The 143874-nt window shown below is 48.6% G+C and overlaps 2 protein-coding genes and 1 pseudogene across 2 annotated transcripts; 2 read left to right on the top strand and 1 right to left on the bottom strand.

Annotated features, from left to right (window-relative positions):
* Positions 1–39688: 39688 nt before the first annotated feature.
* LOC135273185 (small proline-rich protein 2A-like) lies at positions 39689–39907 on the top strand. The gene has a single exon (XM_064372102.1). It carries the CDS (start codon positions 39689–39691, stop codon positions 39905–39907), a length of 219 nt encoding a protein of 72 aa, XP_064228172.1.
* Positions 39908–47944: 8037 nt separating this feature from the next.
* On the top strand, positions 47945–51490 carry LOC135273188 (leucine-rich repeat-containing protein 71-like; annotated as a pseudogene).
* A 214-nt stretch (positions 51491–51704) lies between these two features.
* LOC105705254 (rho guanine nucleotide exchange factor 11-like) lies at positions 51705–131356 on the bottom strand. Its single transcript, XM_064372104.1, is given in 36 exon segments — positions 51705–51762; positions 52408–52607; positions 52837–53084; positions 54000–54095; positions 55513–55574; positions 55999–56124; positions 56840–56930; positions 58416–58583; positions 58842–58917; positions 59497–59675; positions 60530–60647; positions 61149–61274; positions 61430–61509; positions 61797–61943; positions 62900–63087; positions 63311–63358; positions 63448–63627; positions 67336–67462; positions 70664–70675; positions 70678–70692; positions 71467–71563; positions 72188–72332; positions 73475–73498; positions 74390–74512; positions 74692–74788; positions 76064–76106; positions 77603–77701; positions 78810–78911; positions 82370–82459; positions 83614–83792; positions 84644–84701; positions 85525–85574; positions 106912–106954; positions 107118–107181; positions 107501–107852; positions 131134–131356. Coding segments are annotated over 36 exon segments (4134 nt in total).
* Between the last annotated feature and the right edge of the window lie 12518 nt (positions 131357–143874).

Raw genomic sequence — 143874 nt, 5'->3', positions numbered from 1 at the left:
TGTGAGTTTTTCTAATGGAGTCTCACTCTGTCACCCAGGCTGGAGTGCAGTGGCATGATGTCCACTCACTACAGCCTCCACCTCCTGGGTTCAAGCAATTCTCCTGCCTCAGCCTCCCAAGTAGCTGGGATTACAGGTGTGCACCACCACACCTGACTACTTTTGTTGTATTTTTAATAGAGATAGGGTTTCACCATGTTGAGTTCTCAAACTCCTGACCTCAGGTGATCTACCCGCCTTGGCCTCCCAAAGTGCTGGGAGTACAGGCATGAGCCACTGCGCCTGTCCCCCTTTAACTTTTTTTCCCTTCTTCAGTTGCCTGAAGAATACCAGATCTTGGCCTTCAGCCCAGACCTCCCTCCTGTGCCCTTCTTGGGAGTCACACAAGCAACCTCAAACTCAGAAGACTGGGCTGAGCTCATCTCTCTCCCCAACAGCTGCTCGCTGTGAAGGGCTCTCCGTGAAGGGCTCCTCCATTTACACAGGGACTTCAGAGTAGCCCCCACACCCCTGCCTCATGTCTGTGCCCTCAGTCCTGAGCCTTGAGGGCTCTGTCTTTCCCTCTACCCTCTATCCTCCTGGCCCTGCTCTCGGAGAAGCTTCAAAGTCTCCTTCTGAACCCTTCTTACAAGGTCTCTCTGCCAGCTTTTGTCAGCTCATGTTAGCTCTGAAGCCCAGATCTTGACAAGCAGCCCTCACTTGCTGCCCTCAGCACACACCAACTCCTTTACTAAAGTTCAAGGCCATTCACGACCTGATCCCAGCCCTCTGCCAATCTTTTATTTTTATTTATTTATTTATTTATTTTTGAGATGGAGTCCTGCTCTCTATCACCTAGGCGGGAGGGCAGTGGCATGATCTCGGCTCACTGCAACCTCCGCCTCCTGAGTTCAAGTGATTCAGCTGCCTCAGCCTCCCAAGAAACTGGGATTACAGGCTCCCACCACCACATCCGTCCAGCTAATTTTTGTATATATAGTAGAGACATGGTTTCACCATGTTGGCCAGCCTGGCCTCAAACTCTTGACCTCAGGTGATTCACCTGCCTCAGCCTCCCAAAGTGCTGGGATTACAGGCATGAACCACTGCATCCAGCCCCCTCTTCCAACCTTCCCACATTCCACTTCTGTGTTCCATCTCTACCAGGCCAATGGCTCTTCCTTTAGGCAACTGTGCTCTCCTGAAGCCAAGGTTTGCTTTCTCTCTGTCTGGAATAACCCATTCCTCCTTTTCTGTGAAATTTATACCCACCCTTCAAGGTCTTCCTTAAGTGTTCCCTTCTCTGTGAACCTACCCCACTTTCCTGACTGCCCCAGGCTGGTACTGAGGCCTCCCTGGGTCCCCGAAGCCCATCCACTTTCCCTCTATTGCAGCACCAGTGAATCTGAGCCTCACCGTCCCTCTGCCAGATGGAGTGTTGGTCACAGGGAGGGTCATGGGATGAACAAAGAGGAGTCTTGGGCTGGGGCGAGGACAGATGCTAACAGCCCCTTGGCATTCCTTCCAGGCTGTGAGCCGGAGGCCTGCAGCACCTATACTGACATGCTGGACTACCTGCTGAGCCTGGGCCAGATAAGCCACCGAGATGCCCTAGAGGTCACCTGATACCATGCAGCCAACATCAAGAAAGCCATGACAGCTGCCTTGAACAGTAAGTCCAGCTGCCTGGGTATCTGGACAGGGATAGGTGCCGGGGGGCATGGGTCGCTGGACAGGGGTAGATGACGGGGGGCCTGGGTCTCTCGACATGGGTAGGTGCCGGGGGCCTGGGTGTCTGGACAGGGGTAGGTACCGGGGTCTTGGGTCTCTGGATGGGATAGGTGCCAGGGGCTTGTGTCTGTGGACAGGGTTAGGTGCCGGGGGGCTTGGATCTCCTGACAGGGGTAGGTCCCGGGGGGCCTGCGTCTCTGGACAGGGGTAGGTGCCGGGGACCTGTGTCTCTGAACAGGGGTAGGTGCCGGGGTCCAGGGCCTCTGGACAGGGCTAGGTGCCAGGGGACCTGATGTCTCTGGACAGGGCTAGGTGCCGGGGGGCCTGGATCTCTGGATAGGAGTCGGTGCCGAGGGTCCTGGGACTGGGTAGGTGCCGGGGTCCAGGGTCTCTGGACAGAGGCAGGTCCCGGGGAGCCTGGTTCTCTGGACAGGGGTAGGTGTCGCGGGGCCTGCATCTCTGGACAGGGCTAGGTGCAGGGTCCTGGACCGGGGTGGGTGTTGGGTTCCTGGGCCTCCGGACAGGGGTAGGTTTTGGGGGACCTGGGTCTCTAGACAGGGGTAGGTGCGGGGTCCTGGGCCTCTGGACAGGGACAGGTGCGGGGTCCAGGGCCTCTCGACAGGTGCTGGTGCCGGGGGGCCTGGGTCTCTGGACAGGGGCAGGTGCCAGGGGGCCTGAGTGTCTGGACAGGGGTAGGTGATGGGGGACCTGGGTCTCTGGAAAGCTGTAGGTGCCGGGTTCCAAGGCCTCTGCACAGGGTAGGTTCCAGGGGCCTGGGTCTCTGGACAGGGTTAGGTGCTGGGGGGCCTGAGCCTGTGCAGGTGCCGGGATCCAGGGCCTTTGGACAGGGGCAGGTGCCGGGGGTCTGGGTCTCTAGACGGGGGTAGGTGCTGGGGGGACTGGGCCTGGGTAGGTGCCGAGTTCGAGGGCCTCTGGACAGGGGCAGGTGCCGGGGGACCTGATGTCTCTGGACAGGGCTAGGTGCCGGGGAGCCTGGATCTCTGGATAGGAGTCGGTGCCGAGGGTCCTGGGACTGGGTAGGTGCCAGGGTCCAGGGCCTCTGGACAGAGGCAGGTGCCAGGGGGCCTGGGTCTCTGGACAGGGGTAGTTATCGGGGGGCCTGGGTGTCTGGACAGGTATAGGTGAGGGGGGCCTGGGCCTGGATAGGTGCCCGGGTCCAGGGACTCTGGACAGGGGCAGGTGCCGGCAGGCCTCAATCACTGGACAGGGTAGGTTCCGGGAGGACTGGGCCTGGGTAGGTGCTGGGGTCGATGGCCTCTGGACAGGGGCAGGGCCCTGGGGGCCTGGGTCTCTGGACAGGGGTAGGTACCGGGTGGCCTGGGCCTGGGTAGACGCGGTGGTCCAGGATCTCTGGAGAGGGGCAGGTGTGGGGGGGCCTCGGTCTCTGGACAGGGGCATGTTCCTGGGGCCGGTGTCTCTGGAAACAGACGGGTGCCGGGGTCCTGGGTCTCTGGACAGGGGTAGGTGCCGGGGCGTCTGCGTCTCTGGACAGGTGTAGGTGCGGGGGTCCAGGGCCTTTGGACAGCGGCAGGTGCCAAGGGGCCTGGGTCTCCGGACTGGAGTAGGTGCCGGGGTGCCTTGGTTTCCGGACCGGGATAGTTGCCGGGGGGCCTGAGTCTATGGGAGGGCCAGGTGCCGGGGGCCTCGGACTCTTAACGGGGGAAGGTGTTGGGGGCCTGGGTCTCTGGATGGGGGTAGGTGCCGGGGGTCTGGGTCTGTGGAACGGGCAGATGCCAGGGTCCTGGGTAACTGTACATGGTAGGTGCGGGGGGTCTGGGTCTCTCGAAAGGGGTAGGTGCCGGGGGGCCTGGGTTTCTGGATGGTGGTAGGTGCCGGGGCCTGGGTCTCTGAACCGGGGTAGGTGCCAGGGGCCTGGGTCTCTGGACAGGGGCAGGTGCTGAGGTCCAGGGCCTCTGGACAGGGCTAGGTGCCGGAGGCCCTGGGTCTCTGGACTGGGGTAGGTGCCGAAGGGCCTGGGACTTAGTAGGTGCTGGGCTCTAGGGCCTCTGGACAGAGGCAGGTGCTGGGGGGCCTGTGTCTCTGGACAGGGGTAGGTGCCGGGTGGCCTGGGCCTGGGTAGGTGCTGGGACCAGGGCCTCTTGACAGGGGCAGGTGCCGGGGGGACTGGGTCTCTAGACAGGGGTAGGTGTCGGGAGGCCTGGTTCTCTGGACAGGGGTAGGTGCTGGGGGGCCTGGCCCTGGGTAGGTGCCGGGGTCCAGGACCTCTGCACAGGGGCAGGTGCCAGGGGGCCTGGGTCTCTGGACAGGGGTAGTTGTCGGGGGGCCTGGGTCTCCAGACAGGGGTAGGTGCCAGGGGTCCTGAGTCTGTGGATAGGGGTAGGTGCCGGGGTCCTGGGTCTCTGGACAGGGGTAGATGCCGGGGGTCCTGGGTCTCTCGACATGGGTAGGTGCCGGGGGCCTGGGTGTCTGGACAGGGGTAGGTGCCGGGGTCCTGGGTCTCTGGACAGGATAGGTGCCGGGGGACTCTGTCTGTGGACAGGGTTAGGTGCCGGGGGGCCTGGGCCTCCTGACAGGGGTAGGTCCTGGGGGGCCTGCGTCTCTGGACAGCAGTAGGTGCCGGGAGCCTGTGTCTCTGGACAGGGGTAGGTGCCGGGGTCCAGGGCCTCTGGACAGGGCTAGGTGCCGGGGGACCTGATGTCTCTGGACAGGGCTAGGTGCCGGGGGGTCTGGATCTCTGGATAGGAGTCGGTGCCGAGGGTTCTGGGACTGGGTAGGTGCCGGGTTCCAGGGCCTCTGGACAGAGGCAGGTCCCGGGGAGCCTGGTTCTCTGGACAGGGGTAGGTGTCACGGGGCCTGTATCTCTGGACAGGGCTAGGTGCGGGGTCCTGGACCGGGGTAGGTGTTGGGGTCCTGGGCCTCTGGACAGGGGTAGGTGTTGGGGGTCCTGGGTCTCTGGGCAGGGGGAGGTGCCGGGGGGCTTGAGTGTCTGGACAGGGGTAGGTGATGGGGGACCTGGGTCTCTGGAAAGGTGTAGGTGCCGGGTTCCAGGGCCTCTGCACAGGGTAGGTTCCAGGGGCCTGGGTCTCTGGACAGGGTTAGGTGCTGGGGGGCCTGAGCCTGTGTAGGTGCCGGAGTCCAGGGCCTTTGGACAGGGGCAGGTACCGGGGGTCTGGGTCTCTGGACGGGGTTAGTTGCCAGGGAGACTGGGCCTGGGTCGGTGCCGGGGTCGAGGGCCTCTGGACAGGGGCAGGTGAAGGGGGACCTGGGTCTCTGGATGGGTTAGGTTACGGGGCACCTGGGTCTGCGGACAGGGGTAGGTGCCGGTGTCCAGGGCCTCTGGACAGGGCTAGTTGCCAGGGGGCCTGTGCCTGAGTAGGTGCTGGGGTCCAGGGCCTCTGGACAGAGGCAGGTGCCAGGGGGCCTGGGTCTCTGGACAGGGGTAGTTGTCAGGGGGCCTCGGTCTCTGGACAGGTGTAGGTGCCGGTGGGCCTGGGCCTGGGTAGGTGCCGGGGATCCTCGGTCAATGGATGGCGTAGGTTCCGGGAGGACTGCGCCGGGGTATGTGCCAGAGACCCATGCACCTACCCCTGTCCAGAGACCCAGGCCCCCTGGAACCTACCCTCGTTCAGAGACCCAGGCCCCCCAGTACCTGCCCCTGTCCAGAGGCCCTGGACCCCGGAACCTACCCAGGACCAGGCCCCCCGGCACCTACCATCGTCTAGAGACCCATGCACCCAGAACCCACCCCCGTTCAGAGACCCAGGCCCCAGCACCTGCCCCTGTCCAGAGGCCCAGGCCCCCCGGCACCTACCACTGTCCAAAGACCCAAGAACCCTGGAACGTACCTGTGTCAAGAGACCCAGGCCCCCCGGCACCTGCCTCTGTCCAGAGACCCACGTCCCCCGGAACCTACCACTGTCCACAGACCCAGGCCCCCCGGCACATGCCCCAGTTCAGAGGCCCTGGACCGCGACACCTACCCAGGCCCAGGCCCCCCGGCACCTACCCCTGTCCAGAGATCAAGGCCCCCTGGCACCTGCCCCTATCCAGAGGCCCTCGAACCCGGCACCTACACAGGCCCAGGCCCCCCGGCACCTATCCCTGTCCAGAGGACCAGGCTCCCCGGCACCTACCCATATCCGAAGACTCAGGCCCACGAAACTTACCCTGTCCAGAGACCGAGGACCCCTGGCACCTACCCCTGTCCAGAGACCCAGGCCCATGGCACTTACCACGTCCAGAGACCGAGGACCCCCGGCACCTACCCCTGTCCAGAGACCCAGGAACCCCGGCACCTACCCCTGTCCAGAGACTCAGGCACTCCGGCACCTAGCCCTGTCCAGAGGCCCTGGACCCTGGCATCTACCCCTGTCCACAGACCCAGGACCCCCGGCACCTACCCTGTCCAGAGACCCAGGCTCCGGGCACCTACCCCTGTCCAGAGATTCAGGACCCCCGGAACCTACACCTGTCCAGAGACCCAGGCCCGCCGGCATCTACCCCTGTCCAGAGACCCAGGCCCTCCGGCACCTTCCACTATCCAGACACCCAGCCCCTCCGACACCTACCACTGTCCAGACACGCAGCCCTCCTGGCACCTGCCCCTGTCCACAGACCCAGGCCCCCAGCACTTGCCCCTGTACAGAGACCTAAACCCCGGCACCTGCCCCTGTTCAGAGGCCCTGGACTCCGGCACCTACCAAGGCCTAGGCCCCTCGGCATCTGCCCCTCTCGAAAGACCCCAACCCCCGGCAGCTGCCTCTGTCCAGAAGCCCAGGACCCCGCACCTACCCCTGTCCAGAGACCAAGGTCCCCCAACACCTACCCCTGTACAGAGGCCGAGGTCCCCCAACACCAACCTCTGTCCAGCACCCCGCACCTACCCATGTCCAGAGACCCAGGCCCCCAGGCACCTACCCCTGTCCAGAGACCCAGGCACCCGGCACCTACCCTGTCCAGAGACCCAGGGCCCCCGGCACCTAGCCCTGTGCAGATGCCCTGGACCCCGGCACGTACCCCTGTCCAGAGACGCGGGCCCCCCGGGAACCTACCCCTGTCCCCAGACCCAGGCCAGCCAGCACTTATCCCTGTCCAGAGACCCAGGCGCCCCTGCATTTGCCCCTGTCAAGAGACCCAGGCCCCCCGGAACCTGCCCCTATCCAGAGGCCCTGGATCCCTGGACCTACCCATGTCGAGTCCCAGGTCCCCAGGCACCTGTCCCTGTCCAGAGAACCAGGCCCCAGGCACCTACCCCCGTTGAGAGACCCAGGCCCCCGGCACCAGCCCCTGTCCAGAGACCCAGGCCCCGGCACCTACCCCTGTTAAGAGACCCAGGCCCCACGGCACGTGCCCCTGTCGAGAGGCCCTGGACCCCGGCACCTGCCCCTGTCCAGAGGCCCAGGACCCCACACCTACCCTTGTCTAAAGACCCAGGTCCCCCAATACCTACCCCTGTCCAGAGGCACAGGACCGCAACACCTACCCCTGTTCAGGACCCCGCACCTACCCCAGTTCAGCGACCCAGGACCCCGACACCTAACCCTTTCCAGAGAACCGGGCCCCCAGCCCCTACCCTGTCCGGAGACCCAGGCCCCCGTCACCTACCTCTTTCCAGAGGCCCTGGATCCCGGCACCTATCTCCGTTCAGAGACCCAGGCCCCCGGCACCAGCCCCTGTCCAGAGACCCAGTCCCCCAGCACCTTTCCCTGTCCAGAGGCCCTGGAACCCGGCACCTACCGAGGCCCAGGCCCCCTGGCACCTACCCCCGTCCAGAGACCAAGGACCCCTGGCACCTACCCGTCCAGAGACCCAGGCCCCCTGGCACCAACCACCGTTCAGAGACCTAGGCCCCCGGCACCTGCCCCTTCCAGAGGCCCAGGCCCCGCAGCACCTACCCCTATGAAAAGACCAAGGCGTCCCGGCACCTACACCTGTCCAGAGACCCAGGCCTCCGGCACTTACCCCAGTCCAGAGACTCAGGACCCCGGCACCTACCCCTGTCCTGAGACCCGGGCCCCCGGCACCTCCCCTGTCCAGAGACTCAGGACCCCTGGCACCTACACCTGCCCAGAGACACCCGCCCCCAGCAGCTACCCCTGTCCAGAGACTCAGGCACCCCGGCACCTAGCCCTGTCCAGAGGCCCTGGACCCCGGCATCTACCCCTGTCCACAGACCCGGGCCCCCCGGCACCTACCCCTGTCCAGAGACCCAGGCTCCGGGCACCTACCCCTGTCCAGGGATTCAGGACCCCCGGCACCTACACCTGTCCAGAGACCCAGGCACGCCGGCATCTACCCCTGTCCAGAGACCCAGGCCCTCCGGCACCTACCTCTGTCCAGAGACATAGGCGCCCCCGCATCTGCCCGTGTGAAAAAACCCATGCCGGCGGCACCTGAACATGTCCAGATGCCCTGGACCATGGCCAGGGTACCCCTGTCCGGATACCCAGGCCCCCCGGCCCCTGTACCTGTCAAGAGACCCGGGCCCCCCGGCACCTACCCCTGTGCAGAGACCCAGGGCCCCCGGCACATACCCCTGTGCAGAGACCCAGGCCCCCCGGCACCTACACCTGTCCAGAGACCCAGGCCCCCCGGCACCTACCACTATCCAGACACCCAGCCCCTCCGACACCTACCACTGTCCAGACACCCAGCCCCCCGGCACCTTCCCCTGTCCACAGACCCAGGCCCCCAGCACCTGCCCCTGTACAGAGACCTAAACCCCGGCACCTGCCCTGTTCAGAGGCCCTGGACTCCGGCACCTACCAAGGCCTAGGCCCCTCGGCATCTGCCCCTCTCGAAAGACCCCAACCCCCGGCAGCTGCCTCTGTCCAGAAGCCCAGGACCCCGCACCTACCCCTGTCCAGAGACCAAGGTCCCCCAACACCTACCCCTGTACAGAGGCCGAGGTCCCCCAACACCAACCCCTGTCCAGCACCCCGCACCTACCCATGTCCAGAGACCCAGGCCCCCAGGCACCTACCCCTGTCCAGAGAACCAGGCACCCGGCACCTACCCTGTCCAGAGACCCAGGGCCCCCGGCACCTAGCCCTGTGCAGAGGCCCTGGACCCCGGCACGTACCCCTGTCCAGAGACGCGGGCCCCCCGGGAACCTACCCCTGTCCCCAGACCCAGGCCAGCCAGCACTTATCCCTGTCCAGAGACCCAGGCGCCCCTGCATTTGCCCCTGTCAAGAGACCCAGGCCCCCCGGAACCTGCCCCTATCCAGAGGCCCTGGATCCCTGGACCTACCCATGTCGAGTCCCAGGCCCCCAGGCACCTGTCCCTGTCCAGAGACCCAGGCCCCAGGCACCTACCCCCGTTGAGAGACCCAGGCCCCCGGCACCAGCCCCTGTCCAGAGACCCAGGCCCCGGCACCTACCCCTGTTAAGAGACCCAGGCCCCACGGCACGTGCCCCTGTCGAGAGGCCCTGGACCCCGGCACCTGCCCCTGTCCAGAGGCCCAGGACCCCACACCTACCCTTGTCTAAAGACCCAGGTCCCCCAATACCTACCCCTGTCCAGAGGCACAGGACCGCAACACCTACCCCTGTTCAGGACCCCGCACCTACCCCAGTTCAGCGACCCAGGACCCCGACACCTAACCCTTTCCAGAGAACCAGGCCCCCAGCCCCTACCCTGTCCGGAGACCCAGGCCCCCGTCACCTACCTCTGTCCAGAGGCCCTGGATCCCGGCACCTATCTCCGTTCAGAGACCCAGGCCCCCGGCACCAGGCCCTGTCCAGAGACCCAGTCCCCCAGCACCTTTCCCTGTCCAGAGGCCCTGGAACCCGGCACCTACCGAGGCCCAGGCCCCCTGGCACCTACCCCCGTCCAGAGACCAAGGACCCCTGGCACCTACCCGTCCAGAGACCCAGGCCCCCTGGCAACAACCACCGTTCAGAGACCTAGGCCCCCGGCACCTGCCCCTTCCAGAGACCCAGGCCCCCCAGCACCTACCCCTATACAGAGACCAAGGCACCTGCCCCTTCCAGAGGCCCAGGCCCCGCAGCACCTACCCCTATGAAAAGACCAAGGCGTCCCGGCACCTACACCTGTCCAGAGACCCAGGCCTCCGGCTCTTACCCCAGTCCAGAGACTCAGGACCACGGCACCTACCCCTGTCCTGAGACCCGGGCCCCCGGCACCTCCCCTGTCCAGAGACTCAGGACCCCTGGCACCTACACCTGCCCAGAGACACCCGCCCCCAGCAGCTACCCCTGTCCAGAGACTCAGGCACCCCGGCACCTAGCCCTGTCCAGAGGCCCTGGACCCCGGCATCTACCCCTGTCCACAGACCCGGGCCCCCCGGCACCTACCCCTGTCCAGAGACCCAGGCTCCGGGCACCTACCCCTGTCCAGGGATTCAGGACCCCCGGCACCTACACCTGTCCAGAGACCCAGGCACGCCGGCATCTACCCCTGTCCAGAGACCCAGGCCCTCCAGCACCTACCTCTGTCCAGAGACATAGGCGCCCCCGCATCTACCCGTGTGAAAAAACCCATGCCCGCGGCACCTGAACATGTCCAGATGCCCTGGACCATGGCCAGGGTACCCCTGTCCGGATACCCAGGCCCCCCGGCCCCTGTACCTGTCAAGAGACCCGGGCCCCCCGGCACCTACCCCTGTGCAGAGACCCAGGGCCCCCGGCACATACCCCTGTGCAGAGACCCAGGCCCCCCGGCACCTACACCTGTCCAGAGACCCAGGCCCCCCGGCACCTACCACTATCCAGACACCCAGCCCCTCCGACACCTACCACTGTCCAGACACCCAGCCCCCCGGCACCTTCCCCTGTCCACAGACCCAGGCCCCCAGCACCTGCCCCTGTACAGAGACCTAAACCCCGGCACCTGCCCTGTTCAGAGGCCCTGGACTCCGGCACCTACCAAGGCCTAGGCCCCTCGGCATCTGCCCCTCTCGAAAGACCCCAACCCCCGGCAGCTGCCTCTGTCCAGAAGCCCAGGACCCCGCACCTACCCCTGTCCAGAGACCAAGGTCCCCCAACACCTACCCCTGTACAGAGGCCGAGGTCCCCCAACACCAACCCCTGTCCAGCACCCCGCACCTACCCATGTCCAGAGACCCAGGCCCCCAGGCACCTACCCCTGTCCAGAGACCCAGGCCCCCTGGCACCTACCCTGTCCAGAGACCCAGGGCCCCCGGCACCTAGCCCTGTGCAGAGGCCCTGGACCCCGGCACGTACCCCTGTCCAGAGACCCGGGCCCCCCGGGAACCTACCCCTGTCCCCAGACCCAGGCCAGCCAGCACTTATCCCTGTCCAGAGACCAAGGCGCCCCTGCATTTGCCCCTGTCAAGAGACTCAGGGCCCCCGGAACCTGCCCCTATCCAGAGGCCCTGGATCCCGGGACCTACCCATGTCGAGTCCCAGGCCCCCAGGCACCTGTCCCTGTCCAGAGACCCAGGCCCCAGTCACCTACCCCCGTTGAGAGACCCAGGCCCCCGGCACCAGCCCCTGTCCAGAGACTCAGGACCCCTGGCACCTACACCTGCCCAGAGACACCCGCCCCCAGCAGCTACCCCTGTCCAGAGACACAGGCCCCCCGGCACATGTTCCCGTCCAGAGACCCAGGCCCCCCGGAACCTACCCCTGTCCAGAGACCCAGACCCCGGCACCTACCAGTTTCTAGAGACTCAGGCCCCCCGGAACCTACCCCTGTCCAAAGACCCATGCGCCCCGGCACCTGCGCCTGTTCAGAGGCCCAGACTCTCGGCACCTGCCCCTGTCCAGAGACCCTGGACCCCTGCACCTGCCCCTGTCCAGAGGCCGAGGTCCCCTAACACCTACCCCTTTCCAGGACCGCGCACCTATCCCTTTCCAGAGACCAAGGCCTCCCAGCACCTACCACTGTCCAGAGAACCAGGCCCCCGGCACCTACCCCTGTCCACAGACCCAGGCCCCGGCACCTACCCCTGTCCAGAGGCCCAGGACCCCAACACCTACCCCGGTCCAGGACCCCACATCTAGCCCTGTCCAGAGATGCAGGCCCCGCGAAACCTACCCCTGTCCAGAGACCCAGGCTCCCCAGGACCTGCCTCTATCCAGAGGCACTGGACCCCAGGACCTGCCTCTGTACAGAGGCACTGGACCCCGGCACCTTCCCAGTCCCAGGCCCCTCGGCACCGACAACTATCCAGAGATCCAGGACCCCGGCACCAAGCCCTGTCCAGAGACATCAGGTCCCCCGGCACCTAGCCCTGTCCAGTGGCCCTGGACCCCGGCACCTACCCCTGTCCAGAGACACAGGCCCCCGGTACCTACCCCTGTCCAGAGACGCAGGCCCCCCAGTACCTACCCCTGTCAAGAAACCCAGAACCCCTGGCACCTAACCCTGTCCACAGACACAGGCCCCCGGCACCTATCCCGTCCAGAGACGCAGGACCCCGGCACCTAACCCTGTCCAGACAACCAGGTCCCCGGCACCTACCCATGTCCAGAGACCCCGGATCCTGGCAGCTACCCCTGTCCAGAGACCCAGGACCCCGGCACCTACCCCTGGCTAGAGAACCAGGCCCCCCAGCAACTGCCTCTGTCCAGAGGCCCTAGAGCCCAGCACCTACTAAGTCCCAGGCCCCTCGGCACCTACCCCGGTTCAGAGACCCAGGGCCTCCGGCACCTAGCCCTGTCCAGAGGCCCTGGACCTCGGCACCTGCCCCTGTCCAGAGACCCAGGCTCCTCGGCACCAGCCCCTGTCCAGAGACCCAGGCCCCTGGCACCTACCCCTGTTCAGAGACCCAGGGCCCTGGCACCTACCCCTGTTCAGAGACCCAGACCCCGGCACCTACCAGTTTCTAGAGACTCAGGCCCCCGGCACCCACCCCTGTCCAAAGACCCATGCGCCCCGGCACCTGCGCCTGTCCAGAGGCCCAGACCCTCGGCACCTGCCCCTGTCCAGAGGCCCTGGACCCCTGCACCTGCCCCTGTCCAGAGGCCGAGGACCCCTAACACCTACCCCTTTCCAGGACCGTACACCTATCCCTGTCCAGAGACCAAGGCCCCCAGCACCTACCCCTGTCCAGAGAACCAGGCCCCCAGCACCTACCCCTGCCCAGAGGCCCTGGACCCCGGGACATACCCCTGTCCAGAGACCCAGGCCCCCAGGCACCTAACCCTGTCCAGAGACCGACCCAGGCCTTCCGGCACCTGCCCCTGTCCAGAGGCACTGGACCCTAGCACCTACCCAGGCCCAGGGCCCCAGCAACTACCTCTGTCCAGAGACCCTGGGCTCCCGGCACCTAGCCCTGTCCAGATGCCCTGGATCCCGGCACCTAACCTGTGCAGAGAACCAGGCCCCCGGCACATATCCCTGGCCAATGACCAAAAAAAAAAACACACATGATTATCTCAATAGATGCAGAAAAGGTCTTTGATAAAATTCAACACCCTTTCATGCTAAAAACTCTCCATAAACTAGGTGTTGACAGAACTATCTCTAAATAGTAAGAGCTATTAATGACGAACCCATAGCCAGTACCATAATGAATGGGCAAAAGCTGGAATCATTCCCTTTAAATCCAGCACAAGACAAGGATGCCGGCTTTCACCACTCCTATTCAACATAGTATTGGAAGCTCTGGCCAGAGAAATCAAGCAAAAAAAAGAAACAAAGTGTATTCAAACAGGAAGAGAGGACATCAAATTGTCTCTGTTCACAGACAACATGAGTGTATATTTACAAAACCCCATCATCTCAGGCAAGCAGAGAGCCAAACCTTGAGTGAACTCCTCCCATTCACAATTGTTACAAAGAAAATAAATTACCTAGGAAGACAGCTTACAAGGGAAGTGAAGGACCTCTTCAAGGAGAACTACAAGCTACCGCTCAAAGAAGTAAGAGAGGACACAAACAAACGGAAAAACATTCCACGCTCGTGGGTCGAAAGAATCATTATCGTGAAAATGGCCATACTGCCCAAAGTGATTTGTAAATTCAATGCTATTCCCCTCAAGCTACCACTGATTTTCTTCACAAAACCAGAAACAACTACTTTAAATTTCATGTGAAACCAAAAAAGAGCCCGTATAGCCAAGACAATCCTAAGTCAAAAGAACAAAGCTGGAGGGATCACACTACCTGACTGGAGACTGTTCTAAAGAGACACAGTAACCAAAACAGCATGGTACCGGTACGAACTAAATATGTAGACCAAAGGAACAGAACAGAGACCTCAGAAATAACACCACGCGTCCATAACCATCTGATCTTCCACCAATCTGTCAAGAACAAGCAATGGGGAAAGGGTTCCCAATTTAATCAATGGTGCTGGGAAAACTGGCTAGCCATATGCAGAAAACAGAAACTAGACCCATTCCTTACATCTTACACAAAAATTAAGATGGATTAAAGACGCAAACATAAAAACTAAAACTATAAATACCCTAGAAGAAAACCTAAGCAATCTCATCCAGGACATAGGCAAGGGCAAAGACTTCATGACTAAAACAGCAAAAGCCATTGCAACAAAAGCCAAAATTGATAAATGGGATCTAACGAAAGAGCTTCAGCTCAGCCAGTCTCTGCCCCTGTCGAGAGACCCAAACCCCCGGCACCTGCCCCTGTCGAGAGGACCAGGACCCCCGGCACCTAGCCAGTCCCAGGCCCACCGGGACTGGACATACCCCTGTCCAGAGACCCAGGCCTCTGGCACGTGTCCCGTCCATAGACCCAGGACCGCGGCACCTGCCCCTGTCCAGAGGCCCTGGACCCTGTCACCTACCCAGTCCCAGGTCTCCCGGCACCTACCCCCGTCCAGAGACCCAGGACCCCCGGCACCTAACCCTGTCTAGAGAACCAGGCCCCCTGGCACCTACCCCCGTTCAGAGACCCAGGCCCCCCAGTACCTGCCCCTGTCCAGAAGCCCTGGACCCCGGAACCTACCCAGGCCCAGGCCCCCCGGCACCTACCATCGTCTAGAGACCCATGCCCCCAGAACCCACCCCCGTTCAGAGACCCAGGTCCCAGCACCTGCCCCTGTCCAGAGACCCAGGCCCCCCGGCACCTACCACTGTCCAAAGACCCAAGACCCCTGGCACGTACCTGTGTCAAGAGACCCAGGCCCCCCGGCACCTGCCTCTGTCCAGAGACCCATGTCCCCCGGGACCTAACCCTGTCCACAGACCCAGGCCCCCCGGCACATACCCCAGTCCAGAGGCCCTGGACCGCGACACCTACCCAGGCCCAGGCCCCCCGGCACCTACCCCTGTCCAGAGACCAAGGCCCCCTGGCACCTGCCCCTATCCAGAGGCCCTCGAACCCGGCACCTACACAGGCCCAGGCCCCCCGGCACCTATCCCTGTCCAGAGGACCAGGCTCCCCGGCACCTACCCATATCCGAAGACTCAGGCCCACGAAACTTACCCTGTCCAGAGACCGAGGACCCCTGGCACCTACCCCTGTCCAGAGACCCAGGCCCATGGCACTTACCACGTCCAGAGACCGAGGAACCCCGGCACCTACCCCTGTCCAGAGACCCAGGCCCCCCGGCACCTACCCCTGTCCAGAGACTCAGGCACCCCGGCACCTAGCCCTGTCCAGAGGCCCTGGACCCTGGCATCTACCCCTGTCCACAGACCCAGGACCCCCGGCACCTACCCTGTCCAGAGACCCAGGCTCCGGACACCTACCCCTGTCCAGAGATTCAGGACCCTCGGCACCTACACCTGTCCAGAGACCCAGGCCCGCCGGCATCTACCCCTGTCCAGAGACCCAGGCCCCCCGGCACCTTCCACTATCCAGACACCCAGCCCCTCCGACACCTACCACTGTCCAGACACCCAGTCGTCCCGGCACCTGCCCCTGTCCACAGACCCAGGCCCCCAGCACCTGCCCCTATACAGAGACCTAAACCCCGGCACCTGCACCTGTTCAGAGGCCCTGGACTCTGGCAACTACCAAGGCCTAGGCCCCTCGGCATCTGCCCCTGTCGAAAGACCCCAACCCCCGGCAGCTGCCTCTGTCCAGAAGCCCAGGACCCCGCACCTACCCCTGTCCAGAGACCAAAGTCCCCCAACACCTACCCCTGTAAAGAGGCTGAGGTCCCCCAACACCAACCCCTGTCCAGCACCCTGCACCTACCCATGTCCAGAGACCCAGGCCCCCAGGCACCTACCCCTGCCCAGAGACCCAGGCCCCCGGCACCTACCCTGTCCAGAGACCCAGGGCCCCCGGCACCTAGCCCTGTGCAGAGGCCCTGGACCCCGGCACGTACCCCTGTCCAGAGACCCGGGCCCCCCGGGAACCTACCCCTGTCCCCAGACCCAGGCCAGCCAGCACTTATCCCTGTCCAGAGACCCAGGCGCCCCTGCATTTGCCCCTGTCAAGAGACCCAGGGCCCCCGGAACCTGCCCGTATCCAGAGGCCCTGGATCCTGGGACCTAACCATGTCGAGTCCCAGGCCCCCAGGCACCTGTCCCTGTCCAGAGACCCAGGCCCCAGGCACCTACCCCCGTTGAGAGACCCAGGCCCCCGGCACCAGCCCCTGTCCAGAGACCCAGGCCCCCGGGACCTACCCCTGTTCAGAGACCCAGGCCCCACGGCACGTGCCCCTGTCGAGAGGCCCTGGACCCCGGCACCTGCCCCTGTCCAGAGGCCCAGGACCCCACACCTACCCTTGTCTAAAGACCCAGGTCCCCCAATACCTACCCCTGTCCAGAGGCACAGGACCGCAACACCTACCCCTGTTCAGGACCCCGCACCTACCCCTGTTCAGCGACCCAGGACCCCGACACCTAACCCTTTCCAGAGAACCAGGTCCCCAGCCCCTACCCTGTCCAGAGACCCAGGCCCCCGTCACCTACCTCTGTCCAGAGGCCCTGGATCCCGGCACCTATCCCCGTTCAGAGACCCAGGCCCCTGGCACCAGCCCCTGTCCAGAGACCCAGTCCCCCCAGCACCTTTCCCTGTCCAGAGGCCCTGGAACCCGGCACCTACCGAGGCCCAGGCCCCCTGGCACCTACCCCCGTCCAGAGACCAAGGACCCCTGGCACCTACCCGTCCAGAGACACAGGCCCCCTGGCACCAACCACCGTTCAGAGACCTAGGCCCCCGGCACCTGCCCCTTCCAGAGACCCAGGCCCCCCAGCACCTACCCCTATACAGAGACCAAGGCACCTGCCCCTTCCACAGACCCAGGCCCCGCAGAACCTACTCCTATCCAAAGACCAAGGCGTCCCGGCACCTACACCTGTCCAGAGACCCAGGCCTCCGGCACTTACCCCTGTCCAGAGACTCAGGACCCCGGCACCTACCCCTGTCCTGAGACCCGGGCCCCCGGCACCTCCCCTGTCCAGAGACTCAGGACCCCTGGCACCTACACCTGCCCAGAGATACCCGCCCCCAGCAGCTACCCCTGTCCAGAGACACAGGCCCCCCGGCACATGCCCCCGTCCAGAGACCCAGGCCCCCCGGCCCCTACCCCTGTCCAGAGACCCCGGCCCCCCGGCACCTACCCCTTTCCAGAGACCAAACACCCCCGGCATGTACCCGTGTCAAGAGACTCAGGCCCCCCGGCACCTGCCTCTGTCCAGAGACCCAGGTCCCCCGGAACCTACCCCTGTCCACAGACCCAGGCCCCCCGGCACATGCCCCTGTCCAGAGACCCTGGACCGTGACACGTACCCAGGCCCAGGCCCCCCGGCACCTACCCCTGTCCAGAGACCAAGGCCCCCTGGCACCTGCCCCTATCCAGAGGCCCTGGACCCCGGCACCTACACAGGCCCAGGTCCCCCGGCACCTATCCCTGTCCAGAGAACCAGGCTCCCTGGCACCTACCCCTATCCAGGGACCCAGGCCCACGACACTTACCCCGTCCAGAGACCGAGGACTCCTGACACCTACCCCTGTCCAGAGACCCAGGCCCATGGCACTTACCACGTCCAGAGACCGAGGACCCCCGGCACCTACCCCTGTCCAGAGACCCAGGCCCCCCGGCACCTACCCCTGTCCAGAGACTCAGGAACCCCGGCACCTAGCCCTGTCCAGAGGCCCTGGACCCCGTCACCTCCCCCTGTCAAGGGACCCAGGCTCCCCGGCACCTGCCCCTGTCCAGAGACCAAGGCCCCCCGGCACCTACAGCTGTCCAGAGACTCAGGACCCCGGCACCTGAACATGTCCAGATACCCAAGGCCCCCCGGTCCCTGCACCTGTCCAGAGACCCAAGCACCTAGGCACCTACCCCTGTATAGAGACCCAGGCCCCCCAGCACCTACCCCTGTCCGGAGACCCAGGCCCCTGGCACCTGCCCCTCTCCAGAGACCTAAACCCCCGGCACCTGCCCCTGTTCAGAGGCCCTGGACCCCGGCACCTACCCAGGCCAAGGCCCCTCGGCACCTGACCCTGTCCAGAGACCCAAACACCCGGCACCTGCCTCTTTCGAGAGACCCAGGACCCCGCACCTTCCCCTGTCCAGAGACCAAAATCCCCAAACACCTACCCCTGTCCAGAGACCCAACCCCCAGCACCTACCCTTTCCAGAGACCCAGGATACCGGCGCCTACCCCTGTCCAGAGACCCAGGACCCCGGCTCCTACCCCTGTCTAGAGACCCAGGCCCCCCGGCAACTGCCTCTGTCCAGAGGCCCTAGAGCCCAGCGCCTACTAAGTCCCAGTCCCCTCGGCACCTACCCCGGGTCAGAGACCCAGGGCCTCCGGCACCTAGCCCTGTCCAGAGGCCCTGGACCTCGGCACCTGCCCCTGTCCAGAGACCCAGGCTCCTCGGCACCAGCCTCTGTCCAGAGACCCAGGCCCCTGGCACCTACTCCTATTCAGAGACCCAGACCCCGGCACCTACCAGTTTCTAGAGACTCAGGCCCCCCGGCACCTACCCCTGTCCAAAGACCCATGCGCCCCGGCACCTGCGCCTGTCCAGAGGCCCAGACCCTCGGCACCTGCCCCTGTCCAGAGGCCCTGGACCCATGCACCTGCCCCTGTCCAGAGGCCGAGGACCCCTAACACCTACGCCTTTCCAGGACCACGCACCTATCCCTGTCCAGACACCAAGGCCCCCCAGCACCTACCCCTGTCCAGAGAACCAGGCCCCCAGCACCTACCCCGTCCAGGGACCCAGGCCCCGGGGCACTTACCCCTGCCCAGAGGCCCTGGACCCCGGCACATACCCCTGTCCAGAGGCACTGGATCCCGGCACCTACCCAGTGCCAGGCCCCTCGGCACCAACAACTATCCAGAGATCCAAGCCCCCCGGTACCAAACCCTGTCCAGAGACATCAGGTCCCCCGGCACCTAGCCCTGTCCAGAGGCCCTGGACCCCGGCAACTACCCCTGTCCAGAGACACAGGCCCCCGGTACCTACCCCTGTCCAGAGACGCAGGCTCCCCGGGACCTACACCTGTCAAGAAACCCAGAACCCCCGGCACCTAACCCTGTCCACAGACACAGGCCCCCGGCACCTATCCCGTCCAGAGACGCAGGACCCCGGCACCTAACCCTGTCCAGACACCCAGGCCCCCGGCACCTACCCATGTCCAGAGACCCAGGACCCTGGCAGCTACCCCTGTCCAGAGACCCAGGACCCCGGCACGTACCCCTGGCTAGAGACACAGGCCCCCCGGCAACTGCCTCTGTCCAGAGGCCCTAGAGCCCAGCACCTACTAAGTCCCAGGCCCCTCGGCACCTACCCCGGGTCAGAGACCCAGGGCCTCCGGCACCTAGCCCTGTCCAGAGGCCCTGGACCTCGGCACCTGCCCCCGTCTAGAGACCCAGGCTCCTCGGCACCTGCCCCTGTCCAGAGACCCAGGCCCCTGGTACCTACCCCTGATCAGAGACCCAGACCCCGGCACCTACCAGTTTCTAGAGACTCAGGCCCCCCGGCACCTAACCCTGTCCAAAGACCCATGCGCCCCGGCACCTGCGCCTGTCCAGAGGCCCAGACCCTCGGCACCTGCCCCTGTCCAGAGGCCCTGGACCCCTGCACCTGCCCCTGTCCAGAGGCCGAGGACTCCTAACACCTACCCCTTTACAGGACGGCACACCTATCCCTGTTCAGAGACCAAGGCCCCCCAGCACCTACCCCTGTCCAGAGAACCAGGCCCCCAGCACCTACCCCGTCCAGGGACCCAGGCCCCCGAGGGCACCTACCCCTGCCCAGAGGCCCTGGACCCCGGCACTTACCCCTGTCCAGAGACTCAGGACCCCGGCACCTACCCCTGTCCTGAGACCCGGGCCCCCGGCACCTCCCCTGTCCAGAGACTCAGGACCCCTGGCACCTACACCTGCCCAGAGATACCCGCCCCCAGCAGCTACCCCTGTCCAGAGACACAGGCCCCCCGGCACATGCCCCCGTCCAGAGACCCAGGCCCCCGGCACCTACCGCTGTCCAGAAACCCCGGCCCCCCGGCACCTACCCCTGTCCAGAGACCAAAGACCCCCGGAACGTACCCGTGTCAAGAGACTCAGGCCCCCCGGCACCTGCCTCTGTCCAGAGACCCAGGTCCCCTCGAACCTACCCCTGTCCACAGACCCAGGCCCCCCGGCACATGCCCCTGTCCAGAGACCCTGGACCGCGACACGTACCCAGGCCCAGGCCCCCCGGCACCTACCCCTGTCCAGAGACCAAGGCCCCCTGGCACCTGCCCCTATCCAGAGGCCCTGGACCCCGGCACCTACACAGGCCCAGGCCCCCCGGCACCTATCCCTGTCCAGAGAACCAGGCTCCCTGGCACCTACCCCTATCCAGGGACCCAGGCCCACGACACTTACCCCATCCAGAGACCGAGGACTCCTGACACCTACCCCTGTCCAGAGACCCAGGCCCATGGCACTTACCACGTCCAGAGACCGAGGACCCCCGGCACCTACCCCTGTCCAGAGACCCAGGCCCCCCGGCACCTACCCCTGTCCAGAGACTCAGGCACCCCGGCACCTAGCCCTGTCCAGAGGCCCTGGACCCCGGCACCTGCCCCTGTCAAGGGACCCAGGCTCCCCGGCACCTGCCCCTGTCCAGAGACCAAGGCCCCCCGGCACCTACAGCTGTCCAGAGACTCAGGACCCCGGCACCTGAACATGTCCAGATACCCACGCCCCCCGGTTCCTGCACCTGTCCAGAGACCCAAGCACCTAGGCACCTACCCCTGTGTAGAGACCCAGGCCCCCCAGCACCTACCCCTGTCCGGAGACCCAGGCCCCTGGCACCTGCCCCTCTCCAGAGACCTAAACCCCCGGCACCTGCCCCTGTTCAGAGGCCCTGGACCCCGGCACCTACCCAGGCCAAGGCCCCTCGGCACCTGACCCTGTCCAGAGACCCAAACACCCGGCACCTGCCTCTTTCGAGAGACCCAGGACCCCGCACCTTCCCCTGTCCAGAGACCAAAATCCCCAAACACCTACCCCTGTCCAGAGACCCAACCCCCAGCACCTACCCTTTCCAGAGACCCAGGATACCGGCGCCTACCCCTGTCCAGAGACCCAGGACCCCGGCACGTACCCCTGGCTAGAGACCCAGGCCCCCCGGCAACTGCCTCTGTCCAGAGGCCCTAGAGCCCAGCACCTACTAAGTCCCAGGCCCCTCGGCACCTACCCCGGTTCAGAGACCCAGGGCCTCCGGCACCTAGCCCTGTCCAGAGGCCCTGGACCTCGGCACCTGCCCCTGTCCAGAGACCCAGGCTCCTCGGCACCAGCCCCTGTCCAGAGACCCAGGCCCCTGGCACCTACCCCTGTTCAGAGACCCAGACCCCGGCACCTACCAGTTTCTAGAGACTCAGGCCCTCCGGCACCTACCCCTGTCCAAAGACCCATGCGCCCTGGCACCTGTGCCTGTCCAGAGGCCCAGACCCTCGGCACCTGCCCCTGTCCAGAGGCCCTGGACCCCTGCACCTGCCCCTGTCCAGAGGCCGAGGACCCCTAACACCTACGCCTTTCCAGGACCACGCACCTATCCCTGTCCAGAGACCAAGGCCCCCCAGCACCTACCCCTGTCCAGAGAACCAGGCCCCCAGCACCTACCCCGTCCAGGGACCCAGGCCCCTGGGCACCTACCCCTGCCCAGAGGGGGGGAAGGGGGAGGTTGGAAGAAGCCTCATTTCACCTGCCCTTTCCAAAATTTCACTTCAAGAGCATTCAAAAACTCAGTATGTCCAGGTATAAATCTCCAAGTTTGTCTAATTTACACTGCTTAACAAAAGCGATGTAGAGAGCAATTACTGTATCCTCCATCAATCTTTTCAGATTGCACAGAATTTCTTCCAGAAAACTCCAACAGAAAAAAAGACGGGTGTTTCCGTTTTAGTATGTACCTTGTCTTTCCCACAAGTCAGTGGAGAGTGAAAGCCTTTAATACGTTTCAATGTTCCCGGTATTGCTTTCCTTTACGATGAGCATGATAAAATAGACAATCCATGCTTACCAAGATTAAAAACACTTCCACCACGTACGGAAAATCTCTCCAAAAACACAATATCTAATTCAAACATTATAAATAACAAGAGAAATGCAAAAACAATTGCATAAACAAACTTTAAAATGCATATGGGGTTGACAATATTGAAGCCATTACTCAAAAGGAACCTCTGTAAAACCAAGAACGCACAATCGACGCTGGAGAAAGCCAAACCAGAGGGTCTGAGCAGTCCTGCATTGCAAATTTCCACACACTCATTCCTAGACGAATACATCCAAGGCCACTCACTAACGAGAAGAAATGTGCGTGGCGCTCCAGAGCATGCAAGTTTCGCCGCATGCATCAGGAAGGGGGCTGCGCCGGCGCGAGGACTGGCCAGTGGGCGTTCCGGCAACCTACAGCTGGCAAGGACCACGGCCATCCCCCGGGGCTAGGAAGGGTGGCCCGACGGCAGGCCTGCATCGCCGGGGTGACCCAACCCTCCCCTCCCCTCTCCCCGCGCCCGACTGCACAGCGCCGCCGCTCCCCCTCCGCCCGCCAGCCTCCCTGTTCTGCTTCAAACAAAGCGCGCGCTAAGGGGCTGGCAGTGGCCAGGGAAGTGGAAACAGGAGAGTGGCGGCCATGTTGGCGGGGGGCGGCGGAGATGGGGAGACATAGGAGTACGGGCCAGCGAAAAAGGCGCGCTCGCCTGCCCCGAGGCCCAGGCCTGCCCCGCCCGGGTCCCCACCGCGGCCCCGCCGGCAGTGGGCACGGTGCGGGTGCCGCCGAAGGACAATTCTCCACCAGGCCCCGCGCGGGCGGCGCTCACCTGCGTCCCGGGCCAGGCCGCCGCACCCCTGGCCCGCCCGCAACCCGCACCCCCTCACGGGCCTGCACGACCCACGCTCCCCCGCGCGGACCCTACCTCCTGGCCGCTGAGGCCGCCGTCCACATGCCCGCAGTTGCCGATGTTGCTCTTTCGCGCTCCCGCCGGCCCCAGCCCGAGCCAGACGGCGCCTCGCCGCCGACGCTGCCTCGCGGCGGTCGCCGCCGGCTCCCCAGCATCCAGCGAACCCGCGGCACTGCGCCCGACTGACTGCAAACTGCAACCGCCGCCCTGGCGCCGGGCGCCGACTGCCCACTACGCAGGCGCGGTGGAGCGGGGCGGGGTGGGGCGGGGCGGGGGGGGGCCGGGGCGGGGCGGGGCGGGGCCGGGGCGGGGCGGGGCGGGGCCGGGGCGGGGCGGGGCGGGGCCGGGGCGGGGCGGGCCGGGGCCGGGGCGGGGCGGGGCGGGGCCGGGCCGGGCCCGCGAGCTCAGGACTTCCGGGTGCGCGCCGGCAATGGGGGGCGGCAGGCGCCCGGAGCCCTGGAGCCTGAGGGGGAAAGCTTAACTCATAGCCTCATATGAAGCAAGGAACTATATGTTTATAGATTACATATACATGAGATACCCTTTCTAATGATGCCTAGGATGCATATCACTAACAAATCACCCCAAAGCTTAGTAACCTAAAACAAAACACAGCATGGCTGTGGCAGGACAGCAACAACCTTGGCGGCTGGGAAAGAAAAGTGCTGAGGAGGAACCATTGATCTCTCTCAGCTCTTATCTGCCGGGCATCTGACCACTTGAATGCAGACTGCCCTAGCCACCTTCAGCCTGACCAGTAGGAAATCTTCATCTGAGAATTCTCAAAATCCTCCCAGCAGTGGTAACTCCAGTAACTCCAGGAGTTAACAGGATCCACGTCAGAACAAGATCAGTTTTCTGGATGTTAATCTGATTTCCTTCACCTTGATCTGATCTGAGTCACAGACTATAGCAATTGCTTTAAATTTAACTGTTGGATCTATATTGCCTAGGACAAATTTTAAAAAATTGTTTAAGGCTGGGCGTGGTGGGTCATGCCTATAATCCCAGCACTTTGGGAGGCTGAGGCAGGTGGATCACTTGAGGCCAGGTGTTCAAGACCAACCTGGCTAACATGGTGAAAACTTGTCTCTAGTAAAAATACAAAAATTGGCTGGCAGCAGTGGTGTGCACCTATAATCTCAGCCTCTTAGGAGGCTGAGGTACAAGAATCTTGGCACTTGAAATCAGGAGGCAGAGGTTGTGGGGGTTGAGATCATACCACTGCATTCTAGCCTGGGCTATAGAGCAAGACTCTGTCTCAAAACATATATATATATATTTGTTTGTTTAATTAAAGCATCTAATGGGGTGGCCTGTATTTGGAAAAGAGTTCTTAACTGGCTATTAAAAAAAATAATAATAAGGTCAGGTGGGGCATGGTTGCTCATGCCCTTTGGGAGGTGTCACAGCACTTTGGGAGGCTGACATGGGCCTGAGGTCAGGAGTTCAAAACCAGCCTGACCAACATGGCAAAACCCCATCTCTACTAAAATACAAAAATTAGTCAGGTGTGGTGGTGTACACCTGTAATCTCAGCTTTTCTGGAGGCTGAGGCAGGAGAATTACTTGCATGTGGGAAGTGGAGGTTGCAATGAGCCAAGACTGTGTAACTACATTCTAGCCTGGGTGACAGAGGGAGACTCCCTCTCAAAGAAAAAAATAAAATTAAAAATAAAGGAAGTGGAGGTAAACTGCTCTGTGAGATGTCCTGATGACCTTGCATGTGTCCATATAGGCCACATTGACAGGGCTTAACCTCAGTTGATCTAAATCTTGGTAAACTGCCCCATGATCCTCCCAGAACATGAGAAAGTGAGAGGCCTGTGAGGAGCTACTGCGAGGCCATTTCTCACCCATCTCCCTGTCTTCCTCAGAGGCTATGGTGAGATAGAAGGGTTTCATTTTTTTTTTTTTTTTTTTGAGATGGAGTTTTGATTTTGTTGCCCAGGCTAGAGTGCAATGGAGTGATCTTGGCTCACCACAACCTCCATCTCCCAGGTCCAAGTGATTCTCCTGCCTCAGCCTCCCAAGTAGCTGGGATTACAGGCATGCACCACCACACCCGGCTAATTTTGTATTTTTTTTTTTAGTAGAGATGGGGATTTCTCTATGTTGATCAGGCTGGTCTTGAACTTCCAGTCTCAGGTGACCTGCCCGCCTCAGCCTCCCTGTAAGATCTTTTAGGCTGACTGACGTGCCATGGATACCATATTAACCTCTGTGACCTGCACGGACACTCCAGATGAGTTCCTAGAATATCTAAAGTAACTGGAAGACTGAAGAAATGATCATCCCCTGTGGCATCTACTTAACTTTGAGACATTCTCTATTGTTCCTTATTCCCACACTAATTGATAAGGTCATTGGACTTTGTAACTGACCTTGGTCAACCTCCTGACTCCACACCCTATGAACCCCTCCCAGCTTGCAAACCTATGACACCCTCCCAGCTTGCAAAAAACCACCCTAGAGTAACTTCTGTAACTTTCCGCTGCCCACCCCAAACCTATAAAACCAACTTCTCTCCCACCGACCTTCGCTGACACCCTTTTCGGCCTCAGCCCACCTGCACCCCAAAGTGCAGGGATTACAGGCATGAGCCACTGCGCCCGGGCTTTTTTTTTTTTTTTTTTTGAGATGGTGTCTAACTCTGTTGCCAGGCTAGAGAGCAGTGGCACAATCTCAGCTCACTGCAACATCTGCCTTCCAGGTTCAAGTGACTCTCCTGCCTCAGGAGGGTAACGTGGAGAGCATTTACACTAGGCTATCTCAGCTGTGTTCTCTGAGATCTTGTGTGTGTTATTTAATTTCTTTGAGCCTTAGTTTCTTGTCTATAAAATAGTCATAATATTATGACCTCCTTCTTTTGCTTGTTATAAGGGTTATAATAGCAGCTAATATACATAAAGTGCTTAGAAAATATCTGCCACACAGGATTCACCACTATTATCATTTTAAATATTATCATTTCCACTCTGCCTGGTGCAGAAATCACTCTGCAATATCTTTGGCAGATAGTTTTGCCATTCCAGTGATGGGGAACACTCTTCTTTTTTTTGTTTTTTGAGATGGAGTTTTGTTACCCAGGCTGGAGTGCAATTGCATGATCTCAGCTCACCACAACCTCTGGGACTACAGGTGTGCGCCACCATGCCCAGCTAATTTTTGTATTTTTAGTAGAGATGGTCTTGATCTCTTGACGTTGTGATCCGCCTGCCTCGGCCTTCCAAAGTGCTGGGATTATAGACGTCACTATAATTGTCACTTTTCTTTCACTCCCTGAATAAAGTACCTATGCATATATATTTGTGAATGGATCTTTTGTTTCTTTTCAAATGCTTTATTAGCAGTATTCTATAATCATTTGGGTTTATTTCCATCTTTCTTTCATCCACAGGCAGCATATCACAATTTGGGTCATACCAAAGATATTTCTGTATTATTTTAAACCCCTTTTATTTTCCTTAATAGTGTTTGATTGATTTGAGGAACATATTATTCAACTCTCTGAATGTCTACCTCTTTACTGCAAAGTGAGCAAAATAACATTTACATCACAAACTAGTCTAAGGCATAAAATAGGATTACTATCTGATATTTGATTGGTACATTGCCTGACATATAATTAGGCATCATTTGATAGAGGTCTATTCACAGCAATATATCATCATTGTTTTCACCATCACCATCACCACCACCTCCATCATCATCACTCCCGGCCACAACACCTCTGTATATGTACCAGCAAGAGCGTGGCTTGAATGTAACTAATGTAGGAACTAAGAAGACTCTCTAATGTTATTTGTATTGATTAGTAATATTTGTACATATTTACTGGATACGTGTAGTATTTTTTACATGAATAGACTGTGTTAATGATCAAGTCAGGATATTAGGAAATTTACAGCATTCATCACCTGGAGCATTTATCTTTCCTCTTTGTTGGGAACGTTTTCATTCCTCTCTTCTAGCTATTTTGAAGTATACAACACATTTTTGTATATTGTAGTCACCTTACTCTGCTATCAAATATTAAAACCTTGTACTCTTATGGCACGATTGCTAACAGGGGGCCCCTTTCTGCAGGAAGTAAAAGGAATTGCTTTGCTGAGGGATCCTTTGTCCCAGAACTGAGGATTTTTTTCTTTGCAACACTGAAAATTTACATGTAACACTGGACAAGTTGTAAAACAGTTAAATAAAGTAATCCGATACAAAAAAATATTAAGACTTACTCTTTTTATGTATCTGTATGTTTTTACTTATTAACCAGTATTTCTTCATTCTCTATCCCCCTGAACACCCTTCCCTGCCTCTGGCATCTATCATTAACTCTCTACCTTTATAGATGAACTTCTGTAGTTCCCACATACGAGTGAAAACATGCAATATTTGTCTTTCTCTGCTTGATTTATTTACTTAGAATAATGACCTCTAGTTCCATCTGTGTTGCTGCCAATGACAAGATTTTATTCTTTTTATTGCAAGGGAATGGTACTTCATTGTGCATATATGCGTATTTTCTTTATGCATTTATTCATTAATGGACACTTAGGTTACACAGCTTTTCTATTGTGAATAGTACTGCAAGAACCAAACCTCAGGAGTTCAGGCATCCCTTTGACGTACCGATTTCTTTTCCTTTGAATAGATACATAGTAATTGGATCGCTGGATTGAATGGTAGTTTTTTAGTTTCTGGAGAAATCTTTGTACTGTCTTGCATAGCAGCTGTGCTAATTTACATTCCCACCAAGAGTATACAAGTCCTCTTTTTTCTTTGCATCTTCTCCAGCATAATTTTTTTAACTCTTAAGTTCAGGGGTCATGTGCAGGTTTGTTATATAGGTAAACTCGTGTCACGGGGTTTAATTATAGCGCCCGTTAGTGATTTTTCCCGATCCTCTCCATTGCCTGTGGTGGGCGCCAGTGTCTGCTGTTCTCCTCGAGGTGTCCGTGTTTTCCTATCATTTAATTCATATTGATAAGTGAGAACATGTGGTATTTGAATTTCTGTTCCTGCATTAGTTTGCTAAGGATAATGGTCTCCAGCTTCATCTATGTACCTGTAAAGGACATGATCGCCTTCCTTTCTATGGCTGCATAGTATTCCATGGTGTATACGTACACATGTACCCTATTTTCTTTGTCTAGGCTATCATTGATGGGCACTGAGTTTGATTCCATGTCTTTGCTATTATGAATAGTGCTGCAATGAACATAACACATGCATGTGTCTTTAGAATATAGAATGGTTTATATTCCTTTGGGTATATGCCACGTAATGGGATTGCTGGTTGGAATGGTAGTTCTGCTTTAAGGTCTTTGAGCAATTGCCTTCTGAACTGGGTATTTTGTCTGTCATCTCTTGTGTTGTTTTATTGTGACTCTTAGCCTTCTTGGATTGGGTTTCAGAATACTCCTGCATCTTATTGATCTTCCTTCCTATCCATATTTTGAATCCAATTTCTACCATTTCATCCATCTCAGCCCAGTTCAGAACGCTTGCCGGGGAGGTCGTGTGATCCTTTGGAAGAAAGACGGCACTCTGGCGTTTTGAGTTTTCAGAGTTCTTGCATTGCTTCTTTCTTATCTTTGTGTCTTATGTTTTTTCAGTCTTTGAAGTTGGCAATGTTTGGATGGGTTTTATTTTTTTTAATCTCATTTGATAACCTTGAGCTTTTGATTGTGGTGTAAGGTCAATCCAGACAAGTGACTTCATTTCTGAAAGATTTTAGGGTCCCAACACTCAGGTCCCAACTCCTGGCCTGCATGCTGTAACTCTGGGGGGACTGTATCAGGCTTGACTTTGTTCTTTGGCTCCCCCAGGTTAGGAATCCACTGTGCTTTGGAGGCTGATGTGCTCGCTGACCCCTAGCCACTACACTGTGATGGGTGGTGTCAGCCAAAGTGTTTAGCAGGATGGTGCCAGCGGGGTCCATTATTGTTTTGTATGTGCCAGGAGCAGTGGCAGCATGGCAGGCTGCATACTCTTAGACTGGGGCAGGATTCTAGCAGGTGCTAGGGTATCTGCCTCTGTGAAGGCAATGTAGCTTGGGGCTGTAGGGGGTCCCTGCTGGTGACCGTGTGTGTGGTCACACTTGTATTATTGGTATTTGGGTGGGGTGCTGGCGGGTGCAGATCTGTGTGCTTTCTCTGTGTTCAGTGGGAAGTTGTTGTTTTTTGTGGTGCAGGAGTTTCCACTGTTTTCAGTGCCTAGTTTCACTCCCATGGTAGTGTTGGCACAAGGGTACATGCTGGCATGGGCAGTACACTGGCAGGGGTGGGGCTGGCTGGCTCCAAGACAGCAATGGCCATCACCAGGGAGAAGGGGGCTGACTGTACTCTCACTGCAGCAGTGGCAGAGAGGGATGCACACACTCACATGTACTGCTGCGGAGAGGAAAGCAAAACCCACTCATGCACACACATGCTGGCAAAGTGACATGGCGTGTTGCTCTGAACCCAGGGGAAGCTGCAGTGTGTGGAGCAAGCAGATGGGCTAGTGGGTGATTGTGGGCAGCTGCCCCATTGCGGTTCTCCACTTGTCAGCTGTGATCTGCCAGCACAGAGGCTACGATGTGGGTCCCAAGGGCACCAGTGTTTTCCCTGCAAGCAGGTACAGCCAGACTGACACCCCAAGAGAGGCCAGCTGACCAGGGAGTGCTCAGGTCAGACTGGCCCCATCTCAAGGGCAAGATTGCCCTGTAGAGTTCAGGTCCAGTGGTTCCCCGAGAGCTAAAGTCTTTGATGAGAGAAAGTTGAGCTTAGGGAGATGGCCATCCCTGGCCCTGCTCCACTGCAGATACTTCCCCACCAAACCCTTTGGGGTCCACGTCAGCTGGCGTGCTGCCCTGTCACTTCTCTAAGCAGCTCTCCCTTCCAACTGGAGTCTCCCTGGTGGTTGAGGAGGTCTCCTGCCTGGATTCCAGAGGCCCACGGCGAGAGTGGGTAGCTTCCTACCAGTTCAACTCAGCTGTTCCCCTGAAGTCACTGGAGGCCAGGAACGAGTCCTGGTGTGTAGTGTCCCTGTGCAGGGTTCCTAACTTTCTCTCTTTTCAGCCTAGCTTCTGGGTCTTCCCTTTGTTCACTTTCAGTACCTTCCCTCTGAATATCTGTTAGACGTGCACCTGGCATCTAGGTCCCTCAGTGGCAGCTGTTCCACCTGGCTGCGTCCTGTTGGCCATCTTGCCCCGAGCCACAGGAATTATCTGGTATGGTAAATGTTTCTGAGGCTTTTTCTGCATCAATATTCATGAGGAATATTGGTCTGTAGTTTTCATTCCTTGTAGTGTCTTTGCCTGGTTTTTCTATCAGTATAATGGCGGGCCTCATGGAACAAGAGAGGGAGTATTCTGTATTTTCCGTTTCCCTTTCTGAAAGATTTTGAGAAGGATTGGTATATACATCTTCAGTAAATCCTTCTGGTTCAACACTTTTTTTTTTTCTTGTGAGGTTTTAAATTAGTGATTCAGTTTCTTTACTTACTATATATCTATTCAGATTTTCTATTTCATCATGATTTGGTTTGGTAGATAGTATATATCTAAGAATTCGTTCATTTCAACTGGGTTATCTGATAAACTGACAGAATTGTTCATAGTTTCCTCTTCAAATTTTTTCATTTCTGTAAAATCAGTAGTAATGTCCCCACTTTCTTTTTGATTTTAGCTATTTGAGTGTTGTATTGTATTTTTCTCTGGTTAATCTGTCTAAAGATTTGTCAATTTTATTTACCTTTTCAAAGAAGTAACAATTTTATTGATTTTTCTCTACCGTTTGTTTGTATTTTGTTAGTATCTCTACTCTAGGCTCATATTTGCTTTTTTGGGGCTTAGTGTATTTTATCTTTTGTAGCTTCCTAAGTTGTATTATGAGGTTATTGGTCTGAGAATTGTTTTTTTCATTAAAAATGTGTGTGGTTATGGCTATAAATTTCCCTGTTAGCACTGCTTTTGCTGCAACCTGTAAATTTTGGTATCGTGTGTTTTGTTGTCAGTAGTCTCAAGCAATTTCTAATTTTCTCTGTGATTTCTTTTTTGATCTGTTGGTTGTTTAAGAATTTGTTGTTCTCTGGGTGCAGTGGCTCATGCCTGTAATTCTAGCACTTTGGGAGGCTGAGACAGATGGATCACCTGAGGTCGGGAGTTTGAGACCAGCCTGATCAGCCTGGAGAAATCTAGTGTCTACAAAAAATACAAAATTAGCTGGGCATGGTGGCACATGCTGTAACCTAAGATATTCGGGAGGCTGAGGCAGGAGAATTGCTTGAACCCAGGAGTCAGAAGTTATGGTGAGCTGAGATCATGCCTTTGCACTCCAGCCTGGGCAATAAAAGAGTGAAACTCCATCTCAAAACAACAAAAAAAGAATTTATTGTTTAATTTCCACAAATCTGTGAAATTTTCAGTTTTAATTAGATTACAGGTTTTTTTCTTTTTTTAAATTATACTTTAAATTCTGGGGTACACGTGCAGATTGTGCAGAATTGTTATGTAGGTATACACACGCCATGGTGGTTTGCTGCATCCATCCCCATGTGACCCACATTAGGTATTTCTCCTAATGTTATCCCTTCCTATTCCTCCCACCTCCTGCTATTTCTCCCCTAGCTCCCCACCCCGCAAGAGGCCTCAGTGTATGATGTTCCCCTCCCTGTGTCCGGGTGTTCTCATTGTTTAATACCTACTTATGACTGAGAACATGCGGTGTTTGGTTTTTCTGTTCTTCTGTCAGTTTGCTGAGAACGATGGTTTCCAGCTTCATCCATGTCCCTGCAAAGGACATGAACTCATCCTATTTTATGTCTGCATAGTATTCCATGGTGTGTATGCACCACATTTCCTTTATCCAGTCTATCATTGATGGGCATTTGGGTTGGTTCTAAGTCTTTGCTATTGTACAGTGCCACAATGAACATATGTCTGCATGTGTCTTTATGTTAGAATGTTTTATAATCCTTTGGGTATATACCTAGTAATGGGATTGCTGAGTCAAATGGTATTTCTATTTCTAGATCCATGAGGAATCACCACACTGTCTTCCACAATGGTTGAACTAATTTACACTCCCAACAGTGTAAAAGCTTTCCGATTTCTCCACATCCTATCCAGCATCTGTTGTCTCTAGATTTTTTAATGATCGCCATTCTAACTGGCATGGGAGGGTATTTCAATGTGGTTTTGATTTGCATTTCTCTAACGACCAGTGATGATGAGCATTTTTTCATATAGTTGTTGGCTGCATAATTGTCTTCCTTTGAAAAGTGTCTGTTCATATCCTTCATCCACTTTTTGATGGGTTTTTTGTTTTTTTCTTGTAAATTTGTTTTAGTTCTTTGTATATTCTGGATATTAGCCCTTTGTCAGATGGGTAGCTTGCAAAAATCTTTTTTCCCATTCTGTTGGTTGCTGGTTCACTCTAATGATTGTTTCTTTTGCTGTACAGAAGCTCTTAAGTTTAATTAGATCCCATTTGTATAAGTTTTCAGTTTTATTCTATTGTGATTGGGAAAAGTACTTTGTATGATTTTAGTCTTTGAAAATACATTAACTTGTTTTCTAGCCTAATATGTGGTCTATCCTGGAGAGTGTTCTTCCATGTTCTCTTGAGAAAACTTTAAGGTGTATTCTGCTCCTTTCGGGTGGAGTGTTCTATATTTGTCTGTTTGGTCCAATTGGCTTATATATTTAAGTCCTCTATTTTTTTAAAATTCTGTTATTTTAGCCATTTTTGAGAGTGAAGTATTCGAGTTTTTAGCATTTATTATACACCTATCAATTTCTTCTTTTAATTTCTCTCACTTTATCTTTGTATATTTTGGAGTTCTGATGTTTAGTAAATGTATGTTTATAACTTCTATAATTTCCTGATGAATAAATCTCTTTAACAATATACATGTCCTTTTATAACAGTTCTCAAAATTAATTGTGTCTAATTGTTAAATCTCTTTAACAATATACATGTCCTTTTATAACAGTTCTCAAAATTAATTGTGTCTAATAAATCTCTTTAACAATATACATGTCCTTTTATAACAGTTCTCAAAATTAATTGTGTCTATTAAAATTAATGTTGTGTCTAATTGCGTATCCACCTCTGGTCTTTCTGGATTTACTGTTTTCTGTATATTGTTTGTCTTTCAATACAGTCTGATTTCTGTTTATTTGATTTTTTGGTGGTAAAGCTAATTTATTGCGTTTTATCTTTTGCGTGTACTCAAAAATATTTTTTTGTGGTTTCAATGGGGATTATACATACTATCCTAAAGTTATATTAATCTAATTTGAATTAACAACCATTTAACTCCAATCGCATTGAAAAGTTGACTTATACCCAGCCTGGCTGACATGGTGAAACCCTATCTCTACTAAAAATACAAAAATTAGCTGGGTGTGGTGGCACACGTCTGCCTGTAATTTCTGAGGCACGAGAATTACTTGAAACCAGGAAGCAGGGTTGCAGTGAGCCAAGATCATGCCACTGCATTCCAGCCTGGGTGATGGAGTGAGACTCTGTCTCAAAGAAAAAAAAAAAAGAAAGAGAGAGAAGTTGTACAATCCTATCTTCTTTTTATGTTTAGTTCACAAATTACATCTTTACACATTGCGTGTTCACTAACATGGATTTGTAATTATTTTGTATACATTTGCAATCTAAATCTTGTAGAAAACAAAAAATGGAGTTACAAGATAAAATTACAATAATGCTGTCTTTTATGTACCTGTGTACATTTATCAGAGATTTTTGTATTCTCATACAGTTTCAAGTTTCTCTCTAGCATTTTTTGAATGTCAGAGGCTCTCTTTATCACTTCTCATACAGAAAATCTAGGGGCAATGAACTGCCTTAAGTTTTGATTTCCAAGAATGTCATAATTTTGCCCTCATTTTTAAGGACAATTTTTCCAGCTGTAGAATTCTAGGTTGAAAGAATTCTAGGTTTTCTTTATTTTCAATATATCATCCCACTGCCTCCTGATCCTAAAGACTTTTGGTGAGAATTTGGTCAACTATTTGTTAAGGATCTCTTAGATATGATGATTCACTTCCCTCTTGCTGAGACTTTTGGTAAGAATTTGGTCAACTATTTGTTAAGGATCCCTTAGATATGATGATTCACTTCCCTCTTGCTGCTTTCAATAGTCTCTCTTTTGATAGTTTAATTATAATGTATTTCAGTGTGGGTGTCATTGAATTCATTTAACTGGGAGTTTGTTGTGCTTTTTGTATGTGTAATTTTACACTTTTCAGAATTTGTATAAATGGAACCATACAGGTTATAGTCTTTGAGACTGACTTTTTTTTTTAACTTATCAATTTGCATTTAAAATTCAGCCATGTCTTCATGAGTCTTGATAGGTCATTCCATGTTATCACTGCATAGTATTCCAGTGCTTGCTTGGATGTGATGCACCACAGTTTATCAATGTAATTATTAAAGGGCATCTTGGTAGATGACAGATCTTGGAGATTATGAATAAAGCTGCTATAATCATTTGAATGCAGCTTGAAATTTGTTAGATCAATTTTTGAATGTGCTTTTGCTGAATCATAGCATAAAATTATGTTTATCTCTTTAAGATTGTGAATCGGTTTTCACTTTTCTCATAACGTTTCTGGTTTATGTAACCTTTCTAATACTTCCAGTAGAATTCGGATCTCTTGTCTTATATGTTAGAGTTCAAACAGTTTTTTTCTCTCCAAATTTTTTCACAATTTTGTCTGTGTTTCTTTGTTTTCCTTTTTGACTTTTTTGGAGGGAGACCATAACTTATGCACATTCACTATCTTGAAAAGATTTTTACAAGGAGAAGTATCTGATTCATTCCATCATTTACCACTTATCCTTCTTAATCTCATTGACACTGAGCATACAGGAGTACTTTATATTACTAATAGCTCTTGAAATTATGCTCTTAAATACACTGATCTAATATACACAGAAAATAAAAGTAGAATATATAGGGTCTATTCACTTTGGGAAGGTTAGTGCTAATGAGCTATTCAGTTTCTTATAAGGATTTATCCTAAAATTTAGGTTATTTCCCACCAGAAGGAATGTGATATTTAAATGAGCAGTTTTTAATTGCCCTACACAGCTAACCACACCAACAGCAAACTAAATTGGAGGTAACTTTATATATATTTTTCACATAGAATGCTAAATGTATATACATACTATTTATTTTACACATGAACAAATTGACATACTGCTATTTATTGTATTTAGACTTATTTTCTTATATAAACTGAATTCAGAGGAAAGTCTTAGAGAGTCCAAACAACAAGGAACAATTGAAGTATCTGGTTTCTATCCTTTGCTGTAAATTTCTGCTTAGATTAACTCTCATTTTTATCACATAGGATAAGTGTCAAAATCATCCCATCTTACTGTTTCTGCACACTTCATTCAAATCATATATTTGCATTTGCTTTCTCCTAAAAACTGTGGCACACAGTTAAAATAAAGATAATATAAAAAGTCTTAAAGTTGAAGCAAATAACTTTCTGAACCATAAACGAACTCAATATTTTGCTTCTATCTCTTTTATTAACAATGTGTTACGTTAGTATTTTGAGTACTATCTGTAGCCTGTGCTAAGTACCTTATATGCAGTCTCTGATTTAATTGTTTTCTCATGACAGTTTAGTGGCAGGTACTATATTATCACTATGTTCTAGGATCCTTACTGCCTGTCCTACTAATTATCCATTTCTTCCAATTTCATCATATTATGGCCAATTTATGCTTTCTATCCACCTGGCTCTTGGTTAGTGGAGAAACTCATTCCTGATTTCTTTTTACTATGGTATGATCTCCCAATTCTGGTGAATTGTTTCATAGATACATATGGCTGTGGGGTGTCTGTGGCTTCTGTGTGTATATGTCAATGCTATGAGGATGGGGATTATTGTTGGAGTTTTCTTCAAGACAGATTTTAGAAGGGATGTGATCAAATGTAGAGCCATAACAATAAAAAAAACTACTTACATTCAGCCCCACCTTTAGTGTCTGGCCAAAAATACTGAAAAGAAGGAAGACTGTTATCTCACTAATTAAGCAATAGACAGGCTTGTCTGTTGATGGCTTTTCAAAGTAGAATTTTAAGATTACTTACTCAATAAAGGTAACATTTGGAGAATATTTTGAAAAGTAAAACAAGAAAATAAACATCATCTCTAATTATACCAGTCAAATATAATCACATTTAATATGTTGTTTTATATATTGCCTAACATTAAATAAATATATGTTAATGAAAATATCATCATGGCTTACATAAGTTTTTAGTAGAATTTGAATGTTTTAAAATGTTAAGTAATCTTCCAAAATATCCTTCTTAATTATCTTCAGAATTCTCCCATATTCTACCCGATTCATCAAATTATGGAAAGACAATGGAGACTAAGCCTTCCATTCAGAGATGAAAGCAGAAGGCAGATATGTGTGGGGACTCACAGTTACCATTTCTTGGAACATAAAAAGAATATTTTACCATGATTCCTGCTTCTTAATTTTTAAAACATATTTAATTTTAAATCTTCATTTTCCAGCACTGCTTTGTTTAGTGGAAAGTATCATAGTAAAATGTGAGATAACATGTTAAATCAAGTATTAGACCAAATAAAAGTTTTTGTTCTTTCCTGTCATTTTTAGGTACTAATAATTCATACTTAATGATCCCCTAGAAAATTAGGAAGTAGAAGTAATAGGAACGAACCTAATGCTATCAGACTCTTAAGGAATATAAAGCTAAGCTCTTTAGACATGAAGATAGATGATAGATAAATAAGGCCTCTGGTGTGTGCGTGTGTGTGCGTGTGTGTGAAATATGCTGGGCTCCCTGTCTGAGGGCCTGGATGCCTTAACTTGGGGAAACTGTGCCTGTTAGCTGCCTCTCTTCATGTGGTGGCTGTTCTTCATGTAGCTCATCTGTGTGGAACTGTGAGTTTCAAGTTCACCACCTCAACTCGTAAAGTGACCCTGGTTGAGATCCTGGGTGCACTAGGGCTGCTGCCACTCTGGTGCCTGCACTGCCATGATAAGCAGCATGTTTGAGTGGGGTGTCCTCAGAAGGGGAGTCTCAGGGTGTGACCCAATTGTATTATGTCACACAGTGATCTCATTTGGCAGCAAATTCTTCAATTTTGCATGGCAGACATCAGACATTTCTCTATGGATTTATGTTTTAGATGCGATGTGAGGCTCTCGGGTGGTAGTAGGGGACCTATTGCATAAGGGACCTTTACTTGGCCCAGTGAAATGCTTGCCACATATAATAGTCTATAGGAAGCATTTTGTGAGAACATCATTTGTAAACACCTGGCTTCATGGTGCTGACATAATGGCTCTATTTTTGTAATGTTCTGGCTGGTGATGATCTTGGCCAAGCCCTTCCTTACTGACAGGATCAACAGCTGTTCTGGGACCCTAACCTGCTTAACTGAGGGATGTGATGCTGGGTGGATTCAGCACGCCTGCCTTTTCTGGAGCACAGCTGTTGACTTCTCCGGTGATTCTGAGTCTTTCCTCGTCCTCAATCTCCTCTCTTCTTATTCACTTATAAAACCACTTTTCTTGGAAAGCTTCCTGATTAATGGTCCAGATAAGGAAGCTCCAGTAACATCACTTTAAAGGTTAAATATACAATATTTAGAAAGCCTCATTGATTGCAGGAAGAGTTTAAGAAACACGTGAAAGAACAATTTTGAAAATTTGTTTCTAAATGCACTAAATGCATTGACAACATATGTGTTGAGTGAACAGTATGTACCAAAATAGACAGATGAGAGGTATACATTGGGGTGTGAGTTGATAATCTAGCAATTTGTGGGACTGGAAGGTTTATGGAAAAGACAAAAGAAGAACATGCAAACAAATTAAAAAGCACTGAGAAACATCTAAAACCTGTTTGGAAATAGAAATAATACATATAGACTATCCTTCATTTGTATTTTCCCCCTGATTTCAGACTTCAAGCGCTCCGACTTTCCTCACTCTGCAAACCTACTTCTAATTATTTACATATGATAATGTGAGTCTATGCATCTTGTTCTCTATAGGATTTTCACAGGGAACCATATACACATGGTTCCATGCATAGATTTTGAGTGAATGCTTGTAACTTCAGTTTCCTTCTCTCCACTACCTTTTATAAATAAAAAGGCTGTAGTTCACATCTTTGATGGCGGCAAGTAGCAAACGTGCTGGGGAGACTAGATCTCACTCTGGAATCTGTCCTGGGATGCAAGTGCCTCCCAGGAGGCACTTGTGGTGTAGAAGACAGCTTCAAAGAGGAAAGGAATATAGGTAAAAATCTGGGTTTTTATGACAGAAAGGTGGTAAATTTCCGTCTTGAACAGGGTCAGCGGATAGCACATGTGATCAGCTTGCAAACCCAGAGGTAAGCATTTTTCTCCCCTGTGTGTAATCCCAGGGAGTTGATGTGACCTGCCTGTCATCATGGAACTTAGCAAAGAAAATGCCAGGCCCAGTTCAGGCCTTTGTTAGGTCTCTCCTTCCTTCTAGCACATTGGCCAATTGTACAAGGAAAGTAGACGCAGAATTGGGTTCACGTACAGCAATACGGCATTCAGCTAAAGTGGATCAGGGTGGGAAGTTTTAGGATTCAGGGGAGTTAAGATAGGAAGGGATAACTGTTCCTAATCAAGAGCGCCCTTGACAAGCAGTTAGAGAATCCCCCAATTTTCTCTCTAACATAAGTCACTGAAACTGAGAGCTAAGGCAGGTCCTCTGTGAGTCAGGAGCACTTAACTCAGTGGGGAGATCCCAGAACAGGATATTTCCTAGTTTGAGAATCCCTGTCATGCCAGCTAAGGATACATTTGCATTTTAGTTGGGACATTGCTGGACCAGCCCAGTTTTAGGCAGTTCCACTTCCCAGTGGGTGGGGTAGCAGGCCCTATAAAGATATTCCCTGCTGTGAGACTCCTAAACTCCTGGTACCCGAGCATCGATCTGCTTTGGAGAACCTAGTGAGTCTGCTTCCTTGAGTGCCTCTGTTCTTTGTGCCCTGAAATGTTGAATTTAATCGGTTATCAGCAAGTTTGGTTGATCCAATTCTGTGACCATGGGTTTGATGCTACTTAGTAGATGGAAATTTAGAATTAGAGTACAATGGTATGCTATTTTAGCTTGTTTCTTGTATACACTTAGGTGTCTATAAGGACAGAGAAATGAATAGGAAAGCTTTGATGTGGAGAAGAAGAAAGAACAAAGTATTTTTTTTCCTCATGTTTTCTTGGTGTTCTTTTCAAATGTTTGTGACTTAATAGGCGGAAGAGCCTGCAATCCATCCCAAACAGCCCTTTGTTCTGTGCTCAAGTCAACCCACTGGAACTTTACAACAGATAATGGTGGTAGAAACGGCGTGTGAGATTGCCCATGGTATCTGAACGTGTCACTGCCTTTCCTGAAGGTGTAATTTTCACAGAGATAACATGCTTGGTTCATTACTGCAGAGATATTTTCTTTGGAAAAATTGTATGAGAAAACACAGGATTTCCCAGGGCCAAGGAAGCAATTAATTTGCTAAAGTGGAAGAGAGAAATGAGGGAGTCATTAAAAGGCAGATAAGACTTTAAATAAATTTTTGGAGACTGGAGAAATAATATCCCATGGTGTTACATAAGCTTTGGCTTCTCTCTCTGGAGGAGTCCCTTCCTGTGAACACTGTCATATCATTTCTTTCAGATTCTGAGACTCCAGCAGGATGTCTTACCAACAGCAGCAGTGTAAGCAGCCCTGCCAGCCACCTCCTATGTGCCCCATGCCAAAGTGCCCAGAGCCATGTCCACCCCCGAAGTGCCCTGAGCCCTGCCCACCACCAAAGCATCCAGAGCCCTGCCCACCTCAGCAGTGCCAGCAGAAATGTCCTCCTGTGCCACCTTCTCCCCCCTGCCAGCAGAAGTATCCACCCAAGAGCAAGTAACAGCTTCGGGATTCATCAGGATCATGAAATGATGAGGATAATTGGCTCATCTTGTTCCACAGCTTCACCTGCATCTTCTTATCAAAGCCTACCGTGGTTACACAGGGAGCTTCTTTCCCCTTTGCCTGTAATCTGCCTGTGATGATCCCTGACAGCAAAATGTTTCCTTTTTGAGGCTGCCATACTGCCACTGTCCAGGTGGAGCTGAGAAAAGGAAGTCCTCAGCTGTGCCAGCTCTCACAGCTTTGGAAGAAAGAGCAGCAGCTCTCTCCCTGGGAACCATCAGAGAATTCTGTTGATGTTTTCTGTGTCTGTCTGTCACCTGGGCATGAGCTTCTCCCACCTGTGCAATTGTCACTTTTCTTTCACTCCCTGAATAAATCATCTTTGCATATATATTTGTGAATGAATCTTTTGCTTCATTTTGAATCTGCTTTATTAGCAATATTATACAATTATTTGGGTTTCTTTCCATCTTTCTTTCATCCATAGGCAGGATCTCACAATTATTGTTATCTGAATTTTGGGCCATATCAACGATTATTTTCATATCATTTTAAACCCCTTTATTTTTCCTTAATTAGTTTTTGATTGATTTGAGGAACAATTCAATCAGAATTTTAATCTCTTTATTGCAAATTGTGGAAAATAATATTTATATCACAAATTTATCTTAGGCATAAAATGGAATTAGTATCAGGAATTCAGCTGACACATCATTACTACTCATTTTATAGTAGTCTATTAGCAGCAGTACAGCATCAGAGAAATTCAAATCAAAACTACAATGAGCAAAGGAGAAAATGGGCAGTTGTTCCGTGTGCATTGAGTTTTACTTTTGCAGGATAAAAATGTTCTAGAGATACATCGCATAATAATATCAGTGTACTTAACATGTCTAAACTAAAAAAATTGTTTTATTGTGCATAGAAATACAATTGATTTTTGCATATTGATCTTGTATCCTGTAATCTTGCTGAATTTGTCTGTAAGTTCTAAGTGTGTGTGTGTGTGTGTGTGTGTGTGTGTGTAAGAATTTCTTAGGTCAGCTCTCTGTATCTGTGGGTTCTGCATCTGTGCTGCTTTTTTTATGTTTGTTGGCTGTATAAATGTCTTCTTTTGGCAACTGTCTGTTGATGTCCTTTGCCCACTTTTAATGGAGTTGTTTGTTTTTTCTTGTAAATTTCTTTAAGTTTCTTGCAGATTCTGGATATTAGATCTTTGTCAGATAGATAAACAGCAAAAATTTTCTCCCGTTCTTTAGGTTGTCTGTTCACTCTAATGAGTTTCTTTTGCTGTGCAGAAGCTCCTTAGTTTAATTAGATCTAATTTGTCCATTTTTTCTTTTGTTGCAATTGCTTTTGATGTTTTCGTCATGAAATCTTTGCTGAAGACTACATCCTGAATGGTATTGCCTAGATTTCCTTCTAGGGTTTTTTTTCCCCCCCATAGTTTTGGGCTTTACATTTACAGTTTTTACAATAGAACCAAAAACAATAAAACATTTAGAAATAAAATTAACAAGAGGACAATGATATCAGCAAGATGGATGACTAGAGATGCCCAGTTCTCCCACCACCCTCACAAAAACAAACCAAAACAACAAATAACCAACTACATTTGGATTACAGTGTCTAAAGGAGAGCACTGGGATAAAGCACAGAAGTGGTGAAACCCATGCGGAGCACAGAAATGTAGGACATCCAAGAGACTAAATCAAGCAGATGAAGGAATTTCAGAACTTGAAGGTAAGTTTTTTGAAAGCATCATTTTAATTTTTTTCCAGTTAAAGGAAAAAAATTAGCAAAGAGTGAAGAAAGTCTATGGGACTTATGGGACACCATTAAGTGAACAAATATTCACATTATAAAAATTCCAGGGGATGAAGAGATAGTGAATGGCACAAAAAGCTGATTTAGCAAAACAATAGCTGAAAACTTCCCAAGTCTTGAGAGATATATGGACATCAGATCCAGGAATTTCAAGATTCCCCAACTGATTCAAACCAGAGCTGTCCTCTCCAAATCATATAATAACCAAACTGCAAAAGTCAAAGACACAGAGAGAATCCTAAAAGCAGGAAGAGAAAAGCATCAAGTCACATATAAGGAAATCCCCATAATTTGACTATTAGCAGATTTTTCACCAAAAACCATGCAGGCCAGGAGAGACTGAAATGATATAGTCAAAGTGCTAAAAGAGGGAGGCTTCAAGGTGGCTAACTTAAGGTATATTATACTTACTTCCATTACTAAGAATAACCAAAATAGAGAGTAGATAATGATACTTCAAATAGATGATCCAGAGCAGACACTGGAATTCAGCAGGAAAATGATAAGAAATACTAAAACAAAGAAAGGAAGAAGAAAGAAATTAGGCAGCCTGCTTGCCGATGATAGGCTGGGAGCCAAGAGAGACTCCCCAGTATGGGAAAAGAGTAAATGAGAATCAATATTGTGAAAATGGCCATACTGCCCAAAGTAATTTACAGATTCAACGCTATCCCCATCAAGCTACCAATGACCTTCTTCACAGAACTGGAAAAAACCACCTTAAACTTCATATGGAACCAAAAGAGAGTCCGCATAGCCAAGTCAATTCTAAGCAAAAGGAACAAAGCTGGAGGCATCACACCATTGGACTTCAGACTATACTACAAGTCTACGGTAATCAAAACAGCATGGCACTGTTACCAAAACAGAGATATAAACCAATGGAACAGAACAGGGGCCTCGGAGGCAACACCATACATCTACAACCATCTGATCTTTGATAAACCTGACAAAAGCAATGGGGAAAGGATTCCCTGTTTAATAAATGGTTTTGGGAAAACTGGCTAGCCATGAGCAGAAAGCAGAAACTGGACCCCTTCCTGACACCTTACACTAAAATTAACTCCAGATGGATTAAAGACTTAAACATAAGACCTAACACCATAAAAACCCAGAAGAATATCTAGGCAAAACCATTCAGGACATAGGCATAGGCAAGGACTTCATGACCAAAACACCAAAAGCATTGGCAACAAAAGCCAAAATAGACAAATGGGACCTAATCAAACTCCACAGCTTCTGCACAGCAAAAGAAACAGTCATTAGAGTGAATTGGCAACCAATAGAATGGGAAAAAATTTTTGCAATCTACCCATCTGACAAAGGGCTGATATCCAGATTCTACAAAGAACTAAAACAGATTTACAAGAAGAAACAAACAAGCCCATTCAAAAGTGGGCAAAGGATATGAACAGACACTTTACAAAAGAAGACATACATGAGGCCAACAAACATATGAAAAAATGCTCATCGTCACTGGTCATTAGAGAAATGCAAATCAGAACTACACTGAGATACCATCTCACGCCAGTTAGAATGGCGATCATTAAAAAATCTGGAGACAACAGATGCTAGAGAGGATGTGGAGAAATAGGAACACTTTTACACTGTTGGTGGGAGCGTAAATTAGTTCAACCGTTGTGGAAGACAGTGTGGTGATTCCTCAAGGACCTAGAAATAGAAATTCCATTTGACCCAGCAATCCCATTACTGGGTATATATACAAATGATTATAAATCATTCTACTATAAGGACACATGCACACGAATGTTCATTGCAGCACTGTTTACAATAGCAAAGACTTGGAACCAACCCAAATGTCCATCAATGATAGACTGGACAAGGAATATGTGGCACATATACACCATGGAATACTACACAGCCATAAAAGACGATGAGTTTGTGACCTTTGTAGGGACTTGGATGAATCTGGAAGCCATCATTCTTAGCAAACTGACACAAGAACAGAAAACCAAGCAGCACAGGTTCTCACTCATAGGCGGGTGTTGAACAATGATAACATGTGGACTCAGGGAGAGGAGCATCACACACTGGGGGCAGTTGGAGGGGCAGCCAGGGAAGGGAGAGAGGGGGTGGGGAGGGTTAACATGGGGAGAAATGCCAGATATAGTATGCACTTAAAGTAAAATAAAAATAAAAATAAATAATAAATAAATGAATAAAATAAAATATTATGCTAAGTTAAAGAAGTCAGATACAAAGGACCACATATTGTTTAGTGCTATTTATATGAAATGTCAAGAATAGGCAAATTTCTAGAAACGGAATGTAGAGTAGTGGTTTCTAGGGGTCTGGGGGCAGGGGAATGAGGATTAACAACTCATCAGTATGGAGTTATTTGGAGGAGTGATTAAAGGGTTCTGAAATTAGATAGTGTTGATAATTGCATGAACTGTGAATGTATGAAGGACTATTGAATATACACTTCAAAAGGGTGAATTTTGTAGTATGTAAATTCTGTGTCAATAAAGGTATTTTAAAAACAAAGAAAATGGGCTCTTTTGTAAACATAAATGCAAGAGAATAGAAGGAAACCAAAAATCTGAAGAGATAAAATCCAGAGTGATTTTGAGAGACAAAAGTCCATCAAAACTCAGGTTTGCAGGTAAGATTAGATTAAGTTTTGATGTCATCCCACCTAAGTTTATTTTTCCAGATAATGTCAAAGGAGCCACGGTAATGGAAGAAGACATGGAAAAAGGAAGTACAAGAATTTCATCTGTGAAAGAAATGTGAGTATAGTTACTAGCATATAGAACTGGCTAGAAGCAAACAGATTAGAAATCCACTAAATTTTTGAGGAATCATGTTTCCAAAGTAACCACAAGCAGGATCTGAAAATAAAATGAAATGAAGCAAAACAGCTTTTCAACAGCCTTAAATGACACTTGGTTAGAAAGTGAACTGCATTCTTCCAATCCATGAACATGAAATTTTTTCATTTGTTTGTGTTATCTATGATTTCTTTCAGCAGTGTTTTACAGTTCTCCCTGTAGAGATGTTTTATATTCTTCCTTTCACCTCCTTGATTATATGTATTCCTAGTTATTTTTTGTGTGTGTGTGTGTGGCCATTGTAAATGGGATTCTGTTTTTGATTTGACTCTCAGCTTGAACATCATTGATGTATACAAATGTTACTGATTTTGTACATTGTTAAATGGCCATACTGCCCAAAGCAATCAACAGATTCAACATCATTCCTTTCAAACTATGAATGCTATTTTTCACAGAATTAGAAACACCTATTCTAAAATTCATATGAAACCAAAAGAGAATTCAAATAGCTAAAGCAATCCTAAACAAAAAGAACAAGGAATCACATTACTTGCCTTTAAGCTATTCTATAAAGCTATAGTAACCAAAACAGGATGGTACTGGTACAAAAACAGACACAGAGACGAATGAAACAGAATAGAGAACCCAGAAATAAAGCTGCACACCTACAGCCATCTAATTGTTGACAACATCAACAAAAATGAGCAATGGGGAAAGAACTCTCTATTAAATAAACGGTGCTGGGATAACTGGCTAGCCATGTGCAGAAGAATGAAACTGAACCTCTATCTTTCACCATCTGAAAAATTAACTCAAGATGGATTAAAGATTTAAATGTAAGTCCTCAAAATATAAGAATCCTAGAAAAAACCTAGGAAACACCATTCTAGACACTGGTCTTGGGAAAGAGTTTATGACCAATTTCTTTTTTTTTTTTTTGAGACGGAGTTTTGCTCTTGTTACCCAGGCTGGAGTGCAATGGCGTGATCTCGGCTCACCGCAACCTCTGCCTCCTGGGTTCAGACAATTCTCCTGCCTCAGCCTCCTGAGTAGCTGGGATTACAGGCACACGCCACCATGCCCAGCTAATTTTTTGTATTTTTAGTAGAGACGGGGTTTCATCGTGTTGACCGGGATGATCTTGATCTTTTGACCTCGAGATCCACCCTCCTTGGCCTCCCAAAGTGCTGGGATTATAGGCGTGAGCCACCGCGCCCAATTTCTTAACAATTGTAACAAAACTAAAAATTGACAAGTAGGACCCAGTTAAATGAAACAGCCTCTTCACAGCAAAAGAACCTATCAACAGAGCAAACAGACAACCTGCTAAGTGGGAGAAGATATCTGTAAATCATCTGACAAAGGGCCAGGCGTGGTGGCTCACCTCTGTAATCCAAGCACTTTGGGAAGCCAAGGCAGGCAGATCATGAAGTCAGGAGTTCAAGACCAGTCTGGCCAAGATGGTGAAACCCTCTCTCTACCAAAAATACAAAAATTACCCTGGTGTGGTTGTGGGCATCTTTAATCCCAGCTATTCGGGAGGCTGAGGCAGAGAATTGCTTGAACCCAGGAGGTGGAACCTGGGAGGCAGAGGTTTCAGTGAGCCAATGGGAGGTCAAATCACACCACTGCACTCTCAAAAAAAAAAAATCATCTGACAAAGGTCTAATATCCTGAGGATATTATCCATAAGGAACTCAAACAACACTACAAGTGAAAACCGAATAATCACATTAAAAAGTGGGCAAAAAACATGAACAGACACTTCTCAAAAGAAGATACAGAAGTGACCAAAAAACATGAAATAATGTTCAACATCACTAATCACCACAGAAATGTAAATCAGGACCACAATGAGATACCATCTCACACCAGTTAGAATGGCTATTATTAAAAAAATAAAAAAACAACAGTTGCTAGCAAGACTGTGGAGAAGAGAGAAATTTTATACACTATTGATGAGAATGTAAATTAGTTCAGCCACTGTGGAAAGCAGTTTGGAGATTTTTCAAAGAACTTAAAATGGAGGTACCATTTCACCCAGCAATCTCATTACAGGGTATATATACAAAAGAATATAGATTATTCTAACAAAAAGACACATCCACTTGTATGTTTATTGCTGTACTATTTACAATAGCAAAGTCATGGAATCAACCTAGGTGCCCATCAACAGTGAATTGGATAAAGAAAATGTGGTACATATACACCGTGGAATGTTCCACAGCCATAAAAAAGAATGAAATCATGTTCTTTGCAGGAACGTGGATGGAGTTGGAGGCCACTATCCTAAGCAAATTAATGTGAGAACAGAAAGCTACATATCACACGCTCTCACTTGCAAATGAGAGCTGAACATTGGATACTCATGGACAAAAAGATGGCAACAATAGACACAGGGGACTAATAGACGAGGGAAGAAATTGAAGGGGTTAAGGGTGGAAAAACTACCTGTTGGGTTCTATGCTCACTATCTGGGTGATGGGCTTATTCATATTCAAGCCTCAGCATCACACAATACACCCTTGTAACACACCTACAAGTGTATACCCCTGTATCAGCCCATTCTTGCATTGCCATAAAGAACTATCTGAGACTGGGTAATTTAGAAACAAAAGAGGTTTCATTGACTCACAGTTCCATAGGCTGTACAGGAAGCATGGCTGGGAAGGCCTCAGGAAACTTACAATTATGGCAGAAGGCAAAAAGGAAGCAGGCACATCTTCACGTGACAGAGCAGGACGAGAGCGAAGGTGGAAGTGCTACACACTCTTAACCAACAAGATCCTGTGAGAACTCACTCACTATCATGAGAACAGCAAGGGGGAAGTCTGCCCCCATGATCCAGTCACCTCCACCAGGCCCTTCTCCAACATTGAGGATGACGGTCTCACATGAGATTGGGTGGGAGCACATAACCAAACCATGTCAACTCCTAAATCTGAAATAAAAGTGGAAACTATAGAAAAGAAAAAAATAACAAAAAATTTTAAAAAGAAAAGTGAATTGCCAAGTTACCTAACCAAGAAGGGCATAGTCCACAGTACACACTTCAGGTTTGATTATAGAGAACAGTATAAAAAAGGGATAATTCTACCTATGGCAAAAAAATGCATAGCAAAGTTAAAAGGAGTTCTTTCCAGAGAACAGAATCAACACCTTAAAAGGAACTTCTGCCACTTCTGGTATATTGGAATGGGAAGAGTGTGGCTTCACAATGCCTGCCCAGTTGGATTTCAGAGTACCAAGGCCCAGTGGCTGCCATGTGTCACCATTATCTTCCTTTGCGCGGGGTAGTTTTGATTTAGTTTTCCTGTATCTGCATTGACATTGGATGCTGAGTAATAGGAAAAACGGCCCGTTCGTTTGCTTCATAATTTTCTGAACAAAAGGAGCCATCGGAAGACATGATGGACAGCATGTGAGACTCCCGGCCCTCACCCCTTCCTCTGGGGCTGCCTTGAAATCCCAAGCCATTTTTAGTCCCCAGCCGTCCTTGTCGCCCTACCATCTCGGCAAGGGCCCTCGATTCCTGCCCCTACATCCTCAGACCAGACGGCTCCTCAAGCCGTCAAGAGTCCTAAATTCCGGCGGACGCCCTGCACCGAGTTTCCAGCGACCCACATTCTCCCTCCGACTGCCCAGGATCGCGCGCTTGTCTCTGCGCAACAACAACATCGATGACCGCGGGGCGCAACTCCTGGGCCAGGCGCTGTCCACGCTGCGCAGCTGCAACCGGACCCTCGTCTCGCTCAACCTGGGCTTCAACCACATCGCGGACGTGAGTGCGCAGCGGGGAGAGACCCGCTGGGAGCAGGTGCGGCTCGGGCGGCTCACGCCTCCCTGACCACCCCTTAGGGCCTCCGGCTTAACTGTTCCCTGCTCTGACTGTCCCTGGCCCACAACCGCATCCAGGACAAGGGCGCCCTGAAGCTGGCGGAGGTGGGTGTGCCGATCAGGTGGGTCCGGGACGAGGACTGGCCGGGGGAGCCGACCCTGACTCCGCTGGCGTTCGACCTCGGGGCACCCGCCTTCCGCAGGTCCTGCGACCCTTCGAGCTGACGCACACTGAGGTGGTGGAGCGCCGGCGCCTCCTGCTGGAAAAAGGGACGCAGGAACGCTCGCGATCGGTGAGGAATCCCCAGGCCCCAGGCCCAGGCCCTCTAACCCTCGAGCCCACTTCCGAAGTCCGCTGCTTTTCAGCAAACTGGACATCCGGTTAAATCTCCATCCTCTGTCATGACTTTTTCCCTCCGACTTCTGCATAAACGTTTGCCAAGCCGCTGCTGGGCGGGCTCTAATTGCAGAACCACCCTATGGGCAGTTGAGTGTATTGGTTAAGAGACAGGACACTAGATTTAGACCATCTGGACCTGAAGTCCGGTTCATCCATATCCTAGCTTGTGACCTTGGGCATGTTACTAAACTTCTTCTTTTAATGGTAGAATATTTTGCTTTATTTCATTATGTGCAGGATATTTGGGATAACTAAACTTTTTTTTTTCTCTTGAGATGGAGTCTGGCTCTGTTGCCCAGGCTGGAGTGCAGTGGCACAATCTCGGCTCACTGCAACCTCCGCCTCCAGGGTTCAAGCTATTCGCCTGCCTCAACCACCTGAGTAGCTGGGATTACAGGTGTGTGCCACCAGGCCTGGCTAATTTTTGTATTTTTTAATAGAGACGGAGTTTCGCTGTGTTGACCAGGCTGGTCTCGAACTCCTGGTCTCAAGTGATCCGGCCCCTCTTGGCCTCCCAAAGTGTTGGGATTACAGGCATAAGCCACTGTGCCTGGCCTGTTATTTAACTTCTCCTTGCTTCAGTTTCTTCATCTGTAAGTGGGGATGACTGTACCTATTTCATGACTGTTGAGAGGATTTAATGACTTAATTCCTGCAATCCATTTAAAATAGCACCTGGCACTTAGCTCAATAAAAGTTAGCTGCTATTTTCCCCCCTCAGTATGACAGTCTGAGATCCTGCCTCACCCTTTGTCTCACCCCCACCCAGGTCCCTCTGCTATTTCTATTTCTTCTCCAAAGCATCTCACCCCAGAGGAGTCCATTACAAATTATTGTAGCATTTAGGCAGGGAGGTGGGTGGGAGGTGCTGTCAGCTCCACTGCTCCCCAAGTACGGACACAGCTACCTTTCATGCCCCCATTGAGGAAGGGGCTCTGGCTTCTTCCTCCCTCCCTTTCCATTTGTGAGCACAGCCCTCCTCCTCGAGACACGGGGACTCCAAAACAGACTGTGAGAAGAGTCAGATGGTAGGGATCAGCAACAGCGCATTGGTGGACAAGACAGACAAGACGCAGGCAATGAAAACCCCTAAGGGCCTGGGCAAGAAAAAGGAGAAATCATGGGTAGGTGTGCAATGGGACAGAGCCTGGGTGCTGGATGGACAGCGGAGGGGCTTCCATCACGTGCAGAGGCAGTAGAGGGAAGAAGGCCACATGGGCCTTTGAATTCCCCCTAAAGCCTCCGGTCCTAACCCCTCTCCTTCCCTCACCACTGCTCATCCCCTCCAGAGGTGGGACTTGCACTTCTCTTCTCACCTTCTCCACGAGAATTGACCAAGAAAGAGGAGAAGTCAGGGGCTGGGCAGTTGCCCGCACAAGGAACCCCTAAGAAAGAAGACGCCACAAAGGCAGGCAAGGGGAGTAAGTGCGGGCGCCCCTGGGCAGCACCTTCCCACGTGGAGGAGGAAAGAGTGCTGGGCAGGGTGCAGGAGGCTGTTCTGGGCCTGAGCGCACCTGCCTGGAGCTCACCTCACCATGTCTCTCTGGGCCTGATTTCCTTCTCACAGTGGGATGACGTGGGGAGCCTCATCCGGCCCGGATGTCCTGAGCCACTGCTCTCCACACCCCCTTCGTCGGAGCTGGAGCTCTGTGACTCTGTCTTCAAAGAACCCACCCACCTAGCTGGGGTCCCCCTCCAGCCATTTCTTTTTTCTTTTTCTTCTTTTTTTTGAGATGGAGTCTCACTCTGTCGCCCAGGCTGGAGTGCACAGATGCGATCTCAGCTCACTGCAATCTCCGCCTCCTGGGTTCAAGCAATTCTCCTGTCCCAGCCTAGCCAGTAGCTGGGATTACAGGCATGCACCACCATGCCCTACTAACTTTTGTATTCTTAGTAGAGAAGGGGTTTCACTATATTGGCCAGGCTGGTTGAGAACTCCTGACCTCAGGTGATCCTCCCACTTTGGCCTCCCAAATTACTGGTGGTGTGAGCTACGACGCCCGGCCCCCTCCAGCCATTTCTACTGCACCCAAACCCATGGTTGGGGGGTGTCTTTGCCTCACCTAGCCTGTTCTCTCTGGGGAGGGAGCCTGGGTGGTATCAGAAATGTGCACTGTGCATTCTGGCTCCTCTTCTGGCCCCAGAGGTAACCATCCCTGAGCAGAAGCCAAGCAGGATAAAAGGGATCAAGATCGGGAGCAGAGAGAAGCGCAGCATCTTCCCAGAGTTGGAGGTAAGCTGCCGGGAGGAATGGAGGCAAAGGGCATACCCCTGGGATTCCAGGCTTGCCTGGTACCTCTCATCCCAGCCCCTCTTGGAATGTGGTCTCCAGCCCCATGCGGGTTAACTAGGAGATACAAGTGAACCCCCTCTTCCCTTGGCAGCTCCTTCCGTAACTGTCTCCAGCACTCCAGGAACAGGAGCAAAAAAGGTCAAAGTTATTTACAACAGCAAAGATGCACATACAATAAATACATATTTATAGGACCAAAGTGACAACGGGGAGGGGAGGCACCCACCTCCGCCTGGGGTCTTGTGGAGAAAGAGGGGAGGAAGAAAGTGCATTTACACAGAAGTCTCCTTCTCTCACTTGCATGTCTGAGGGCAGCGCACGTCCAGGCGCGCACGCGTACGCACGTGTATGGGGTGAGGGCAGCCGTGGTGATTGGGGGCCTTTCAGATGCAGTCAGCATCCTTAGGAGACACCAGGCCTTAGAGGGTTGGGCTAAGGGAGGGAAAAGACACTGAAACTTGACTCTGATTTGAGCAGACCAAGCAACATGCCGGTCTCCCCCAAGGCCTTGGCTGGATCCGAGTTTCCCCAACTGCCTCCTCCACAGTGAGGACAGTTAGGATCCCCCCACCCTGGGTCCGGTCTCAGGCCAGTCCCTGAAGGAGTGGGGACGCAGGGGATTTGGTGGTTTGCACGGTTATGGTCCTGGTGATGCGGCTGCATCTGCTGCGCTCTCTTCCAGGGGGTGTCAGAGCCTGCGGGAGGAGGATGAAGGTGAGGAATTGGCCAGCCTGAGGCCACCGCTTCCACGTTTTGTCTAGAAAGTGTTCAGGCTCATGAGAGGAGCTCCTTCAGCACCTTCCCTCTCCTCCAGAAACCCTAGTTTCTTGTAGGGCTTGAAAAGGGCTATCTACCGAACTCCACTTGCATCAGCCCCGAAAGCCCTTAGGTCAAGTAGGTATGTGCCAAGTCTTCCTGAGTTACAACATAGCCTGGCCCACCCAGTATGGTTCTGCGCCATTTAATAAGCACGAGTCTTAGGCCAGCACTGCGGTGTGCACCTGCAAGCCCGTATCTCAAATATAATATATATAAACACACACACACACACACAAATAATGAAAATAATTTAAAAAAGGAAAAAAAGTCTCAGATGTGACACCAGGCTCCTCGTGGTTTGTTACCTCCATAGCACAAGGAATAAGAGGGCTCAATTCTAAGCTCCCCATTTTGCGGGGAAGCATCTGTGGGGTCCCTCTCTGAAGCTGAGGGAATGAATTCGTTTCACTCAAGGGGAAACCAGACTCTCAGAACCACCATCTCTTACTGCTTGGCAATGTGTCCTCACAAATTGGGGGACCTCTCCCTGACGGTAGGTACTGAGAGGGACCTGGCTTCACTCACCATCCTCAGGGCAGGGTCCCAGTTCATGGCTGTTCCCGGAGTCAGAAGCCAGGGGCTCCTTAGTGGGAGGTGAGAGGGAGCCATCTGTCCATCGAGCTGCTGCTGCTTCTGTGTGGAAACTGCCCACAGGCGTGCTGCCACCAGACGACTCTCCCCCAAGGGACTTGGGCAGCTCTCTGTGGGCCAGCACCATGTCCTGGAAGAGTCGGCGGGGGATTGTCTGCTCAAGTCCTTCTATTGCTAAGGCCCCTGGGGAAGGGGTCACACTCTGATCTGTGCTGGGCCTTGGGGAAGGGGGTGTGATTTAAGGGTGGCTGGGTGAGCTGGGGGAAGATCCCTGGGCCAGGACAGGATCTAGGGCTCATAGGGAATGGTTTTGGGGTGATGGGCTGGAGTCTTGCAGGGACAAGCCCTGTTTCCCTCACCTTGAGCCTGTTGAGCTTGAGGGTGAGCTGCTCGATGGTATGGAAGATCATGCCCACATCCCTGAGGGCCAGGTTTTGGGGAGAGCGGCTGGGGCGTCTTGGATCTCCATTGCCTCCCTGCAGCTGAGGCTGAGGCTCTATCTGCCCTGCAGGGAGGCTGGCAGGCTGAGGGGGGCTCGTGGGTGCCCCTGAAAGGTCGGTGCTTGAGTCCAGGGGTCCTGCTGGCATGCTGACATAAAAGCAGTTCCCTGTCCCCACAAGAAGAGAAAAGTGATCAGGAGGCAAACAGAGAAGTTGGAGCTATCCCCCCGCTCCCGTGGGGTTCCCCAGCTGCTTGATAGTGCAGGCCAGGCAGCCCTCTCCAGGCGAAGTCTGAGCACGTGGGCCTTGCTCACTGTCTGCCAGTCCCCTAAAAAGCCCTGGTCCCCAGCCTTTCTAGACGGTACGTTGCTCAGTCTGGCCCCAACCTGGGGGAGATGCTGAGCAGTGAACTCAAGGGAGAAGTGTCGGGCTACAGTGTTTTGTTTGGGGAAATGGGAGTGGCTCCCCCTCCTTGAGTAAACAGATCAGGGGCTGGTTTCAGGCTCTTCTTCTAAAAGGAGCAGGCAGCAGCCCTCTCGCCCTGCCTGACTCCAGCTCTGGATGAACTGCAGCCCTGCCCTGCGCCTCTGCCATCCATGCCACGAGCCTCTGGAGGTCCCTCGACCCAACCGAGGGGTGTCAGAGACAGCTGGAGGAAAGATTTGGAGGGTTCCTGACAGGCAGGAAGCTCAGAGAACCACTGTGGAACCTGGGAGGCCCTTTCAGCTGCTTTCCACAGTGACACTGGAGTGGCGTCTGGGGTGGGGAAGCAGCTGCTCGAACATCAGGTGAAGGACACTGGGCTCCTGGCATCAGGCCAGGCTTCCCTGCCCCTCTCACAACTGCACGCTGGTGTTTATCCCTGCTGCTCTAAACGGGAGCCTGGACAGGTGGCTTCTTAAGGCTGGACGGACAGCACAGGGACCATCCACGTCCTTAGGTCCACATCTTCCTCCTCCCCTTTCCGGGCAGCTGAGGGAGCTGGTGGGTGTGTGTGTGACCACGGGCAGGGGTCCGGCTCTGCCCTCAGGTCCCACACGCCAGTCCTGGCCTGTCTTTGGCTCCGAGGAGAAAGTTATTACCCATAGCCTTTGTTCCGCTTTCCACTTCAGGCGGCTCGGGCTCTGACTGGCCACTCTCTGGTAGTGCAGGGACAACCTTGCTGCCTGCCACCTCAGCTGCACCGACACCACCACCACCAGGAAGAGGAGAGACCGAAAGACAAGGAAAGGGAAGGGAGAGCGAGCAGGAAGGAGAGAGGGCAGGAGGTGGGGGCAGGGGAGGAGAAAACGGGAAGAACAAGGTGAACACAAGATCATACACGATGACATCCCAGGCAGCACGGAGAACTTTCCACCGATTCACCAAGAGAGAGAAGGAAGGTCAGTTCCCAGAAACCCAGGACAGGCAGGCCTCGGGCAGATGGAATGAAAAATGCTACTGGAAGGGAGGCAGAGCGGAGCCCCAGGGGAGGGCAGGAAGCCCCTGCTGCAAGGCCCCAGGCGCGGAACCCCGCCCTGTGCATGCCCCAGGCTTTGTTCTTTCTTTCTTGCCACCCTCTCAGACTAGCCCACTCTTCCCAGGGTGGGTACCTTCCTCCCTGGGCTCACTGCTTGGGCCGGGCAAACCTGTCTGCCTCCCTGCGAGCTTGTCTCCGCTTTTCTTGTCTCAAGGTCGCCCGTGGTGCTCCCCAACCTGGGCTGCCTTCCTGTCACCTTGCTCACTCCCCAGACCCCTCACTCGCCAGGTGTCTTCCCAGCCTTGTCCTTCACACCCTCTAGTCCCATCTGCCACCTCTGCTACTGTTGTCACTGGGCACTTCCTTTGGCCGGCACTGTCCCAGGCTCTAAGCATACAACAGTAAGCAAAACAAAAAGATCCCTGCCCATGCTGAGCGTACATTCTAGTGGAAGGACACACAAAAATAGACACTTCAGTCAGTTATGCAGTTTGTTAGAAGGTGGTAACTTCCACGGGAGAGAAGAAAACAACAGAGTATGGCGTGAGGGTTGGGCAGTGCTGGCGTTAAACAGATTGGGTAAAGGAGACACAGGAATAGACACGGAGGTGCGGCGTTAGGAGAAAAAGCATTCTAAGCAGAAGGAAACAACAGGGACCCAGCCAGGAAGCCTGAGATTTCTCCTGAACACAAGACCCCAGGTTACTCCACACACAAGCTCTCAATGAGAACGCCGTCCCCTCTACCAATCCCATCACGGAAAGTGCATCTGAAGCCCTTTGAGCGCCCCGGCTCCCCATGTTTCCCATTCCTGTAGCTGCGGCACGCATCTCTCTCCCCAGCAGTAATCCCCGGCTAGAGGATGCAGGGGACCCCGCCAGGCTGCTCCTCTTCCTCCACAGCTGATGCCATCACCCAGAGAGGCTGGGTGGGAATCTCTGGTCAGGTGAGTGAGCTCACACTTGCCTAAGTATATTCAGTCTGCTCTCCTTCCTCCTCCAGACTCTTTCTCCCACCCTGTTTCTTCTATACTCTTCATCAAAACCTCACACCCTGGGCCCTGATGGCCTCTCCCATCACCCCCATACTCACATCCAACCTGTGCTGGCTCCCACTGCACAGTTCAGGGCCCTTACCTCCAGGCAGCTCCCCAGGTTCAGGTTCACCATGGAACACGTCTGAGTCATCCAGTTCTACCCTGAAGGAGGAAACCAACCCAGGGTGAGATGTCATGAGATTCCATCATGGACTCCTGTGTTAGAATGGGCGATGGAGTAGGATCTGAGGACGGTGTGGGGCCTCCTCACCTGGCTGGTTTGCATGGCAGCCCGGTGAGGGGGGCTGCTGGCTGAGCTTCCTGGTCCCCTGCTCTACACCCCCATCACCCTACTTCAGGCTCAGGCTCTATTACAGTCAGGTGGCAGGCTGTGGGGGAGCAGACAGGGACAGGAAGCAGGGACAGGGGGCATGTTCTTCCATCTGCCAGCGCTTGGAGCTGTCTGCTCCCTGCTAGCATTTCCCTGTTGTGGCTGTCCACCCCTGGGGTGAAGGACTTAGAAGCAGCAGGAAACAGGAGGTTTGGAGTGGAGAGAGTGTGGGGTCTGGAGGGCTAAGCGCTGCACCTGCTGGGTGTAGATCCCTGGTGGGCTGGCTCCTGGGGCCCTGGGGGTGGAGGATGGACAGGCATTGGGGCAGCTCTGGGGTGCCTGGTGGCGTGCTGCACAGCCTCTTCTAAGCGCTCCATCCATCTGTTGCTCGGCAAGAACAGAGAGGACTGTAGTGAGAGCAAGACCACGGCACACACCACCCCCGTGCCGAGCCCACTGCTTCAGGGCTTCCAGGTCCTTCTCCAGGCCCTAAAGACCCTCTGCCTGGCAGGTTCCCACCTCCCCATACAGTCCTCCCTGGCTGCTCCCTTGGGGTTAGATTACTTGCAGCGACCAAATCCTAGACACCAACCCTCTGTTACGCTTTGTGCAAAGCATTCTGTTTTCTCTCTAAAGTAATTCCCTAACAGGGAGCATTAGCCACATTTTACAAATGAAAACCCTGGAGGTGGGAAACGGGTTGACTCGACCCGCCTCCTTCCACTGTACCACACCACCTCTGGCGGCTGCCGTCAGAAAACACGGGCTGAGTGGGAGGCAAACGCCTGAGAAGGATGCATGAATCTAATTCGCCGGATGGTGAAGGGAGTAGGGCAGGAAGCAGAGAAGCAGCAGCGGCTGCGGCTGGAAGACCACGAGGAGCTCATTCTCCCAGAGGCGGGCCTGGTGACCAGGTCAGGGGTTATGACCCCTCCCAGCTTCTCTTCTTCTGTCCTACCTCCCACTTCCCTTCCCAACTCCCTGTCCAGGGACTGCTCTGGGGCCCAGCCCTGGCCTTGCTGTCCACCATCCTCATACACACCACCCTGGTCCCAAGGGGACCACAGTTACGGATGACCCCTCAATCAAGTCTCACATGTTCTTGTCTGATGGCGTCAGTGCAACCAGCTCATAGATCTGGGGTGGGCCCAGATTGGAGGTGCAGATGATGAAGAAGGCCCATTTATCTGCATGAGGAAAGGAAGGTAGAAGGGCCTATATTAGGGACGGCAGTTGTGACTGCAGCCTGGGCCAGGGTGACAGAGTGGGACCCAAAGCCCTGACCCTCAATGAGGATGAAGAGTGCAGCGTGAGACAGAGGTGGGTCATCGGGACCACTTGGAATCCACTTACACAAGGGACAGAGGAAATTCCAGGACCCCTAATGTCACCTTTCACAGCCACCATTCCTTTCATGCTCTAATAATAGTGATGGCCGACGCGTGTATGGTGCTTAGGACTGACAAAATGGTTTTTTTATCTTGAGACAGAGTCTTGCTCTGTCGCCCAGGCTGGAGTGCAGTGGTGAGATCTTGGCTCACTGCAACCTCCACCTCCTGGGTTCAAGTGATTCTCCTGCCTCAGCCTCCCGAGTAGCTGGAATTACAGGCCCCTGCCACCACGTCTGGTTAATTTTTGTTGTTTTAGAAGAGATGGAGTTTCACCATGTTGGCTAGGCTGGTCTTGAACTCATGACCTCAAAGTGATCTGCCTGCCTCAGCCTCCCAAAGTGCTGGGTTTGCAGGCGTGAGCCGCTGAGCCTGGCCAGGAGTTTCTAAAACTTTTTCATACCTGTCATCCCTTTTGATTTCCCCAAGAATTTGGGTAGGTATCACTCCTATCTCACAGATGAAGGAAGTGAGCCCAGAGAATTTGGTTGCCTGACTCTTGCTCCAGAGCCCTTTCTCACACACATGGCACTTCTCACTGAAATGCCTTTGTCCAGTGGACCCAGCTCTGTACTGTAGGTACTAACATCTAACATCTTTTGGAACCAAGCTCTGCTCAAGTCACTCTTGTAGCAGAAAGCTGTGTCCTACTCACCCTGCCTAATCCTATTCTTCCCCGTCCTGCTCGGACACTCTTGCCCCATCCTCAGTGTGCACATCCCAACCAAACCAGCACTGTGCTGGAGGACCGCTGACCACGCCTGCGCAAGGCTGTCTAGTTTCCTCTCGGTGCTGGAGGACCGCTGACCACGCCTGCGCAAGGCTGTCTGGTTTCCTCTCGGTGCTGGAGGACCGCTGACCACGCCTGCGCAAGGCTGTCTAGTTTCCTCTCGGTGCTGGAGGACCGCTGACCATGCCTGCGCAAGGCTGTCTAGTTTCCTCTCGGTGCTGGAGGACCGCTGACCACGCCTGCGCAAGGCTGTCTAGTTTCCTCTCGGTGCTGGAGGACCGCTGACCATGGCTGTCTAGTTTCCTCTTGGTGCTGGAGGACCGCTGACCACACCTGCGCACGGCTGTCTAGTTTTTCTCTTGGTCCCCCCCAACCCTCATCCTACCCCACTCTGTCCTCTGCTTAGGCTGGGTCAGGACAGGAAGAAAGGAACATAGGTGGACTGGTAGGTCCTGTAAAGGCCTCAAACTGGTCTTGCCTCATCCAGCTGGACAGGAGTAATAGAGATCACGGTCCCCGAGCCCGAGGCCAGCCTGGACCATCTCCCCAGGTACCTGTGGCCACAGAGCGGATGAGCACGGCATTGAGCTTGAGCACGGGGCTGAAGGTCTGCTTGCTGCCTGAGGAGCCCACGGCAGTCTTGCTGTGGCACTTCAGCCGTAGCTTCTTCTTCTTTTTCTGCAGCAGCACTAGGAGGTCCTCCAGCAGCAGCACGTGAAGGTCTGGAGGGGTATGGTCGGGGGCAGGCGTTACCTGGTCCCACTCATCCCTCACGAGCACAATGCGGAGCCTCAGGCTCTTGGAGGCTCTAGGAAGCCCTGGGAGTCTGGTGACCCCATTTCTCTTTCTGGTTACTCCTTTCCCATGTCCCAACATGTCGCCTCCAATCATGTTTCAATGCTTGGGAAACACACAGAGAAGAGCCCAGGGAGGCCCACCCACTGCAGGTTCCCGCTCAGTCCCAGTGCCCTGGCACATACCCAAGGTCTTATCCTTGCTGATCCTCCAGGTCAGGGGCCCTTCATGAATCATTTTTCTGGTTGTAAGGTCCAGGCTCTGTTAAGGAGACACCATTCATTCATTCATTCATTCATTCCAGTATTTGAGAACCTACTGTGTGCCAGACATTGTGCTAATGTGCTGGGAATTGGTGAATAAGAAAGAGTCCTTGCCCTTACTCTCTTGTAGGGGATGAAGACAAGCAAAAAGGTAACTGTGAAGTCATGTGCCACGTGCCAGCTGGGAGATATACTGATGGCTCTGACTTTGGGTCTCCCACCCGCCCCTACCATGTGCCAGCTACAGTCCTAAAAAGACCACACACTGCTTTTCCCGGCCATGCCTCCAGCTCTGCTCCCTCCCAGAGGACCTCCACCTTTCCTCCAGTTCTACCCGGTGCCCTGCTCTCTCAGGCTGAGTTCCAAGATCTAGTCTTTCCTGGGTGTGGCTGTCTGCCTTGTTCATCTAGGGACAGGGTGACAGTAACAGGGTATGTGTCTTCTGGGGCTCCATCGTGCCACCGTATCTGGTCTGTGTCTCCTACCTCTAAGACTCTCCAAGCCCTGCCAGAGTTCTGCTCCTAAGGGTGCGCAACAAGTGTGAGGGGTTGACGGTGCTGCAGCCTCTGCCTCCTACCTGGAACTCTGCTGCCAGGGGGTTGCTGGCCCTCTTCAGGGCGGTGGCATCCAGGCGTTTCTGGTAGCCCTCTAAACGGTGGCGGTTCTCTGTTTGCTTCACTGCTTCATTCACATACTTGAGAATCTCCCGGCACTGGTCCCGGGCCCGGCAGAGCTTCTCATGCTCAGAGGTGCCACCTACCAAACAGGACAGAGGAGATGGTTGGGGCTCCTGCCTGAGAAGTCTATCACAGCGTCAGCTGTTACCTGCCTGAATGCATCCATGGCAACTGGCTTGCTTCAAACCAGCAGGTGTGGGTGGGTAGAGGTGAGCCACTCCTGCCTCACATGAGGACCTCAAGTGATAAGGGTAACTTTTACTGAGCATCACCAGGTCTCAGACAGACCACTGCTTTGAAGACACTGATAGCTCTTGGGAATTCCTGCCTCTACCACAGCCAGCTCTACAGATGCAGGGGACAGACTGTGGGAATGGTCACGATAACGCCTCCAGAAAGCCCGTTCAAATCAGGCTGGGGTTCCTAACACTTCTCTGTCCTGATCCCAATGTCTGAAATTTGGGGGTAGTAAAAGATGCCCAGGACGCCAGGGAGAGTGACAAGCTGAGGCTAGACCCCCTTGTTCAGTCTTCCCCCTGCTCCTCTAGGGTTACCACATAGGCTGTGTCTTTTGTGCACTGCAGGGGGCATGAATGGGGATAAAGTCCAGCCCCATTCAACCAGGGGGACCCAGGTGCCCTTGAGTGCCAGCCTGTGCCAAGCACCAGATGGATACTTTCCCTGGATTTACACAAAGGCTCCAAACAGGTGGGCCTCTGATAGCGGCCCTTACTCCTCCCACTGTTGAATACCTTATATTTTCCAAAGGACATTTATAATCATTTTCTTCTCTGACATGCCCCACAACAGGACAAGGATGAAGACACCAAAGGCCACAAGGCACAGTGACTTGCTAAGGTCACAAAGCAGTGCCAGAATGAGGGTCTGGCAGGAGGCCTGCTACCCGTGGTGCGAGCCCCTTCCCAGGCCTACCCTCTGTGTGCTTGATGATGCTCTCCAGCAGCCGTGGATACTTGGTGAGCCGCTGCATCTCAGAGACGATGAGGTCTCTCAGCTGCAGCCGGTGGCACTGAGGGTGGCTCTCAGCCTCCTAGACAGCAGGAGACACAGAAGGGAGGAGATGTCAACGTGGCTGGGAGCTGGCTTATGGCCTCAGGGCCAAGATGGGTGTGAACATGAGAAACAGATCCTAACTCCAGATGGGTCGCTCAGAAATGGTAGTGGCAGCTTCTTCCTTAAAGGTGTAGAGAACGGTTGGTGGTGGCAGGGAGACACCAACCCAAGGAAGGGATACGGTCAAAACAGAAAGGCAGGTATACTGCTGCCACTCTATAGACAACGAAACTGAGATCCACCTCCGTGCACACAGGTGCTGGTGGGTAAGCCAGGCCTCTGACTGCTAATCCAGGATCCTTTTCAACAAACAGCCGTCTCTTTGTCTAGAGTGAGTCAGTGCTTTTGAGGAACTCATGCGGAAGGATGGAGGGAGTCGCTGTAGAGAGGGAGGGTGTGGCCAGAAGGAGAGAGGCTCAGGAGACCCTTGGTGACGCTGATGGAGATGAAGGAAGGCCGGGGCTTGGGTGAGACATACCTGCATGAAGAGCTGGAATCGGCTCTCCTTGCGCTGCTTGGTCTTGATTAGCTCTAGGGCTATTGACTGATAGGAACAGAACTGTGCAGCCACCTGCTGGAATTCCTCTTGGGCAGGGCCATCGAACTAAAGAGGCAGAATGGACACAGGACGAGGCATCACATCCCTGCCTGGGACCGGTCCCCTGCCTATCCCTTCCTTTGCCAAATTCCCTGGCCTTGGGGAATGAGAATCTGCCTCCCCCAATCTCCTTGCTGAGAGGGAAACATTTGGAGCTATACCCGGGCCAGCATGAGGTCACTGATCTCTTTGATGACGGGGCCTTCCTCCCGGAGCTTCTTCATGGCTTTATACCAGGAATCTAGGGTGAGAATAGAACAACTAGAAATGCCTGGGGTTGAGCTCAATTGCCAGAACCTTTCTGACAGAAACAAGTGAATCTCTGACGACAGTGCCATGGGGAGGGTCTGGAAACCATTTTACTTTTGGGTGAACTCCAGTGCTGGTTTCAGGCTGTCCACAGATCTTTTCCTCACCAGGGATTGGTGGGGGGTTATCTACTCAGGGAGGTCCTGGCAGGTGGGCCAAAGTGGAACAGGAAGCTGAAGGGCGGCAGAGGAGGAGTCTGGAGGGGCACCGGCTCCTTACTGTGAATCTCTATGAGTTCAGGCAGCTTCGGGAAGAGTCGGGCCAGCTCCTCCCTGGGCATCAGGTTCTCCTTCTTCATTCGCTGGTAGAAGATCAGGTCCAGGACACGAAGTGTGCGCAGGTGGGAAGCTTCAGTCACAAACAGCTCTGAGTGGTGGTTGTGACAAGGAAGGTAGAAAGCCAGGGAGAAAACAGATCAGCAAGTATCTAGAGTCCCTGCCCGGGCCCCTCCACCACTCTACTTTTGGGGGAATTGAAGTGCTGGTTTTAGATCATACAACTTTTCTCTCACCCCAAGGGCCAGAACTGAGGGGGACCTTACAGCAACAGGCAACGTGGAGCTGCTCCAGCCCACAGGGGCCCCCACCCTATTTGCCTCTTTCCCACCCTTGTGTCTTAGGCATTCTGGACCTATTCCCACGTGTGTGAGCAGAGCTGCGGGCAGTGGTTCCCACGTGTGTGAGCAGAGCTGTGGACAGTAGTTCCCACGTGTGTGAGCAGAGCTGCGGGCAGTGGTTCCCACGTGTGTGACTGGAGCTGCGGGCAGTGGTTCCCACGTGTGTGAGCAGAGCTGTGGGCGGGAGGGCCCATGTGTGTGAGCAGAGCTGCGGACAGTGGTTCCCACGTGTGTGAGCAGAGCTGCGGGCAGTGGGGCCCATGTGTGTGAGCAGAGCTGCGGGCAGTGGGGCCCATGTGTGTGAGCAGAGCTGCGGGCAGTGGTTCCCACGTGTGAGCAGAGCTGCGGGCAGTGGGGCCCATGTGTGTGAGCAGAGCTGCGGGCAGTGGTTCCCACGTGTGTGACCGGAGCTGCGGGCAGTGGTTCCCACGTGTGAGCAGAGTTGCGGGCAGTGGGGCCCATGTGTGTGAGCAGAGCTGCGGGCAGTGGTTCCCATGTGTGTGAGCAGAGCTGCGGGCAGTGGGGCCCACGTGTGTGAGCAGAGCTGCGGGCAGTGGTTCCCACGTGTGAGCAGAGCTGCAGGCAGTGGGGCCCATGTGTGTGAGCAGAGCTGCGGGCAGTGGTTCCCACGTGTGTGAGCAGAGCTGCGGGCAGTGGGGCCCACGTGTGTGTGAGCAGAGCTGCGGACAGCGGGGCCCATTCTCACCATTGATGACCTCTTGCTGGACAATCTCCCTCTGGGTTAGCCCAGCCACCACATCCTTGCCCACTGTATCCTGCCAATTTTGGGCATCTGGCTTTGGCTCCAGGTCAGATAGCAGGCCCAGATCATCCTCTAGGAGGTGGGGAAGGAGGGCATCTGTGCAGAACCCCAAGCTGGGGCACTCAATGCTCCTAGGTGAAAACAGGCAGCTCAGCTTCACTCCGGAGGAAGAACTCACACAGAGGGTTTGGCCCTCCTTCTCCTGCTCAACCTGCTTGCCCCATGCACATGTGAAACTGGTGGGCCCAGAAGAGGAGAAACCCACCCAACCAGCCTCTTGCGGGTGAGAGAGCAGCTAGGTGTGGCTGGGACATGGAGACACCAAACAGAGGCCCCACAGTGCCCATCACTTACCTGCGGCCCATTTTGGGAGTGAAAGGAGGGGTTGGGTTCTCAAGAGACCTGTGCAGGGAATGTCAACTCTCAGCAACCCTCTATCCTTGCCCACCCCCCAAAATGACCATGGGTGCAGCCACTGTAGCCCTGCCCACCTGGTGGAGAGGCTGGGGACGGAAGACGATGCTGACTGGTGCAGGCGAGTAGCCTCTGCGGCAGCATCCATGTCAATGTCACTGCGACAGCGGGGCACGTTCTCTGCCTTTTGAGACTGTTTCATCTCTTCTCGGCCCTTGAGGCTTTCAGAGCAGCCCAGGCGAATCTCTGAGCGTGAACTGGGGAGAAAAGACAGAGACTTTGGGACTTGGGAAGCCAGTGGGCCATGCTTACATCCTGGCCAGCTCTTACCTGCAGCTCCATCTCAGGGGTGCCCCCATGCTGCAGGTTCTCCCTGCCAAACATGGCCAAGGCACCTGGATGGCAGCAGAAGCTTCTCAGTGACAGGCCATTTTTGCTGCTCTACAAACTCCTTCCCTCTCCCCAGCCTAGCCTGATGGATGAACAGAGTCATCTTCCTCTGGAGCTATTAGGAAGGGATCCTAACAGGAAGATGAAACCTGGGGCAAATGAATATAGAGTTGTAGTGTGTCCAGAGGCCTGAGAAACCATGGTCCTGTCAGGAAGGTGGTGGACATCATCGTCCCTCATCAGAGACCACAGGGTTCCAGCTTCCTGCCCCTGGGGCCGCCCAGTGGCCAGTCCACGTTGCCCTTGCTTTGGAACGAGTCAGCTCCCACCTTCAACTCTGCTTGAGGCGGACCTCTTTTACAAGGTCTTAAGAGGAAAGCAGAGCCACTATATTGGCAGCTCATTTTAGGATATTCCACAACTGTCAGAAATTTCTATCAGAAAATTCTATCTGCTGCCTGTCAGAAATTGCTGCCTGTCAGAAAATTCTGTCTGCTGCTGGATTCCTAGCCCTCCAGTTGTGGTGAGGATGAGTTCCATTCTTATTTTAACAGTGCCCTTCCAAAGATTCCATTACCTCTCAGGAGCAGACAGGCTTGTACTTAAAGGGGCCTTTTACTGATGGGCAGGACCCACTCCTTGGCCAGCTGTGCTTGGCCACTGAGTGTCTCTGGAGTTTGATGAGATGCTGATGACTGGGTGTTGCGGTGTCGGGTCCTGCCATGCATCAGCCCAAGACAGCTGGCATCAATGACCCCTAACTGCCCCAGGATGGTCCCCCACCCCCATGCCGTGGCCCTGCTGGGCTGGCTCTTTTCTGATATTATCAGTAATCTACATCCTGCTCTGCTTCTAGGACCACAGGAGGCCTGGAAATGTCTGCAGAGCTCTTAACAGCACAGCAAGTTGCTGCAATGAGGAGCTAAATGTCTCGGTCTCCATTCATCGTGGCCAAACTGCCAGATGATCCAAAATGGAGCTCATCTCCTAGGGTCCTGAGATGGGTTTATCTGCAGGGTTAGAAAACACACTGCCCACCGATCCCCTACTAAATCCACCCTCCAGAATTCTGTTAGAACAATCCCGACCCAGGCTAACTCGGAACCCTTTTCACAGCATCCTAATGGGTCCCTGTACCACCACAACAAACACCCAGTAGAGTCACTGGAGCTGCAGAGCTAAGCACCTTCCTTCAAGCACCCAGAAGTGAGTAATGGTCCCACCAACAAGTGAGGTGTATCATCTAGCTTTGGCCCAAAATTCCTAGGGTACTGCCTTCTAGAACTGGGGAATCTTAAACTTGCTGAGTATCTACAACAAGCTCTCACCCATCATACTGCTAATACTATTTCTTCTGAGATTGCCAATGAATTTATAAGCATCAAATCCAAAGGCTTCTGCTTGGAGTGGCTTTAGGATCCTAGTGAACGTCTTAGGGCAGATTTACCTAACAATGCCAAGAATGTAAGTTTGTAAATGGTCTCAGATATTTTCTCAAAAGCTTACAATTTTTTTTTTTTTTTTTTTTTTTGAGACAGAGTTTCGCTCTTGTTACCCAGGCTGGAGTGCAATGGTGCGATCTCGGCTCACCGTAACCTCTGCCTCCTGGATTCAGGCAATTCTCCTGCCTCAGCCTCCTAAGTAGCTGGGATTACAGGCACGCGCCACCATGCCCAGCTAATTTTTTTGTATTTTTAGTAGACACGGGGTTTCACCATGTTGACCAGGATGATCTCGATCTCTTGACCTTGTGATCCACCCACCTCGGCCTCCCAAAGTGCTGGGATTACAGGCGTGAGCCACCGTGCCTGGCTGATGTCTTATAATCTTAAAATATTTGCTATATCTATGACATGTACTACCACAGGAATCACATAATTTATGTATTAATTAACGTTAGACCTCAATCTTCCCCCTAGTACAAATCTAACCTTTACCTCCCATAAATCTGTCAATTCTCATGACAACAAAATCTTTAAATAAGTGTTAAGCTGAAAAAAGGCTTCAGATAAACAGAAGGAGTAACCTGCACTCAAGCAGGAAAGCTTAACTCACGGTTTGATAATCAGTTATTTCTTTTTTTTTTTTTTTTTTGAGATGGAATCTTGCTCTGTCACCCAGGCTGGAGTGCGGTGGCGCAATCTCGGCTCACTGCAACCTTCACCTCTTGGGTTTAAGCGATTCTCTTGCCTCAGCCTCCCGAGTAGCTGGGATTATAGGCAGTTGCCACCATGCCTGGCTAATTTTTTTGTAGTTTTAATAGAGACGGGGTTTCACCATGTTGGCCAGGCTGGTCTTGAACTCCTGACCTCAAGTGATCCACCCACCCCGGCCTCCCAAAGTGCTGGGATTACAAGTGTGAGCCACTGTGCCTGGCCTGGCAATTAGTTGTTTCAAAGGCAAAATAGGCCAGGTGCAGTGGCTCATGCCTATAATCCTAGCACTTTGTGAGGCTGAGGCAGGAAGACTGCTGTGGTCGGGAGTTTGAGACCAACCTGGGCAACGTAAGACTGTCTAAAAAAAAAAAAAATTCGCCAGGTGCATGCCTGTATCCCTAGTTATTCAGGAGGCTGAGATGGGAGGATCTCCTGAGCCCAGGGGTTTGAGGCTGCAGTGAGCTATGACTGCACCACTGTACTCCAGCCTGGGTAACAGAGCAAGACCCTGTCTCAAAAAAAAAAAAAAATCAAAGGCAAAATGGCTTGAATATCCAGACTACTATGTGCTGACTTGCTTTCATGCCTGCCTGTACTCCACCTCAATGGCTCTCAGGCTTGAGTGTACACAAGCATTATTCCCCCTCATAAGACCATATGACTATACCTTGAGGGTGACTTAAATAATTTGCATGAATACTTCTGAATACAGGCATTTGATTTTAAGTGTTGGCTGTAGAATTTTAGACATGACTTGATTGCTGTCATGCCACAATCAAGAGCAAGGAAGTCCAAGAATATGTTTTCATGCCAGACAAGGACTCTAGTTAGAACCTGACCAAAGAAGGAGAATATGAGAGATGCCAGTGTCTCAATCCCTTTTTCCTTCTTAAAAGGAAAAAACAATTCATTTGTAATCAATCCACTTGGCCTCTCTTTGCTGAGGTGGACATGATGCCTATAGTTACATCCCTTGTCGTTAAAGTACCCAGCAGAACCTCATCTCTGGCTCTGAAACGACTTTCTTTTGCCTGCTGGGTCTTTATTTCTCAGGATTTCCTCTTGCCCCCACCATAGTCTTCCTTATCCTTGTCACTTAGGGTTTCCTGATTAACTGCTTTATAATATCTAGCTCGATCTTAGATGAAGGCTACTGAGTCGTCAGGTGGTAAATCCAAAGGGAATTTTAAAAGCGTGCCGTTCTTGGGCTGGAAGTCGGGGATCTCCTTGCTCTCCTACTGGCCTGCTCACCAGCACACAATGTGTCTCCTGAAGATACAGGGGCTGGGGAGGAAGTTCTGTACAGGGAGCTTAGAGGCTAGTGGAGATGGGTAAGGTAGCTGGAATGAAACCCTAGCATCAGCCCCGCCCAGGCCGTACTCTTTGAGCAGCTGGCAAGTCCCATCCAGCCTCTGCTACCTGACACTCTCCAGCAGGTCCTCGGGAAAGCTTCCGGTCGAGAGTCGCTGTGTCCCAGGTTCTGGGGCATCATCCTGCTGATTGTTCTCAAAGTGCTGAATGATGTTCCTCACACTGCCTGGTTTGACTAGAAGCAAAAAGAAAATGAAGGAATGTAGGCTTACTGTTCAGGGATGGCTTCTCAGGCCCTGACTCCCCCAGACCCCAGCAGACAGAGCAATGAGCAAGCGTGGATGAGAACAGCACCGGACCAAGAGTCAGGAGATGCGCCCTGGTCCCGGCTCTCCTATGAATTCGCCGTGTGGCCCTGGGCAGTCATGCTACCTCTATTCTTTCCTCACGTGCAAAATGAGAGGGTTTGGAAGTCTATTTTCCATAAATGTTCTTTTGGCTCTCATATTATTACAATAATACTTCTGCTTGAAAGTCATGATTAGGTTTTTCCTAAGGGCCACATACAGTTTACAAAAATACCCAGGAAGACCAAAGCACATCTACATGTAATTTGACCATGTTGCCAAAATATATCAGGCGTTTCTCAAATTTAAATGAATTTTAGAGTTCATTATTTCTGTTTCTCTCTGTCTCTCCTTCCTGTGTTTTCTGCCCTTCTCTGGCCTCCATCACTACAGAATCAGACTCTAGTACTGAGAGATGACCTAGGAGGAACAGAGGAAAGACTTCACTGGCATTCAAACTCCAGCCCCCTTTCAAAGCTAAGGCAGAAGAGAGCTGTTCTTGTTCAGACAGGGCAGAAGAGAGAGTGAAAAGGCACAGGTAGTGCCATCTAGAGCCCCTGGAGAACTCAGACCCATTGTTCCATGGCTCTCGGCAGGAGGGAACAGAGATAAGGAATTCACCATCAAGTCAACTAGCTCAGTTCTCAGCCCAGCCCAGCGACACTAGAACAGGGGTGGGCCAGAGATGCTGGCTGTATGAGACCAGCGGGAAGGATGAGTGGAAATGGGGAGGCAGTATCAACAGCTCAGGGTCTGGGCCTTGATCCTAACCATACTAAGAGTCCTGCCCATGACTTCAGAGATTCTGACATCTGAAGTCATGGGCAAACTTATAAATATACAATCTTACAAAGCTGTCTCAAAATCTGACTTTCGTAAGAAAATTTCTAAGTCAGAGAGAACAGAAAAAAAAAAAAAAAAAACATTTAGCTGCTGTTTTCAAAGTCTACAGCTCCACAGCCTTTAGGCAAGTGGCTAGGGAGTATTTTTCTAAAACTGTGTAAGTGGCTGTGTGTGCATATTATAGGAACAAGGGCTACTAACATCACTCTTGTTTTGGAGATTAAGAGCAGATCCGCCTGTCCCAGCCTGAATGTGCACCTGGGCCTTGAAGCCATGCAGATGCCAGGGTCAGCTGAGCAGACACAGCCCTGAGCCGCCTTGGCTGGGTGGTGATGTGGGAGTCTGGGAACGTCCTATAATGGAAAGCCAACAGGCTGAGTCCCCTCTTCCCTTTCCCATGGGCCACTTGGAAAACACCCAGGTGTGCTCTAGATAGAGTTATATCTTACCTGTGGCAAGAAACAGGTGTAGCCCTGAGATCTGGTATAACTGAATGACCCAGAGTAACGGGAAAAACAGGTAGAAGGAAATGCATTTTTAAAAAGAATGAAGTTATTAGGCACATGGTGCCTCATGCCTACAATCCCAGCATTTTGGGAGGCCAAGGCAGGAGGATCACTTGAGCCCAGGAGTTTGAGACCAGTCTGGGCAATATAGTGAGTGAGACCCTGTCTCTACAAAAGTAGTCAGGTGTGGTGATATACACCTGTGGTCCCAGCTACTTGGAAGGCTGAGGTGGGAGGATTGCTTGAGCTTAGGAGTTCAAGGCTGTAGTAAGCTATGATTACATCATTGCACTCCAGCCTGGGTGACAGGGCAAGACCCTGTCCCAAAAAAAAACAAAAACAAAAACAAAAAAAAACCAAAAAAACAAAACCGAGGACTGGATTTCAAGGCCATTCTTTTTTCCCCATTGTTTTATAAACTTTTTTCATTAATTCCTTATTTTTACTGCTTAAAATGGCATAGAGTCTAGGAGTTTAGTAACTTTTAAAATAATTTTGAATATTTTTCATTGCCACTTTTACATAAATTGTAGTAAAAGAATAATTTCCTGATTGAGTCCCATTGCTCCCTCCCTCCCTCTCTCTATTTACTGTAGAGCCTAGAGTGTGAATCAATTGCATGCACATGGACCTTATTAACAGGAAATGAACTTGGTGCGTTCTGGGACACTTCACTGTAGGCGCTAAGCTTCTCGTGCGTTAATGTGTATCACGTTAATGTTTTAAATACATAGATTCTGGAAGATATTAGGTCCTTTAAAATACATTAAGGGTCATTCTTTTTTCACTGCCGTGGTTACGTGGTGCTGGTAGTTAAAAGTCAAGAGAGATGGAGGTGCTACACTGAAGGGCTTAAGTAGATGATAGGAACAAAAATACCCAGGAGAAAAAATTGTTAGAGACTCCTACTTTACTTTAAAAAAAAACACACTTTCAAAAATGAGAATTTTTATTATTATTATTTTAACTAAAAACAAAAATCTGAGGCACTGGCTGGGCATGGTGGCTTGCACCTGTAATCCCAGCACTCTGGGAGGCCAAGGTGGGCAGATCACTTGAGGTCAGGATTCGAGACCAGCCTGGCCAATATGGTGAAACCCCGCCTCTACCAAAAATACAAAAATTAGCTGGGCATGGTGGCACACGCCTATAGTCCCAGCAACTCGGGAAGCTGAGACATGAGAATCCCTTGAACCTGGGAGGTGGAGTTTGCAGTGAGGTGAGATCACACCACTGCACTCCAGCCTGGGTGACAAGAGTGAGAATATGTCTCCAAACAAAATTTAAAACAAAATCTGAGGTGCTCTGCTTCACTGCAAGACCCTTCAATGTGTGAGGATTCCTCTCATTTATATAGAACTCTGGATTTTTGAATGCTTATCCATGGAGATGTGACTGAATAACAGAGAAAAGGCCTCGGGCTGTGAAAACACTGCCAGAGGAACCAGAAGTCTAGCCTTGGCCAGAACTACCAGAAAGAGCTGTCCCTGCAGAAGAAGGGGCCCTGCCCCCTGAAACTCTGGGTTAGGAGACAAGGTCTGGTACCTGGCATGAGGGTGGTGCCCTCCCCAACCCCCCACAGGGTTTGCAGCACACAGCAGCTTTAGCAACAAAGAGCAATGCATAAGAGAAATGGAGAGGAGAAAGAAAGGGAGGGAAGAGGAACAGAAAAGACAGGATTTGGGAGATGGAAACTCAATGCTAATACAAAGACAAACCCAAAGAAAATGGTCCTTTTACCTTCCACAGGGACAAGGGAATATGAAATGCTAAAAGAAAAACCAAAACAAAAGTAAACCATTAAAAGTCACATCAATGTTTTAAGAATCAAAATACAAGTTACATCAAGCCAGAAAATGAAAAGGTAGTGGCAAAAATCAAGGCCGATCTCGAAGAATCCCTTTCCCTCTCCTGCAATGCAGCAGTTTCAGAAAGGGCAGCTGGCCCACCCCACTGCCCTTCACAGATTCCCACTGATGCTGGGGGGTTTAAGGTAATGACTGGGAGGGGCAAACAACAATTTCCAGACAAGTTTCTCCGTGCTGGGAAGAGATCAATGGCAGGATCACTTGAGTTTTAGGTTATTGATGGCATTAGAGGAAACTCTGGGTCCCAAACTTGCCCCCAAACTGACTAGTTCTAATAGTGACTCAACCATCCCCCGCCCGCATCTGTACTCCTGCAGTCCGGTATGCTGGGAAAAATGATAGGCCCTTGGATGAAGGTGAAGGGGGCATTTACTGTCCACAGGGCCATCCTTGCCAGGGGGAGATGTTTCTCACATGGCTGTTTGCTAACTACAACTGTTCTGGGTTCCTAGACTAAGACCCAGGGACCGGCACAGCTTCCTTGGCTTGGAAACATCTACCTGAACCCCAGAGATCCTGCACTGGATTTGGCAAGGGGAGAAAGTGGCTGTGGTCTCAGTTTGAGCCTGTGGCTCCCAGAAACACTGGAAGGCCCTCTGCCAACATACCAGTATATAAAAGGGCTGAGGTCCCTGCCCAAGGAATGCCCAAGGCTGTTGCTCCCCAAATACTCACTGCTTTGAGAAGAGCTTTTGGGCTTCCCAATGCATTTGAGGATGGGCTTTCTCTTCTTGTCCTCCAAGGCATCCTTTTCTTTCTTGGAATTGCTGCTCTGCTGAGACAGGAGACATTGGGGTTTGGAGGAGGTCCCGATACCCAGGTGTGGCTGCTAATCAGTTCTGTCACTGTCCCCCAAGGCTAGCCCTCAGCAAATAACTGGAGAGTTCACTCTTGCTGGTACCCTAAGAGTACATTCACCTCTGGCCTGGGTTTGGAAGGGACTGAGAGCTGCTCTAGTCTGGGGGTTCTCACTGACTCCACATCCAGGTGGAGGGATACAGCCAGAGATCTGCAAGATGGTTTTCCTGATCTACCTCAGCACAGCTCACTGCAGCAAGAGGAGGTATTTTCTAGGACAGCTGTCTTACCTTCTTCTTTTTTTTTTTTTTGCTTTTGAGACAGAGTCTCACTCTGTTGCCCAGGCTGGAGTGCAGTGGTGTGCCCTTGGCTCACTGCAACTTCCATCTCCCCAAGCAATACTTGTGCCTCAGCTTCCCGAGTAGGTGGGCTTACAGGCATGCACCACCACGCCGGGCTAATTTTTATATTTTAGTAGAGATAGGGTTTCACCATGTCACCCAGGCTGGTCTCAAACTCCTGAGCTCAGGCAATCCGCCAGCCTTGGCCTCCCAAAGTGCTAGGATTATAGGCATGAGCCACTGTGCCCAGCCCTCACCTTCTTGGTCTTAGGGAAGCAGGGTAGCCACTTGTCCTTGGCAGGAGCAGACTGGGCCTTTTTAGCTGTGTTAGAAGGTCGTGCCTCTCGAAGACGGATCCCAGCATGGCTCATGTAGGTATTGAGGGCGAAGTCCATGGGGGCGCTGCAAAAGAGGAACACTGTCTTAAGTCAGAGAGCTCAAGTTATCTTCCCTGTGTGTTTCACCACCACCCAGCGGAGTGGGGAAGGGGTAGTTATAGGTCAAACTATTCAAAGGGAAGTCTAGAATAATGAAATGGGAGAGCAGGCAGAAGCTGGCTAAAAGTCTGGGCTGGCAAGACTCCCAGGAGAAGTCTTAATTCTTTCCCTAAGCAGAACTGTTCCCCATGAGCAGATGATGGTCAGTGGAAGAACATGCCAATTCCCTAAAATGTAAGTAAATAATTTCCTGGCTGGTCAAGTCATAGGCAGACCTGGAGGACTGGCTGAGGTCAGCAGCTGATACTCTCAGGCATATGTGCAGGGGTGAGGAGGCCAGGGCAAAGGAGAAATGCCAAGCAGTCTCTGCCAAGGTATACTGCCATCACCATCCTCCCATCCCCAGGACAGAGAAAAAGAGACAGAAAAGGAGCTGGCAAGTGGCTTCCAATTGCCACAGATGAAAATGTCCAGAGCTCTGTGTTTAAAAATGCATTTGTACCCACAATTTCCTGGATGGATGATGATCCACCCTGTGCATTCAATGCAGCAAGGCTTCGGCTCTGGCTGTTTTTCCCTCTTCAACAGACTCCTAACCCCATTTTCTCTCCCCTATTAGTTTGTCTGCTCAGGGAGTGCAAACTCACTTTAACCTTGGCTAATGAGAAACAATGAGATGAATATATAGCTTGCAAAACAAAATTCTAATATGTGCCAAGAAAGGAACTGTGCTGCACCCCAGCTCCCCTCTGCAGATGCCACTAACAGGCTGACTTCATGATTACTGTTACCACTTTAGGTGATTTAAGGGAAAAAAGTGGCTCATCTGGGTAGAGAAGCTGCAGCCAGGTATGGGACTGTGAGGAGCGATGGCAGCTTGGTGTCTTCCCAATGAGGAGCAGGCCCACATGCCCAGGCAGCAATCCCTGAACACTCTGGCATGGGCCTCATGATCTCCCCTGAGAGCTAGACTTGCAGGAACCGTGGTCCCGCGTGGTTGTACAACACTAGGGACTGCCCTGTGATTGGCAGAAATGGAAAGCACAGTAGCTCAATCCCACTCCTTCCACCTTGAAAGCTCCAGGCGCATGTCATAGACTTGCTTACCTCCTGTCTTCCTCATACTCGGACCTGGAATGAAAGAAAGAACAGATGACTCAGGCTGCAAAGACACAGGCTGGCCACCTGGTCAGACACTAGGAGGAGGGTAAGATTGCTCCTAGATGAAAGGAGGGTTAGTGGGGGCAAAGTGCCCAAGTGTTTGGTACACAGGAGGAACTCCATGATATTTGCCGAGTTGAAATATCAGCCTTAGCAGAGACAGCATACATGTCATCCTCTTTGCTATTTTGACTCTGTCTTTGAAGTGCCCGACTGTGCCCATGGATCTGGCTTGTATGGAATGGCTTAACCAAGGCCACATAACTACTTAGTGAGAAGCAGTATTAGGCAAAAACTTGCTTCTAAGCTTGAAGTGTCCCCACGAAGTCTGCGATACTGGAGCTTGCATCACAGGAGCCTATGATGCTTTAGAAAATGGGGCCAGGAATGCATAACAAAAGCAGCTGTGCCAGAAGCACCTAGTTCAGGTTTCTGACGTGGATGAGTAAAAGATGGTTCAATTTCTGCTAAGCCAGTTCTAGCTGCCTCCTGAAGGAACTGTATCCACTGGGCACACACAGCACTGGCGTCACTCACTGTGACAGGTAAGATCTTAGAGGCAGGAAGGGAGAGAGGTCAGGAAGAGGGCCAGCAGGGGAGGCAGAAAGCTCATCACATTCGTGGGGCCCGTGGTCTGTCATAACCACCAAATGACTATCAGGAGCTCTGAGCTCTGCCACACCCTTGACACCTGCAGCCCTCAGCCTGACCAATGCAGCAGGAGGGCATGACTCCCCGTCTTCCAGGGGCAGGAGAATCAGGCAAGAAGTGGAAGAAGGTGAGAGACTGAAAGAACAGATCCACAAAATATGTCAACCTGCTTGGCACATTCAGTGGGGAGGGAGGAAGCTGAAGACTCACAAAATATCTCCAAGGGCAGTCAGCTGCTTCTCGGCCACTTGGTGCTCTCGGAGAGGGTCGCCATCCAGGTCCAGCAGGTCGTTTTCACCATACAGGCTGCCCAGGCCCAGAGTGCGCTTCGTTCTAAGCCAGAGAAACACAGGGAAAGAAAGAACTATACACAAATGCTCAGTAGATGGACACCCAGAAAGAGTGAGGCAAACACACATAACAAGAGACACATGCAGGCCCCAGAGGGAAGGAGCAAGGGCCAAGTGGTGGAGGTGAGAGGAGAGTGGTGGGAGGGCAGCTCCTGGGCCAACCTGTAGTCATGGATCTGCTCCTGGATCTCAGGCACAGCTGCCTCTTGAGCTTCACAGAGAACGCCGTGGGTGTCCTTGCTGTTCCGCAGGTGCAAGTCTGTAGTGGGAGACCAGAGAAGGCACAGTGGGTGGGGTGCTGGGGGTAGGGGGAGGTCACTTCTGCTGAGCAGCTCAAGGCATTTCAGCTCCCTGTGACACTGGGAGGAAGGGCTGGCTTTCTGCCCTGTTAGCCTAAAGGAAAAGGAGGCCTGGACCTCTCAGATCATTCCTGAATTCAGGACTGGAATCCTGATATACAAAGTCCACGGCAAGGACAAAAATATTTTCTGGATGTTCTGTGCTCCATTGAGAGAAGTATTAAAGCCCCTCTCATCAGATGTGTCTAAGTGCCATTCTGACATCCAAGTGCAGACCTCTGAGAGGCTTGCTCCCCTCTACTGCCCCAGAAGCAACTCACAAGGCTAAAAAAGGCGAGCACTTCACATTCCATGAAACCTGAGCTCCCCAGTATTAACCGAAAGATGTCTCTCCTCTAGTTCCTGCATCCATCCCCACCCAGGCCAGGCTAAGTTCCTGGGAGCTGCGCTTCACTCTCACTCTGCATTTGAGCAAGCTCTGTTCACCCTCTGCCTGGGTCCATAAGCTCTCCTCCCTGTCACATGTGCCCACAAATCATCTCTTTCTAAATGCAGCTTCCAATTCCTGTCCTCTAAAAAGCTGCTAGTGATTAGCTTCTCAGGCTGACATCACCTTAGACTGCCTCTGCTTAATTCTTCTTCTCATGATCAGAAGGAAAAGGGAGCCCGGCACCATCTAGCCTGCTGGGTCCTCACTCTGGACTAGCTGCTGTCAGTTCCTTAACTTGTGTAAGTTAAGGAACAAAAATAACTCCCCCCACAAAATAAAACCAACAAGAAAAACCATGCTAGAGATTCCAGCTCTGCAGGAGGATGGAGTGAGGCCCTAGTTTCTCTATTTTTTGTTCCCCAAGGGATTCTTGATAATCAACCTGGCTTAGGAATCCCTGATCAAGTGTGATTTCCTCTTTGTACAGATAAGCCAGCGGAGGCCCAGAGAGGTCATGTGGAAGGGTGGCAGACATGAACCTCGGTCTCCTAACTCCAAGTCCACTGTCTTCCCATGACAAGCTCCCCACAGCAGAGTGAGCGCCTAGGCAGGGTCTGTCCCATTTGCACCTGTCCGTTAGCTACCGTGCAGTGTTCTGGAGCAACTGTCCTATGGGTCCATTCCCCTATTAGAGGACGGTTGCCCAAGGATAGCGACTATGTCCCTTCTGTCCACTGGAGCTTCCTGAGAGCTCAGGAGAAGAAAGGCACCAAGCAGAGACTAACCAACCAATGAGCCAACTTACCAATTAAAGCCTGTAACGTCTCAGGGATCTTCACTCTCAGAGGCTAAAAAACAGAAGCGTGGAGCAGAATGGTCAGGTCTGCACACTCCAGAGAGATGAACAGTGTGCGGGGTGAGGAGGGCTTGGCCACATGCCTTTTTGTCTACATTCGCCCACCATCCTTCTCATTACTCTCCAACTGCACACCTGAATTCTAGGCTAGGGTTTTTGGGAAACAGAGTCTGAGGCTACAGAGCGAGCTGGGACTATATTCTGAGAGCGGCACACGCAGCTTTTTCCACTCTTATTTCCAGGCCATTAGAGTACATGGAATGGCATGTTGTCCAAAAAGCAGACCTGTGCTGACTTAGCAGCAAGGGAAAAGCCTTCATTAGGCTATATGGTGAACTTTTCGTCCCCCCGACTCCCAAGGGAAAGCTAGCCTTGTGTCACCCAGCCTTGCAGTTAGTATGGTGTCTGGCTTTTGCTACACAAGTCCTTGAAACCTGGGTACTGGAGCGGCTCCGAACACCCAACAGAGAACAACCAGCAGCTCTAACCTCCCTACTCAAGACCCATTTAAGGGGGCAAATATAAAACTCTTTTTTTTTTTTGAGACAGAGTCTCACTCTTTTGCCCAGGCTGGAGTACAGTGGTACAATCTCAGCTCACTGCAATCTCCACTTCCCAGGTTCAAGAGATTCTCCTGCCTCAGCCTCCTGAGTAGCTGGGACTACAGGCACTTGCCACCATGCCCAGCTAATTCTTTTGTATTTTTAGTAGAGATGGGGTTTTACCATGTTAGCCAGGAGGGTCTCGATCTTCTGATCTTGTGATCCACCCACCTCGGCCTCCCAAAGTGCTGGAATTACAGGCGTGAGCCACCGTGCTGGGCCAAAACTCTTAAGAAAAACCAATTTTCCCCAACCTCATTAACCCTACAAGCTTACTGCCAGAAGAATAAAGTCACCTTGGAATTAGTTTAGTTGATCAGGTTAGAAAGTCTGGGATGGCAGTTGCCCTCTGCAGGCAGAAGTGCTCTTGCCCGTGGGATCCCTGACACACCCCTGGGAACTCTGCGCCAGTGCACAGGGTGCTGCCTATGCCAGACACTCAGAGGCCTCCCACCTCTGACTCCTGCCTTCGGGTAGTAATAGCAAGTCGGACTGAGCTTCAGAAGCCAGGATTCTCCTCTTGCCTCACTGATCTAGATCATCTGATGTCTCTAGACCTCTGTTTCTTCAACCCAGAAATGGGCAAGGCAGGGATGGCTGGGGGGAACCAGGGTGCTGAATCAGGGGAGGGTAAAGAGAATCTGGTACAATCTCTTCCTCCAAACATTCCAGAGAGACACAACGTGTATTCTATGTGGAAAAAGAGGTACAGCGAGATTTTTTGAGAGTGGCACTGGAACAGAATCCAGGGATACTAATCTCTCGGCCTAGATTCCTCTTTAAGAACATGTCTCCGTTTGGTCCGAATGTTTTGCTTAATTTTCCTCTGCCTCCGGGTAGTTCAAAGAATATAATAAAATTGTAATTCAATCTATGACTGCCTCACCGCATTTTTCTCCAGGAAAATACTCCAGATGTCATTCCCCAAGCTTCGGGACTCCTTGGGGCTTGTCTGCTGATAAACTTCTGCACACAGGTAAAAAAGCTAGGAGGAGAGATAACTGGGTTAGAGCAGTGGTTTTCCCCCAGCAGGAATTTTGCCCTCTAGGGAACATTTGGCCGCATCTGGAGACATTTTTAGTTGTCACAACTACTGGGCGAGTATGGTGCTACCGGCATCTAGTGGGTACAGCCCGGCGACACAGCTCTATTTCCCCAAAGCCGCAGGACAGTCTACCACAACAAAGAATTCTCCAGCTCAAAACAGTGCTGAGGTTGAGAAAGCTGGGGTCAGACCATTTCGAAACCTGTGGTAAAATAATCCCCACCCCCTTCCCACGGGCACATCTTCAACACTGATCACGCCTCAACTCCGCATCCTCTCCACACGTGTATTTCACTTGCGTCTTGTGCTTGTTTACGTCTTGTTTCCTAAGGGGTCATGTTTTACTTCTCTCTGTGGTGTGCCCTGTCTTATTCAGGAATGCTTCCGAGTCACCAGCACTTGGACTTGCACACAGGTGTTCAGTGAATACCCGTGGATGGCTGTTCATTCTGGCTTCTGATGGTATCCCCAGAAAGACTAAACAGCAGCCCATGCCCCAGGTGAGAAGTTTATTCTGAAGACTACAGCCCCAACCCCTCTCCTCCATCTCCCTTTCCTTTCTAAGCAGCTGAGCAGAAGGAAGAAACTGGGAAGGCTGCTGGCTCTGAGCACTGTCCCCAGGCACTTTGGTCTCCATGCGCTCACATTCCCTCGTGTCATCATCTTAGCACGGAAGACCTTTCAGCCTTGCCATCTGCCAGTTTTCTCGCAGGGCTATTGTCTCAACTCCCTAGTCAGTCTCTATCTACCTTCATTTAAAATACTCTAGGAACAACTTCTCCAAGACGACGTTCTGAACTGATCAAGAAGGAGTTTTCCTGGCCTTGCCCTCTTACTCCCCTCTAGGCAACTGATGTAGTGAGTTAGCTGTGTCATACAGTGAAAAGTTCCTTCTGCATAGGTTACATCTTCTTGGCTATTTTGTCCTTGAAGAGCCCGCTGTGCCCATGGATCTGACTTGTAACAGTTAGGGAGCAGAAACAGAGGCTAGAGGTTCTCTCTGTTCAGCACAGCAGGCACTCAATCAAGACGGATGCTTCTGACTTACCAGTGGACTGGGGTCCGCCTCAGAGAAGACGTAACGTAGAAAAACCCCCAGGTGAGCTGGCCGAGACTTCAGTTTCTCCAGATCCTGGAATATGATGTTGCTCTGAAAGGCAGAAGGATGAGTGTGATGGGAGACAGGGCACAGCAGCACAGCTGGTTCCAGCTTAGCTCCCATGTGATCCCCCTTCCTGGGTTCATAAGAGAACAGCTCCCTGCCCCAAGTTCCCTTCACAGCTGGTGCTAGTCAAACTGCTTCTAGTCAAGAGCATCTTGTGTGACACACAAAAAAAATGATAAAAGGAGAAAACTAGGAAACCGTTACCTCGTTGTTGACAACCCACAGTTTGAAAATACCACCTATATAACTCCTGACACCAATGTTTTCCAGTGTGTGAAGTAGAACTCAAGATGATTTTAAGTGAGATGATTTTTGTTGAGGGTCAAAATGATCTTAGGTGATGTGGACATGGCATTAAACAACATTGGCTCATATTGTAAGAAAGTTAGTTTCTTTTCAGTTCTCATTCCATCCTTTTGATTAACCCAGAAAAAACTTCGGCCTGGTGCCTGCATAGCTTTAATACCTTTAACCAAGGCAGAATTGGCCTCAAGCTTCATTAAAGCCTTTGACAAGCAATAGAATTGAGCTAGAGTTTATCTTTCAGCTTGTTTGAAATTTTGTCTCTATTTTTTTTTTTAGTAATTTTTTACATCATGTAGTTTTAAATTGAGGACACAAAGGAGTAAATATAAAATAAAAAGTCTTCCATCCACTTCATCCTCAAGCCAGCTAATTCCCCTCCTCAGCGGGAATAACCATCAGATTCTAAACATTCATTCAGAGCGGTCTTAAGAAAGAGGCTCCTTTTCCTCTTTTTAATATAAATGGCAGCTTTCTTCTACACTGTTCTATATATTTCTAGGTAGAATTTAACAAACTTGGTTCTAAACTTATATTTAGTGTTACATTTTCTCTGCATTTATAGTGTGTGATGTTGGTTTTCATTTAAGGTAATGACAAATTCCCTTAAGATGAGTTTAAGTTTAAAGAACTGAGTTGGCTTAAAGAAAAATATTAAGTAACCTTATACTTAGGTATAAGATTGAATATAATATATATACTATATATGTAATATAATATTATAATATAATGTATATATAGGTAGAATGTTGAATATTTAGATGTCTAATAACATCTGAACATTGTTAGATGCTAATGTTGTTAGACACCATTGACAGTGTCTGAAAAACAACAGGACAATTCTCTGGCTCTCAAGTCAGTCCACTCCATTGCCAGACAGCCCAGCTTCTTTGCAAGCTGTGTGCATTGAGTCAAAACCCGTCTTCCTGAAGTGTCTCCTGGATCTAGCTCTGTCCCTGAGAGTAGGGCCTTTCAAATCAGGTTTTGCAGAACCTTAAGGCTCCATGGAAGTGCCCTTGAGGGCAGGGGGTTGTTGATCAGTAAAGGTCCTAGGAAAGCTGAGGGTTTTTTTTTTCTTTTTTTTTTTTTTTAGACGGAGTTTCGCTCTTGTTACCTAGGCTGGAGTGCAATGGCGCGATCTAGGCTCACCGCAACCTCCGCCTCCTGGGTTCAGGCAATTCTCCTGCCTCAGCCTCCTGAGTAGCTGGGATTACAGGCATGCGCCACCATGCCCAGCTAATTTTTTGTATTAGTTAGAGATGGGGTTTCACCGTGTTGACCAGGATGGTCTCGATCTCTTGACCTCGTGATCCACCCGCCTTGGCCTCCCAAAGTGCTGGGATTACAGGCTCGAGCCACCGCGCCCGGCCCGCCTTTACTTTCTTAAGAGCATCCTTTGACACCCAAAAGTTTTAAATTTTGATGAAATCCAACTAATCTTTTTTTTTTTTTTTTTTGGTTAGCTTTTGGTGTTCATCTAAGAAACCACTGCCCAATCCAAAGTCATGAAGATTTACTGCTATCAAAAATTTTTTCTAGGAGTTTTATAGTTTTTAAAAATACTTTTGGCTTTTATATTCAAGTCTTTGTCCATTTTGAGTTAAATTTTGTTTACCGTGTGAGGTAAGGGTCCAAGTTCATTAACTGTATGTGGATATCCATTTGTCCCTGCCTCATTTGTTCAAAAGACTATTTTTTCTCCATTGAATTGTCTTGGCACCTGTGTTGAAAATCAGTTGACCACAGATGTATGGGTTAATTTCCAGAATCTGAATTCTATTCCATTGATCTATAGGTCTGTCCTTGAACCAGTACCATACTGGCTTGATTACCCTGACATTTGCCAATATATAAATATCAGCACTTATAATATAGTATATATTCATTCATCCATCCATATCCTATGGAATCACTAACTCATTAAAGGAGAGGTTCACTTCTTGTTTATCTTTGTAACCATTCCAACGCCCACCCCTGACATTACTCCCACCTACTGCCCCAACACGCACTCAGTACCTAGCATACAGCAAGAACTCAGTGCTTGTCAAATAAATACATGTATTTTTACATGTTTGTGTCTTTGACCTATGCTGTCTTTTCACTAGCATTCCCTCCCCCATCTCTTTTGCCTACTCAAGTACTGCTCTTCAAGGCCCAGCTGAAATATTATCCACTCTGCAAAGCCCTTCCCCATATTTCCCATTATTACTTAATTGTGCTCTCCTTTGTTCTCTTATTGTAAGCTCTTTGTTCCTCCCACTCTCCCTCCTGCTGTAATTTAAATTTCCTCCATTAGATTTTAAACATGTTGAGGGGAAGAACCAGAATCTTTTTCATTTCTATATAGCCTAGAAAATAAAACAATTTTTTTTTTTTTTTTTTTTGAGACGGAGTCTCACTCTGTTGTCAGAGTGGAGTGCAGCGGTGCAACCTCAGCTCCCTAAAACCTTCACCTCCTGGGTTCAAATGATTCTTCTGCCTCAGCCTCCCGAGTAGCTGGGCCTACAGGCGCGCACCACCACGACCGGCTAATTTTTGCATTTTTAGTAGATACGGGGTTTCACCATGTTGGCAAGGGTGGTCTTGATCTCTTGATCTTGTGATTCACCCACCTCAGCCTCCTAAAGTGCTGGATTACAGGTGTGAGCCACCACGCCTGGCCAACCATGTTCTGTATATGGCGGCACTTACATGTATGGCTGTAACAGGAATCTGGTTATTCTACTCCAGCAAATTAATCTACTTACTGTTCTCTGTGCACATCACTTCTAGGCCTGAAAACTCTCTTTATCCTTCATCCAAGTGCTCCCCACCTCTATCAGGCTGGCCCAGGACGCACCTGCCCCTTCCTTTCTTCTCTCTTTCCCTTCCTTTCCTTGGAAATGTCCCAGATAAACTCCATTGACCTTTTTCTTTTGGTCTACATATTCACTATCCTATTACACATGGAGAATCCTATTTATTCTACTGGTGAAGTTCCGCTTTACTAAATTCTACCGGCCAATGGTCATTCTTTAGTGGTCCGGAAGTTTCATTTTTTGCGGTTTTACTGTGATGGGATATTGCCTGTAAATGAAGTTGTGCACGCTGGCAGGCTGCTCTGAGAAAGTATTATTTCACTCAGGCAATGGCCAGTCTACCGTTGGCAGTGGCCTTACCTGTAATTCTTTTTCTTCCTGCCTCAGCATATTTCTGAGGATCTGGGTGGCATGTTTTTGATCTTCGGGACCCTAGAGATGGAAAATATGGCAGTATAAGAGTTAGGGATGAACTCAATAGCTTAACTCTCTTCTATCTGCTGATTCTTGGGCAAGGAAAGCTACGAGAGTAGAGCCTGAATCATAAGTATGTTTTATTCAGTACCTTGCTGGAATGCAGGAAACACACATCTTATTTTGAGTTTATTCCTGAACTTCTAGAAACCTTGGCTGTCATCACCTTTGGCATCAAGTTGCTCCCTAAAGTCTCCCAAGACTTGTGGGTTTAGTCTTCATTCCAACTGAAAAATCCTGTTCCCTCTACCTGTCTGCATCTTGTCCTCTTTCAACTCTTCACATAGGCGTTCCTTCCTTGCTTCCAGAGCTCCCTTTCTACTTGTTTGTTTTGTTTCTTCTTTGAGATGGGGTCTCCCTCTGTCACCCAGGCTACAGTGCAGTGGCACAATCATGGCTCACTGCAACCTCTGCCTTCTGGCTCAAACAACCCTCTTACCTCAGCCTCCTGAGTACCTGGGACCACAGGTGCGTGCCACCATGCCTGGCTAATTTTTTGTGCTTTTGGTAGACACAGGGTTTTGCCATGTTGCCCAGGTTGGTCTCAAACTCCTGAGCCCAAGTGATCCTCCCACCTCGGCCTCCCAAAGTGCTGGGATTACAGGTGTGAGCCACTGCACTGGCCTCTACTTGTTTTTGTCCTTTTCTGATCCCTCCCTCTACTGAGTGGGCTCTGTATTTTGCACCTTGAAGCAGGCTTTTCTCTAGGAAGCCTTTCCCCTGCACCTTGACTTTATACCATACCCTGGTTAACACTGGCTGGCAACGGTCTTGAACAGATGCATTCTGTCCCTGCCGGAAGTGTGCACTCTCTCTCCGATGAGGAGTACTTTTGGAGAGCGCCCTTAGAGCCTTCCACACATTTAGGGAACACCCAATGTTGCTGTGTGATAAAACCACATATGCATTTCCATGGAAGGAGGACACTGAGGCAGGGAACAACTGTTACTGTGCAGCCCTGGTTTTTGTTGAACTCTTTCAGTCGTCTTCCATATGTCTTTTGACTTGCTCTGCTTACCACAACCCCAATGGATTTAACCTGCTTTCCTCCCCAGTGCGGAGCTCTTCAACAGGACATTAGGGTGAGGAAAGAGAACCGGAAGGATCATTACCTGCAGAGGTCTGGGTCCTGTGATGCATTGTGGAGGTGGTAGAGGTGGAGGAGGTGGTAGTGGGGGGATCGCTGGGGTGATTCGGGGAGCTCCTGCTGGGAATGGGTCCTGCTGAAGTCCAGGGATGCCCACGGATGAAGGTGAAGAGCCCAGGAGGGTGAGTTTGACAGAGGCATCAGCTAGAGGGAGACAGAGACTTGCTCCAGGAGTGCTGTTCTGGACAGACAGTCCAGGTACGGTGGTAGGGGGGTCGAGGGGACTGTTCTCCCTTGTCCTGTCATTAAGCTTATAATTCTGTAGATTAAGTTCTCCTCACTTTTAATGCCCCATCCATTCTTTAATCCCTGCCTTGATGCCCTGCATGGACCCAAGTACCACTTCCTGCCCTTCCTTCACGCACAGACCTCAACTAGAACTCCACTCATAAATATCTGGGAACACACCCCACGGGCCACCTCAGCAGCCCCTTGTTTCCCCCTTTATCTCACTAAAGTGCATAGCCAGTGTCACACTCTGGGCATATTGCCCACATGGCACAGATCAGGCACTCAGATTCCAGCCCTCTGCCCTCCCCAAACTTCCCACATTCTTAAATTCTTTCTTCAACATTTGTTGCTTCTATTTGAATATTTGCGCAGACTCAAATTGTTGAGCCTTCCTGGCTACAAACAGATTATGGTTGCTTTTCCCTGCCAACTAGAAAACAAATGAGTATGAATGTCCATGAATGGGAGAGGGAATTGGAAGGTATTTGAGGGAGACCTGGTCTCAGTAGGATGTGGTCTAAACAGGAGTGGCAAAGATGGGTGTGGGTAAACATAAGACGTCTCATGACAGCCTAGTAGTGTCTCCACTTGAAATAATAGGGAATTGTGGCCATTTAAGTGGATCACTCCATGTTAAGATTAAAGACGTGACTTCAGCTGCCTCACACATCTAAAAGGAAACCTCCTGGGATGGCAGGCCTGCCCTTTCCTCCCTCCCAGCCCATCTGCTCCCCTACGTTAGCTGTCACCTCTCTCCAACTCACATTTGATCAGCTTTACCACTTCCAGGTGTGAGCTATTGGTCACCATGGTGCCGTTGACCTGTTGGAGGGACAAACAATTTTGAGTAATGGTGATGAACAGCTAGGGCATCCTTCTGTAAGTTCAAAACACCACGTCTTCAGGAAGCCATTTTCCAGTGCTCTTTAGCCTCCTCTGGTCACTTGTTTACTCAAGTCACACTATGAATTTGTTCTGTTCATATCTGCTATTTGTTCTGTCTCTCCAGCGAGCCTGTAAGTTTTCAGGGATAAGACCTGCGTCTTCATTCCTTAATTTGTTCATTCATTCACTTAGTTTTGGTATACACTTTTCCGACCATTTGTCTCACACACATGTGAATGTCCACTGCCCCAGTGTGCTTCCTCCTCACAGAGGACTAAGCAGTCTCTGCATCTAGGATTTCCTCAATGGTTCCCCACTATGCTGCCCAGGCTGGTTCTGAACACCATTCTGTCGAAGAAAGGCCTGAACAACCAGGGCAGGTTATAGTAGTTCAGCATGGGCAAGGATCCCAGGTTGGCATTATACGGAGGAAAGAATATCAACCTGAGAAGCAAAGTCTTGGGTCCTTCCACGAGTTACTACCAAAATAAGTTAATCTTATTTTGGTCAGTTATGAAATGAGAATAAAACTTGTTCTCAAAGCTTGGTTGCTTCAGAGTCAAGAAGGGCCACAGCTATCTTCCTCCTTGCTCTCTCTCCACACTATACCACTGTGCTCCCTCGCATGGACCACCCCTAACTCAGTGGCTGCCTGGTAGTTGGTATCAAGATGGAAGTGTGCAGGATGGGGCAAGGCCAGGGGTGCCCTGCACATCTGCCTCCACAGCTGGGAGTGGGAGTGCATGTTGGGGTCACTCACTTTGATGATCCGGTCGCCCTCCTTCATGCCGGCCTTCATGGCTGCACCTCCTGTAAGGAGAAGGCCTGGTCAGCAGAGCCCAACAACCTCTACCAGAGGCCACTGAAGCTACATCAAGGTCCCTGTCAGATCACCTCTCCTCTGAAATTTCCTCCTATTTCTCTGTGTTAAGTACCTCCAATGCTGGGTGCACTTCCTATTCCACTTTAGAGACACAACTACTTTTAAGCTAGAGTGAACTATGTAAGGTCCCATCTCCTGCTCTTCCTTCCACCTAGATAAGGTGCTAGACTTCTGATAGCAGGCCAAGGCAGGAGGCAGGCAGGGCCAGGCTCTGGGAAGAGCATGTGTGCTTCATTCTAATGTATCTGGATATGTTCCAAGGTCAAATCGAGTTATTTTTTATTATCCAGGGGGAAAAATGAGTTTCCTGTATGAAACAGAATGGTTAAAATAATTATTAAGGGAAATATGGAGAAAAGGCTTAAAACAAGACTTTCCTAAGTCCTGAGAGGTTTTGTAAAATATTCTGGGGGTTCACATCATTAAAAATAATAACTTTTCTTTTTAAAAAAGCCTTTCTAAAGCCATTTACAGTTTTTCCCTTTTTTTTCTTTTTTTTTTTTTTTTAACAGACAGAGTCTTGCCCTATAGCCCAAGCTGGAGTGCGGAAGCATGATCTCAGCTCACTGCAGACTTAGTCTTCTCAAGCGATCCTCCCAACTCAACCTCCCAAGTAGCTATGGGACTACAGGTGTGTGCCACCATGCCCGGTTAATTAATTAAAAAAAAATTTTTTTTTTTGTAGCGATGAGGTCTCACTATGTTGCCCAGGCTGGTCTTGAACTCCTGTGCTCAAGTGATCTTCCTGCCTTGGCTTCCCAAAATGTTGGAATTGTAGGCGTGAGCCTCCATACTCAGCCCAGTTTCTCCCTTTAAAATAAACCAAATTAAGAGCTTCTGATGGTGACTGACTGAGGTGCTCAAAAGATCATGCTCTTCACCTTTTCAACTTGTCATCTGACTGGAGGCTACAGTGGTTTTGATCACAATATGGTTTGTTTGTTTTTTTGAGATACTGTCTCCTCGCTCTGTCACCAAGGCTGGAGTGCAGTGGTGTGAGTTTGGCTCACACACCCCTGACCTCTTGGGTTCAAGCGATCCTCTCACCTTGGCCTCTGAAGTAGCTGGGACTACAGGCATGTGCCACCACACCTGACTAATTTTTGTATTTTTTGTAGAGACAAATATTTTCACCGTATTGCCCAGGCTGGTCTTGGATTTCTGAGCTCAAGCAATCGTCCCGTCTCGGCCTCCCAAAGTCCTGGGATTACAGGCGTGTGTCACCATGCCCAGACTCACAAGATAGTTCTAAATGACTTATAGTCCTAGTTTAATTTACATCCAGGAAGCGCAAAAAGCATTAAAGCCAAAACAAGTTAATGAGAAGCATAAAAACTACATATTGTACATTTGTCCCAGCGTGATCATTAAATCTGTAAGTTGCATTCCTCTGATCAAAACAAAACTCCCACAAAGCCCATCTAAATGTTTCTACTCTGAAAAGAAAAATACAGTGATGACTGCATTCCGATTTGGCTTTTCAATACTGGGACTCAAGACTACCCTCATCTAAAGTGTGCTATTTATGGAAGAACACTTGCAAATAGCTTGAAATTCCTGCTTAGACATTCATTTAGAAACTAATGCTGAAGAGAACAGAGCTGTCTTGCCTGAATGTATGAAACATGTGAGGTGACTTCTAATAACTTAGTGATTAAAAAAAAGCAACTAAACTCTTCAGAGTAAAGGAACTTCAGCAAGCATGAGAATCACTGCAAGAATTTTTAAAAGTGTGTTTCATGGACCTCTTGCCAGAAAGCAATTCAGTGCCTCCAAGGTCAGCCCCAAGAAAAAGGATTAGGGTTAGGGCCTGCCTCAACCTACCAAAGTGCTGGGAGTAATGATATTTAATACACACATATACCTGCATAGCAAAAGTTTGAACATGAAATAAGAGCTAATTAAAATACAATATGATAACCTGAAGTGACTTTGTCTTGTTTTTACTTTGGGTATATTTTTATATCACATGGAAATGACTTTTAATTGTAAAAATTAGCTACCCTTGGGTGACCTAAAAAATGAATACCTGTCTAAAGATACAACAATCAATGTTCCCCCCTGTCTTTTTTTTTGTTTGTTTTGAGATGTGTTGCCAGGCTGGAGTGCAGTGAGGCAATCTTGCCTCACTGCAACCTCCACCTCCCAAGTTCAAACCATTCTCCTGCCTCAGCCTCCTGAGTAGCTGAGACTACAGGTGCCTGCCACCATGTCTGCTACTTTTTGTATTTTTAGTAGAGATGGCGTTTCACCATGTTGGCCAGGATGGTCTCAATCTCCTGATCTCATGATCCACCCACATCAGCCTCCCAAAGTGCTGGGATTACAGGCATGAGCCACTGATCCCAGCCCTTTGTCTTCTTCTTTTTTTGTTCTGAGATGGAGTCTCACTCTGTCGTCCAGGCTGGAGTGTGTAGTGACGTGATCTCAGTTCACTGCAACTTCTGCCTCCCTGGTTCAGGCTATTCTCCCACCTCAGCTTCCCGAGTAGCTGGGATTACAAGTGCCTGCCACCATGATTGGCTAGTTTTTGTATTTTTAGTAAAGATTGGGTTTCACCATGTTGGCCAGGCTGGTCTCGAACTCCTGACCTCAGGTGATCCACCCGCCTTGGCCTCCCAAAGTGCTGGGATCACAGGCAAGAGCCACCTTGCCCGGCCTCCCCTTTCAATATGTCTTACCAAATTATCACTTTAATCTTCACCTTTTATTCTTTTGCTCTCCTTATTATCCTAATTATCAATATATATACTATTGAATGATAATTTTAGTTGCTTTGCTTGAGGAAGAATCTTTGATTACAGATCTGTGAACTGCTGTTGGGCTTTTGTTTGGTTGACTGGATAGAGTAAGCTGAAAGCAATAGATGATCACTCAGGGCTGAGGATATGTGAATCAAGGTCAGAGGAGTGGTGGTGAGCTATCAAAGAGATAGCTCTGGAAGCGTTGTTCAAGGCAGAATTATTGGAGTGAAGGGCTCAGCAGAGGCTCTTCACTCTGTTTCTGTTTCTATGAGATCTTCTGTAAAATACTCATGACTAGTAAATTTGTTGTGGAATTGGTCTGTCTTGAGATGTATTAAAGAAGTCCCGAGTCCTTGGGTGTAGGTATAGCAGAAACTTCCTTTGGAGGGCCACACCATTGGGATTCCATGGGGGAATGTTTGTGGCAAGAATTTCAGTAGCATAATGAGCAGGAACTGGCCCTCCTACAGAGTCTTTCCTCTCTCATTAAGAAGAGTGCTCCTCCTTTCTTCTGTGAGCAGGTCAAATGGATTTGATGATCAAGGGCCAAGCTCCGGGTAGGGGGAAGAGTAATGGGTAAGGTTGAGGCACTGTTGCTTTGCCTAGCCTTGTTAAAAGAAGCCCAATTTTGTTTTGCAGGCAACTCTCAGCCCCAGGCGAGAAATCAGGATTAAAGTAATTACAGTATCCTACTTCTCTTTGCCAGTGATTGGTTTGGGGAACTAGGCATATGAAGTGATTCTGGCCTGTAAGATACAATGGGAAATGTTTGCTGGGTGACTTCCAATTTTCTTCCCTAATAAGAGAGGTTTGTACTACCAGAAGACTCTTTCCCACCAGTCTTCTTCCTTCCTGCTTGGATTACTATGGTGTGAGGATGTCATGCCTGGAGCTTTGGCAGTCATTTTGCTACCCTGAGATGAAGGCCAATGCAATCGAAGGGAGGCTAAACAACTTTGGAGCTACCTAGCTCTAGACATTTTGTCAGGTGAGACGAATAAATACATTTGTGGTTAAGCCACTGTTAATCAGGTTTTCTGTTATGCGCAACTGATATAGAACCTGAGTGCTCCCCAGCCTTTGGTCATAGGCTAGATGAAGTTACATGCTTCAGTGTCCTCAACTTGTGGGCAGAGTTGAAGTTTCCGAGTTGCAGCCCAAGGCAGCTGCAGAATTGAGGTAGTGCTCTGGGGTCATGAAGGGTTTGCTTTTGTTGCTAGGCAGCACGCTGGGGTCTGGTCCCTACATAGCTTCCTCTCTCTCTCTGTCAGCATTCTTTATCTGTCTCCATACTCCCTCCCTCCATCTTCCAGGAATTTCTTCCTTCCATCTTCCGGTAGCTTCTAGCCTAGAGGAGCCCTCTGAGGTAGGTCATGCTCCAGTTAGAGTTGGGTGTGTTCCACTTTTGTGGGATCCTTTCAACTTGGACAGGCCACCCCCCCTCCCCAGAGCTCGTGGGCATAGATGCAGTGCATCACAAGCAATCGCCTCAGGTCACCTCTGATGAATATTCCACCTGTGGGGTGATCTGACCCCTTCCTTTCAACCAACATCATCTTCTATGCCATGCCCCACACATTAACCTCCAGTGCCATTTGTGTGTCTTCTTTTGAGAAATATCTGTTCATATCTTTTGCCCATTTTAAATTAGATTACTAGATTTTTTTCCATGGAGTTATTTGTGCTCCTTATTTAGTCTGTTTATTAATCCTTTGTCAGATGAATAGTTTACAAATATTTTTCCTCATTCTTTGGGTCGTTTTTCACTTCGTTTATTTTTCCTTTGCAGTAGTGACTACAGCATTTTGTCTTTCTTAAACTTGTATTTTAGGTTCAGGGGTATATGTGCAGGTTTGTTAATACAGGCAAACTCATGACATGGGGGTTTGGTGTACAAATTATTTCATCACCCAGGTGTTAAGAATAGTACTTGATAGTTATTTTTCCTGATTCTCTCCCTCCTCCTACCCTTCGCCCTCAAGGAGGCCCCATTGTCTGTTATTCCCCTCTTTGTGCCCATGGGTTCTCTTTTCTTTTTTCTTTTTTGGGACAGAGTCTGTTGCCCAGGCTGGAGTGCAGTGGCACCACCTCAGCTCACTGCAACCTCCACCTCCCAGATTCAAGCAATTGTCCTGCCTCAGCCTCCTAAGTAGATGGGATTACAGGTGTGCATCACCATGCCCAGCTAATTTTTGTATTTTTGATAGAGACAGGGTTTCATAATGTTGGCCAGACTGGTCTTGAACTTCTGACCTCAAGTGACCCACTCATGTTGGCCTCCCAAAGTGCTGGGATTACATGTGTGAGCCACTGCACCCCACCCCATTGGTTCTCATTATATAGCTCCCACATATAAGTGAGAACATATGGTATTTGGTTTTCTGTTCCTGCATTAGTCTACTAAGGATAATGGCCTCCAGCTCTTGCATATCCATGTTCCTGCAAAGGACATGATTTTATGGCTTTTTAATGGCTGCATAGTATTCCATAGTATATATGCACCACATTTTCTTTGTCCAGCCTACTACTGATGGGCATTTAGATTGATTCCATGTATCTGCTATTGTGAATAGTATTGCAATAAACATTCATGTGCATGTGTCTTTATGGTGGAATGATTTATATTCCTCTAGGTATATGCCCAGTAATGGGGTTGCTGGGTCAAATGGTAGTTCTGATTTTAGTTCTTTGAGGAATTGCCACACTGCTTTCCACAATGGTTGAACTAACTTACACTCCCAACAGCAGTGATAAGTCAGTATTCCCTTTTCTCTTCAACCTTGCCAGCATCTGTTGTTTGACTTTTTAGTAATAGCCATTCTGACTGGTGTGAGATGATATCTCATTGTGGTTTGAATTTGCGTTTCTCTAATGATGAGTGATACTGAACTTTTTTTATATGCTTGTTGGCTGCATGTATGTCTTCTTTTGAAAAGTGTGTGTTCATGTCCTTTGACCACGTTTTCATGGGGTTGTTTTTTTCTTGTAAACTTGTTTAGGTTCCTTATAGACTGTGGATATTAGACCTTGGTCAGATGTATAGTTTGCAGAAATTCCCTTCATTCCATAGGTTGTCTGTTTACTCTGCTGATAGTTTCTTTTGCCATGCAGAAGCTCTTTAGTTTCATTAGATCCCATTTGTCAATTTTTGCTTTTGTTGCAATTGCTTTTGATGTATTCATCATGAAATATTTGCCAGTTCCTATGTCCAGGATGGTATTTCCTAGATTATCTTACAGGGTTTTTATAGTTTTAGTTTTTACATTTAAGTGTTTCATCCATATTGTGTTGATTTTTATATATGGTGTAAGGAAGGGGGAAGGTCCAGTTTCACTCTTCTGCATACGGCTAGCAAGTTATTGCAACACCATTTATTAAATAGAAAGTCCTTTCTCCATTGCTTGTTTTTGTCAGCTTTTTCGGAGATCAGATGGTTGTAGGTGTATAGCCTTATTTCTGGGCCTCCATGCTGTTCCATTGGTCTGTGTTTTTCTACCAGTACCACACTGTTTGGTTTACTGTAACCCTGTAGTAGTTTGAAGTCAGGTAATGTAATGCCTCCAGCTTTGTTCTTTTTGTTTAGGACTGTCTTTGCTATTAGGGCTCATTTTTGGTTCCATATGAATTTTAAAGTAGCTTTTCCTCATTTTGTGAAGGGTGTCATTGGTAGTTTAATAGGAATGGTATTGAATCTATAAGTTGCTTTGGGCAGTATGGCCATTTTAATAATATTTATTCTTCCTATCTGTGAGCATGGAGTATTTTTCTATTTGTTTGTGCTATCTCTGATTTCTTTGAGCAGTGTTTTATACCTGTCATTGTAGAGACCTTTTACATCCCTGGTTAGCTGTATTCATAAGTATTTTACTGTATTGGCTGTAGCATTTTCTTAGCAAACAAGTCATTTAACCTTTCCATGTCTCAGCTTCCACACTGATAGATGATTATATATACATTTGATTGCTACTGTGGAAACCAGATGAAGTGAAAATGCCCAGGTCTCAATTGGGCATTGATGCTTCTCTTGCATTGACCTCCTGCTCAAGTTATGCAGTTTATATGAGGGTTTAAGGAATTTGGCTCAGGGCGGAGTGACTTTCTTTTAGTGTTTTCAGTAACAACCTAAAAACACCAAGTGCTTGGGATTGGTCAAGGCCCTAGCTGGGTACAAACCTGCAGAGGAAGTCATGTAGCTGACTGGGTCACAGAGGGGTTAGGTACTTTGTGTTTTTCAGTCAGAACAGACAAAACAGCGGGAAAAACTGAGGGACCCCACAACATGAGATGATGTATGTTAACGTTCGTTAGTATTTACTAGGGGCCAGCACTTTAGGTAGAGAGTTCAATGACAGACTTCTTATTTTTCTCACCCATTTTACAGATGAAGAGCTGAAGGATAGAGAGGTGAGATAATGGCCCAGCGTCACACAGCTGGTAAATTGTAGAGCTGGGATCTGAATCTAGGTATCTGTCATCAGAAGCCCTGCTCTAAACAATAAGCCAAGTATTGCATTTAACATACTCCTCAGCATGTAGGAAGTGCTAGAGAAAGATTATCTTTGACTATAATTTTTTATGAATGCACATTAAGTCTGTAGTACCATTAGATGGATTCGTTTAAAATTCCTTAAAGTGCCCCAAAGATGGTAGAATAAGATAATGCAATCTAGCAGATGTAAAGACACTTAACAGTGTTAAAAATTGGTTTTAGTTTATAAGATAACTTGTATAGGCATACCTTGAAGATATTGTAGGTTTGAACCCAGGCCACTGCAATAAAATGCATGTGACAATAAAGCAAGTTACTCAAGGTTTTTCATTTCCCTGGGTGTTAGGCTGGGCGTGGTGGCTCATGTCTGTAATCCCAGCACTTCGGGAGGCCAAGGTGGGCAGATCACCTGAGGTCAGGAGTTTGAGACACGCCTGGCCAACATAGTGAAACCCTGTCCCTACTAAAGATACAAAAATTAGCCAGGCACGGTGGCACATGCCTGTAATCCCAGCTGCTCGGGAGGCTGAGACAGGAGAATCTCTTGAACCCGAGAGGTCGAAGTTGAAGTGAGCAGAGTTGGTGCCACTGCACTCCAGCCTGGGTGACACAGTGAGACTTCATCTCAAAAAAAAAGTTACTTTTTACTATATATACTGTAGTCAGTTAAGTATGCAACAGTGTTATGTTTAAAAAACCCAACATAAACAAATACTTTTTTTTTTTTTAGTATAAGTATGTTCCATGCAATATTTGGGATATATTTATACTAAAAAAGGTATTTGTTTATCTAAGATTTAAATTTGTTTGTGTCTTCTGTGTTTTTATTCACTAAATCTGTTTGCCCTTGCTTGGGAGGCTGTTCTGTCTTCGCTGAATGAACAGGCTCCTTTCCTTCAGCTTCTCATTAGGTTTGATCAATGAGAGACATCAGCTGGAGAAAAGGGGACAGGAAGAGAAGGAGGTAGAGGTTTATTCTTCTCTGGTCTGCTGCAGATTTGCTGTGTTCCTCCTCACTGGTCACAGCTCTGGGTTCAGGTAGCCGCTCCCTCCCTTGCCCTTTCAGGCCTATGATTGGTACCAGTTCCCTGCCCTTGCTGACCCTAGGATACTGAACTATCCCTTTTCGGTTTCCCCAAACTCAGTCCACACCTTTGTAGATGAGATTCCTTATTAAACTCTTGTCAAATTGTCCAGTCCGTGGGTTTGCCTGCTTCCTGTTGTACCTCAACTGATAAAGGCATGCAATGTTCCACATCTGATGTGGTCTGGATTTGTGTTCCCAGTCAAATCTCATGTTGTAATGTAATCCCTAGTGCTGAAAGTGGACCATGGTGGGAGGTGATTGGATCATGGGGAATGGTTTAGCACCATCCCCTTGATGCTGTCTTGTGACAGAGTTCTCACAAGGTCTAGTTGTTTAAAAGTGTGTAGCACCCTGCCCCCTTGGCCCCCCTCCTGCCATGTAAGACATCCACTCTCGCTTTGCTTTCTGCTATGAGTACAAGCTCCCTGAGGCTTCCTGAGAAGCAGATGACACCATGCTTCCTGTACAGCCTGTGGAACTGTGAGCGAATTAAACCTCTTTTCTTTATAAACTATGCAGTCTCAGGTATTTGTTTATAGCACTGTGAGAATGAACTAATACAATGTGTAAAGAAGATACTGTTAATATAGCTATTTTGCAGATGAAAATAATGAGGGTCAGAAAAAGGTTTAGTAGGTTGCCCCAGGCTTTGCTCCTACTAAATGGTGAGAGTAGGTAACAAACCTAAATCTGTCCATTCCAAAACTCAGTTCACAACTATGCTATGCTTTATTAATGAGCTCAAGGAGGCTGGAACTGCTAGACAGGTCACTGTTTATGCTTTTCTACCGGCATGCGGAGGCACAGACAGATGCTGTAAGACAGACTATATCATGGCCCCAGTCCAGGTTTTTTTTTTTTTTTCTTTTTTTTTTGAGACAGGGTCTTGCTCTTGCACCCAGGCTGGGGTACCGTGGCACAGTCATAGCTCACTTCAGCCTTGACCTCCTAGGCTCAGGTGATCTCCCACCTCAGTCTCCCAAGTAGCTGTGACTACACGCATGTGCCACCGTGCTCAGCTAATATTTTGATTTTTAGTATAGACAAGGTCTCAGACTCCTGGTCTCAAATGATCCTTTCTCCTTGGACTCCCAAAGTGCTGATATTACAGGCACAAGCCACCACCTGGGCTTTTCTTTACTCCTTCTTGTACTTGGAGCCTACTTCCCTACCTCTTGACTTGCTTTGGCTAATAGAATGAGGCAGAAGTGATGGGTGCCATCCATAAGGCTTGGTGGCCCCAGCAAGACTTATAAGATCCAAGGAAGAATGGATGAGTGGAATACAGTGGGGAGTGATAACCAGGGCTTCAGGTAGGAAACTGGGGGTCTAGGTAACTGGATTGAGACAGAGGAGTATAACAATTGCTTATTGGCTAGTACCACTCAATATTCAAGGCTATGAACAAGCGTATTTTGTAAAAACAAAAACCAAAAACCACAAACGAACGAACAAACCAAAAAAACTGAACGTGGGAAGCTCATCTTAGTTTAATCTAATTTCTATAAAATTTTTACTTTTCTGGTTTGTAAGAGAGGAAGTAACAGTAACTCAAAGGAAGTCCCTATTACTGGGACTTAAATGTTTAAAAATGTTAAGTAATTTTATGGGTTTATCATTTTGCTGGGTAGGCTTTGAGAGCATTGTCTTAAATGACAGCAGGACAGTTTTAAAAATCATTTCCTGAATCTAAGGGTCTTGCATCTACTTTGAAGGTAGTGAAAACTCTTCTGGAGAGTTATGGGTCAACAGCTCTTTCTAGGGAAGCTTTAATACCATCTGTACCAGAGACAAGGGGATAGGCTATCCTCTTTGCAGGTTTTCATATGCCTACCTTGACCACTGTATTAGTCGGGGTTCCCTAGAGGGACAGAAGTGATAGGATATATATATGTGCAAAGGGGAGTTTGTCACGTATTAACTTACACAATCACAAAGTCCCACAATAGGCTGTTTGCAAGCTGAGGAGAAAGGACAGCCAGTCCGAGACCCAAAAGTGAAGAACCTGGAGTCTGATGTCCGAGGGCAGGAAGCGTCCAGCACAGGAGAAAGCTGTAGGTTGGGAGGCTAGGCCAGTCTTTCCTTTTTATGTTTTTCTGCCTGCTTTATATTCTCTGGCAGCTAATTAGGTTGTGCCCATCAGATTAAGGGTGGATTTGTCTTCCCCAGCCCACTGATTCAAATGTCAATCTCCTTTGGTAACACCCTCACAGACACACCCGGGATCAATACTTTGTATCCTTCAATCCAATTAAGTTGACACTATTAACTGTCACACCCACCGTGTAGGGCAGTGACTGTGTCATATTCATCCCTTTATTTCAAGCATCTGATGCAGTCCCTGACATAGTTAGTGGTTGTATAAATGTTTATGGAATTGAAGTGAATTTTACTCTTTTGTATTTGAGAGGCAAATATTCAAACAGACAATGGGTAGACTATATATACAGTTACCTGCACTAACCAATACAGGAAGCCAAGTAACAACTGCTATAGCACTTGACCCCAAATGCCAAGACTTGATTAATAACTGACAGCATGTTCCCTATTTCTTTTTTTTTTTAGATGGAGTTTCGCTCTTGTTACCCAGGCTGGAGTGCAATGGCGCGATCTCGGCTCACCGCAACCTCCGCCTCCTGGGTTCAGGCAATTCTCCTGCCTCAGCCTCCTGAGTAGCTGGGATTACAGGCACGCGCCACCATGCCCAGCTAATTTTTTGTATTTTTAGTAGAGACGGGGTTTCACCATGTTGACCGGGATGGTCTCGATCTCTTGACCTCGTGATCCACCTGCCTCGGCCTCCCAAAGTGCTGGGATTACAGGCGTGAGCCACCGCGCCCGGCTTTGTTCCCTATTTCTAACTTGGGACCAACTGGAATAAGCCAAATATGCTCCCCTAACCAATTACATAGAATTTCCCACTTATAGTTAGCCTGCCTACAGCCTTCCATGACAACAGCTTCAGGGCATACCTGAAGCCTTCCCTTTTGCCACCATATGCTTTCCAAGTCCTCTGGCTGCCTTTGTGCTGGTGGCTCTTTTGCTATAGCAAGCTCTGGGTAAGTAGCCATTGCTGTTTCTCATTTGGGTGGTTTTCATTTATTTCTACACATTTGGAGTAACTGCTTTTCTTAATAAATTGAAATAGAAGGATTTAAATGATTTTAATCAAATGCAACAAACATTTATTGCATGCCCAGTGTCTGCCAAGTGCTAGGTTATTTCCTATGTATTCTGCTATGGTTTTATATGTATTTATAGATGGAAAATGACATAAGGTGTGTATCTACCTTAGTAGTGGTTAATTCATACATGCACCCACTTCATAAAATGTATAACATTAAAAGAATATTTTCACATATATGTTTCCTATAATAATATGGATAATTAAAAATAACATCATTGATATTTCTGTTTTCTTTGGTTTCCTTTAGGATTCTGTTTCCTGTTTCTGACTGAGACTCTGGTTCAAAATTGAGTGGGTGGGGACAAAGCAGAATCATCGGTCCTGAACATGCAGATGTCTTTTGACGTCTGAGGGAATTACACACATTAGGTTTCATTTTCCAGCTTCATTTCCTATGACATGGTAGCGACAATTAAGAGCAATTGAAACGCTTCTGCTCATAGTCTTTAGACTTCAATCACAGGACCGTTGGTAGAAATTCAGCCACAGTAAAACCCATGGAGCCTTCCTGGCAAATTTGTGTCATACTCACCTGTATTTCCTTACCACAGTCTTTGACAGACATCTTTAATCCATCACTGTATTTCTGCTTGAATGAGGCTCCTAAAAACAGTGTTGCAGGCAGCCCTACCAATCAAATGCAGGGGTATACTCAATTAAACTGATTTGCCATGGCTGCTGTAGAATTTTGTCTCAGTCTTGATCTAACAAAAGCTCAGGTGTTAAAGTTTATTACATGAGGAATGGCTGAAGAAGTTGCATGTGACTTTCAGATTTTTTTGTTGTTGTTGTTTTGTTTCTTAAATTTATTTACTATACTTTAAGTTCTGGGGTACCTGCATGTGGAGAACATGCAGGTTTGTTATATAGGTATACATGTGCCATGGTGGTTTGCTGCACTCATCACCCCATCATCTACATTAGGTATTTCTCTCAATGCTATCCCTCCCCAACCCCCGACACCGTGCTATCCCTCCCCTAGCTCCCCCACACCCCCAAAAGGCCCCGATGTGTGATGATCCCCTCCCTGTGTCCATGTGTTCTCATTGTTCAACTCCCACTTATGAGTGAGACCATGCGGTGTTTGGTTTTCTGTTCTTTTATCAGTTTGCTGAGAATGATGGTTTCCAGCTTCATCCATGTCCCTGCAAAGGACAGGAACTCATCCTTTTTTATGGCTGCATAATATTCCATGGTGTATATGTGGTACATTGTCTTTACCCAGTCTATCACTGATGAGTATTTGGGTTGGTTCCAAGTCTTTGCTATTGTGAACAGTGCTGCAATAAACACGTGTACATTTTTTTTTTAATTTTAGATCCACATTTTGATTTAGATTGGGTTCTTTCTTCTTTGATTTTTGGAAGTCATTTGATTTAATTTAATTTAATACAGCTGAGGCAAAACTCAGAAAATTAAATAAACAGGAATATATTTAAAATTCTGCATTTAGGCTCAAAGGCCCACATGCCAAGTGAGGGAAGCAGGTTCCACAAAATTGACCTGGGATTTTGATAGTTGATATTCTTAGGACACATTGACAGAAGTCCAGCATCTGCTAGGTTGTAGGAAGTAACAGTTCCAAAGTATTCTATCCTGATTAGACACACCTGGATGATGATCTTTGGTCTGGGAATCCTATTTTAAGAAAAGCATTAAAACAACAACCAGAGAGTATTACAGGAACACGATGAAGGAAAACAAAGGATCTGAACAGTATGTCGTATGGGGAAAAGCCGACGAAGCTGATAACAGTTGGCTTGAAAAAGAGAAAGCTGACGTGAGCACAATGACTGTCTTCACATATCTGCAATTTTATCATGTAGAAAAAGGAACAGGCTGATTCTGTCTTGTTCTGGAGAATGTTTCTTTTCTCTTCTTTTTCTTTTTGCATAATTAGATGTAAAAAAATTATGGTAAAATATACATAGCATTAAGTTTACTATCTTAACCACTTTTAAGTGTACAGGTCAGTATTGTTAAGTACATTCTGTTTGTCTCCAGAAGTTTTTGCAAAACTAAAATTCTATGCCCGTTAAACAACTCTCCATCCCTCTCTCCCTCCAGTCCCTGGCAACCACCATTCTACTTTCTGTTTCTATGACTTTGACTCTTCTAGACATCCCATGCAAGTGAAACGATACCGTATTTGTCTTTTGGTAACTGGCTTATTTCACATAGTGTAATGTCTTCAAGTGATATCTATGTTGTAGCATGTGTCAGAATTTCCTTTATATATGCCACACTTTGTTTATCCATTCATCCCTCCATGCCCATCTGGGTTGTCCCCACCACTTGGCTATTGTCAATAATGCTGCTATGGACATAATTCTTTTGGCTATATAACCAGAAGTGAAATTGCTGGATCATATGATAATTCTGTTTAATTTTTTTAAGGAAGTGCCATACTGTTTTCTATTGCAGCTGCACCATTTTACATTCCAGCAACAGTGTGCCAGGATTCCAGTTTCTCCACAATCTAGCCAACACTTGTTATTTTCTGCTTACATTTTGGGATAGCAGCCATCCTAATAAGTGTGAGGTGCTATCTCATTGGGATGAGGAGTGTTTCTTAAACTATAAAGACTCATTCCCCTTTTGAAAAAAAAATTTCATCCCTCTTAAAATGGTATCTGAAATTTCAAAATAAGTGGAATATTTTGTACTGAGATAAAACAATGATGTATCCTAGTATGCTTTTTCCTATCCCACATACTCCTTAAACCTGCAGCCTCAAACTCCTGTGCTTAAGTGATCCTCCTGCCTCACACTCTCAAGTAGCTGGGACTACAGGTATATGCCACCATGCCCACTGAATTTTGCATTTTTTTTTTCAGAGACCAATAGAAGGAAGTCCTTTCTACACTGGATGGTAAGTTGGAATAGATGGCCCAAAGATCCACCAAGCCACTCTTCCTCCTCCCCACAACAAATCTTTCCATATCTGCAATTTTATCACAGGGATTGGCATACTGCAGCCCACAGACTAATCTGTTCTAAAAAAGTAGATCTAGAAAGCAATTTGTGTAAAAACATTCAAGAAGATTTTGGAAAATGTTATTAAAACTTAGAAATTTGAAGTGAATAAATTAACATAGGAATAAGTCAGTAGATAAATGTCCATTTATTTATTTATAATAGTATTTACAACATTACAAATTATAATTTACATAAATATATAAATAAATCATAATGATTTTGATAGCAGCCATGATACTGAGTATGAGGTGATATCTCATTGGGATGGGGAGTGTAATGATTTATTTACATATGTTTTTACATTTATAAATATATAAATTATATATAAATATATGTATATAAAATTATATATAAAATTATTATGAGTAATTAAGATAATAAAAGTATGATATTAATTTTATAAAATGTGGATATATTGGACTGGATATATATGATTGAATTGGTATTTGTGATTAGAAGATACTATTCTAAAAAGTAATAGAAATCATATCTTGGACATTATCCTATGTGATAGAACTAAAAGTCAATATATACTTTATTTCTCTTTCAATACTAAGGGAGAAATAAAGGATACGTCAGCATTATGGATGGCTTAAATTTTATGCTTTGTGCTTTTTTGTAGTTTCCAAACTTTCTCCCATGAATGTGTAAATATGTATCATTTCAGTAGTCAGAAAATGATTATATTATGAAAGGTAATGAATTTCCATTACCGAGGCATTAATTAGGAGCTGGATGTTTTAATTTACTTGTTTTTTTTGGGGGGGTGGGGTCTTGCTGTTGCCCAGGCTGTAGTGCAGGGGTTATGAATGCATGTGATCATAGCACACTGCAGCCTCAAACTCCTGTGCTTAAGTGATCCTTCTGCCTCAGCCTCTCAAGTAGCTGGGACTACAGGTGTGTGCCACCATGCCCACTGAATTTTACTTTTTTTTTTTCAGAGACCTATAGAAGGAAGTTCTTTCTACACTGGATGGTAAGTCGGAATAGATGGTCCAAAGATCCAACTCAAATACTTTCTATTTTTCTGTTTATAGTAGTTGGAACATTAGTTGGATTCCTAAGACCTGGGAGCTAGACCTGTGTCTATCCCTATCCTCCACTTAGGTTTGCAATTCAGTTTGGCTTTTAAGCCTTTGTTTTGTTTGAATGTAGAATGAGAGTGAATAATGCCTTTAATCTTTCTAATTTACAAGGATACTGCAAAGACAAATGAAACAATGAAGCATCTAGCAGAAAAACATCCTGTTTTTTTTTTTTTTGTTTTTTTTTTTAAACTAGAGAAGAAGTCTCGCTCTGTCGCCCAGGCTGGAGTGCAGTGGCGTGATCTCGGCTCACTGTCAACCTCCACCGCCTGGGTTCAAGTGATTCTCTTGCCTCAGCCTCCTGAGTAGCTGGGACTACAGGCACGTGCCACCATGTCTGGCTAAATTTTTTTTGTAATTTTAGTAGAGATGGGGTTTCGCCATGTTGGCCAGGCTATTTTCTAACTCCTGACCTCAGGTGATCTGTCTGCCTCAGCCTCCCAAACTGCTAGGATTACAGGCATGAGGCACTGTGCCTGGCCATTTTTAAGAGCAATGCTTGTGTTTTTTATTTTTGTACTGCACCCAGAGGCTTAGCAATGATGTTACAGTTCCAGAGCTCTACATCCCAACCATTCTCTGGCTCTCAGATTTACCTGGAGCAGGTCACCCTCTGACCTTTCAGGGCTGAGTGACACATATTTTTCCTTTTATTTGCCAATGCCTGTGTTACAGCTCAGGCTCCCAGCATGATGTTATATTTCCGTAGTCCTGACTGGGCAGGAGCCATGTGAGGACTACAGCCATAACAAGCTGTAGGTGTTCAATCAATGTTAAAGGAGTCCAGCTGAGTTGCTTCTTTGCTCCTGTGTGTTCTGACTTCACTTGAAATCCTTTGATTACCTTGGTTGGGGAATCTTCTTGGGAGCCCTCTGAACTTTCTTGGAAATTGTCTAGACTAACTCAGCAGAGAGCAGTTTTAATAAGGCTGACAAGACAGAGCTGTGAGGTTGGTGAAAAGTGGTAGCTGTGGTTGTGCTGGAATGAGATGGAGCCTGGGGTGGAAGATTTGGGTTCTTTTCTGAGTTCTTCTGTCATTAGCACGTTGGTTGACCCTAGTTTCTCCAACCTGACCCGGGAGGAGCTGGACTCTGGGATCTTTAAAATTTTGTGGGGAGCTATTGTCTGTGTTGAACCTGTGATTCCAAGTTAATAACCTAGGTTTCAGTCTGGCCTCTGTACGGTCTTGGGGAAATCATTTCATATCTTTGAGCCTCAAGAATTACATGAAATTAAGTATTTATAATAACCAGGCCTATGTCTAGTGCCTGGTAGGTTCTCCTAGTATTCTTGTCTGCCATCCTCCCCTTTTGTCAAATGGGGATAAATTAATCTTCATCAAAACATTAACTGAGACTTAGAGTGCCCTCACATAGACCCACTTATATTCTCAGAGGAAACTCTTAAAGATGGTGTCAAAATAAATCCAGACTTAGCAAGGACAGGCTTTATTCAAAAGGATTATTGTAGGTGGGGTGTGTGTGTGTGTGTGTGTGTGTGAAATGAGAATGGGGAGCGACCCTTGCAATAGGGAGAATTATTGACCTTAAGATGTGCAATTGTCTCGGGAGCTAGGCGATTGTCTCAGGAGCTAGGTGAATAAGGGTTTTCTTTCTTTTTTTTTTTTTTTTTGAGACGGAGTTTCGCTCTTGATACCCAGGCTGGAGTGCAATGGCGCGATCTCGGCTCACCGCAACCTCCGCCTCCTGGGTTCAGGCAATTCTCCTGCCTCAGCCTCCTGAGTAGCTGGGATTACAGGCACGCGCCACCGTGCCCAGCTAATTTTTTTTGTATTAGTAGAGACGGGGTTTCACCATGTTGACCAGGATGGTCTCGATATCTTGACCTCGTGATCCACCCGCCTCGGCCTCCCAAAGTGCTGGGATTACAGGCTTGAGCCACCGCGCCCGGCCGGGTTTTCTTTTATAAAGAGGAGTTAAATAAGGCTAGAAAGAACTGTGGTGTGGGGACATGGGATGAAAGAGTGACATGACCAGATAGTTTATCAGAGAACATTTTACCCTGAGGTCAGCCTGTTCTCTGGAGGGGCTGTCTGCTGGTTAAGGCTGAGAGTGGGTCAAAGTTTAGAGGCTCGTAGGAGAGAGAGAAATGTCACCAATTTAACCAAGTTAACTTCTTCTTTTTTCTTTGAGACAGAGTCTTGCTCTGTCACCCAGGCTGGAGTACAGTGGTGCGATATGGGCTCACTGCAGCCTCCACCTTGTGGGTTCAAGCAATTTTCCTGACTCAGCCTCCCGAGTAGCTGGGATTAAAAGTGCGCACCACCATGCCTGACTAATTTTTGTATTATTAGTAGAGAAGAGGTTTTGCTATGTTGGTCAGGCTGGTCTTGAACTCCTGACTTCAAGTGATCCATCCACCTCATCCTCCCAAAGTGCTGGAATTACAGGTGTGAGCCACCACATCCAGCCAAGTTTGGTTAACTTCTTATTTTGTCCTATTGATCAGTGAGGATGAAACACTTCAGTTAATCATTTATGAAGCAAAAAATGGGAATTTGGAAGGTCTGTGTCTAGCCTTGTCATAGGTAAGCAAGGGGGCATCTGTGAATCTTCTCTCAGTCATATGGGGAATGGTGGTTTTTTATGGTAAACGATTTTCCACAATGCAAAATGATGTTTGTGCTCTTCCCCCCATTCATATGTTGAAACCTTAATCCCTAAAGTAATAGTATTTGGAGGTGGGACCTTTGGGAGGTAATTAGGGTTAGAGCCCCCATGAGGGGGGATTAGTGCTCTTATAAAAAGAGAAGAAGACATGGCATCTCTTTTCCTGTGTGCACCCACCAGGGAAAGGCCGAGTGAAGATGTAACCAGGAAAAGGGCCCTCACCAGAACCCAGCCATGCGGGCACCCTGATCTCAGACCTCCAGCCTCCAGAACTGTGAGAAATAAATGTTTGCTGCTTAAACTACCCAGTCTCTGGTATTTTTGCTATAGCAGCATGAATTGATTAAGACTGGGGGGGATGTCTTGACCTTCCCTGTTTTTCAGAAGCACAGGGCTGAGGTAAAATTCAACGTTGTCAATGGTTAGAACTTCAGGATCCAAAGACATGAATCCCAGTTGGTGACTTTCAGGTTCTGGTAGGATGTTGGCAGGTGGGTCAGATCTTTCCAATGCTTCTCAGTGCAGATTCTGCTGAGCACCTGTTGGTGGAACTCTGGAAGGAATTCTGGCAGGTCCTTGGTGGATGAGGTCAGAGGCTGAGAGAGGAAAGGAAAGGGCCATGAGAATAAGATCACCTGAAACTGGCATGTTCACTAACAGCTTCCTCTAACCAAGTTCCAGCTGACCATACACAGCCTTGTGTTTTAAAATGCAAGCGGAAAAAACAAAAAAAGATGGGGAAGATTGTTTCAGTTTTCCAGGCTATTCCTTCTCACTGAAAGGAGAGTTGGGAGAACCCGATTATCATCAGCAGCATCAACAACCAAACTCTTAGCTAAGCTGAACCTCCCTTCCTGAAAAGGTGTGTGTGTGTGTATGCATGCGTATGCGTGCCAAGGGAGAAGGCTTTTCCTAAACATAGGGATAGGAAATGATAGGAAATGGGAGAAGACATTATTGCCAGAGTTTCAAAGCCCTTCCAGGGCACCCTTCCTTACGGAAGAACTGGGTTGTGGGGTGCAGCTTGCTCAGGAAGGGAGACAAAGGGAAACATGAATGATCATACTCTTTTTCTCTATTTTAAATGCCCCACCTCTTACAGAGAAAGGGCTCAGTTAAGAGCTGGATATAAAACCTAACTCTGCAACTTACTATCAGGGTGATCTTGGGCAGTCATTTCATTCTGGATGATGATTTTACTTCCTTATCTGGAAAAATGTAGAAAACTTATCTTAAAGGGTCATTAGGCAAAGTGCAGGCCATGTAGCAGGTACTTAACAGATGGATAATAATGAGAAGGGAAGGGAAAAGGGAAAGACACTGACATTTACTGAGCTCCTACTTTGTAAGGGGTGGGGCATTCAAAATAGATATGAAGAATATGGTGTTGGCTCCAACTAATCAGATAGTGGCCACAGTGTTCAGGTTCCTTGTTACACCAGACATCAATTCCTTAACTGCCAGATATGAGATGGGTGTGTGTGTGTGTGTGTGTGTGTGTGTGTGTGTGTGTGTCCTGGGGAAAGGCCTGGGTTAGCCAGGGTGGTAGGTGGGTTTAGGATAGTAGCTATTTACCATCCCATACAGAAGTAGTATATTTATATAAGTAGTATATTTATATTTCATTTTCACAACAATTACAGCCAAGTGGAATGTTATCACTTAGGGTAGGTCCAGAACACTTTCTTCCTTCCATGTTCACCTTTGCATTATTGCTAATGATACCCGTGTCTGGTTTGTAGGAAATTCAAGTCATGGTGCAAGAATAGGAAACGTCTTCCCAGGGAGCTTTCTTTCTAATAGAGTATTTGCCCAGAGTGAGGATTTATACCAGGGCCTATTAGTTCATCAGGTGAGCAGGAAAAGAATAAAAAGTGATTTTAAAAGTTACAAGGAACATAGCCATACAAACACATGTTGTGATGGCTAATCTTATGTGTCAACTTGACTGGGACATAGGGTGCCCACATATTTGTTTAAATATTATTCTGGGTGTGTTCATAAGGGTGTTTCTAGATGGGATTAACTTTTGAATCAGTAAAATGAGTTAAGCAGATCACCGTCCCCAGTGTGGATAGGCCTCATCCAATCTGTTATAGGCCCAAATAGAACAAAAAGGCAGAGTAAGAGAGAATTCATTTTCTCTGCCTCTCTTTGAACTGATGCATCTGTCTTCTCCCGACTTTGCAATTGGACTCAGATTGGAACTTATAGCACTGGCTCTCCTGGGTTTCCAACTTGCTGACTATAGATTGTGGAACTTCTCGGCCCCCATAACCATATGAGCCAATTCCTTACAGTAAATCTCTCTCCCTCTTTATGTATATACTCTGTTTCTCTGGAGAACCCTGACTAATGCACATAGGAAGTTGGGTCCCTGACATTGGCAGAGGTAAGAGGACACTCCTGGAGCCCTTGTAAGATGTGGGTGGTCATGGTATGTGTGTCTCTAAATCGTGGAGAGGCCTCTGTATAATGTTGGCTCAGGGCCTAGGATCCGAGCTTCTGTTCATCTCATAGGAAACAAGGCCAACGAGAGTGAGCTGTGCTGTCCCATTGCTGTCCCACCGGTTAATCATCTGTCTCTTCTCTAAATACCAGTTGAGAATTTAAAAAGGACTTTTTTCTCTTCCCCTCCCGTTTTGCAGTTTGTTGATCTGATTGGTTCAGTGGTTCAGGAAGCCATCTCCAGGATAATACTACTGTACATTTACTTGTTTGTATGCCATTTTACAGATGACAATGTCAAGAATCACGTCATGCTGTCACAGAAAGAGCACTGACACTGGATGGGGAGGAGGAAAGGTTCCCACACTGGCTGACGAATACCATAGTCACTCTCCTTTCACACATTCCGACCTCAGATACACTGTGTATTGCACAATAGTCTTGTTTCAAAATTCAAAGCCTGCAAACCTTTGGAATGGGAAGGAGTATGGATAGGAGACTGGTTCTAGAAAGAGGAGAACCAAGAACAAAACCCAGCTCCACTACTAACTGCCTGTGACCTTGGGCAAGACCTAAAACCTCTCTGGGCAACCTCTTTTAGCTGAACCATCATACCGGGCTTCCCTTCCTGCTTCTGCTCTACGTAGGCACCACCACACTGCAGGCAGAGAAGGGCCAGTGACCTCACCCCAGCCAGCAAAGCAGGCCTATTAATAGGGCCCCAGGCTGCTCTGGCTTCCCGTCTTGGGCGCCCCCAGGGCCGGCTGGCGCCTCCTTGCTTGCTCTCCCCGCGGAGAACTAGCGGAGCTGACTCCCCCTACACTTCCGCCTCCCTCTCTGGTCTCAGTCTCCAACAGGAAGGGTGGGCTCTCGGGGAAGCACAGCCTAGAAGAGCAGTGATATTGGCTTTAAGAAGAGAAATTGAGAAGAAAACAAATCTCGACTCCTCCGCTCTCACTCAACCTGTCGTCTTCCCGGGGGACAGAGGTGGCCCAGACGTGTGCAGAGGAGCAGGAAGGACGCGCCAAGCTTTTGGCCTCAGGTGAACCAAGTGCAGAAAGTGGAGAAAAAGTATCCCTCGCCTGATACCACGCCCCTTCCTCCCCCAGTCCCTAGTAAAGCCTCCGGACAACCTCTGTATAGCGACTCCCCAAGTCCCATCTACTCCGAACTGTTAGGCGAGTGTGGACACCGCCCGCATTACCCTCGGTTCCAGTCCCCGCCCTCAGAGGAGGGGCTGCAGCCCTCAGGGTCAGAGGCGGAGCAGACGGCTGGGGGAGCGCCGGCACCAGGAGGAAGTAAGCTTTCGGCGGGCGAGGGCTGTGGATCCCTCGGGGAGCCGGGACCGCTCACCTGGGCCCGGCCCGGCCCGTGGAGATGGGCTCGGTCTCCTCCGCGCTGGCGCGGTCCCGCAACGCCGTAGTGCAGTCGGACTCGTCGCCACCGCAGCCTGAGGCGCCACCGGCTGCTCCCGTTGCTCTCGGAGACCCATTCGCACTCCCTAAAACTCAGAGGCCGGAACTCCGGCGTCGGGAGACACCCTCCTCTCCCGCAGCCTGTGAGGCACAGCCCGCGGCGAGGCGTCACGAAGAGCAGGCGAAGTTGACGAGGCAGGAGCTGTCCCCGGTGCTGAAGTGTGCGGCGAGTATGTCCCAGCCCTGCTGGCCCCGAAGCCGCAGCGCGGCGGGTGAGTTTCCTTATCTTGCTTAAGAATCTCGGAGAGCGGCTGCCTAGAGACTTTGGGGGAAAAGAGAAAGCACTATCTCCCAGCAGGATTATGCTTTTCTCTTCCTCTTGCCCATAACTTATTTTACAAGTTAGGATTGATTTCTGGGTTCAATAGGGGGTTATTTCATTAGGCCCATCTTTCACAGAGGTTTAAACAGTAGCTGGCAAGATAGTTTACACCCTAAGGATCCCTTTCTCCAGCTTTGTACCGGCGCCGGCACCATAGGGAGAAGCCTTCCTTGTTGTCTTGGAAAGGCTAGGTAAAAGAAATACCTTTTCTCGTTTTCTCCCACGAGAATTGGGAAAAGGGCCAGAGATTCCTGCTTGTCCAAAACTTAGTTACACGTGTGAAAAAGGAAGCCAGCATTTGAACCAGTCTCTTCTGAAAGGACTTGAGGTGTGCAGTTGGGGGAAGACTTGCTTTTAGGGTAGACAACATACGAGAAGTAAAAAGAGCACACAAGATTTGAAGTCAGAGGTGGAAATGCTTTCATTGTGATCTTGGGCAGGATACTCCCCCTGTGCCTCCGGTTTTTCATCTGTGACACAGGGATGATAATAATTCCATCTCACTAGGGAGCTGGAAAATCTGACCATACAATGTAAGAAATGCTGAGAAAACTGTAAAATGCTATGCAAATATTCAGTGTTACACATGAACCAGATCTTTGAACATCTTCAGCTGAGGGAATAGTGAAACTTAACTCACTTTAAAATTTTTAGTTTGAGATATTCAAAGATTCCATTTAATAGGGGCAGATCTCTTCTGCCAGTGTTGTGCAAGTGGGAGGAAAACGCCTTAGTTGGTACATGTGATTTTAAAAATCTCATACACTGGAAATGTTGCTAAGTACATCTCTGGCCTTTTGGTCTCATATATGAATCCTCATTTCTCCCCAAGCAAGTTTGTGGTGCTCACAGAGATGGTCTGTTGACTTTTCAAGGATTCAGTAGATTAAGTCGACAATGAGGGGGACTGGCTTACATTTTAACTTACTGAAAGATGAGGATCCATATATTCTTATTCCCTTGAAAGTTTTCAGAATGTTAGAAGAAGACACAAACACACTGTCCTTTCAAGGGGAGATTTATCATTGTAAAACATGTTCGTTTCTTCCATCCAAAAGACACGCCTTTGTGGTATTAAGTTCAATTACAAACATATGTAACCATTAAAGGATATTACCATATTAATGGAAAGAGAATCAGATCAGGAGTCAGGACACCTGGGTTATGCTAAGCTCAGTATCCTTGGGCAGGCTACTTACATTCTAAGCTTGTACAGTCTGCTTTTTAAAAATGAGTACAGCCAGGTCAGCCAGATGTGGTGATCCCAGAACTTTGAGAGGAGAAGGTGGGTGAATTGCTTGAGTTCAACAGTTCAAGACCAGCTTGGGCAACATGGCAAAACTCCATCTCTCCCCAGTATTCAAAAAATTGGCTGGGCATGGTGGTGTATGCCTGTAGTCCCAGCTACTTAGAGGGCTGAGGTGGTAAGATAGTTTAAGCCCAGGAGGTTGAGGCTGCAGTGAGCTGAGATCATGTCACTGCACTCTAGCCTGGGTGATAAAGTTAGACCCTGTCTCAAAAAAAAAAAAAAAAAAGAGTACAAATATAGTTACACCATTTCCTATGCCATGAAGCTCAAAGGAAATTATGGAGGCAAAAATGGTTGTGTGTAATAAATATAGTACAAGAGTAAGGCATTATTAATGAAAATTAATATTTTTAAATGTGTAGATGCACATTTAGTTTTTATAAAATCTGTCATCATCCACCAATATAGGATGAAACATGGGCTTCTTTGTGAAACTCTTTTATATAATTTTTGTGTGTGTAGGGATATCAGTTCAATTACAAACATATGTAACCATTAAAGGATATTACCACATTTTTTCCCCTCCCTCCTTCCCTCCCTCCCTCCCTCCCTTCCTCCCTTCCTTCCTGCCTTCATTCACTTTTTTTGAGACAGGGTTTTGCTCTGTCACTGTCTGCAGTGGTGCAATCACATCTTACTGCAGCCTCAACCTCCTGGGCTCAAGCAATTCTCCCACCTCAGCCTCCTGAGTAGTTGGGACTAAAGGTACATGCCACTATGCCCAGTTAATTTTTATATTTTTTGTAGAAACAAGATTTTACCAGTTGTCCAGTCTGGTATTGAACCCTTGGGCTTAAGCAATCTGCCCAGGTCGGCCTCCAAAATTGCTGCACCTGGCTATTTTTCTTCTGCTTTCACTGGTGTGGGCAGAAGATTTGGACATTGCAATTTATTCATACATTTATAGTGGCAGAAAACCAGTTTCTAGGAATTTTCATTGAATCAATTTCTGTTCTGGATTTGATGACACCTTAGAAATACTTCTAACTTTAACTTTTTGATTATACAAGAATTTTTTTCAATCCCTTCAATTTTATTTCATAAGAAATATATGCAATTAAAAATTACATTTTGAGTTTTATGTCACCTAGGATACTTATGCAAGGTTATTCGATTTCTATATGTTGATCTTTTTTGAAAGAGTGGTATTTAAGCTCACATTTTTGAAGAGTGGTGGGTTTAGATAGCTGGAATTGCAGATGAGGCTCATTTTTAACATCTGTAAAAATGAAATGAGTTGTCTTTAGCAATGAAGCTAGGTGGCCTTCTGCTGGACTAGATTGAACTTCTCCAGATATTGTGTGGAATAGCACAGAACTGGGAGTAAACTATCCATGCTGCAATCTAAAGCTTGTACTTTGTAAGCCAAACTGAATATCTATATATATACGTATGTGTAAGTATATATACATAAACAGTATTGCTGGATGCTATTTTATGAGATTGTGGGATGGATGCTTTTTTCATCACTTTACAGATGAAGACATTGAGGCATAGAGAGGTTAATTAGCTAGTCACATAACTGGTAAATGACACACTTTAAACACAGGTCGTCTGGTTCTAAAACTATATTTTCTTATCCTTTTCTCTATGCTGCTCATGTTAAATTCTGTGTGCTTATTTTCCTTTTGTTAACCCTTTAGTTTATTATTTATTTATTTTTATTTTATTTTTGAGACAGGCTGGAGTGCGGTGGCACCAACTTAGCTCACTGCAATCTCAGCTCATTGCAACCTCTGCCTCCCAGGCTCAAGCAATCCTCCCATTTCAGTCTCCTGAGTAGCTGGGACTACAGGCATGCATCAACACACCCAGCTAATTTTTTGTATATATTTTTTGTAGAGACAGGGTTTCACCATGTTGCTAGGCCTGGGCTCAAGTGATCTGTCTGCCTCAGTCTCCCAAAGTACTGGGATTCTAGGCATGAGCCACTGCACCCAACCTAGTTTATTGTTAGCAATGTCTTTTGAAAATTTTATCTTGTTCCAGATATGGTCAGAGGAACCACGGGAAAGTATTTTAGTCCTGGAAGGGAGGTTTCAGAGTATTAAGAGAGAAACAGTCACCTTGGGTATTACTGGGGTGGTAATTAAAGCCAGGGAACTTTAATGGGGAAGTACAACTCAGGGTACTGAGTCAGCTGTCTCTCCTCCTGGAAATTTAACTGCTTTGAGCCTATGGGATTTGTTATGTTAAGGATGTTCCGCTACTCCTTAGGCATCACGTTGTAAAGATTAAATGAGATAAGGTGCCAAAGCCCATGTGGGGACCTGGTGTATGTCAGGGGTGGATGTTTTGTATGTTTGTCCGTTTTCAAAGCTTTGTTTTCAGACCTCACTAGTGGGAAAGAGGAAGCAGTTTAGCACGTTTTCAATGAGAAGTTACCTCAGAATAAACAAATAATGAAATAAAACACATTAGAAACAGTTAACAGCTATTCTTTTATTGCCTAATAATCTGGAGTTGATTATGAGGGGCTCCTAGCTTTTGTAAGAAATTCCTCTGGTTGCAGAGAGATCTTGACATTATTGATTAAAGTGGTTTTTTTTTTGGTTAACAATCTGTGTATTAAAATTATTGAAGCTCTTTTACTTTTCAGTTGCTTTTTTTGTCTTGCTCCTCTAATATTTTGAAAAGGGTGTGTCAAATGCTGATTTTGAAGTGTTGCCACTATTCATCAAATAGCAGTCTTAGAGCATTGTCTTGCTGACTTTTGCTTCTTGGTTTCCGTCTATGTCTTCTGTGACTCTTGATGACTTTACCACTATTTGCCTCTAGCTGGGTCCTCTGAGACATTAGGATCAGTGAATTTCAAACATTGGTGTTTATCAAAATCGCCTGGAGTGATAATTCCAGCAGCTCAGGCTTGTTGCCATGAGATAGGACTAGAGTCTTAGTATTTTATCCAAATTTCCCAGGTGATTCTGTTATCAGCAAAGTGTATATCACAGTCACCCAGAAGCCTGCTAAAACACACAATCCTGGGACTCTCCTCTTGAGTTTCTGGTAAGTCTGACAAGCAACCTGAGAGTTGCATTTCTTCTTTCTTTCTTTATTTTTTGGGACAGGGGCTCACTCTGTTATCCAGGCTGGAGTGCAGTGACACAGTCACAGCTCACTGCAGCCTCAACCTCCTGGGCTCAAATGATCCTCCCACCCAACCTCCTGAGTAGCTGGGACCACAGGTGCAAGCCATTACACCCAGATAATTTTTTTTTTTTTTTGTAGAGACAAGGTCTCACTATGTTGCCCAGGCTGATCCTGAACTTTTGGGTTCAAGCAATCCTCCTGCCTCAGCCTCCCAGAGTGTTGGGATTACAAGTGTAAGCCACCACACCTGGTCCTGAGGGTTGCATTTCTGACCAGTTCCCAGATGCTGTGGATGCTGCTAATCAAAGGGTCACACTTTGAAAACCACTGTTCTATGAGTAGAAATCACTGGGAGGGCAACTAGCTATTGGGTGTATTTTGTTAGCCATTATTGAGTTCTTGGGATCTGGGCAGTGCTGTGGAGGAAAGAGATTCTGGATTCATGTCAGATTATTTATCCAATCTCTCTCCTTCACCTCGCTAGCCCTTTTGCAGCCACTCTCTTGCCAATTTCTAAAATATCAGGATACTTATGAAGCTTTTAATTTGGGATTAACATTTTGGGGTAAATTTTAGCTGAATTGAAAAGACTGACCAATGTGAAAATAAAACAAAACTTTTGTGATATTAAATATTGGTGTGTGCAGTCATAAAAAAGAATGAAATCATGTCTTTTGCAGCAACATGGATTTAACTGGAGGCCATTATCCTAAGTGAATTAATACAGGAATAGAAAACCAAGCATCTCGTGTTCTTACTCATAAGTGGGAACTAGACATTGGGTCGATATGTACATAAAGATGGCAACAATATACACTGGGGACTACTTGAGAAGGGAGGCAAAGTCAGGGGAAAGGGTTGAGAAACTACCTATTGGGTACGATGCTCACTACCTGTGTGACTGCCTCTCAATTGTACCCCAAACTGCAGCATCATGCAATATGCCCAGGTAACAAACTTGCACATATACATCTTGAATCTAAAGTTGAAATTACAAACAAATAAAAAACAAAGATTAAAAAAAATAACATTGGTGTGTAGATGGTGAAGTAGTGACACCACCTGTGCCTTAACCCTCGACATTCATAGCACCTGCAATGTGTGTCCCTGTGCCGAGTTAATCTAAACAGACACGAGCAGCCTTCTCAAGCTTATGTTAGTGACAGGCAATACTGATGAGAACGCACTGTGATGGGCAAGTGTGGGGCCCCTGTGGGTGTGGCATTCCCTCTAGGAACTGCTTTCGCCAACATACACACTTCCTTTCATCTAGAATGCAAGTCGGAGTCCCAGAGTCTTATCAAGGCAGAAAACTCTCAGGCTCACTTTCTTTTGATTCTCTTTCCTGGCAGTTACTAGAGTCATTGCTTTCAAAGTCAGTCTCAGTTTGGGGCAGAATCAAGTAACCTGCTCAGCCGCCAGTGGTACATTTGCTCCTACTGGGTGGAAGATGTGGGGAAGAAATGCTAGGAAGCTTCTGTCCTGCACTTTACAGCTTAGAAAATCCCTAGACAGCCTCTTTCACATTTGATCTTCAGGACAGTTTTCTGAGGTAGATAGGACAGATGGCCTTATTGTTCCCCTTTAATAAAGGAAGGGAATTTAAATCAACTTTTTATTTATTATTGATGACATGCTTTATCCTAGATCACTTGCAGTTAAACTTTCAGGAGTCCCATTATTAATTCTTCCAGGCTGCATGGTGCCAGAGAAGGAGGCTCCGGAATCTTGATCCTGGGCTCCCATACTTCCTGGCTATATGCACTAATTTCTCTGAACCCATTTTCTTATCTGAAAAATGGCAATGGTGTTGATCTCACCTAAACAAGGCAATTTCTGCAAGGTACTTGGCACATGCCTCGGGGCCTGCTAGTCATTTAGTCAATATTGATTATAGGCACATGAACAGTTCAGCCACGCAGGTGAGTCTGATTTGTAGTCCAGTTCTCCTTCCACAATGCCATGATGATTCTTCAGTGAAAATTAAGCAACAACTGGAGCAAGGAAGATGGGGAAGAGAGAGGGAGTGGGATGACAGAGAGGCTGAAGGCAGCAGGGAGGCCAGCAAAAGCCACAAAGCAGTCCATGCGGCCTTAGAGGGTTGGGGCCCTAGATCACCAGCTTCTGGGGTAGGACCCAGTCCTACATATTTATGTCATTCTTAGTGTTATATTTTCTGTAATTTACTCAAACTATTCAACCTAGATAGTGATGTGTGTTAGTTTTAATCTGCTTTCTAGGGGTGAAAACCCTAACTTTAAAAAATACCCCCACTGTAGTGTTCACAGCATCCATTTGAGAGTCTAAGAGACTGAGAACTGGGATCAGGTGAGATTATGGAGGTTCAGGGCTTTAAAAATAGTATGCACACATCAGACACTGATTTTTGTGGAATGGCTGAGATCAGGAAAACGGACTCTCACGTTGAGCCACGGTTGGCAGCAATTGAAGCTAATGAGCAAATCTTACAGGAAACAGATGTGGACTCTGCTCAAACTTGCCTTTCTCAGATATCATCTCCACTTTAAACTCCTTGAACCTGGGTAAAAGATATTTAAAAAAAGATTTTAACCAGTTATTAATTTTAATTTGTCAAATGAAAAAACACAAATGATACCTTGCATTTGCACAGTTTTCACATTACTTGAACCATTACAATCTTGCTTGAATCTCATAACAAACCTTTGAGGTAGCCAAGACAAGCACTATTATTACCTGCCCCCCCCCACCTCCTTTTTTTGAGACAGAGCCTTGCTCTGTTGCCCAGGCTGGAGTGCAGTGGTGCCATCTTGGCTCACTGCAACTTTCACCTCCTGGGTTCAAGTGATTCTCCTGCCTCAGCCTCCCTAGTAGTTGGGATTACAGGCCCATACCACCACACCTGGCTATTTTTGTATATTTACTAGAGACGGGGTTTTGCCATGTTGGCCAGGCTTGTCTCGAACTCCTGACCTCAGGTGATCTGCCTGTCTCAGCCTCCCAAAGTGCTGGGATTACAGGCATGAGCCACCACATCCAGCCTATTACCCCATTTTTACAAACGAAGAAACTGAGGTTCGGAGTAGTGCCAGGACTTGCTCTGGTCACACAGTGGACAGAATGAATTAGGGTTAGAAACCAGATCGTGTCCTCTGTGTGTGCATCTACAACTCCGCACTGGCTGTGTTTAAGCTGTCACTGTGGAGCACAAGCTCCTAGACAGCAAGAGGCATGCTCTTTTGCATCTATGTAAGCAGCAAAGCCCTGGGTTTTTTCCTTCTCAGCCAAGGAAAAATGTGGCCAAGTTGCTAAATACTTGTCATTTCCCAGAAGGAGGGAGTCGAAGCCCAGGGCTGGGCAGCCACTGCCAGGAAGGATGGGAACATTCTTTAGTCTAGAAGTAGCAGGAGCCTGCCGTGCCCTCCACACACTGCCAGAACAGTAAAGAATTTCAGGTTTCTCCTCAGATGACTGGATTTTTGTGAAGCTACTAATGAGGTCACCCCATACCCCAAGGGCTCACTCTCCCGACAGAACTGAAGTTAACCCCTAAAGGAGCCTTCCTGGGTAGAGAGGGAGTACTTAGAGGGGCTACTTTTTGTTGCTCTCTAGTATTTTCTATACCTACTATTTTTTGACTACTCTTTTTAGCAAGTTCTATCTTATAAATATTCTGGAGGATACTAGGAAATTGTTAACTTGAACAATATATGAATTAAAGTAGAAGTCTGAATTCAGTAACAGGCTCTTTCTTCCAAGGTTTGCTCCCCCATAGTTTCTTCTCCCCAACTTGTAGATTTCAGGAGGATTCCGTCAGGTTGCCATTTTTTTCCCTGCCAGTCAGAGTACTGGGCTCCCTTATTGATGTCAGAGATCTTCCTAAGAGACCTCAGTAAAACCGAAGACAAAATGGTAAAAAGAAACTATTAGATCAGTACATCCATAACAGATTCACTTATTCTTCTTGGTATCTGAGTGGGTTTTGCTTGCAGCCCAAATGCTCCAGGAATTGGGTGGTCCTAATTTCCATGCTGCTTTGTAGATTATATGGCAGGGCAGTTCAGAAAAGGTTTTTAAAGCCCTGTCTGGCTGCTGTTTGGGACTTCTGTTTGTTTGTTTTTTGTTTGTTTGTTTGGGACTATTACTTCCTGGACTTTGACATCCTAATAACTCAGTACATTCTTCTGGCCAAGAAACAAAATATGTTACAAATATGAGGGCATCCCTTCAAAAGTAAAGCCTCTGTCTCGAAGGAAAAAGTGAATCTTACTCTTGAAATGTGTGCTGCTGTATCTTCCCATATCTGATTATTGTCATGGAAGGATGCTATTTTGAAAGTAATCAGTGACTTTCTTTTTAATAGTTGAAAAAGTACAGAGAAAACAATCATATCATTATATTTCATAGGAACAATATATGTTAACATTTATTGAGCACTTACCCTGTGCCAGGCACTGTTCTAAGCATACTTTATGCACCAGCATTACACTAAGAGATAAGTGCTATTGTTATCTCCTTTTCTTAGATGAGGACACCGAAGCTTGGAGAATTATCTGAGGTTGCACATCTAGTGAGTGCTGGGGGTGGGATTTGAACCCAGGTCTTAAGTACTGTGCTGAACTGCCTGAGACATTAGTAGTAGCTTGAGGCTGATAAAAAAAAAATTGACCAACTTGCTGCCATGCAAAGAAATAGTATGTGAGGAGGACCATAGTATTGGGGAAGTTTCCAGAAGTAAGGCTGGGTGTGATGGTTCACACCTGTAGTCCCAGCACTTTGGGAGGCTGAGGTGGGAGAATCACTTGGGCCCAGGACTTTGAAGCTGCAGTGAGCTCTACATACTACTGCATTTTAGCCTAGGTTACAGTGTGAGACCCTGCCTCAAAAAAAAAATTTCCAGAAGTACATTTTATAGTTATCTTTCATTATTTTAATGTTGTTGCCTAGATATAATTGGGAAATAAATTGGTGGATTGACAAGAGATGGCATTCAAATTACTACTACATTGAGTCAGATGATTTCTGTTTGGTTAAAGTTGAAATACAAGTAAAATAATAGAATTATAATATCGAGAAAAACTTGAGATAAATGAAGAGAGCTCCTAAAAGATCATCACCTTAATACAACAGATACTTTGATGCTTGCTTATGACCCTCTCTTTTTTTATGTGCACAGTATTGCACATAAATTGGGATTATAGTACCAAAACTTGGGATTATAGTATCAAAAAACCAGAACTTTTCCCTGGGAGTTAATATTGCTTAACAATTACAAGGGCAGGCTCTGCAGTGAGACAGATGGAGTTAGAATCTGGGCTCTGCCCTTGATTAACTGGGCAAGTTACTCAAACTCTGCAGATTCCTCATCTGTAAAATGGGGATGGAAACAATTCCATTTATTGAGTTGTTTGTGAGTTTAAGGGTTTAATGCAAAGCTCTCAGAGTGGTGGTAGGCACAGAGTCAATGCTCAACAGATGTTTTTAATTATTAGGTGTGTGAGATTTTTATTAGCAGTGGTGGGACATTTTTAGTAGGGCTTCCTTACAACTAGGGCTAAGCAGTTATCACTGGTTTAAAAAAAAGTCACCACTTTCTAAAAGAAAGCCGTTACAACTGGGATTCGCTCCTGCTTTGTACCACCAGCTTTGCTGGGTGCCCTGAGCATTTCTTCTTGGTTTGGGGCCTGTGCCACAGAACCGACTATGCCCATCGGGACCACTCTCATGGTAACTGCTTCTTGCAGCTTTGGTCTGTTTGGGCACACAATCTAGATTAGTCTGTTCTGAGAGAGGCCTTGTTCTCCTGAGTCTGAGCTGTGTGTTGGCTGGGAGAGCCAGGCATGGGGTGGGTGTTTATGACTAGCTCCCAGATGTGGCGTCTCTCTGGGCCTCTGTAGACCCACTGGCCGGTTGCGTCTTGGTCTCTCCCAAGGTCACAGCTTTTTACTGTTGGCAATTCCTCCTCATTTTGAGATGACACCCTTTCCTCCTTGCTCATTCCCCTGTAGACCTGTTCTGATTTAGAGAAGTGTGTTTTAGCATACAGACGTGGCCCCCAGACAATTTTTTTTCAAAGAATGTGTGCAGACCCCATCCTGAGCCTGAGCCTGAGCCTCGCTCCATCTCTCACCTGCCCCAATTCCTGACAGCCTCCCTGAGCTTCAGCCTGTCTGTCACCCCATGCTCACCTTCCCTACACCTTGAAGAGACTGTGGACTGAGTGAGGATCAGGAATGAGTGGGTGGCAGGGGATGAGGCTAGCTGATGATATTGCATGTATTGTTTAACCACAAGCTTTAAAAAAAACAGTTGACCACATTAAAACCACCATGTCAAAAAGGCTATGAAGTGGCCATCAGAATGTCTTGAGATGCCCAGTGCACTGGTCTGTTTCTCAGTAGGGAGCTGGCCTCTTGGTGAAACCCCTTCAAGCTTACGTTGTGAGTTTCCTGGAGGAACAGGGACGGGGGATGGCTCCACATCCCTCCCTCTTCCATGGCAGGGAGCACTCAGAGTCCCTTCTCATTCTTACCCTTGAATATGAACGTCCAGGGCATTCTCTGAGCACCTGCTCAGCCTGTGCGTCCAGGGGGACTCAGAAAGCGGGGGTTCTGGGAGGACTCTCCAACCTTAGATGAGTTATACTCAATGTGTCCTGTCCAGGCCCAGGCCCTTACATGTCAGTGCTTGTCAGCTTGTAAATCCGTGAGCTCATGACCAACTCCCAGGCTCTAGCGGCAGGCACGTCAAGTCACATCACATCTGAAGGCTGCCTGGAGGAGGCAGGGGTGTACTGGCGTCGGGGAGGGCACAGCTGCCCCTCCACTCCAGTGGAGCCTGGCACCTGGGTCCTCTGTGCTGTGCTCCTGGTAACACCCTCACTCCCCTCTCAGAATTCTCAGCTCTTTTCCCTAAGAGCCAGCTCCTGCCCAATTCAGGAACGAAGGGGTTGGAGGGGGCAGTCTTCTTTTGCAGGGATTTTATTTACTCTTCATGTGACCTTGGAGATGACTAGCTTATAAGCCAGCCAGCCAGAGTTGTTGCTTTTTCCATTCTGTCACTTTTTCCACAGCCATACTAATTGTGGGCTCCCCAGGGAGAAGGAAAGGAGGTAGGTGCTTTGTTCCCTGGCCCCTCTCCCACCTCCAGCCTTTTGTTTTGTTATCCCCAGTCCTGGGATTCAGGTTCTGTAATGTAGGGGAAGGGAGGAGGGTGAGAGAGGCTGGTGAGGAGGGGTTCCAGACTCCTGCCTGCACTCCAGACTGCTTCTAAAGATGTCCTGTAATGAAATGATCCCCAATATAAGGCAGGCCCTCTTTCTTCCTCTTTGAGAAGATTCCTCAAACATGTATTTTTAAATTTAAAAAAAAATATTTATTTATTTATTTTTGAGAAAGAGTTTTTCTCTGTTGTCCAGTCTGGAGTGCAGTGGCGTGATCTCGGCTCACTGCAACCTCCGCCTCCCGGATCCAAGCAATTATCCTGCCTCAGCCTCCCAAGTAGCTGGGTCTGTAGGTATACATCACCGTGCCTGGCTAATTTTTGTATTTTTAGTAGATACTGGGTTTTGCTATGTTGACCAGGTTGGTCTCAAACTCCTGACCTCAAGTGATCTGCCCACCTTGGCCTTTCAAAGTGTTGGAATTACAGGCATGAGCCACTATGCCTAGCCCTGTTTATTTATTTGTAGAGACAGCAGTCTTGCTAGGTTGCCCAGGCTGATCTTGAATTCTTGGCCTCAAGCAATCCTCCCAAAGTGCTAGGATTAGGGGCATGAGCCACTGGGCCTGGCCAAAAATGTATTTTCTTAAATGACCTACTTGAATGTACAGACTTTGAAGAGGCTAGAAAAAGGTTCCATGTGTTCTTTTAATATTTGTCCTATTACTTTTGTTACATCTATTTAAATATCTCTGGTTGCATCGAATACATTAACTTAGAATATTACTTTTCCATTTTATACTCCATAAAACAATTTTACTGAATCTTGTTATAAGCGTTTTTTTTATCACCGGCATCATTGTTTTCTCTAAAGCTATTTCCGAGTCATCTTCACCTGTGTCTCAGTTGTTTGCATTACTGCACTTTTTGAATCAGTGAATGATGCTGTCACATCTTACAAGGGAAGCACTGATAACTGTTTAGGGGTCAGTCAGATTCCTCTCTCCACATTTTGTGAAGCTGGGGTTCTAATCAGCTGGAAAGGAGGGACCTGACGCTACTAAATGCCAGCTTCTTTCATATTTCAGTGTGAGTTGAAAATGGTTTCATTCTCTTTTAAAAAATGGACACTTGTTGCAAAAATGTCAAATAATGTGAAATTAGTACAAAGAATGAAGCACAAACAAACTCATCAGCTAAAGACAGATACTGCGAATGTTCTGGTGAACACCATTCCAAGCATCTCTTTAGGCACATATACACATACTGTGTATGTATACATTTTATACAAATGGTATCAGATGAAACATGCCATTTTGTGGTATAATGCTTTTCATTTTTATTTTGTGGGCAATTTTGGATATAAATATGGTTACACATCATTATTTTTTATGAGTACTCTTCTGCATAGGTAGTATACCTCTATCTTTCATTACTTTTTATTTTTTAATTTTTCCTTTTTTTTTTTTTTTTTTTGAGGCAGGGTCTTGCTTTATGGCAAGACTAAGCAATCCTCCTGCCTCAGCCTCCCAAGTACTTGAGACTATAGGCACACACCAGCATGCCTGGCTAATTTTTAAACTTTTCATAGTGATGGGGTTTCACTATGTTGCTGTGGCTGATCTTGAACTCCTGGCTGCAAGTAGTCCTCTTGCCTTGGCCTCTGAAAGTACTGGGATTACAGGCATGAGCCAATGCATCCAGCCTCTTCACACTTTAATTGATGAAGTTTGGGCTGTTTGTAATTTTCTTTATTATAAACAATTCTGTGATAAACATCTCTGGATTCTGAGACATAGTTATAATGACCTTCTCTAATCTTATCCAAGGTTATAAAGAAATTTTTCGTGCTGTTTTTTTTTTTGAGACAGAGTCTCACTCCGTCACCAGGCGCCAGGCTGGAGTGCAGTGGCCAGACCTCGGCTCACTGCAACCTCCTCCTCCCGGGTTCAAGCAATTCTCCTGCCTCAGCCTCCCCAGTAGCTGGGACTACAGGCACGTGCCACCATGCCCAGCTAATATTTTTTGTATTTTCAGTAGAGATGGGGTTTCACCATGTTGGCCAGGATGGTCTCGATCTCTTGATCTTGTGATCCACCTGCCTCGGCCTCCCAAAGTCCTGGGATTACCGCACCCTACCGCTTTTTTTTTTTTTTTTTGAGATGAGTCTCACTCTGTTGCCCAGGCTAGAGTGCAGTGGTGCCATCTCGGCTCACTGCAACCTCTGCCTCCCAGGTTCAAGTGATTCTCCTGCCTCAGCCTCCTGAATAGCTGAGATTACAGGCATGTGCCACCACACCAGGCTAATTTTTGTATTTTTATTAGAGATGGGGTTTCATCATGTTGGTCAGGCTGATCTCAAACTCCTGACCTAGTGATCTGCCCACCTTGGCCTCCCAAAGTGCTGAGATTATAGGTGTGAGCCACTGCGCCTGGCCTTTCATGCTTTCTTCTAGTTTTTTTTTTTTTAAATTAAAAAATAATGTATTTTTTACAGAAATAACAATCTTTACTATTTTAATCTTTGTTTTTTTTTTTTGAGATGGAGTTTTGCTCTTGTTGCCCAGGCTGGGGTGCAATGGTGTGATTGTGGCTCACTGCAACCTCTGCCTCCTGGGTTCAAGCAACTCTCCTGCCTCAGCCTCCCAAGTAGCTGGGATTACAGGCATGTGCCACCATGCCCAGCTAATTTTGTATTTTTAGTAGAGATGAGGTTTCTCCATGTTGGTCAGGCTGGTCTTGAGCTCCTGACCTCAGGTGATCTGCCCACCTCGGCTTCCCAAAGTGCTGGGATTACAGGAATGAGCCACCGTGCCTGGCCGATTTTAATCATTTTTAAGTGTTCAGGTCAGTGGCAGTAAGTACATTCATAGACATTGTTGTACAACCATCTCCAATATCCATCCATAGCATTCTTTTCATCTTGGCAAACTGAAACTCTGTGCCTATTAAGCAGTAACTCCCTATTTCCCACTTCCTGAAGTCCCAGACAACCACCGTTCTCTGGTGGTGTAAATTCTCTCAAATTTACTTTCTATCTGTAAATTTGATTACTCTGGGTCCTGCATATAAAGTGGAATCATATTGTATTTGCTCTTTTGTTACTTACTTCACTATCATCGTGTCTCAAAGATTCATCTGTGTGGTAACATGTGCCAGAATTTTTCTTCCAGTATTAAAACATTTTATTATTAAGATTTAAAACATACAGCAAGGTTGAAAGAATTTTATAGTAAACACTCCTATCATCTACCACCAGATACAGCCATTAACATTTTACTATATTTGCCTTATCACATATCTATTTATCTATCCATTTGTCTACCTATCCCTTCATTTATCTTATTTTTTGTATATTTAAAATTAAGTTGCAGTTGCCATGCATTCACCCTATATAAGCCCACAAGCATACCACTAACTAGAGTTTGATATTTGCTGATTTTTTTTGTTTTGATGTAAAATTTATATACAACAAAATGTGAAAATCTTAAGGGTACATTTGCTGAGTTTTGAGAAATGCATACACTTGTGTAACCCAACCTCTATCAAGATACAGACCATTACCGTCATCCTGGTGAATTTCCTCATGACCCTTCCCAGTCAATCTCCGCTGCACTCCCATCCCTAGGTGTAATGACTATTCCAATTTTTGTTCCCATGCTGTTAGTCTTACTCCTTCTAGAATTTCCTGTAAATGGAATCAATCATAGAGCACAAATGCTATTGTGTGAGCTCTTATGCTGCATGTTTTTGAGATTCATCTCTGTTGATGTGTGTGTCAATAATTCATTCCATTAAATTGCTGAACAATATTTCATTGTATGACTATATAGTTATGTCTTGCATAATAAAGTTTTGGGCAATGATGGACTGCATATATATGTCCTAGAAGATGCTAATCGAGTTGAAAACTTCCTGTTGCCTAGTGACATCACAGCTGTGGTGGTTATTTACGTGTTTGTGGTGATGCTAGTGTAAACAAACCTGCTGTGCTTCCAGTCACATGAAAGTATAGCATTACAATTATGTACAGTACATGATACTTGGTAATGATAATAAACAACTATGGTACTGGTTTATGTATTTGCTAAAGTTTCTTTTTTTTTTTTCTTTCTTTTTTTTTGAGACAGGTTCTCACTCTGTCACCCAGGCTGGAGTGCAGTGGTGCAATTTCCGCTCACCGCAACCTCCGCCTCCTGGGTTCAAGAGATTCTCCTGCCTCAGCCTTCCAAGTAGCTGGGATTACAGGCATGCACCACTACGCCTGGCTAATTTTTGTATTTTTAGTAGAGATGGGGTTTCACCATGTTGGCTAGGCTGGTTTTGAACTCCTGACCTCAGGTGATCCGCCTGCTTCGAACTCCCAAAGTGTTGGAATTACAGGCCTGAGCTACCATACCCGGCCATGTTTGCTCTACTTTCAATCCTTATTTTAGAGTGTACTTCTACTTATTAAAAATAGTTACCTGTAAAACAGCCTCAAGCAGTTCCTTCAGTAGGTGTTTCAGAAGAAGGCATTGCTACCATAGGAGGTGACAGCTTCATGTATCCTCTTGTCTTTGAAAACCTTCCAGTAGGACAAGACGTGGAGATGGAAGACAGCGATATTGATGATCTCGACCCTGTGTAGGCCTAGGATAATGTGTTCATGCCTTAGTTTTTAAACAAAAAAGTTTAAAAAAAATTTAAAAATATAGCTTATAGAATAAGGATATAAAAAATTATATTTTTTGCACAGCTGTACAGTGTGTTTGTGTCTCAAGCTATGTGTTATTACAAAAGAGTCAGAAAGTTAAAAACACAAAGCCTATAAAGTAAAAATGTTACAGTAAGCTAAGGTTAGCTTATTATCGAAGAAAGAAAAAATCTAAAATAAATTTAGTGTAGCCTGAGCGTACAGTGCTTATGAAGGCTACAGTAGTGTACAGTAATGTCCTGGGCCTTCACATTTACTCACTGTTCTCTCACTGACTCACCCAGAGCAACTTCTAGTCCTGTGAGCTCCATTCACATTAAGACCCCTATGCAGGTGCACCATTTTAAATCGTTATACTATATGTTTACTCTTCTTTTTCAGTGTTTAGCTATGTTTAGGTTCACAAATGCCATTCTGATACCATTGCCTGTGGGATTTAGTACTGTAACATGCTGTACAGGTTTGTAGCCTAGGAGCAGCAGACCACACCATACAGCTCAGGTATGTAGTAGGCTGTGCTGACTAGGTTTGTGCAAGAGCACTCTGATGTTCATGCGATGATGAAATTGCCTAGTCCCTGTTATTAAGTGATGCCTGACTCTACTGTAGTTTGCTCATCTACTTCTAATCTTTTTATGATTTGATTTGACTTTCATTGAATTTGGTTTGGAGTTTATCCTGGTGAACAACGTGAGGCAAAAGTTTAAATTTTTCCAGATGCCTATTCGTTTGTCTCAACGGTATTTATTAAAATGTCCATTTTTGCTCCATAGATTTGGGATGCTAAATTTATAATACAGCAACTTCCTGTATACACTTGGGTGTATTTCTGGATTGTCTATTCTGTTCCATTAGTCTTTGCATCAGTCAGGTAGGTTCCTGGTAGGAAACAGAATTTTGCTCAAATGGTTCAAATAAAGTTTAATGAAGGTGTAGTAAGGGTTAAGGGAACCTATAAGGAATGTTGAAGCATCCAGAGACTAGCAAAGGTGGGCAGCCATCACACTTGTGGCCCTGAAGGAGAAGGACTAGAGTAGAGTTATCAAAAGCCTGTGAGAGCTGGAACCTGGAGAAGGGGGTGCCTAGCAGAGGTGGGGTATGGAGGGAGCAGAGCCACTGCCCGGGAAACAGGGAGGCACAGGAAGAAACACTCTCAGCTCTCTCTTCTCTCAGCCTCTGATCTCTTACCAGTGCCTTCCATTGACTGAACCTATAGGAAGCCAGAGGGCAAAGGAGGTGAGGACACAGGGCAAGGCAGAAAAGAGAAGAAAATGATGGGTGGGTAATGGCCAAGTGGAGAAAAAGCAGCACAGACCACTTGTCTGTTCCATGCCAGTACCATTCTGATCTAACTGTTGAGGTTTTAGTAAGGCTAGTTCCAGCTCATTGTCATTGTTTTTCTTCCTCCTCCTCCTTCCCCTCCTTCTTCCTCCTCCTCTTCCTCTTCTTCTTTCTCCTCCTTCCCTTCCATTTCTCTTCCTCCCCTTCCTCACCCCCCTCCTTTTGCTCTTCTTTTAAATTTAGAGATGGGGGTCTCACTCTGTGGCCCAGGCTGGAGTGCAGTAGCCGGATCATAGCCCATTGCACCCTCTGCCTCCTCGGCTCAAGTGATGCTCCCACCTCAGCCTCCTGAGTAGCTAGGGCTACAGGTGCATGCCACCATGCCCACCCTGGTTGGTTTTTTAAAACTAATTTATATTAATTTTGTACTGCTCTATCTTTCTGAACATTCCTATTGTTTGTAGTAGTTTCTTGGTACATTATCATGAGTTTTCCAGATATATAATCACATGTAATAGTTTTATGTGGTTATTTCTAGTTTTTATGCTTCTTTTTCTCTTGTTTAGTTATATTCATAATTACATTCATGTTATCCCTGGGACCGGGTTAACTGGTAATGGTGAGAGTGAGCCTTCTTGTTTCTGACTTTTATGAGAATCTGTATTTGTGTGTGTATATGTACATATACAAATATGTATATATATATTTATGGAGAATAATTTATACTATATTAAGGAATATAATATTATGTTAAGAAAATATATGTGTGAATATATGTGTGTGTATATATGTGAAATTATTCAAAGATTCCTATTTTATTTGGCTTAAAAAATTAGCAATAGGCGTTGAGGTTTGTCAAATATCTTTTCAGTCTCTCAGGAATCAGTACGACTTTTCTTCTTAGATCAATAAATACAAATAATCAATAGATTTCCAAATATTGAACCATATCTTCCTTTCTAGAATGAACTTTACTTGGATATGACATAATATCTTAATATTCTGTTGCATTCTATTGCTTAATATTTTATATTGGATTTTTGCAGTGATATTCTTCACTGAGATTTGTCATTAGTTTTTACTGTGTGTAAAATATTTTTATCAGGTTTTGATATCAACATAACACTCTCATAAAAATAACTTGAAAGTTTTCTTTTTTCTTTTCTTTTTTTCTGAGACAGGGTCTCTCTATGTTGCCCGTGCTTGAGTACAATGGCACAATCTCGGCTCACTGCAGCCTCTACCTCCTGGACTCAAGAGATCCTCCCCCTTCAGTCTCTCAAGTAGCTGGGACTACAGGCACATGCCACCGTGCCCAGCCTAATTTTCTGTGTATTTTAAGAGATGAGGTTTCGCCATGTTGCCCAGGCTGGTCTCGAACTCCTGGGCTTAAGGAATCTGCCTGGCTTGGCCTAGGATTGCAGGCATGAGCCACTATACCTGGCCTTTCCTTTTCTTTTTATGCTCTAGAAAAATTTAAATACCACTGAAATTACCTGCTAATTGAAAGTTTGCGTAATTCTGCCAGAAAACCTTTGGGCTTGGTTCTTTTTTAGGAGGCAGTGTTTTGACAACTCTCTGCTTCTTCTCCAGAAACTGGATCACTTAAATTTTTGGTTTCTTCTGAGGAGTCTATAGGCAAATTCTATTTTCCTAGAAAATTTTCTTTTTCATCTAGATTTTAACTTTATTAATTTAGAGTTGAGTAGTCTTTTATGCCTCTTTTTTAAGATTTACTTTTGATGTTTTTGAGACAGAGTCTCACTCTGTAACCCAGGCTGGAGTGCAGCAGCCTGATCTTGGCTCACTGCAACCTTCATCTCTGGGTTCAAGTGATTCTCCTGCCTCAGCCTCTCAAGTAGCTGGGATTACAGGCACCCACCACCATGCCTGGCTAATTTTTTTACTTTTAGTGAAGATGAGGTTTCCCCATGTTGGCCAGGCTGGTCTCGAACTCCTGACCTCAAGTGATCCACCCACCTTGGTCTCCCAAAGTGCTGGGATTACAGATATGAGACACCATGCCTGGTCCTTTTATGCCTCTTTTAATTTTGCTTAATGTTTAAGCAGGATACAGATGAGCTCCTCCACCAGATATTCACAGAGAATGGGCTGTGCATATTCCTCTCAGGCATTCCAAGTTCCTGATTTCTAGATTCTGCTGTTATTTATCTCTCCCCTCTGTGTGTGGTTGCCTGCACTCACTCCACTGCAGCCTCATTGGATGCTGTCCTGATTCCATCATTCCCATAAATATCACTGACTCAAGATTGTGAGTGTAGCAGTTAACGGAAGCTTTAGGGACGGAGCAGGCAGGTCACAGTACAGCAGGCAACTTAAAGCTGTATATTACATCCTCTGTTCTTTTTTTAATGTAGCCTCTTGGCATACCTCTTGTTGCTTTGCTCTTTTCTCTTTCCTGCCCAGTATCATCTTTCTGAATCCTGAACATTCTTCTTACTTATTAAAGAGACTTCTCTAGTTCTCTTATTCTTACTCCTTCTCCTCCAGATAACATTCTGGAACGTGTCTTTTCACACTTAAAAACAGTGAACCCCAGAAACAGTGGGACAAATGCAAATCTCTCTGAAGACTTTATCCCTGCAGTTCTGCTGTTGCCTGGGTTTGAGGCTCCCACTACCTGTACAATCTGGGATACTGTACGACAGAAGAGGAGCTGGCTTGGTGGTGCCCTGGGATTCAGGCGAAGGAAATAGAGACACTTGCTGGAGAGCTCGATCCTCAACCCAGACCCCACATGCTCCATAGATAAAGCTTTGATGAAATAAACACTCCATCTAAAATTACAAACCTCTAAGGCAACAAGCCACCCTCAGCTGAGATATTTTAAGTGAGAAAAGCAAGATACCTAGAAATGTACATAGTAGGATCCTATTGTTGAGAAAACACACTGGCTCTCTCAAACACACATTCTGCCAAAGTGGTAGGCAGGGGTGAGGGGACACCATTGATCTCAGTAACCCAAGATCTCTGTGAGCTTGCACGTGATTAGATGAGCATCAGCAAAGTACAGGATCCTTATCAGCTGTTCCCATGGCTGATCTCAAGGGAGGTCATTGCAGGAAGAGGAGCACTGGGGAAGGCAAACATGACAGAGGCCTGTGCAATGCTGGCTCATGCTGCTTCTTCCCATCCAAGTTATCATCCATGCAGTGTTTTGATTGGAGCATGTTCCTCCCTCTGTCCAGCTGAAATTCAGAAATGACAAAATGAAAAAATTGTGTCAATATAACACAGTTGACAACTTTTTCCTCCCTCTGTCCAGCTGGGTTTTGTTTGTTGGCTTGTTTTTGTTTTTTAACTTCCAGTTACTTGTGCGATGGGGCTGAGTGGTGGGGTAAGGAAGTGACTCCTTTGGCATCATTGGAAAGTTTCTGAGTTTAATGTAAAGCATCCCTGAGTCTCACCAGGGGTGGGAGGCCACAGCCCTCCCTATACCAGCTGTTCAGATGCAGGGTTCCCATCCTGTGCAATCTGGGCTCTTCATTTCCAATATCCACCCAGGCACCCTTATGCAATTTGGGGTTTGGACTGGAGAATGTATTTCCCCGCTTCCCTGTCTCAGCCAAGAAACATCAAACTGACAAGGAGCACCCCACAGTGCCACAAGCATATGCATTACACATAACTGGAAACCCTTCTGAAAAATATTGCTTTTCATTAATCTTGCTCAGCATTTTGTGCAATTGGATTTTCTGGATTCTAATTATTATTTTTTTGCATTATGGAGGGGTTTTGGTGTAAACGTCAATATATTTTGCTGAACAAGAGGAAATCTGTAGCCAGCTTTGAATAGCATTTTTTCCTCCCTCATATACTAGAAATAGAAGTCATCAGTGGCATCTGGGGAAAATCAGTGTCCTTCTCTTTATTGTTCTCTCTATGGTTTGTACCTGAATGAATTGTACTGAAAGATTGTACTTATTCTCCTCACCAACCTGGAGCCCCGAGGAGGTACTTTCTTTTCTTTTTTAAATCCCAGTGCCTGGCACTGGGTTGGGTTCATTGTCGAGTTTAAGATGTGTGGTGGAGGAATTCACAGGAGCCTGATGGCGCAGGGAAAGACAGTAGATGAAACCAACGTGTTCATCCTGGTTTTGCCTCTAGTTTGCTTTTAGACCTCTGTGGGGGTAAGATACCTACCTTCTCTGGAAATCTGTTCCTTTTCTATAACATGAAGATACTAATACCTGTAACGTCTACCTCAGGGGATGTTGAGTTTAGCAAGGACTGTAATGGACATGAAAGGTACTTTGAAAAGTATACTGAGCTACATGGCAGTGACTTATTGCTGTAATGCGTGAGGGATGGGTGTTCATCTAATGGATACACAGCTACACTAATAGGCTTTTGACTTCCATCCAACCTTTATAGTGGAATACATATCCTGCAAAAACTCTTCTTATACATTTCTAAAATAATTGATAAAGCACAGCAAACATCTTTCTAAATGCAGAGCTGAGCTTGCAGGAAGTTAAGGGAAACTCTCTTGGGGGCCAAAGTAGTAGGCAGGGGTGAGGGGACACCGCTGATCTCAGTAACTCAGGTTTTAACCACTCTGGAGAACGGGACACAAGTCCTCAGCCTCAACTTAACTGGGGAGTTGCAGGTGAAACCCCTGGGTAAATCTAGGACCCTCATGTAGGAGCATGCTAAAAGAAGTTTTGCTCACCAGCAATAAGAAAAAATAACAAGTTAGGCTGGGCGCGGTGGCTCATGCCTGTAATCCCGGCACTCTGGGAGGCTGAGGTGGGCGGATCACCTGAGGTTGGGAGTTCAAGACCGGCTCTTCAAGCAAGTCTTTTACCGTCCTTTTAGAGAAGACGTCTTGCTCTTTTCTTTTAGAAGGAGAGAAATGGACATAAGAATGTCCTGCTGCAAATGTCACTTCCTGTCCCCTCAGCCCTCCTCTCCCAGAAGCTAAGGAGCTCACAGCGGTCCCTCCAGCCAGACAAGCCACATCTGGGAGGCCAGAAGCACAGTGGCATTGACAAGAGCATGCATTAGAGTGCCATCACCCAAGAGTAAGCAGCAAAATCAAATGGGGTCACCAGCTGGGGACAGTGACAGAGAGACAGGTGCCAGGCTAGAGCTTTTCTCATCATTACCTTTTCTCTCCATTTTTTAAGTACCAGAATGGTTTCTGTCCACCTGAAACCCAAGGATAAAGTGAAGCAGTTGATGCCAGGGCAGGGGAGAAGGATGAGGAAGCCCGAGTGGAACAAATGGCTACTGTAGCACAGACACTGCATACACGGGACCTCACTGACCTCACTGCAGCCTCAGAAACTGCTGTGGCTTTGTCATTTTCCCAGTCCAGAGATGAGGAATCCAAAACTCATGATTACTGCACAGTCAGCAAGTGGTAGGTGTGGACCTGGCACTCTCTGACTTAAAGGCCCATGTTGATGTGATCTCACACCTTACCACCAGATTCACTGCTTCCAAAGGTAACTTTGGTGCCCAGACAAGGGGGAGGACATGCAGGAACAGTGGCACTTACCAGAGAGGTGAGGGTCAGGGCTGAGGGTGGGCTGACTTCTCTCCGAGGGGTCAGTCATCAGGGATCCCTTGCTCTGTGGCCCTGGCTCTGGGTCTAGCAAACCTTCCTCTGGAGCCTTCCCTGGGACTGCAGAGTCCCCCACAGCAGGAATCCAGTAGACTCCAGTCATGGGCTCTGTGGGGGTTCCCCTTGGGGCTGAAGGGGCAGGCTGGCTAAGGGTCATGGGTGAAGCTTCCCGTGAGAATGGTGTGGTCGTGGCATCAGGATCTGCAGTGCCGGACTCAGTGGACAGCAGGTTTGACTGTGATGATATCGAAACGGCACCGAGTCCCAGTGAGTCCAGCAGCCCCACTACTCTGCAGAAGGGAACTTAAGCAAACATTTGGCAGTGTTAGAATTTTGTAGCAAAAATATAAAACATTTGCTTAAAAAAGTCTACAGACTATAAAAGGATGCTCTGTTTTCAACAAATCTGTTGTGAATTTGAAAACCTACACTTAAGAGACTGAGGGCACAGAATGTGGTGTTGGCGTGTTCTGTGTTGGTGTGTTGGCCAACAGCAGGAAACACACATATGGAAGTAGAAGGTAGGTTTCACAGTGATTGCACCTGGCGTTTGCTCTTCCAAGTCAGGGGGTGGGGTCTGCTGAATCCTATGCATTCCCAGGCTTGGCTTATTCATGGTTGTTCTATAAACAACTTGGGGTGCATAGGGTTTCTCTTAATCCTCACTCCCTTGTCCGTCAGTAAGTGATATGGTTTGGATGTTCTGCCCCTCCAGGTCTCATGTTGAAACATAATCCCCAGTGTTGGAGGGGAGTCTGGTGGGAGGTGCTTAGGTCATGGGGGCGGATCCCTCACCAATGACTCCTTAGTGCCCTCCTTGCTGTAATGAGTGAGCTCTTGTTCTGAGTTCGTAGGAGATTTAAAGGAGCTTGGCATCTGCTCTGCCGCCTCGCTCCCTCTCTCACCATGTGATGCGTCGGCTCCCTTTTGCACTCCTCTATGAGTAAAAGCTTCCTGGGGCCTCATCAGAGGCAGATGCTAGCAGCATGCTTCCTGTACAGTCTGCAGAACCATAAGCCAAAGTAAACCACTTTTCTTTATAAACTACCCAGCCCAGGTATTCCTTTATAGCAGTGCAAGAAGGGACGAATACAGCAAGTAGCTAGTATAACAGTTTTCAAAACTGCTGTTAGAATTTATGATGAAGGATCAAGAGCAAAGAAAAAATGCCACGAGCATATAAATGACCTCTCAATAAAGTAAACTTTTCCTTGCAATCATGGGAGAGCCCAATTTTTTGAGACACATCCATCTAAGGGCCATGATTCACTTTGCTGAAAGTCTAACCACTGGATGTGTTTTCCCTGCAGGTTCCTCTCATCTATTCAGCATGGACTCTGATTCAGAAAAACTCAATTTACCTAAAAGAATTTGGAATGCCTTTCTTGCCAAGAAGGGCACAATCACCCTATATGTCTTCATGTCCCTGTAGCCGCTGAGGCCAGCTGTACCCACAGCTCTACTTGTGGAAGCTTTGTATGGCCTCATGGAGGGGATCTTTAAGAAACGTGAAGGTCAGCCGGGGCTTGGCACCAGCTCTGTTGTAGGAGCTGGCTCTCCAGCTCAGAAATAAAGCTCCTCTGCTTGCCATTGAGAGCCACCTCTCTGATCACAAATAATGCCAGGTGAGAACTCAGTCTCATGACTGGTTCAAACCTTTGTGTCCTGCAGTACCCAGTGTCCTTCAGCAGTGCCCGGCACGCTCCACACATTCCATCTAGCCCTGACACCACTCTGTGAAGTTGTAAGGTCTTCATCTTTCACTCAAGAAAATTAAATCTTGAGCTGCTTAAAGCCACCAGCTGGTACTGTGGAATCAAGGACTGGAACCTTCCGCCCTGGTTCCTCTGCTCGTTCCTCACCGTGCAGCTGCCCCAAAAGACAGGTGAGGGGGTGAGGGACACAGCCCTCTGGGCAGTGCATCACATCTCAGGTCCTTCCGAATGTGGCTTTAGCTCAATAAAACTGCCTACACGGATGTTGGGCGCAGCCTCCCATATCACGCGGAGGTCAGAGGCAGCCCTCGAGTGTGTCACCTCTTCTGCCGGTGCCTCGCAAGTGTTCACACGGATTGTAGAGGCAAGAGGGCTGGGGAAGCATGACGGACCCTTCACCAGGCAGATCAGACACACTGGGTTACGCCAATTGTATTTTGAAACATTTTAGAAATCTTACAATAACCCTGAGTTTTTTACTCAGACAATGAAATAAAGCCATCAGTCTTTTTACCTTCTATCCTATTCTTATCTGTTGCATTGACTAAAAAGAGATCCCAGGAATAAGACAGCTTTGACATTTCACCACAGTCCTCACATACAGCTTGAAGAGAGAGTTCGTCATTCCGGTTGACAAAGGTGTCTTTAAAGCTGACCCAGGAGATCTGGAGGAATCTGAAACATATACCTTGGCTTCAGATCTTAGGAAAATAATGTGCGGGTTATTTGGTCACATTAATTCGTGTCAGGCATATTTAAATCACCCTACTTTGGATCTTTATTAAGGGAACTGAATAGCAATGTCACAGCACATATGACAGCACATACGGAGTGGCCAACACTGTGCCACGCTCAACACTAGCGTGATCTGCTTGAACATCCATGAGATCCAGTGAGGCAAGCACACCACCACTCTACAGAGTTCAGAGAGGCTGCGCAGCCTGTCCGAGTCACACAGCAGTGAGGGCAGAGCCAGGCCCGGTCAAGGTCCCTCTGTCTCCAAGCCTGGGCTCCGGCCCAGCTCTCCACACTAGAGCAGCTGCCACCACGTGGCTTCTCCTCACTGCCCCACCTCAGGGCTGGCTTCCACCAGCCGCAAACCCATCCCCTCCTGAACCCTCCCTGTGGCCATCCACCTTTGCCATTCCCACACGGCCTCAGATGCTCACACAGAAAGAAGTCTCCACTGCCTTGCCCCGCCTCCTCCCTGCGCAGGGTTGTGGGTGATGGGCAACACACATCCCACACCCACAGGCTGGTGCCCACTTCCTTTGGGCCTGCTTTCCATGGCTGCCTGCTTGCAAGCTCTCCAGCCTCTTTGCTGACCCAGCACTTTCTAGAGTGCACTTTTATGGTTTTTCACGATATCACAGGGGTGGGTTGGGATTTCACAGATTTATTTCCTGTGGGACTCAGGGAGGCTTTAAAAGGCCAGGTTGGGGCCGGGCATGGTGGCTCATGCCTATAATCCCAGCACTTTGGGAGGCCGAGGTGGGCAGATCACCTGAGGTAGGGAGTTCGAGATCAGCCTGACCAACATGGAGAAACCCCATCTCTACTAAAAATACAAAATTAGCCGGGCGTGGTGGCGCATGCCTGAAATCCAAGCTACTGGGGAAGCTGAGGCAGAAGAATCGCTTAAACCCAGGAGGCAGAGGTTGCGGTGAGCTGAGATCGTGCCATTGCACTCCAGCCTGGACAACAAGAGCAAAACTCTGTCTCAAAAAAAAAAAAAAAAAAAAAGACCAGGTTGGTAGACATTCCGGGGTATGCATGGCACCTGGTGTCTCCCATGCGAACATCCCATGAGTCTCAGACCACGGCCTCAGCATGTGGCTCCCAGCACAAGGGCTGAGGGGCCATGGTGGGAGAGGCCACACAGCATCCTTGCCTGGCACTGGGCCCAGGTGCTCTGTGTGTGTGAAAGGACCCATCCATGTGTGTGCAGAGTGGGATGACAGAGGTGCAGATGGACACGGGCAAAGAGAGGTCCCTCCAGCCCCAGACCTCCTGGGGACATCATCCACACAGGTCCGGACCTTCCCGACAGGATCAAAAGAGGTTCACCCGACAGTGTTGGCATATATCGAAAGAATTTTTTTTTTTTTAAGATGGAGTCTTGCTCTGTCACCCAGGCTGGAATGCAGTGGCACGATCTTGGCTAACTGCAACATCCGCCTCCTGGGTTCAAGTGATTCTTCTGCCTCAGCCTCCCAAGTAGCTGGGACCACAGGAGAATGCCACTATACCCGGCTAATTTTTGTATTTTTAGAAGAGACAGGGTTTCACCATGTTGGCCAGGATGGTCTGGATCTCTTGACCTCATGATCCACCTGCCTCGGCCTCCCAAAGTGCGGAGATTACAGACGTGAGCCACTGTGCCTGGCAGAAATAATATTTTAAAATAATTTCTGTAATTATCTCATGAGTGGCAGAAGTGTATAATACGTTACATATTTGGATTAAAAGTATTTAATTTGTGAAGTTTAGTGGTTTAAGTTGTGCCCAATTGTTGTAGACTTGTACCTGGCATTTCTTCACTTTTAATACGTACCCAAAGTCTCAAATAACAGTCAGTGGTCTGGGCCTGTGGGGACCCCTGGGCAGCGCTGTGTGACCTTAGGGTCCACCATGGCATGGCCCACTCTTATCTACTGAGCCTTGTCTTCATGGCTCTAATCTTGAAACCCTGAATTCCAGTCTGGGGCATGACCTTCCAAGCAGTCTTTCTGATCTCTGAGGACAGCAGATTTTCTTCCTTCTCCAGGAAGCCTTCCCAAGCCACCCAGCCCACAAATAGGACCATAGTAACTGCCCAGGCCCCTTGCCCCTACCGTTCATGATGGAAGCAACTCAGCCTGCCTGGGGTCTTCCACGTGACATGTAGGGCTATGGGCAGAGGGTCAGTCCCAGCACTGCTTCCTGGGTGGGTGCCAGCTTGCAGCCCCCGCGGGAGAGTGGCCAAAGCAGGTGCGCCTGGGCTCCTGCTCCATCCCTGCTGCTCACTTACATAATGATCCAACCCCTTAGAGGGGAGGCTGGGAAAGAGCTGCAACCCATGCCCACCCCTGCGCTTGGCTTGGTCCTGGTAACCTGTGTTTGGTGTCTGGGGGCTGCACTTCACCCATGGGTGCTATTCTGGCCTCAGCGCTACAGGGGTTCTGGGTTTGGGACACAGCACTTCTTTGCCCCTGCACCTTTCACAGTCTCAGACATCACAACTGGGCCCACACTGCTGTCCCCTCAGCCCTGTGATGGCTGGAAGGCCTGGGCAGAGGCCCTGAAACCCCTGGCTGGGAACTTTATGGCTTTGCCTCCTGGCTTTAGCCCCAAGCCCCAGGACAGTCCCCGATCTTTTGGACAGATGCTGTGATGGGAGGGTTCCCACTGAAGTTCCACTTGGAACCCCCTGCTCTTCCAGCTTTAGCCAGTGTGCTTGGCTGTCAGATGCTGCCCAGACATCAGCCCGGGAACGGGGATCGCTTCCCCAGCCGCTTTCTGAACAGCCCTCTCCTCCTTCTTTGCAGTGAGAATCCCACATGGCCAAACTCCAAACTTCTTGCTGTGCACAGCAGATTCCTTTCACAGATGCTAGCACCAGGTGGGAGCAGACACTTGTGAGCTGAGCTGTGCTGAATGCAGGGCAGGTGGTACCTGAAGGCTGAGTCAGGATGGAGGGACAGGAACACCCGGGCCTCAGAAGAGTTCTGGCCACTACTGGAGACCCTCAGCATCACAAGGAACTGATCACAGCTGTCACTGAGCCACTGTGCCTCAAAGGAAACAGTGGGAGCCCCCGGCATCTACTTGGTGTGCAGTGGAGGGGCTGAAGCAGGGATGTCCTGGGGAGCTGGCGGTGGTGCATTCCCAGTGATACCTGTTGGAGAAGTCATCGGAGTGGCTGAGGGGAGCATCGGGCAGAGTCAGGACCACCCTGTGTCACTGTATGGATTTTTCCCGGGTGAGGGGGACCGTAGAGGACATGTGGCTAGAGATTGGCTTCCCACATTTTCTCCTGTAAGTAAGGTGGGAGGTGGCAAAGGGGCATCAGCACCACCATCTGGGGTGGGCTCAGGCCCCTCCTGACTCATGGAGGCTGACTCCAGGCAGCCTTATTTCTGGCCACCCCAGGCTTCCTACCCCTTCTCTGTGCACAGTGACCTCCTCTGCTCACATCACTGCCACCTCCCAAGTCACACAGCTGTGCTGCCCTCAAGTATTTCCCAAACACTGCACCCTACCCTCGTGACAGCTCCATGTGACAGACAAGAATGCCACGTGAGTCCAAGTTTAGGAAGAAAATACATTTGGGAGGCCTCAGAGAGCTTCCCAGTAGCACAGTTAGTGAGGGGTCTGTGAGACGAACTTCAGGCATCTCTCCTCCCAGTCTCACAGTGTTTCTGCAATATAACACTTGTCACACCCAGTGAAATAAACATGGCTGCTCCAACCAGGTCAAGCGGGAAGACAACGTCATCCCCAACCTTGAACTGGTCTTACTCTAGCAGGGACGCACATTCAAACATGCAGTTCCAGTAGGGAGGAAATGCTGCCATGGAAATGTTTGTGGCTAGGAAGGCCTGGCCCCATCCTGCAGCCATAAGCCCTTTTCAGAGGTGCCACCTAAATCTGAACTGCTATTGATCTTTTAAAGGCATTTCCCTGTCTGGTGTGCAGGCACCTCATTCTAGACCTCTCTGTTTCCAGAGCCTGCATAGAGAGGCACTGTGATGACTCAGGAACCACCCCGCTCAGCAGGAGCACTGCTTCCGGCTCACGGGCTGTGCAGAACAACTGCCCCTGGGATCTGGCTGGAATATTCTGTACTCCCAGGGAGGAAATTCAGCTCATTTCAGCAGCCACATACAGAGCTCTTGTTTTCGGGCATCGTGCTGGGTGCTAGAACATGGGGATGTGAAGATGAGAAAGATACAGCCTCTGTCTCCTTAGGTTGGGTACAGGGAAGGCTGCAGCCAGCTGAGGGCTTTTCCAGAGCATGTGCATGGATCAAATTGGTGAATCCAAGCAGCCTTTGCATCCTCTCAACTCAAGAAACACCAAATCCTACATTTGTAATACAGCAAATATGTGTGATCACAGAGGTTGGGAAAACAGAGCAATTCATCTATTGCTTTTTAAGTAAATATTCCCTGACTAGTTACCATGTGCCAGGCATAGGGAACGTGTCAAATAAGAGCCCTGCCCTCCAGAGCTTAGATCACTCAGTTAACAGTGACCACAGTAAGTGAGGAAAGGCTGGATGTCAGGGGTGACTACTGTAAAGAAAGAGGCCATCAGATCAGGGCAGGATCTGTCATTTTGGAGTCTCAGGGTGGGCCTCACTGGGATGGGAATATTTGAGCAGTGAGTAAAAGGAAGGGGATGATGGCAGACATTTGGTGAACTGAGTGACGAGCTGCAGAAGGAACCCTTGCTGTAAAGAGCTGAGAGAGACGCAAGCTGGGTAAGTCCAAGGAGGGGCAGGAAGGCCCGTTTGCAGTGAGCTGTGGAGGCAGGAAGGGACAGCTGAAGCTGCAGTGGGTCAGGGGAGGTCACGTCAGCCTCATTGGCAGTGTGAGGACTTTGGCTTTTACTCTTGAGTGAAAAGGGGGCGCTAGAGGGTCGAGCTGTAACTAAGGTCTTCTGACTGTTTTTAAAAGAATCTGTCTCCAAAAGGAGGGAGGGTGGGAAACAGGTGAGGAATGAGAAATTACCTAATGGGTACAATGTACAGCAATGATTGCATTAAAAGTCTAGACTTTAACACTAAAAATTCAGGTAACGGTTACATTAAAAGTCTAGACTTTAACACCACAATATATCCATGTAACAAAACTGCACTCACATCCCCTAAATCAAAAAGAATAAAAACCAATACTACTAGAAAAAGAACCCATCCCTGCCTTGGAGACAGGGCTGCAGGAGAGGATGGCAGTGTGAAGACTGGCCAGGAGATCTTAGGGAGATGAGCCCAAGCCCCTGGCAGCTCAAACCAGGATGTACGGGGGGTGGGGGAGGTGGTGGGAAACTCATGTTTAAGGGAGGGCCAAAAAAAAAAAAAAAGAAGAAGAAGTAAAAGATGCTGCTAAAAATTTTTGGATGTGTTGGCTCATGCCTGTAATCCCAGCACTTTGGGAGGCCGAAGCGGGCAGATCATTTCAGGTCAGGAGTTTAAAACTAGCCTGGCCAACATGGTGAAACCTGTCTCTACTAAAAATACAAAAATTAGCCAGGCATGGAGGCATGTACCTGCAGTCCCAGCTACTTGGGAGGCTGAGGCAGGAGAATGGCTTGAACCCGGGAGGCAGAGTTTGCAGTGAGCTGAGATCAAGCCACTGCACTGCCGCCTAGGCAACAGGGTGAGACCCTATCAAAAAAAAAAGAGAAAGAAGATTTTGGCCTGAGCGACTGGAAAGGCCCTTCCATGGGTGCAGAAGGCAGGTGCGTGGCTGAGGTGTATCGAGGCTGTCCAGAGGGGGTGCTGGATGGAGGCCAGGACTCACAGCCTGGAGTCCGGGCAGCGGTCTAAACAGAATCCCTGTTTGAGGCTATTGCACATAGACCATGGATGGATCCACATCAGGACCTTGGCTGAGGCCATAGGCGGGAAGGCGTGTGGATGGAGAAGAGGACCAAGGCCTGAACTGGGGCAGCCTCCAGCAACAGGAGATCTACCAACCTGGAGATGAGTAACCCTTGGAAACCAAGCCTCCCACACACCACAGCATCTCACCAACCAAGAATTTAATAATAGTGATACTCAAACTCCACATTCCAAAACAGATCACTCTTTAAACACCACCTTAAAAAGTGACCTACATTTTACTTCCACTCTTTTCCTCAATTCCCTTATATTTTGATCCTAAATAAAGCAGTTAAACTTATGAAATGCACTTAAAATTTAAAACTGCTAATAGCCTCCAATGTTCCAGAGCCTGCATTTGCAGAAGGCACAGTCTGAGCTGCACAGCTCTGTGTGTGGGTGGTGCTCACCTGAGACGGGCCCCAGGGCTGTCAGGGTCGAAGGACTGGGTCCCTCTGAGGACAATGGGGGATGAAGCAGTCCTAGAGAAGAACAGGTGTGTGCCCTCGGAGATCACACTGACAGGGGCCTGGGCCTGCACCTCCAGGCCCACACAGTAGTTGCTGTACACCACACTGCCTTCAATCTGAACCTGCGGAGCCAAGAACAGAGGATGTCATGCAGGGACAAGGCAGGAACTCGCTGGAGAAACACACTCATCTGAAAATTAGAAAGGAAACTGAAGAGTTTCAATGCATTCCTGGCTATAAGTCAAACAGTCATGTTAGTCAAAATAATCACTCTACTATGCGCCATGAGAGCTGTGGCTAGAATCCACAAGAGCGTGGACATCTTCCTATCCAAGCCTGTGTTCATGTACAAAGTTGGGCATTTCCCAGCTTGTGAACACAATAGAGACTTTCCATGCGTGCACATCTTACGGTTTTCAAACCTCCTCCTTCCACAGTGAATTGTTCCATGCTCCTGGCTTTTGTCCAGCCCCCTTCACCTATCTTAGAACTGCTTCTTTCTAACCCCCAAAGATATCATGGACTTTAGGAAACTTAAATGAAATTTAAGACAAATACTTTTAAACCCAGGAATAGCAGAACATATTATAAATAAGGCATTCACATTGTTCTTTTAAAAATTTGATGCAGCCAGGCGTGGTGGCTCATGCCTGTAATCCCAGTACTTGGGGAGGCCAAGGCAGGTGGATTGCTTGAGCTCAGGAGTTTGAGAGCAGTCTGGGCAACATGGTGAAACCTCATTCCTACTAAAAATACAAAAATTAACCTGGCGTGGTGGTGCATGCCTGTAATCCAAGCTACTTGGGAGGCTGAGGCATGAGAATCACTTGAACTCAGGAGGCCAGGAGTGGGAGGCTGCAGTGAGCTGAGATCATACCACTACACTCCAGCCTGGGCAACAGAGTGAGACCCTGTCAAAAAAAAAAAGTCTGATGCAATTTGAAAACATACAGTTGAACACTTGCTGTTCTGTCACTGGGTCTCAGCCTGTCACTCTAGATTCCCTTCAGATGCACACAGTTCTCTGCTGGTCAGTCTCCTGAGTGGGACCATAGATAACAGAACAGCTGCAGGATCAGAACTCCCATTTCCACCTCAACCTCTGCTCGCTCAGCCTCTCCAGCCCCAAGGAGCCGCTGAGAATGTTCCAAGTATATACAGAGGCTGAAGGAGGCACAATGCAGGGAGCTGCTTGGGGAAGATGGAGGGATGGCCAAGAGCAAAGGAAACCTGAGGCTCTGACGGAAATCAGAGACAGCACAAGTTACCTTATCGGTCAGAAAGTCTCAGGCCTAGAGAAAGACACAGGTCCCCTGTAAAGACACTGAAGAACACAGAGGTGGCTCCCGGCTCACAGTCAAGCCTCCCTCGGAGCTCCTGTTACCTGGCCCGTCCACAGGCTGGAAACATGTTCTATGGCTTGTCGGGCTGAATTTAAAAATTATGTAATTTATAAATTAGAAAGCAGAGTTTTATTTTTTAAGAAAGGCATTATCTGCAGGAAGTGTAGTCTCTGGCTAAAAAATTGAAAGTAAGTATTTTGAGGAGGGAGGGAGGGGCAAGACAGGAATTTAAGTTGAGTGGGTTATCCCATATTCACAGTATATAGGAGCTATGGATATTTATGGAAGAGGATTGTGTTTTTGTATAATAAGTAAACATATACATGTGTTTTATGTTTACTTTTGGGTGGAGACAATATTGGAATGTATTATAATTAGGTCTTTTATGTTAAAAGGTGAAACAGGGACATGAAGGCACTTAAATGTGTAGTCTATAAAACTGGGCAGAATTAGCTTATGGTTGGTGGTTTCTTATTAGGAAAAAGTTATAGAAATTAGGTTTTTGTTTAATTAAAGTTGTAGTTATGACTTGAGGAATAGGACGGTTTAGTCAGCTGATGTTTGGTGGTTGTAGAGTTGTAATTGTTTTAATATTGTTTATTTTAAGGCTAGTATTTGTTTAGCTGATAGAGAAAAGGGGAGAAAACATCCTGTGGCAATGAGAACACAGTTTATTTTTTAATTGTAGGACTGTGTGACTTCACCCTTGCCTGGCATCGCCTTAGGTCTTGTTTATAATTTGGTATCTTATCATCATAGAAAGTATGTCCTGGCCAGGCGTGGTGAGTCATGCCTGTAATCCCAGCACTTTGGAAGGCTAAGGCAGGCAGATTGCTTGAGCCCAGGAGTTTGAGAGCAGCCTGGGCAACAGGCTGATACCCCATCTCTACAAAAAAAATTCACCAGGCATGGAGGTATGCGCATGTAATCCCAGCCACTCAGGCGGCTGAGGCAGAAGTATTACTTGAGCCCAGGAGGTAGAGGTTGCAATGAGCTGAGATCGCAGCCATTGCACTCCAGCCTGGACAACAGAGTGAGACCCTGTCTTGAAAAAAAAAAAGAGGGGAGTCTGTTCTGCTCTGTCAGTTTTATAATCTCTATTTTAACATTAACGTTGATCAGTTGTTGTGTCTAAACTGTAAAAGGGAGAGGGACAATGAGGCATGGCAGGGAACTTTATTTTTTAAGGTTTTTCTGGGTCCCCTTGGCCAAGACAGGGTTTGTTCAGTTGGTTGGGGGTCTTAGGACTTTATTTTTAGTTTACAGGCTCCATCTACCTCCTCCACTTTCTGCCCCCGCACCTTTTGCCGCTGGACTCCCCCGCCGCGACTGGCTCACCGTACTTCGTCTCCTTCTACCCCCGCAAGGTTTAACGCTGGACTCTCCCGTCCCAACCGGCTCACCGTCCCTGGTCTCCTTCTGCCGCTTCACCTTTTGCCCCTGAACTCTCCGGCCGCGACCTGCTCACCTTCCCTCGTCTCCTTTTGCCCCCGCACCGTTTGCCCCTGGACTCTCCCGCAGCGACCCGCTCACCTTCCCCACCTTTTGCCGCTGCACTTTCCCGCCGCGACCGGCTCACCGTCCCTGTTCTCCTGCCCCCGCACCGTTTGCCGCTGGACTCTCTGCCCTGACCGGGTCACCGTTCCTCGTCTCCTTCTGCCTCCGCACCGTTTGCCCCTGGACTCTCCCGCCGCGAGCGGGTCACCTTCCGCACCATTTGCCTCTGGACTCTCCCGCCCCGACCTGCTCACCATCCCTGGTCTCCTTCTGCCGTCCCCGGTCTCCTTCTGACCTCGCACCGTTTGCCACTGGACTCTCTCAACGCGATCGGTTCACCGTTCCTGGTCTCCTTCTGCCACCGCACCTTTTGAACCTGGACTCTCCCGCCGCGACCGGCTCACCGTCCCTGGTCTCCTTCTGTCCCCACACCGCTTGTCCCTGGACTCTCCCGCCATGACCCCCTCACCTTAATTGGTCTCCTTCTGTCCACGCACCGTTTGCCACTGGACTCTCCCGCCGCGACCGGCTCACCGTCCCTGGTCTCCTTCTGTCCCCACACCGCTTGTCCCTGGACTCTCCCGCCATGACCCCCTCACCTTAATTGGTCTCCTTCTGTCCACGCACCGTTTGCCACTGGACTCTCCCGCTGCGACCGGCTCACCGTCCCTGTTCTCCTTCTGCCCCCGCACCGTTTGCCGCTGGGCTCTCCCACAGCGACCCGGGCACCTTACCTGGTCTCCTTCTGCCCCCGCACCGTTTGCCGCTGGACTCTCCCGCCGCGACCCGGTCACCGTCCCTCGTCTCCTGCCTCCGCACCGTTTGCCGCTGGACTCTCCCGCCGCAACCGGCTCACCGTCCCTTGTCTCCTTCTGTCCACGCACCGTTTGCCACTGGACTCTCCCGCCGCGACCGGGTCACCATCCCTCGTCTCCTTCTGCCTCCGCACCGTTTGCCCCTGGACTCTCCCGCAGCGACCCGCTCACCTTACCTGGTCTCCTTCTGACCCGGCACCGTTTGCCACTGGACTCTCCCGCCGCGACGGGCTCACCGTCCCTGGTCTCCTA

Source organism: Aotus nancymaae, unplaced genomic scaffold (genome assembly GCF_030222135.1).
Source record: "Aotus nancymaae isolate 86718 unplaced genomic scaffold, 86718_ANA_hifiasm-v0.15.2.pri h1tg000348l, whole genome shotgun sequence".
NCBI classification, from domain to species: Eukaryota; Metazoa; Chordata; class Mammalia; order Primates; family Aotidae; genus Aotus; species Aotus nancymaae.
The sequence above is the reverse complement of the archived record's forward strand: the minus strand, read 5'-3'. Positions and strand labels throughout refer to the sequence as shown.

Bases quoted from the DNA above. Each gene is read 5' to 3' on its own strand.
- LOC135273185 (XM_064372102.1), top strand. From the start codon at position 39,689: ATGTCTTACCAACAGCAGCAGTGTAAGCAGCCCTGCCAGCCACCTCCT.